At 48.6% G+C, this 144179-nt stretch overlaps 1 protein-coding gene across 2 annotated transcripts; it reads left to right on the top strand.

The window, feature by feature from the left end:
* The first annotated feature begins 51153 nt into the window (after positions 1-51153).
* Positions 51154-142678, top strand: LOC125461549 (myosin-7-like). Of its 2 annotated transcripts, none has more exons than XM_059652666.1 (43): positions 51154-51257; positions 55872-56028; positions 57138-57241; positions 58350-58493; positions 61308-61464; positions 61668-61695; positions 63143-63236; positions 63554-63577; positions 64103-64195; positions 64584-64647; positions 66568-66666; positions 70793-70896; positions 74134-74272; positions 75464-75582; positions 79141-79290; positions 80527-80697; positions 86544-86723; positions 86907-87039; positions 87754-87833; positions 91872-91959; positions 92800-92917; positions 94045-94168; positions 95145-95281; positions 99132-99387; positions 102487-102729; positions 107129-107305; positions 108824-108969; positions 110883-110973; positions 114720-115109; positions 118587-118713; positions 119644-119762; positions 125381-125577; positions 126378-126727; positions 127467-127591; positions 129106-129221; positions 130165-130357; positions 131097-131300; positions 131392-131517; positions 132100-132270; positions 136695-136799; positions 138915-139010; positions 139099-139227; positions 142566-142678. In XM_059652666.1, the coding sequence occupies exons 2-43, from the start codon at positions 55932-55934 to the stop codon at positions 142575-142577; spliced, it is 5820 nt and encodes a 1939-aa protein (XP_059508649.1). In that variant the 5' UTR covers positions 51154-51257; positions 55872-55931; the 3' UTR covers positions 142578-142678. The 2 variants fall into 2 exon arrangements, with proteins under 2 accessions (XP_059508649.1, XP_059508650.1); XM_059652667.1 differs by lacking the exon at positions 51154-51257 and adding an exon at positions 54432-54549.
* The last annotated feature ends 1501 nt before the right edge of the window (positions 142679-144179 follow it).

The raw sequence follows: 144179 nt of genomic DNA, 5'->3' as shown, positions 1-144179 counted from the left end.
CACTTCCACTCATGCCATATGTGTACCAGTCTATGTTTAAAAAAAAAAGTTGCTCCTCAGGTTCCCATTTACTTTCTCCCCCCTCTTCCCTTAAACTGATGTTGTCTTGTCCTCGATTCCCCAACCCTGGGAAAAAGATTGAGCGTATTCACCCTATCCGTGCCCCTCATGATCTTATACAGTTCTATAAGATTCCACCCCTCAGTCTCCTTGTGTCCCTGGCAAAGTCCTTGTAAATTTCTTCTGCACTCTTTCCAGTTTAATGACATCCTTCCTATAGACAAAAACTGAATGCGATACTTCAAGTGCAGCCTCACCAATGTCCTGTACAACTGCAACATAACTTCCCAACTTCTATACTCAGTGCCCTGACTGATGAAGGCCAGTGTGCCAAAAGCTGCCTTCACTTCCCTGTCTCCCTGTGACTCCGCTTTCAGAGAACTGTGCACCTGAACCCCAAGGGCCTTCTGTTCCGTGATACTCCTTAGGGCCCTACCATTCACCATGAGGTGCCTACCTTTCCAAAATGCAACACCTCACACTTATGTATATTAAACTCCATTTGCTTTTTCTCAACCCACTTCCCCAGCTGACCAAGATCCTGCAGAAATTTCTGACAACCTTCCTCACTGTCCACGATATCGCGTATTTTAGTGTCATCCGAAAACTTACTAACCGTGCCTCATCCAAATCATTGCTACAGGTAACAAACATCGTTGGGCTGAGCACTGACCCCTGAGATGCACCACTAATCACAGGCCTCGAGTCCTTCAAGCATCCTTCCACTATTAGCCTCTGCTTCCTACTATCGAGCCAATTGTGTATCCAATTTGCCACATCTCCCTGGATTCCATGCGACCTAACCTCCCAGAGCAGCCTAACGTGTGGAACCTTATCAAAGGCCTTACTGAAACCCATATAGACTATGTCTACCGCCCTGCCCTCATCAACCTTCCTGGTCACTTCATCAAAGACCTGTAAGAAATTTGTGAGGCGTGATCTCCCATGCACGAAGCCATGCTGACTACTCCTAATCAAACCCTGTCTTTCCAAACGCATGTATGTCTTATCCCTCAGAATCTTCTCAAGTAACTTACCTACCACAGATGTTAGGCTTACTGGTCTGCAGTTCCCAGGATTTTCTTTGCATCCCTTATTGAAAATGCACAACATTTGCTGCTCTCCAGCCTTCCGCAGCCTCACCCATGCCTAATGATGATGCAAATATGTCACCCAGGGTCTCTTCAATTTCTCTCCAGGTTCTTAAAGGGTTCATGGATGTATCTGATCAGGACTAGGAGATTTATCCACCTTCATACATTGTAATACTTCCAACACCTTCTCTACTGTGATATGGACTGTCCCCAGGATATTGCCACTGACTTCCCTAAGTTCCCAAGCCTCCAAGCCAATGGGGAGGAAATGGCCTAGTGGTATTATTTCTGGACTATTAATCCAGAGATCCAGATTGTGTTCTGGGAACCCAGGCTCAAATCCCACCACAACAGATGGTGGAATTTGAATTCAGTAAAATATCTGGAATTAAGAATCCAATGATGACCATGAATCCATTGTTGATTGTCAGGAAAAACCCATCTGGATCACTAATGTCCTCTAGGGAAGGAAACTGCCATCCTTATCTGGTCTGGTTTACGTGGAGTTGGCTTTGAACTGCCCTCTGGATAATTAGGGATGGAGAAACCGATGTCCATTTCAAGCCCACTGACCGCCACCCACCTTCCTGCAAAAATTGCATCCCCTGTTCCCAATTCCTTCACCTCTACCACATCTGCTCCCAGGATGAGACACTCCACTCCCGTACACCCCAGATGTCCTCATTCTTCAAGGAACGCAACTTCCCCTCCACGATGGTCGAGAACGCCCTCAACCGTGTCTCCCACATTTCCCGCATCTCATCCCTCACAGCCCTGGGCTAATCAATGGCAAATGGAATTCAATCTGGATAAGTGTGAGGTGATGAACTTTGCAGGACAAACAAGGTAAGAGACTACATGCTGAACAGTAGGACTCTGGGAAGTACTGAAGATCAGAGGGGCCTTGGTGTGTGTGTGTGTGTGTACACCACTCCCTTAAGATAGTGGGACAAGTTGCAAGGGTTGTTATAATGGGGTTGGATAGAATAGATAGTAAAAAGTTATTCATGCTCATAAAAGGAACAGGATTGAAACAGGGTAATAAAATGTGAGGCTGGATGAACACAGCAGGCCCAGCAGCATCTCAGGTGCTCCTGAAATGCTGCTGGGCCTGCTGTGTTCATCCAGCCTCACATTTTGTTATCTTGGATTCTCCAGCATCTGCAGTTCCCATTATCACAGGATTGAAACAGCACAGATTTAACATGATGTGCAAAAAGTGGCAAGAGTGGTGTGAATGAGAACTTTTATTACAAAAGCAAGTAGTTAGGGTCTGGAATATATTACCTGCAAATATAGTAGAGGCAGGTTCAATGAGGCATTCAAGAGGGAATTGGATGGTTATTTGGATAGAAATGGTGAGCAGGAATATGGGAAAAAGGCAGGAGATTGGGTCTAAGGGATAGATTTGGTATAGGCATATTGGGCTGAATGGTATCCTTCTGCACTGTAATGATCTGAAATTCTGTAGTAACGTTAAATTTTAATGAGAAAAGATAAGAGGCAGCTTGAGTGGAGCAGAAATGCCAGCAAGGAGAAAGTGGGCGGAATGACCTCTTTTTGATGCCTGAGAGCTGATGTAATGTTTGGCCTCTTGGCCTCTGCTTAGGCCCAAGGAGTCCTCCAGTCAGGAGACCACTCCCGGATGTCCTGTTGGGATACTAGACCTGACTGACCTGTGGACAGAGTGATCAAAGAAGCAAGAGCTTCCCCTCCTCTTACTGTATCCCTCAGCCTCTCTTCGATGGTGAGGTTTTCTCCCTTTGTCCACAGGCAAGTGTGAGTCGCTCTTCGAATATAACAGCTATGTAGCTAATCAGTAATTAACATAATTTCAGAGGGCCCATCGGTGTGAGCATGTGGTATTGTACAGTACAGTGTCAAGGGGTATTGGTAGGGAATTTTAGCAGGAGTAGGGCTAACTCAGTAGTACAGCAATGGAAAGCTGCTAGTATCTCCAAACAGCCCATGTTGTGTACCACAGATGGTCCAGGCCATTCCTGTTACCTTGGAAAAGTCCTTGTGTGGGAGGCACTGCTGGATGCAGCAATTCCATGTCTGGGTTTTGGGAATTTGAGCAGCAGCTGGTGTCTCAGCGATACATCCATGAGGCTGAGAGGGACCTGGATTACATGGTCACAGGTATGAGCCGAGCATAGGGAGAGAGGGACAGAGTGGCCACCAGGCAGTCACAAAGGGCTAAACAGTGCAAGACTGCTACACAGAGCACCAGCCAGCCAGATACACCAGAGAGAGAGTTAGCAGCTGTAAACGCAGACCAGTCTTTGGCCTACATGCTGCCAGGGTTAAAGCTGTCACTGAGTACTGCCCAGCACCGGGACGAGGGAGAATGAACAGCAAGCTGCTCCGGTCCACATCAGAATCAGCTACAAAAGGTTAGAAAGGGATGATGTCCTCCAGCCAGAATTTAAGAAAATCAGCCAGCAGGAAATGAGGTCCTAACCTCTTGATCAGTCTGAATGCAAAGCCCATGAGAACACAGCAATAGCACAAGACAGATGAATCTGTGATTGGACATTTGGAGGGAGGGTTTACATTCCTGGGGTGTTGGGAATAGCATTAGGAGGAGATGGGACAGGTGGAGGCAGAGAGTTTGGTCAGGGGTGGTGGGGGTTGAGGGCTGGAGAGGAGTTTCAGTGGGAACAAAATCAGAAATCAAAATGGAAAGCAAACAATTATGAAGTGAGTCCGGTAGGCAAAGGCAGCCAAGGCCAGAAAAGATTTTTAGAAGTTTGGCTGTGCTTGAGGATTTCAATGCAACATGTTTAGCAAATGAAGCAGGTGAGCTAAGGCCAAACAGAGAGATAGCAGTTTGGCCTCATGGCTTTACAGAGAGATGTAACGAGGGACAGCAAGGTCGGCTCTGTGTTTCTGATTCCATGTACAGATAGAGTAGGGGATAAACAAACAGGGTTAGGGTTAGTTTGGAGGTTTTCATCAAAGAAACAAGAGTTGTTGTGAGTTGGAAATGTTGAAAGAATCATGAAATGAGGCCATCTGGATTGAATTAAGGAACAAAAATAGCAGTTCATTGTTGAAAGTGAATAAATCATCAGGGCTGGATGAAATTCACCCAGGCTGTTAAAAGCAGGAAAGGTGGAAACCATCATTTTTCAATTCTTAATACATACAAATATTGTGCTAGAGGATTAGAGGACCGCTAATGTAATGCTTTTGCTTAAAAAGGGAAGGAGGGGTCAACCTGATCATTTCAGTCCAATCAGTCTGACCTCAGTATTTAAAAAGCTTCTGAAATCACTTTGAGACAGGACAGATTGTCACATGCTGAAACAGATTAATTAAGGAGTCAACATGAATTTCTTCAGGGAAGACCTTGTTCAGATTTACTTTTTTGAGAAAATAACAAGGAAGGTTGGCTGAGAGTAGTGTAGTTGATGTGGTCTACATGGACATTAGCAAAGCTTTTAACAAGGTCCCAGATGAAAGACTGGTTTAAAAAAAAATAAAAACACAATATTCTGAGGATCATAGCAAGCTGAATACAAAACTGGTTCAGTGGCAGAACATTAAGGGTAATGGTCAACAGGTGATTTTTGGCAACTGGAAGGCTGACTCCAGTTGGTTCCGTTACGAAGTTGTGTAGAATACTCATGAACTGAAAAACAGTGCATGATCCCTTTAAGAGATTGTGCTTTGTCTGTGCTTGGAAGCTTGCAAACAAGTGTACAGAGACTGTCTGAATGGAAAGATTGTGTCAACCAGCCAAACAGCATTTTTACCAAAACAACAAGTCTTTTCAAACTTAGCCAATCAATTTAAGCCAAGCCCTCAGATACTAAAAGTCTATTAAATTTAAATCGGATGGTACTGACATCATCAAACTAATCCTACATAAGAAATTTTGTGGTATCATTACGGGTATAAAGATGAGGGCGTTGGGAAAATTGGAGTGCGCCAACTGCCAAGAGACAACACCTTTTAGCCCTCAGAGAAAGCACCAGCTACTTAAAAAAGTACCACAACATTTCAAGCTAAAAGACTTCACAGAGGCAATTACAGAGAAAAACATCCCTAACAGCAGTAATTAACCAAAGAAAGACATTTGTAGCATGAGATCAGCAGGAAAAAGGCTGAAGAAGGCAGAGTGTTCCAGAAGATAGTTTGAGAGAACTTGGACAGATTTGGTTCTAATTTATCATTGTCTTATTAATTGGTTTATTTGAACAGTATACCAGAAGTTAGACCAGTTAGGGAGTAGTAGTACTTAGGTGGAAATTGTTTGGTTTGTTAATTATTGTTAATTTGTTCATTGTTAGAGTTAAATAAATTAGTTTATTCTTATAAAGCGGATCAGGGATTTTTAAAAACAGATTACAAGGGGAAAGGGGAGTTTTTCTGGGCATTTCGGGGGTAATTAGAAGGGAACCTCTACTCCTGTCATAACAGACCAGGGCTTGTGTTTTGGTTTAATTATCACAAGGGGTAAGGTAATGTGTGCATGTCATATCAGAGCATGATCTCTGTTTGCCATGACAGGTAATGACTCATCGCTGGGAATGGTCCCTGGACCTGACATCATTGTCTGAATTGCCCATTTACAGGGTCTTCGACCCACAGCTCCTCATTGTCCAAGGCAAGCTCTTCCAACACACTTCTAGTTTATAAGTTGACTTTAACATTGTCTAAACCCTACTCTGGCACCTATCTGATCTCAGGAATTCTTCACATTCTCCCCCACAATGTATTTACACTTGTGATGTAGGATGAACGTTGAAGACATGGTCACTCTCCCATTGTCCCCCCACGAACCAGATCTTACCTCGACAACTTCATATGACTTCTTATGATGTCATAGCACTGAACTCAGAACTTCCTGACAGCTTTGTAACCTCCAGAACTAAATATACATTATAAAAATTATGAGTTATAACTCGGTCTCAGTAAGAAAGAAATAAAAATAAAGCAAAGATTTCAAGGAAGACATTCAGATACTTCTCAAGATTCGATGATCCACAGCTAAGCCACTAACAACACTAACATTGCCAATTCAACCTCACCAGTCTTCCTGCTCTCTCCCTCTTCCTTTCTCCTTCAGTGCTAAATGGGACAGGCTTCGCACAGATCTACCAACTCAAGATTGGGCATCCAAGAAGTGCTGTGGACCATCAACAGCAGCAGAATTGTACTCCAGCACAATCTGTAACCTCACGGCCCTGCATATCCCCCACTCAACCATTACCACCAAGCCAGGGGATCAACCCTGGTTCAATGGAGAGTGCAGGGGGGCATGTCAGGAGCAGCACCAGGCTGACCTGATGATGAGGTATCAACCTGGTGAAGCCACCAAACAGGACTACTTACACACCAAACAGTGAAAGCAGCAAATGATAGACAGAGCTAAGCGATCCCATAACCAGATGTAAGCTCTGCGGTCCTGCCACATCCAGTTGTGAATGGTGGTGGACAATTAAACAACTCACTGGAGGAGGAGGAGCCACAAGTATCCCCATCCTCAATGATAGAAAAGCCCAGTACATCAGAGCAAAAGATAAGGCTACAGCATCGCAGCAATCTTCAGCCAGAAGTGCTGACTGGCTAATCCAACTCTGCCTCCTCCAGTGGTCCACAGCATTACAGATACCAGTCTTCAGCCAATTCCATTCACTCCACATGATCGAGAAACGGTTGCAGACACTGGATACTGCAAAGGTGTGGCCCTGACAACATTCCAGCAATAGTACTGAAGACGTGTGCTCTAGAACTTGCCGTTCCCCTAGCCAAGCTATTCCAGTACAGTTATAACACTGGTATCTACCCGACAATGTGGAAAATTGCCCAACTATGTCCTGTACACAAAAAGCATGACAAACCCAACCTGGCCAATTACTGACCCATCAGTCTCCTCTTGATCATTAGTAAAGTGATGGAGGGTGACAGTAACAGTGCTATCAAGCAGCACCTGCTCAGTGATGCCCAATTTGGGTTCCACCAGGGCCACTCAGCTCCTAACCTCATTACACCCTTGGTTTAAACAGGAACTGCTTCAGTATCTGAGGAGTCGAGGACGGCGCTGGATGTTGTGCAACATCCCCACTTCTGACCTTATAATGCAAGGAAGGTCATTGATGAAGCAGCTAAAGATGGTTGGGCCTAGGACACTACCCTGAGAAACTCCTACAGAGATGCCCCGGAGCTGAGATGATTGACCTCCCACAACCACAACCATCTTCCTGTGTGTCAGGTATGTGTCCAACCACCGGAGCATTTGGCCCCTGATACCCATTGATTCCAGTTTTGCTAGGGCTCCTTGATGCCACACTTGGTCGAATGCAGCCTTGATGTCAAGGACTGTCACTGTCACATCACCTCACGTCTGGAATTCAACTCTCTTGTCCATGTTTGAACCAAGGCTGTAATGAGTTTGGAAGCAGGCAGATGGTAATCAGCAGGACATTTTCTTGCATTGTGTTTGATTCCATACGATGAGATTCCCTTGCCTGATGTCAATGTTCAGAACTTTCAGGGCAATTCACAGCACTGTGCTGCCCCTTGTCGTTGATCAGTCTGCCTGGTGGGTCAGAATGATAATAATGTTATCTGTAATGTCTGACCATACCAGGCCTATGCTTGATGAGTCAAGCACACCAAAAGCTGCTACATAAGATAAAGTTGCACAGTATTACAGGTAACGTATTGGCATGGATAGAGGATTGGTTGACCAGTAGAAAGCAAAGAGTAGGGTAAATGGGTGTTTTTCTGGTTGGTTGTCAGTGGCTAGTGGTGTGCCTCAGGGATCAGTGTTGGGACCGCACTTGTTTACAATTTACATAGATGATGTGGAGTTGGGGACTAAGTGTGGTGTGTCAGAATTTGCAGATGATGCCCAGTGGCAGAGCAAAGTGTGCAGACGACACAGTCTGCAGTGGGATATAGATGGTCTAAGTGAGTGGGAGAAGGTCTGGAGATGGAGTACAATGTTGATAAGTGTGAGGTCATCCATTTTGTGAAGGGTAGGTCGTGCCTCACAAACCTTATTGAGTTCTTTGAGAAGGTGACCAAACAGGTGGATGTGGGTAAAGCGGTTGATGTGGTGTATATGGATTTCACTAAAGCGTTTGATAAGGTTCCCCACGGTAGGCTATTGCGGAAAATACAGAGGCATGGGATTGAGGGTGATTTAGTGGTTTGGAACAGAAATTGGCTTGCTGAAAGAAGACAGAGTGTGGTGGTTGATGGGAAATGTTCATCCTGGAGTTCAGTTACTAGTGGTGTACCACAAGGGTCGGTGTTGGGTCCACTGCTGTTTGTCATTTTTATAAATGACCTGGATGAGGCCGTAGAAGGATGGGTTAGTAAATTTGCGGATAACACTAAAGTTGGTGGAGTTGTGGATAGTGCGGAAGGATGTTGCAAGTTACAGAGGGAGATAGATAAACTGCAGAGATGGCCTGAGAGGTGGCAAATGGGGTTTAATGCGGAAAACTGTGAGGTGATTCACTTTGGAAGGAGTAACAGGAATACAGTGTGCTGGACTAATGGTAAGATTCTTGGCACTGTGGACGAGCAGAGAGATCTCAGTGTCCATGTGTATTGATCCCTGAAAGTTGCCACCCAGGTTGAGAGGGTTGTTAAGAAGGTATACAGTGTGTTAGGTTTTATTGGTAGAGGGATTGAGTTTCGAAGCCATGAAGTCATGTTGCAGCTGTACAAAACTCTGGTGTGGCCGCACTTGGAGTATTGCGTACAGTTCTGGTCACCGCTTTGGAAAGGGTGCAGAGGAGATTTACCAGGATGTTGCCTGGTATGGAGGGAAGGTCTTATGAGGAAAGGCTGAGGGACTTGAGGCTGTTTTCGTTAGAAAGAAGAAGGTTGAGAGGTGACTTAATTGAAACATATAAAATAATCAGAGGGTTAGATAGGGTGGATAGGGAGAGCCTTTTTCCTAGGATGGTGACAGCGAGCACAAGGGGACATAGCTTTAAATTGACGGGTGAAAGATATAGGACAGATGTCAGAAGTAGGTTCCTTACTCAGAGAGTAGTAAGGGTGAGGAATGCCCTGCCTGCAACAGTAGTAGACTCGCCAACATTAAGTACATTTAAGTGGTCATTGGATAAACGTATGGATGATAATGGAATAGTGTAGGTTAGATGGGCTTCAGACTGGTTTCACAGGTCGGCACAACATCGAGGGCCAAAGGGTCTGTACTGGGCTGTAATGTTCCATGTTCTATGTTCTATGTAGGAATAACAGCAAAGTGGACTATGTTTTAAATGGTAAGAAATTGTAGCATGCTGCTGTGCAGAGGGACTTGGACATCCTTGTGCATGAATCGTTGAATGTGGGATAAAAAGGCAAATGGAATTTTGTCTGCCATTGCTAGAAAGATGGAGTTTAAAAACAGGGATGCTATGCTGCAGCTGTATAGGGTCCTGGTGAGGCCACACCTGGAGTACTGTGTGCAGTTTTGGTCTCCTTACTTGAGAAGAAATATACCAGCACTGGAGGGGGTGTAGAGGAGATTCACTTGGTTGATTCTAGAGTTGAGAGGGTTGGATTATGAGGAGAGGCTGAGTAGACTGGGATTATACTCATTGGAATTCAGAAGAGTGAGGGGAGATCTTGTAGAAATATAAAAGATTATGAAGGGAATAGATAAGGTGGAGGCAGGGAGGTTGTTTCTGCTAGCAGGTGAAACTAGGATGAGAGTGCATTGCCCCAAAATAAAGGGAAGCAGATGTAGGGCTGAGGTCGGGAGGAACTTCTTCACCCAAAGTAAAAGGGGGGGAGGTGTGGCATTGTTGGTCAAGGACAGTATTACAGTTGCAGAAAGGATGTTTGGGGACTCGTCAACTGAGGTAGTATGGGCTGAGGTTAGAAACAGGAAAGGAGAGGTCACCCTGTTGGGAGTTTTCTCCGAATAGTTCCAGAGATATAGAGGAAAGGATAGCAAAGATGATTCTCGATAGGAGTGAGAGAGACAGGGTAGTTGTCATGGGGGACTTCAACTTTCCAAATATTGACTGGGAACACTATATTTCGAGTACTATAGATGGGTCAGTTTTTGTCCAGAGTGTGCAGGAGGGCTTCCTGACACAGTATGTAGATAGGCCAACAAGGGCAAGGCCACATTAGATTTGATACTGGGTAATGAGCCTGGCCAGGTGTTAGATTTGGAAGTAGATGAGCACTTTGGCGATAGCGATCACAATTCTGTTATGTTTACTTTAGTGATGGAAAGGGATAGGTGTATACCACTGGGCAAGAGTTATAGCTGGGGGAAAGGCAATTACGATGAGATTAGGCAAGATTTAGGGAGCATAGGATGGGGAAGGAAACTGCAGGGGATGGGCACATTAGAAATGTGGAGCTTATTCAAGGAAAAGCTCCTGTGTGTCCTAGATAAATATGTACCTGTCAGGCAGGGAGGAAGCTGTAGAGTGCGGGAGCCGTGGTTTACGAAGGAGGTGGAATCTCTCTTCAAGAGGAAGAAGAAGGCTTATGTAGGATGAGATGTGAAGGCTCAGTTAGGGCGCTCAAGGGCTACGACGTAGCCGGGAAAGACCTAAAGAGAGAGCTCAGAAGAGCCAGGAGGAGACATGAGAAGTTGTTGGCGGATAGGATCAGGGTAAACCCTAAGGCTTTCTATAGGTATTTAAGGAATAAAAGAATGGCGAAAGTAAGATTAGGCCCAATCAAGGATAGTAGTGGTAAGTTGTGTTTGGAGTCAGAGGAGATAGGGGAAGAGCTAAATGAATATTTTTCAACAGTATTCACTCTAGAAAATGACAATGTTGTCGAGGAGAATACTGAGATACAGGCTACTAGACTAGGTGGGATTGAGGATCACAAGGAAGAGGTATTAGAAATCCTACAGAGGGTGAAGATGGATAAGTCACCTGGGCCGGATGGGATTTATCCTCGGATCTTCTGGGAAGCCAGGGAGGAGATTGCCGAGCCTTTGGCATTGATCTTTAACTTGTCATTGTCTACAGGAATAGTGCCAGACGACTGGAGGATAGCAAATGTGGTTCCCCCGTTCAAGAAGGGGAGTAGAGACAACCCTGGTAATTATAGACCAGTGAGCCTTACCTCAGTTGTTGGTAAAGTGTTGGAAAAGGTTATAAGGGATAGGATTTATAATCATCTAGAAAAGAATAAAATGATTAGGGATAGTCAGCACGGTTTTGTGAAGGGAAGGTCGTGCCTCACAAACCTTATTGAGTTCTTTGAGAAGGTGACCAAACAGGTAGATGAGAGTAAACCGGATGATGTGGTGTATATGGATTTCAGAAAGGCGTTCGATAAGGTTCCCCACAGTAGGCTATTGTGCAATATGCGGAGGAATGGAATTGTGGGAGATATAGCAGTTTGGATCGGAAATTGGCTTGCTGAAAGAAGACAGAGGGTGGTAGTTGATGGGAAATGTTCATCCTGGAGAGCAGTTACTAGTGGTGTACCGCAAGGGTCAGTGTTGGGTCCACTGCTGTTTGTCATTTTTATAAATGACCCGGATGAGGGCGTAGAAGGATGGGTTAGTAAATTTGCAGACGACACGAAGGTCGGTGGAGTTGTGGATAGTGACGAAGGATGCTGTAGGTTGCAGAGAGACATTGATAAGCTGCAGAGCTGGACTGAGAGGTGGCAAATGGAGTTTAATGCAGACAAGTGTGAGGTGATGCACTTTGGTAGGAGTAACCAGAAGGCAAAGTACAGGGCTAATGGTAAGATTCTTAGTAGTGTAGATGAGCAGTGAGACATTGGTGTCCATGTGCACAGATCCTTGAAAGTTGCCACCCAGGTTGACAGGGCTGTTAAGAAGGCATACAGTGTTTTAGCTTTTATTAATAGAGGGATCGAGTTCCGGAACCAAGAGGTTATGGTGAAGCTGTACAAAACTCTGGTGCGGCCGCACTTGGAGTATTGTGTACAGTTCTGGTCACCGCATTATAAGAAGGATGTGGAAGCTTTGGAAAGGGTGCAGAGGAGATTTACTAGGATGTTGCCTGGTATGGAGGGAAGGTCTTACGAGGAAAGGCTGAGGGACTTGAGGCTGTTTTCATTAGAGAGAAGAAGGTTGAGAGGTGACTTAATTGAAACATATAAAATAATCAGAGGGTTAGATAGGGTGAATAGGGAGAGCCTTTTTCCTAGGATGGTGACGGCGAGCACGAGGGGGCATCGCTTTAAATTGAGGGGTGAAAGATATCGGACAGATGTCGGAGGTAGTTTCTTTCCTCAGAGAGTAGTAAGGGAATGGAACGCTTTGCCTGCAACGGTAGTAGATTTGCCAACTTTAGGAACATTTAAGTCGTCACTGGATAAGCATATGGACGTACATGGAATAGTGTAGGTTAGATGGGCTTGAGATCGGTATGACAGGTCGGCACAACATCGAGGGCCAAAGGGCCTGTACTGAGCTGCAATGTTCTTGTTCTATGTTCTAAGTGTTGTGAATCTGTGGATTCCCTGCCCAGTGAAGCAGTTGAAGCTACCTCACTGAATGTGTTTAAGGCAAGGCTAGATAAATGTTTGAACAGTGAAGGAATTAAGGGTTATGGTGAGTGGTCGAGTAAGTGGAGATGAGTCTGAAAAAGTTCAGCCATGATTGGGGCCGGCTCAAGGGGTCAGATGGCCTTAACCTGCTCCTCGTTCTTCTGTTCTTATGAGCCAGTGAGACTGTTGTTGACACAAGCCGCTGCAGTTTCTGATGCTAGATTAATGCTGGAGGTCCATTTAGTTTCATTTATTTGGGAATTTTCTGTAGCATTTTGCTACAACTGAGTTGCTTAATTTGTAATTTCAGGGATAGTTATAAGACAACCACACCTACACTCTCCTGTACCAACCCCCACCCTCAACTCCAGCTTATCTCCTCACATTGCTTGTTCCAGTCTCCATTTCCTGCTCTTCTGTCCCCTCTCCCCTGTCCCTTCTCCACTGGCCTCAGCCTGTCTTACCCCTAACCACCCCTATACCCCTGACCATCATATTCCCGATTGCTCCAATCCCTCTCTCCCTCCGTTCATCTCCTCAGATCTGACCTGATTGAGAAAGATTTCTGGAGGAGAATTTCTCTGTAAAATGGGACAGTGAATCCTGTTGTGGGATGCAGTGTTTTGGATATCAGACTCCTTGGACTTCACTGACTCTCCCCCTCCTGTACCCTTCAGCCCTCACTCAGTCTGAGTCTCTTCACAGACACAGCTGCATGGCTTGAAGGATTACAGCATTTGCTGTCTGTTTTTTAGGTTCCATTTGCTGCAGTGTTGCTACTCAACATGTTTCTTGCTTTTCTAACATTAGTTTCATGTTGCAGAGACAGCGTAAGTCCACAACATAGTCATACACCGAGAACTGGCAATTCCTAATTTTCATTGGCGAAGCCCCTGGTTAACATTTGTCTTTTTATTCTAAAAATAGGGAGCAGTTGTTCATTGTTTTATGACCTTTCATTTTCCTTACTGTCGTGGCTTAACAGTGTGAATCAAAGAGAATGGGACAGAGGTTCAGCAGAGGATTTCTGCGAATTTGTAGATTCACAGACAGTTCTCTTACTTGCTTTGCTTGGTGATACCATCTGGGGCTGTTCACTGATCACCGTCATTATTACTGTTCACGTCTGAAGCTCAAGTAGAATGGAATGTCCCCACCTCAGCTACACTCTCGCCCTCAGACATATCTCTGCTTCTCAGCAAACTGTGGAGACTGAGCAGCAGCTGGTGCTGCCTCTGATATCCATCGAGATAAACCTCTTCAGAGACGCCATGGCCCAGACCAGCAAAGCGAATGAGACTGATTGGCAGCGATCAGAGACATTTACGTATTACCTCATTTCTGATGGATTTTAGTTCTCTTGTCAATTTATTGGCCAGAAAAAGACAGCAAGGAGAGGCCAAGAAATACTTGGCAATAAATAGCTTGAAAGAAAGATCATCTTGGCAATATAACCCTTAGGGAATAGTGGATTAATATGTGTCTCCCCATGATGGGTATTGCCACATGGAATGATATCACAGGGATTCTGGTGTCTGTATTGATTCTCTACATGGATTTAAATTCTAACCTGGCTGCTGGGACAATTTGAATTTGGAATTAAAAACCTGGCCTCCATAATAATGATCAGATGATTAAAAACACATCTGGTTTACTAGGGAGGGGATAGGTCAGTCCAGGGAAGACGGACAGGTCAAGGAGGTGGGATGAGGTTAGTAGGTAGCTGGGGGTGCGGCTGGGGGTGGGAGGAAGGGATGGGTGAGAGGAAGAACCGGTTAGGGAGGCAGAGACAGGTTGGACTGGTTTTGGGATGCAGTGGGTGGGGGGGAAGAGCTGGGCTGGTTGTGTGGTGCAGTGGGGGGAGGGGATGAACTGGGCTGGTTTAGGGATGCAGTGGGGGAAGGGGAGATTTTGAAACTGGTGAAGTCCACATTGATACCATATGGCTGCAGGGTTCCCAGGCGGAATATGAGTTGCTGTTCCTGCAACCTTCGGGTGGCATCATTGTGGCAGTGCAGGAGGACCGCAGGACCGCAACATCCCCCCCACGGTGATTGAGAACGCCCTTGACCGCGTCTCCCGCATTTCCCGCGACACATCCCTCACACCCCGCCCCCGCCACAACCGCCCCAAGAGGATCCCCCTCGTTCTCACACACCACCCTACCAACCTCCGGATACAACGCATTATCCTCCGACACTTCCGCCATTTACAATCCGACCCCACCACCCAAGACATTTTTCCATCCCCACCCCTGTCTGCTTTCCGGAGAGACCACTCTCTCCGTGACTCCCTTGTTCGCTCCACACTGCCCTCCAACCCCACCACACCCGGCACCTTCCCCTGCAACCGCAGGAAATGCTACACTTGTCCCCACACCTCCTCCCTCACCCCCATCCCAGGCCCCAAGATGACATTCCACATTAAGCAGAGGTTCACCTGCACATCTGCCAATGTGGTATACTGCATCCACTGTACCCGGTGCGGCTTTCTCTACATTGGGGAAACCAAGCGGAGGCTTGGGGACCGCTTTGCAGAACACCTCCGCTCAGTTCGCAACAAACAACTGCACCTCCCAGTCGCAAACCATTTCCACTCCCCCTCCCATTCTCTTGATGACATGTCCATCATGGGCCTCCTGCACTGCCACAATGATGCCACCCGAAGGTTGCAGGAACAGCAACTCATATTCCGCCTGGGAACCCTGCAGCCATATGGTATCAATGTGGACTTCACCAGTTTCAAAATCTCCCCTTCCCCCACTGCATCCCTAAACCAGCCCAGTTCATCCCCTCCCCCCACTGCACCACACAACCAGCCCAGCTCTTCCCCCCCACCCACTGCATCCCAAAACCAGTCCAACCTGTCTCTGCCTCCCTAACCGGTTCTTCCTCTCACCCATCCCTTCCTCCCACCTCAAGCCGCACCCCCATCTACCTACTAACCTCATCCCACCTCCTTGACCTGTCCGTCTTCCCTGGACTGACCTATCCCCTTCCTACCTCCCCACCTACACTCTCTCCACCTATCTTCTTTGCTCTCCATCTTCGGTCCGCCTCCCCCTCTCTCCCTATTTATTCCAGTTCCCTCCCCCCATCCCCCTCTCTGATGAAGGGTCTAGGCCCGAAACGTCAGCTTTTGTGCTCCTGAGATGCTGCTTGGCCTGCTGTGTTCATCCAGCCTCACATTTTATTATCTGGTTTACTAATGTCCTTTAGGGAAGGAAAGTGCCATTCTTACCTGTTCTGGCCTACATGTGACTCCAGACCCACAGCAATAGACACTAGGTGCTGGAGTAGGCCATTCGGCCCTTTGAGCCAGCACCACCATTCATTATGATCATGGCTGATCATCCACAATCAGTATCCTGTTCCTGCCTTATCCCCATAACCCTTGATTTCACTATCTTTAAGAACGCTATCTATCTCTTTCTTGAAACTATTCAGAGAGTTGGCCTCTACTGCCTTCTGGGGCAGAGCATTCCATGTATCCACCACTCTCTGGGTGAAGAAGTTTTTCCTCAAATCTGTTCTAAATGGCTTACCCCTTATTTTTAAACTGTGTCCTCTGGTTTTGGACTCACCCATCAGCGGAAACATTCTTCCTGCCTCCAGAGTGTCCAATCCCTTAATAATCTTACATGTCTCAATCAGATCCCCTCTCATCCTTCTAAACTCAAGTGTATACAAGCCCAAGATAATAAAATGTGAGGCTGGATGAACACAGCAGGCCAAGCAGCATCTCAGGAGCACAAAAGCTGACGTTTCGGGCCTAGACCCTTCATCAGAGAGCTCTGATGAAGGGTCTAGGCCCGAAACGTCAGCTTTTGTGCTCCTGAGATGCTGCTTGGCCTGCTGTGTTCATCCAGCCTCACATTTTATTATCTTGGAATCTCCAGCATCTGCAGTTCCCATTATCTCTGTATACAAGCCCAGTCGCTCCAATCTTTCAACATATGATAGTCCCGCCATTCTGGGAATTGGCCTTGTGAACCTATGCTGCACTCCCTCAATAGCAAGAATGTCCTTCCTCAAATTGGGAGACTAAAACTGCACACAATACTCCAGGTGCGGTCTCACCAGGGCCCTGTACAGTTGCAGAAGGACCTCTTTGCTCCTATACTCAATTCCTCTTGTTATGAAGGCCAGCATGCCATTAGCTTTCTTCACTGCCTGCTGTACCTGCATGCTTGCTTTCATTGACTGATGTACAAGAACACCTAGATCTCGTTGTACTTCCCCTTTACCTAACTTGACTCCATTCAGATAGTAGTCTGCCTCCTGTTCTTGCCACCAAAGTGGATAACCACACATTTATCCACATTAAACTGCATCTGCCATGCATTCGTCCACTCACCTAGCCTGTCCAAGTCACCCTGTATTCTCATAACACCTTCCTCACATTTTCACCCTGCCACCCAACTTTGTGTCATCAGCAAATTTGCTAATATTACTTCTAATGCCTTCGTCTATATCATTAATATATATCGTAAACAGCTGCGGTCCCAGCACCGAACCTTGTGGTACTCCACTGGTCACTGCCTGCCGTTCCGAAAGGGACCCGTTTATCACTACTGTTTGCTTCCTGTCAGCCAGCTAATTTATAATCCAAGTCAGTATTTTGCTCCCAATACCATGTTCCTTAATTTTGCTCACCAATCTCCTATGTGGGACTTTATCAAAGGCTTTCTGAAAGAACAGGTACACTGCATCCACTGGTTCTCCCTTATCCATCTTCATAGATACATCCTCAAAAAATTCCAGAAGATTAGTCAAGCACGATTTCCCCTTCGTAAATCCATGCTGACTCTGACCTATTCTGTTACTGCTATCCAACGTGGCTGATTCTTCACTGCCCTTGAAATGGCCGAGAGAGAGACACTCAGTTGTATCAAAACACTTCATCAATGACCTTCCCTCCATCATAAGGTTAGAGGTGGGGATGTTCACCAATGATTGCACTGTGTTCAGCACCATTCACAACTCCTCAGGTACTGAAGCAACCCATATTCACACGCAACAAGATCTGGACAATATCTAGGCTTGGCATGATTTATGGTAAGTAATATTCATGCCACACAAAGGCCAGGCAATGGCCATCACCAACGAGAGACAATATAGCCACTCTACCTTGACATTCAATGGTGTTACCCCCCCACTATCAACATCCTGGGGGTTACCATTGACCAGGAACTGAACTGGATTAGTCATATAAACACAGTAGCTACAAGAGCAAGCGAGAAACCAGAGATGTAACAGTGAGTATTTAAACCTCACAACCATCTATGAGGCACAATTCTTGGAAGACTCCCCATCTCCCTGGGTTGGTACAGCTCCAACAATACTCAAAAGCTTGATATCATTCAACACAAAGCAGCCTCTTGATTGTTCCCCTCCAAGACACTCACCATCCTGACTTGGAACTGAGGTGAGGAAGAATGTCATCATTCTGAGCATCCTTTGGGCTAGAGAATTCCAAAGATTTACCACCCTCTATCATTGAGAGTAAATTCTGTACATACACTATATACAGGCACTGACCATTACACGCTCACTGACCTTTACACACTCACTGACCATTATACACACACTGACCATTACACACTCACCGACCATTACATGCTCACTGACCATTACACACACCCTGACCATTACACGCTCACTGACCATTACAGGCTCACTGACCATTACACGCTCATTGACCATTACACACTCACACTGACCATTGCATGCTCACTGACCATTACACACACACTGACCATTACAGGCTCACTGACAATTACGCGCTCACTGACCATTACACGCACACTGACCATTACACGCTCACTGTGACCACATCCACTACTGGCTGGATCATATTAGTGGTTTGGGAATTGTGCAGTTCCATAGTGATGGTAATGATCAGACTGTAATGATCGATAGTTAATATGGTCTTGAGAAACTGCTTTAGCCCACGCAGTTGCCACCTCCCACATCAAATAATGTTCCCATTCAATCAGCCTGTACTGTCTGAGTGAGAGGGAATATTTGCAGATCAATTCAGGGATTTTGCCAGAAAGGAGCATTAATTGCAGTTCTGAGGAAGGGTCAATAGATTCGAAACATTAACCTTCCTTTCTCTCCATTGATGCTGCCTGACTTGCTGAATTTCTCCAGAAATGTATGTTTTAGTTAATTCGGTGAGAATTGGGATTAGCTCATTTTCATTGTTAGTTTTCAAAGAGACTGTCTGGTGATTAGTGGAGCGCCCAATCATTGAGACAATCACAATAAAGGGGAAGATAGCTAGATGGATCTTTGCAGAATCCATTGTGCTTCAAGTGGAAACAATCCGGCTTGAACCTGACTCTGTGCAGAACAAGGAATGATTAATTAGTAGCACAATACGAAGAGCAAGGGGACTGCTGGCAGCTTTCATCTGCATAGTTACTCTGGCAGTTTGACCTCTACAAAGGGCAGTCTGTCACATGGTGGATTCCAGAGCCCTGAACAATGCGATAATAGACAAAGCTTCCAGCCTGTTGTGTGATATCTTCCCAACATAGCCATTGCTCAACTCATCAACAATGTCCATGCATCTCACACTCCTGTGACCTTTCATTCCATCAGCCTGTTATATTTGATGCACAGTCAGATACTTCACCACTTGGCCAATGATATTTAAGATGATAAACTTGTGAGGGAAGTCAAGGGCAGCTCTGAGAGGTGAAATGTATAAAGAGAATGAGAGTGATTAAAGATTAACAACATACACAGGAACCACTGTCCTTTAGACTCAGGACACAGCAGGTTCACTGAATAAATACTCCCTACTTCCCAGTGAGGCTGAGAGTATAATACCTAAACATAAAGAAACCTGAGTATAAATCAGACAGAGACTTGCTAACTTTAATATAAATTGAAAGGTGATAAAAGAGAAGACAGTGGAGAGGATTAAATGGGAGTCAAACTGCCAGGGCTCAGTGATTTCATCCTCAGGATATTAAATGATTTGGTGAAGAAACTGCAGATGCTTCAGTCATCAACCTTGAACCCTTGTTTCATAAAATAGCCCATTGAACTAGAAAGACACAGAGAGATCATTTGACCCACTGCGTTTGTGCTGGCTTTTTCAAAGATATAGTCCCACTTAATCCTGCAAAAATTCCCTTCAAATATTTATCCAATTGCTTTTGAAAGTTACAGTTGTATCTGCTTCCTCTGATTCTTCAGGGAGCACCTTCACTGCATTTAAAAATCACAACTCTCCTGAGCCCACATGACAGGCTTTATCAGTTAACTAAAAAAAACCCACTGCATTATTTCAGAAGAATATGATACAAAGACCAGGAAACTCTGAGATAACAAGGTGTAGAGCTGGATGAACATAGCGGCCAAGCAATATCAGAGGAGCAGGAAAGCTGGCTTTTCAGGTCTGGATCTTTCTAGACTCTTCTGAAGAAGGGCCTACACCCAAAACACCAGCCTTCCTGCTTCTCAGATTCTGCTTGGCCTGCTGTCTTCATCCAGCTCTACACCTTGTTATCTCAGCTTCTCCAGCATCTGCAGTTCCCACTATCCCAGGAAACCCTTAGCCAATTTCAGCCGTAGGGAAGATTCTAGAGTTTGTCATCAGAGCCTGAGTAACTGAAAATTTGCTCAAAGCATGAGCTGAGAGAGTCAGGGTAGGTTTGGAAAGTCTCCCACAAGCCAATCTCTTCAAACAGGGAATCCAGGCTGACGGTAATCTGCCTGGTTGTTAACAAGTCCTTCCCCACTGTTTGACAGAGTGATAGCTGCTTTTCATTTTCTCATGTCTGATGAACTCAGAAACTCTGTTCCCATGAGAACTGGATCACAAGGGCTTATGTCCAGGCAGAATTCATAGCACGCCCCAGCCCCTCTCCAAACTATTGGATCAGAAATTGGCTTTGGATCAGAAATTGGCTTGCTGAAAGAAGACAGAGGGTGGTGGTTGATGGGAAATGTTCATCCTGGAGACCAGTTACTAATGGTGTACCGCAAGGGTCGGTGTTGGGTCCACTGCTGGTTGTCATTTTTATAAATGACCTGGATGAGCACGTAGAAGGATGGGTTAGTAAATTTGCAGATGACACTAAGGTCGGTGGAGTTGTGGATAGTGACGAAGGATGCTGTAGGTTGCAGAGAGACATAGATAAGCCGCAGAGCTGGGCTGAGAGGTGGCAAATGGAGTTTAATGCAGACAAGTGTGAAGTGATGCACTTTGGTAGGAGTAACCAGAAGGCAAAGTACAGGGCTAATGGTAAGATTCTTAGTCGTGTAGATGAGCAGAGAGACCTCGGTGTCCATGTACACAGATCCCTGAAAGTTGCCACCCAGGTTGACAGGGCTGTTAAGAAGGCATACAGTGTTTTAGCTTTTAATGATAGAGGAATCGAGTTCCGGAACCAAGAGGTTATGGTGAAGCTGTACAAAATTCTGGTGCGGCCGCACTTGGAGTATTGTGTACAGTTCTGGTCACCGCATTATAAGAAGGATGTGGAAGCTTTGGAAAGGGTGCAGAGGAGATTTACTAGGATATTGCCTGGTATGGAGGGAAGGTCTTACGAGGAAAGGCTGAGGGACTTGAGGCTGTTTTCATTGGAGAGAAGAAGGTTGCGATGTGACTTAATAGAAACATATAAAATAATCAGAGGGTTAGATAGGGTGAATAGGGAGAGCCTTTTTCCTAGGATGGTGACGGCGAGCACGAGGGGGCATAGCTTTAAATTGAGGGGTGAAAGATATAGGACAGATGTCAGAGGTAGTTTCTTTACTCAGAGAGTAGTAAGGGAATGGAACGCTTTGCCTGCAACGGTAGTAGTTTCGCCAACTTTAGGTACATTTAAGTCGTCATTGGACAAGCATATGGACGCACATGGAATAGTGTAGGTTAGATGGGCTTGAGATCGGTATGACAGGTCGGCACAACAGCGAGGGCCAAAGGGCCTGTACTGTGCTGTAATGTTCTATGTTCTATGTTTTGTATTCCATCCACACTGAGTTAAAATTTAAAATATACAGCCATATAGAGTCTAGCAGCCATAACACCCTCCCTCATAGGTATTAAAAATTAATATTGTAATGATTTTCCTATAGTTCTATTAGAATATAACATCTTATAACAATGTGCACATTTTAACAACTAACTTTCTACTGGCAATTGACAGAAGAGTTTTTTCTTGGATTTGTTATATTGCCTTTGAAATATTTTGCTTTGGAAACATTATGAGGCTTAACCTCTAACAACCAATTGTGAATTGCCGTTTTCTACCGTTCTATTGCTGGTCAGAGAAAACCTGCTCTTTCATTTCACATCATCTTCAAAGCTTTCCCATGTCCTTGGTTAGAACATGGTCTCTATCTTTTATTCTAGTTAACCTTTTCTGGACAATCTATCTGACATTCAAGATCTGCTGATGAAAGTCATAAACAGTGTAGCACTGCCTGCCATATTGCTTCTGAGTCTTTGGATTCAGCAATTACTTTAGTTTGTGTTTAAAAGCAAACACTGCACTGTTATCCAAGGATTGACATAATCTTTGAACCAGCTGTCCAATCTCCAGACATGTCTTCAGGACTTCTTAATTCTAAACATGTGAAGAATGTTTTAACCAATCAAACATCCAGATTGTTTACCACAACAATGGAATTGAGCTCAGAGACAATGGGAACTGCAGATGCTGGAGATTCCAAGATAATAAAATGTGAGGCTGGATGAACACAGCAGGCCTCCGAAACGTCAGCTTTTGTGCTCCTGAGATGCTGCTTGGCCTGCTGTGTTCATCCAGCCTCACATTTTATTATAATGGAATTGAGCTCCTCCTGTTTTACCTCAAGATTGCTTCAAACTTCCAGTTTGTTTCAGGATTTAATTATTTAATTTTTTTTAAAGGAGAAACCTCTTTAACACTAGATAACAAAGTGTGGGGCTGGATGAACACAGCAGGCCCAGCAGCATCTCAGGAGCACAAAAGCTGACATTTCGGGTCTAGACCCTTCCTGGAGTATTGTGTGCAGTTTTAGTCTCCCAATTTGAGGAAGGACATTCTTGCTATTGAGGGAGTGCAGCGTAGGTTCACAAAGTCAATTCCCGGAATGGCGGGACTATCATATGTTGAAAGGTTGGAGCAACTGGGCTTGTATACACTTGAGTTTAGAAGGATGAGAGGGGATCTGATTGAGATGTATAAGATTATTAAGGGTTTGGACACTGTGGAGGCAGGAAGCATGTTTCCGCTGATGGGTGAGTCCAGAACCAGAGGACACAGTTTAAAAATAAGGGGTAAGCCATTTAGAACAGAGTTGAGGAAAAACTTCTTCACCCAGAGAGTCGTGGATACATGGAATGCTCTGCCCCAGAAGGCAGTGGAGGCCAAGTCTCTGAATAGTTTCAAGAAAGAGATGGATAGAGCTCTTAAAGATAGTGAAATCAAGGGTTATGGGGATAAGGCAGGAACAGGATACTGATTGTGGATGATCAGCCATGATCATAATGAATGGTGGTGCTGGCTCGAAGGGCCAAAAGGCCTAATCCTGCACCTATTGTCTATTGTCTATTGTCTGAAACGTCAGCTTTTGTGCTCCTGACATGCTGCTTGGCCTGCTGTGTTCATCCAGCCCCACACTTTGTTATCTAGGACTCTCCAGCATCTGCAGTTGTCATTATCTCTGACCTCTTTAACACTGCCTTTGTTTATGTTTTAATGTTTATATCAAAGTTTTCTTAATTTTTGTTTTAAAATGTTTGATATCCCACTTATTGAATTCATAGATTTCCTGTTTTTCCCTCACATAAGGATGTGAACTTTATCTATTTATCTTATAGTGAGGCCTGCCATTACAAAGTTCAACCACAAAGACACCAAAATGGGATTCAGATCTTCCACCTTTCCTTTATTGTATCATTGTTATCATAAAACCCCTAGAGTGTGGAAACAGCCCCCTCAGCCCAACAAGTCTGCAGCAACCCTCAGAGCATCCCACCCAGACCCATCCCACTATATCCCACACACACCTGAACACTACGGGCAATTTGGCATGGCCAATCCACCCAGACTGCACATCTTTGGGCTGTGGGAGGAAACCGGAGCACCCGGAGGAAACCCACCCAGACACGGGGAGAATGTGCAAACTCCACACAGACAGTCACCCGAGGGTGGGATCGAACCCAGGACCCTGGTGCTGTGAGGCTGCAGAGCTAACCACTGAGCCACCGTGCCGCCCCTAATCCCTATAGAGTGGAAACAAGCCATCTGGTCTAACTGCTATCTGGTTTGTCAGAAGGTTTTTACATCAAGCTGAACCTTATGATATTTTGGCAAAATATCCATGGAGGGCTTCTCTTAATGAGACCTAACAGATTTTCTCTTCTCCCAAATTTACCCCATTAACTACCAAAACTATCTGTCTCACCCAATGCAGGCCCAATGCAGGCCCATTGACATTAGTTAGATAAGGTCACCCTGGTCAGCACATCAGGGGTTTTTTGATTCACTTGTGGGAGGCAGGTGCTGCTGGCTTGGTTTGTATTTATTGCCTGTCCCTAGTCGCTCTTCGGGAAGGTGGGGGTTGAGCTACTTTCTTGAACTGCATCTGTCCACCATAAGTAGACCCACAATGCCCCTGCCCACAGAGCACAACACCCAATTTCTCCTGGCTGCCTTGTCCAACGCCAGCGGTATCTTTTCCTCATGATTATTGCTCTTAGATTGCTGTGATCCAATCAATCTTACCCAAAATTTCCAATCTGAGTAACTAAATGATGTTACTTTAAAAAGCAAGCATTCTATTTGACAGTGCTGTTGCATAAACATTTCCTTCCTGTTAACTTACTAATGAAATCTAACTCTATCATCTTGACTAAATCTAGCATGGCCAACTCTCTCTGTTCTACAACAGATTGTTCTGGAAAACTAGATTGTTTGGAATCTGGAAATTTACTATATTTTTGAGTGAGAAATTCTGTGTTTCCCAAGTTAGAGTAAAATTAAAACTTCTCAATTTGAGCAATGTTATTGAATGAGTTGCTGTTTGAAGGCAGTTAATGTTGAATCTTGTCCTCCTTTTACAGAAGGGTTTGAATCAGATTGCCTTTAACTGGGATAACAAAGTGTGAAGCTGGATGAACACAGCAGGCCAAGCAGCATCTCAGGACCACAAAAGCTGACGTTTCGGGCCTAGACCCTTCATCAGGACTGGGGGATGGGGTAGGGAGTTCTGAAATAAATAGGGAGAGTTCACGTCTGCTTCACACTCCCCTCCAGCGCCCCCACACCTGGCACCTTCCCCTGCAACTGCAGGAAGTGCTACACTTGCCCCCACACCTCCTCCCTCACCCCCATCCCAGGCCCCAAGATGACATTCCACATTAAGCAAACATTCACCTGCACATCCGCCAATGTGGTATACTGCATCCACTGTACCCGGTGTGGCATCCTCTACATTGGGGAAACCAAGCGGAGGCTTGGGGACCGCTTTGCAGAACACCTACACTCGGTTCGCAATAAACAACTGCACCTCCCAGTCGTGAACCATTTTAACTCCCCTTCCCATTCCTCAGACGACATGTCCACCATGGGCCTCCTGCAGTGCCACAACGATGCCACCCGAAGGTTGCAGGAACAGCAACTCATATTCCGCTTGGGAACCCTGCAGCCCAATGGTATCAATGTGGACTTCACCAGCTTCAAAATCTCCCCTCCCCCCACTGCATCCCAAAACCAGCCCAGTTCATCCCCTCCCCCCACTGCATCCCAAAACCAGCCCAGCTCATCCCTGCCTCCCTAACCTGTTCTTCCTCTCACCTATCCCCTCCTCCCACCTCAAGCTGCGCCTCTATTTCCTACTTACTAACCTCTTCCCACCTCCTTGACATGTCAGTCCTCCCTGGACTGACCTATCCCCTCCCTACGTCCCCACCCATACTCTCCTCTCCACCTGTCTTCTCCTCTATCCATCTTAGGTCTGCCTCCCCCTCTCTACCTATTTATTTCAGAACAATCTCTACTTCCCCCTTTTCTGATGAAGGGTCTAGGCCCGAAACGTCAGCTTTCCTGCTCCTCTGATGCTACTTGGCCTGCCAGGTCTACACCTTGTTATCTTGGATTCTCCAGCATCTGCAGTTCCCATTATCTCTGCCTTTAATTGGTTTGGCTTTAATCAGTTCTTATGACAATGTCATAAATGACTCCACATTTACAGCATTGTTTCGACATCAACCGCAATAAACTGCCCCTCAGATTTCCCAGCATCACCATAGAGTACTCAGAATCAGAATATTGATACCCACACAACGAAACAAGGTTTTGAGGTTTTGATCCTGCAAGTTAATGTGTATTCATTCACAGATGTGGGCGCTGATTGCGAGGCCAGCCATTAACTGCCCACTTCTACTTGCCCAGAGTCACATATAGGCCAGACCAGGTAAGGATAACAGATTTCCTTCCCTAAAGGACAGTCAACAGCAGACAAGAACTTTTTTAATCCCCAGATTTTTATTTTTGCTGAGGTGGGATTTGAACCCATTTCCCCAGAGCATTGACTTAAGTTTCTGGATCACTGGACCACTGGCACTGCCAGGGCTCCACTGCCTCCTCACATTTGTCGAGCCTTAGATGAATAATATCTCTGGAAATTAGAAGATTAATATCAAGGAGGTAACAGATTATTAATACCATGGAGTATTAATGCCACAGCGTATGCATGGAGACTGTACTGGATGACATTGTTGATTAGTTAGACATACGGGAGATATTTTTTGTTTGTTATTTTTATGGCTCTGATGTGAGTTAATCTGAGCTCTGGCAGAACTAACACTGACCTTCGATAGAACAAAAGCAACAAGTGACCTTGTAGCCAGATAATAATGTTATAAATAGCTGAGCGAAACAGCCATACAATCCTTGGCTAATGAGTTCATTGTGGGTTGTGTCTTTCATCTGGCTCAATGGCCATGCATAAACACTGTTGTCTCAGAGCCAGTTACAATGTTTGATTTCAAAAAGTGCAGCTGGGCACATACAAGCCCCCTGCTGATAAGGATATTCAAACCTGCTTTCTCCTGTAAAATGGTGAAACAATAAATGTTGTGTACAGAAACTTACCTGGTGTCAGAACTAGAGGTTTGCTGATTCCTAGCCAACTTCATAAAGTGACAAACTACAAACATTGTGTTCTGAAGAAGAGTCATATCAGACCCAAAACATCACCAATGTTTTTCTCTTCCAGGGACTGGGTTTCTCCAGCATTCTCTGTTTTTATTTTAGATTTTCAGCATAGAACATAACAGCACAGGCCCTTCGGCCCTCGATGTTGTGCTGACCTGTCATACCGATCTCAAGCCCATCTAACCTACACTATTCCATGTACGTCCATATGCTTATCCAATGACGACTTAAATGTACCTAAAGTTGGCGAATCTACTAGCGTTGCAGGCAAGGCGTTCCATTCCCTTACTACTCTCTGAGTAAAGAAACTACCTCTGACATCTGTCCTATATCTTTCACCCCTCAATTTAAAGCTATGCCCCCTTGTGTTCGCCATCACCATCCTAAGAAAAAAGCTCTCCCTATCCACCCTATCTCACCCTCTGATTATCTAACCCCCATCTGCGGGGTTTTATATTCATTTGAAGTTGTGGTTTGTAAAAATGTAAAGAGCACATCTGCTCAAAGAGAAAGACAAAGTCGTAGAAGAGATCATAGAATGCCTGCAGTATGGAAACAGGCCATTCAGCCTGACCCTGCAAAGAGCATCCCACCCAGACCCATCCCCTTACCCTGCCCCTGTATTTCCCAAGGCTGACCTACCTAACCGCCATATCCCTAAACACTATAGCCAATCCACCCAATCTGCTCATCTTTGGACTGTGGGAGGAAACCGGAGCACCCAGAGGAAACCCACGCAGTCACGGGGAGAATCTGCAAACTCTGCACAGACAGATGCTGGATCAGACCCAGGTCCCTGGCGCTGTGAGGCAGCATTACTAACCACTGAGCCATCATGCTGCCCAGCCATTGGTAAGTGACGGAAAGCAGCAGGTAGAGAAGTTCTCTGGATCTTTACTTTTTTTTTACAAAAACGAAATACAATAGGAAGTTGGTTTCTCCTGCCCCTGGGGTAGGGCTCAGCCTGTGTCCCAGAACTAAAGTCACCTTGGACCCCTCGTCAGGGCCATTCGCACGAATGAGGTCATTGTGCATGGGACACTGAGACATTATTGGTGAGGACTCTTCCCATGGCCTGTCCACTTGTGATCAGTAATGTCCCAGACCATATCAGCACATGGGTAATGGCTGTGCTGTCGTCATGGAGAATCACTGCAGAAATTCACCAAGTCTCCTTAGACACCACCTTCCGAACCACAACCCCTTCCATCCAGAAGGACAAGGACAGCACACCATCCCCTGCAAGTTCTCTCCAAACATTACATCACCGTCCTACCACTCCTTAGGTGTCACTGGAGCAAAATCCCAAAATTCCCTCCCTCAGGTCATGGTAAGGAAACCTGCAGCAAGTGGATTATTTATTTATTTATTGTCCTGTGGACTGAAATACCATGAAAAGCTTTCCTTACAAGCTGTAAATAAAAGATATTCAGATCAAAAAACAACTTACACAGTCATACAGAGATAATGGGAACTGCAGATGCTGGAGAATTCCAAGATAATAAAATGTGAGGCTGGATGAACACAGCAGGCCCAGCAGCATCTCAGGGGCACAAAAGCTGACGTTTGGGGCCTAGACCCTTCATCAGAGAGATACACAGTCATACAGGTTGCATTGCATGGAGTGTGTGCTACGTGAGATCGACGTTAGCACGATCAACGTTATTTGAGGCTAGAAAGTCCACTCACCAGTCTAATAACGGCCAGGAAGAAGCTGTTACTGAACCTGCTTGGGCATGTGTTCAGAGGTCTGTATCTTCTGCCTCACTGAAGAGGTTGTAGAATGTCAGTACCAGGGTGCGAAGGATCTTTGAAGTTGGCAGCTTTTCTGCAGCAGTAAGCCCCGTAAATAGAGTCCTTGGATGGAAGGTTGGCCACTGTCTGGGTTGTGCATGCCACCTTCTGCACTTTCTTACAGTCCTGGGCAGAGCTGTTGCCATACCACACCATTATGCACCCAGACAACAAGCTTTCAATAGTGCATCTCTAGGAGTTGAAGGACCTGATGGACATGCCAAATTTCCTGAGCCACCTGAAGAGGTGGCTTGTTGTGTCTTCCTGACTGTTGCATCTACATGGGCCCAGGCAGTATGCTTTCAACTGTGCATCTGTAGAAGTTTGGGGAAGGACCTTTTGGACATGCTATATTTCTTGAGCTGCCTGAGGAAGAGGTTTGTTGTGCCTTCTTGACTGTCATATTTGCGTGGGAAATCCAGGACAGGTTGTTGGTTATCGTCAGTCCAAAGAACTTGATGCTCTTCACTCTCTCAACTTCAGTTCCGTTGATGTAGATACGGTAGGGGGGCAGCGTGGACATATTCTCCCCCTTTCTTTGTGAAGTCAACGATCTCTTCCTCAGTTTTGCTGACACTGAGAGACAGATTGTTTTCCTCGTACCACGTCACCAAGCCCTCTACCTTCTGACTGTATTTTGACTCATTGTTGTTTGATATCTGTCCCTATACAGCAGGCTGCAGCTGTTCAAAATGGCAGCTGACCACCACCTTCTCAAAGGCAACTAGGGATGGGCAATAAATGTTGGCCCAAATCAGCGATTACCACGTCCCTCAAGTGAATAAAAAAGATTAAATTCTCAAAGTGACACAAGTTGGATCAATACAAAAAGATGAACAGGTTGAGGAGATCAGGCTGAAAGAGTGAAGGTGGGAGGGTGAAGGGGGTAGGGTGAAGAGGGTAGGGTGAAGGGGATAGGGTGAGGATGGAACGCTGAGGGTGGAAGGGTTGGGGGGAGGGTGAGAGGGCAAGGATGAGGGTGAGAGGGTGAGGAGGAAATGGGGAGGGTGAGGAGGAAAGGGGGAAGAGTGGAAGAGTGAGGGTGGAAGGGTGAAGGTAAAGAGGGTGAGATGAAAACGTGAGAGTGAAGGGGTGAGGGGCTCAGAAAGTGGATATGAGAGATGTGGGTAGTTGTGGTTGAAAAGGGCTGAGGAAAATGAAGGGGGTGAGGGGGGAAGCTGTGAAGACAGAGAGGAGAGAGCACGGTGAAAGTGCTGAACACTGGTAATGAAGGTGATGCGTGGGAGTGGGGTGAATCTCTTGAGTTGGACAAGGGAGAGTGTGGTTGGGCAGGTCGAAACTGATTGAAGGTGAGGACAGTAACTAGATGCAGGCAGCAAACACACCAAAACTGAGCAAATTCCTGCAGTGATCTTGATTCCTTTGGGATCCAAAGACGAAAGGAAATATTGAGAGGATTTGAAATGATGTCCTGTGATACTAAAGGGATTTATCTGTCAAAAAGCAACAGCAATAAGTTTGTTAGAGTTTCACCTGAAAGTAAAGGCAGATTCCAATCATTGTCTTAATTCACAGACTGATCTGTGGGGCATTTCTATTTTACCTGATGTGCTGAAGTAGGACAGTACAGGAGTTAACAATCAGGATCATTTCTGGTGCTGCATGAAGTGCTGGAAGATTTTCTCAAGCACTGAGCTCATAGATAAGATAAACGCTCCAGCCTGTTTCTAATTCTGGAATGTTTCCATTCAGTGAGCTGGGAATGTGGACAATCAGAGCATGAGGGACCTTGTCCTCGATTCTCCATCTGCTCCCATTTTAGGCACAAGCTCCTTGCTCCCTGATCCGCTGATCATTCAGGGTTCATCAGGTTTATTGCTGAGATCAGGGTGAAGGTGACCAGAGGCTGGGTGGAGCCAGATTGATGAAGTGTTTTGTCCTGCATTCATCAAAATTCAAAATTCAAATAATCACAACTATGGTAGAACAGGCTGCTGATTGGTTGGCAAGTCAACTTTGATTGGCCAAGGCATTACTAGGAGAAAACAACAGCTGCACATACTCCTGGGTAACTTACAAAAACACGCAGAAGTTGAACATATTCCTTCCGTTTGCAGAGTCCAGGCTTAAATGGATGTCACCCTGATAAACATAAACAAACAAGCCACTTAATGAGCTCAATTGATCATCTTAAATTAGTTGTTAGATTTGAGACTACCACTCTCAGGATAGTCCAGCAAGTGCTGTCTATTTACAGAATTACATCCAAAAGTGTGTTGTTTCGTTCTTCATAAATCAATCAACCTGTGCTTGCAAAATTCCAAACAAATCATCTTCAGTGAGATGTGATTCCATGAACTATTGGACGTTGAAAGGTAAACCTATAGCCTTTGTAGGATTGCATAGTGTTTGGTCGGAAAATCTCAGTCCAAAAGCTTTCAATGCATTTACTGTTGGAGTGAGTCAGAGCTTTGAAAACAATGAAAGGGTGAGACATCCCCACGTCTGCCTTATGAGGAATGATAACAATTTAAAGTTGTTAGAGATCTCAGTTTAAGGTGCTGCAAGTTTCCTTCCAGAAAATGTATAAATTTAAAATGTGCTGATTTGTAGCTTTGACGGAACTTGTTTATCTGCACCTTAGTTTAACATTATTTTCATGTATGATTTGGTGACAGCTCTGTCGTTGGGATATCTCCTACCTACTAACCTCATCCCACCTCCTTGACCTGTCCATCTTCCCTGGACTGACCTATCCACTCCCTACCTCCCCACCTATACTCTCTCCACCTATCTTCTTTTCTCTCCATCTTCGGTCCGCCTCCCCCTCTCTCCCTATTTATTCCAGAACCCTCTCCCCATCCCCCTCTCTGATGAAGGGTCTAGGCCCGAAACGTCAGCTTTTGTGCTCCTGAGATGCTGCTTGGCCTGCTGTGTTCATCCAGCCTCACATTTTATTATCTTGGAATTCTCCAGCATCTGCAGTTCCCATTATCTATGATTTTCTATAACCTGCTCTAGAAATTATTGTTTCAAACAAACTTAAGAAGCAGCTAATATCATAATCCTCAAAACAAAGGATCAGTGAGAAGGTGAGTAGAATGACCTGGGCTATGGCAGGAAATTTAGGCAAATCATTGTGGAAAGTTGAGGAAGATGGAGGGGACATTCTTGCTGGGTGGTTGTGTGATTCCTACTATCATGGGAATTCTTGCTACTTATCACCTGCATTACAACCAAACCTCATCCAACTAAAATGCAGGTCAGCATTCCAAAAAACAATCACAGCCCTTTATTGGCAGGTTCTAATAACAAGGATTAGTGTTGTGGGGTAACCATTATTGACTGAGATAATAAACAACCATATAGATTGTAACGGGGAGATTACAACAGGTAAGATTGTAACAGGGAGCCACGTCAGAAATCTGTTGATTGGTTGCAGATTAATTAGCATTGATTAAAACAATGAGACATTGGATGGGATCTCTTTTGAGTATTGGAAGTTCTCCAGTCAGTTGAGGATCCAGTGAGATTCTGATGCTTGAGTCCAGCTGAATCATTCCAATGAGGCAGACACTGGTGCAGATCCAGCAGTCTCCCTCTGAAATCAAGACCCCAGCTTGTAAATACCACCAAGCATGAGATGCTGACCAATCAGCAGTGCTGTAGAGGAGACCATGTGATAGGGTTATGCAGTGCAGAGACACAGGGTCGGGTTGGGGTGAGGATGGTCCCTGGTGTGGGATTGGGGGTAGAAATGATTCCCAGGGTGGGTATGGAGAGGATTCCTGGTGTGGCCTGGGGTTTAGGAGGGCAGGAGAACAGGGTTAGAGTCAGGAACAAGGGTGGTGACTAGGAGGGGGAATTTGTGCAGGAGGTCCCTGCCCAATGCCAGTCACATGACCAAGGATTGCTGGAGGGTCCAATCCTGAGGGCATAAGATATTTGCAAGGTAGGAGTCAGCATGTTGACCACATGGTGATTGGCATCAGTTGGTACCCTCTCATTGATCTTGAGGTGGCCTCTAATGGCTTCACTTGGTGTTGGGTTTCGATGGGTGTGGGGTTTATGTACAACTCCAGTCACCTGACTGGGTACCTGTCCCAGCCACTGATAGACTGTGGGTAATTGTGAAGGACCTAGGACAGGAGAGACTGAATACATTTTAAGTGGTCAGACATGAGCAACAGGTGAGACGTGAAAGGGATTTAGGAATCTGTATGCACCGATTTTTGTAATAAGGTACTACAATTCAAATGGGCTTGGAGAACGTTTGCCTTTATCTTGGGCTTGAATCTAAAGGGAAGAAAGTCCTGCATGAAACAAACGAAACCCTAGTAAGACACAGCATGTCCTGCTTCGAGCATTGCTCCATCAAAACTTTTATTGTTGGAGGAGAATGTTGCAAAACCACCAGGGAGTTCAGAGTCACACGGCACAGAAACAGGCCCTTTGGCCTGACTACTCCATGCTGGCTATAATCCCAAACTAACTAGCCCCACCTGCCTGCTCCTGGCCCAAATCCCTCCAACTTTTCTTATTCAAATATCTTTTAAACATTGCAACTATACCAGCATCCATCACTTCCTCTGGAGTTCAATCCACAAGTGAATGCCTGTGTTTAAAAAAAAATGCCCCTTGCGTTTTTTCTTTAAATCTGTCTCCTCTCACCTTAAAAGTATGCCCCCAGCCTTAAAATACCCCCACCCCCCAGGGAAAAGACACTGCCTTATCTATACCCCTCATGATTTTATGAACCTCTATGGTCATTCCTCAACCTCCTATGCTCCAGTGAAAAAGCTCCAGCTTCTCAGTATAACTGAAACCCTCCATTCCCAGCAACAACCTGATGAAACTTTTCTGAACTGGCTCCAGTTTAAAAATATCCTTCCTATAACAGAACGGGACACTACTCACCAACATCCTGTACAACCTCAACATGTTGTCCCAACTCCTCTACTTAAAAACCTGAACAATGAAGGCAATCATGATTAAACCCTTTCTTAAGCCCCTGTAGAGCTATCATGCACCTGAGCCCATAGGCCTCTCTGTTCCACCCAAGGCCCTACTTTTAATAGGTTAAGTCCTGCCCTTGTTTGCTTTACCAAAATGTAATGCCCAAATTGTATTTAGCCAAATTAAACTCCAACTGCGATTTGTTAGCCCAGTTGGGCTGAATGGCCTGCTTCAGTGCTGTCAGTTATATGTAGTCTTATGCATTGAGATGTGAGGAGAGATGCTAGGATCTGGGTTTACACAGCTTGGAATGTAAAGCTTAAGGGATTGCTCGATTGATTTGAGGGCTAGGAAAGGAATTGGAAGGATGTATTGAGAGAAATATTTCTGCTCTTGGTGAACAAGAGGCATCATTTTGAAATCAAAGCCAGACCATTCAGTGAGGAAAACCGGGAATATTGCTTTCCATAACAGTGTTCCAGAGTTATGCAACTCACTCTGACCAGAATCAATCATTTACTCGCTTTAAAAATGAGATTGGTAGTTTTACGGAAGATAAGGGTATGAATGGAATCAAGGCAGGTGGATAAAATTAGGGCACAGATTAGCCATGTACTGACTGAATAGAGAACAGTTAGAGACTTAAGGTCCTAAACTCCAATAACCTGTGCAGAGAGGCCCAGTATGCATTTCACTAGGGCCACTCGGTTCCTGACCTCATTACAGCTTTGGTTCAAATGTGGGTGAAAGAGCTGAATTACAGAGGGTGAAGTGAGAGTGACAGCCCTTGACATCCATATCGAACTGAGTGTAGCATCAGGGAACACTGACACAGTGGAAGCCAATGGGAATCAGATCTGGAGTCATACCCAACACAAAGGAAGATGGAATATTTAGCAAAGACTGGGATGTGGTGTGCAGAGGAATACAAACCAGGGCCAAAATACTGTTCTCTCTCCAACAGACCATGGGTGGGGGAGGTGGAGCGGGTGGGGGAGGTGGAGCGGGTGGGGGAGGTGGAGCGGGTGGGGGAGGTGGAGCGGGTGGGGGAGGTGGAGCTGGTGGGGGAGGGGAGGGGAGGTGGAGCTGGTGGGGGAGGGGAGGGGAGGGGAGGTGGAGCTGGGGGGGAGGGGAGGGGAGGGGAGGTGGAGCTGGGGGGGAGGGGAGGGGAGGTGGAGCTGGGGGGGAGGGGAGGGGAGGTGGAGCTGGTGGGGGAGGGGAGGGGAGGGGAGGGGAGGTGGAGCTGGTGGGGGAGGGGAGGGGAGGTGGAGCTGGTGGGGGAGGGGAGGGGGAGCTGGTGGGGGAGGGGAGGGGAGGGGAGGTGGAGCGGGTGGGGGAGGGGATGTGGAGCGGGTGGGGGAGGGGCGGGGGAGCGGGTGGGGGAGGGGAGTTGGAGCGGGTGGGGGAGGGGCGGGGGAGCGGGTGGGGGAGGGGCGGGGGAGCGGGTGGGGGAGGGGCGGGGGAGCGGGTGGGGGAGGGGAGGGGAGGGGAGGTGGAGCGGGTGGGGAAGGGGCGGAGGAGCGGGTGGGGGAGGGGAGGTGGAGCGGGTGGGGGAGGGGAGGGGAGGGGAGGTGGAGCGGGGGAGGGGAGGGGAGGTGGAGCAGGTGGGGGAGGGGAGGTGGAGCAGATGGGGGAGGGGAGGGGAGGGGAGGGGTGGTGGAGCGGGTGGGGGAGCGGTGGTGGAGCGGGTGGGGGAGGGGTGGTGGAGCGGGTGGGGGAGGGGAGGTGGAGCGGGTGGGGGAGGGGAGGTGGAGCGGGTGGGGGAGGGGAGGTGGTAGGGGAGGGGAGGTGGAGGGGGAGGGGAGGTGGAGGGGGAGGGGAGGTGGAGGGGAGGGGAGGGGGAGGGGAGGTGGAGGGGGAGGGGAGGTGGAGGGGGAGGGGAGGTGGAGGGGGAGGTGGAGGGGAGGGGAGGTGGAGGGGAGGGGAGAAGAGGGGAGGTGGAGGGGGAGGGGAGGTGGAGGGGAGGGGAGAAGAGGGGAGGTGGAGCGGATGGGGGAGGGGAGGGGGAGGGGAGGTGGAGGGGGAGGGGAGGTGGAGCGGGTGGGGAGGTGGAGCGGGTGGGGGTGGGGAGGTGGAGCGGGTGGGGGAGGGGAGGGGGAGGGGAGGTGGAGGGGGAGGGGAGGTGGAGCGGGTGGGGGGGGGAGGGGAGGTGGAGGGGGAGGGGAGGTGGAGCGGGTGGGGGAGGGGAGGGGGAGGGGAGGTGGAGGGGGAGGGGAGGTGGAGCGGGTGGGGGAGGGGAGGTGGAGTGGGAGGGGAGGTGGTGGGGGAGGGGAGGGGAGGGGGAGGGGAGGTGGAGCGGGTGGGGGAGGGGAGGGGAGGTGGAGGGGGAGGTGGAGGGGAGGGGAGGTGGAGGGGGAGGGGAGGTGGAGGGGAGGTGGAGGGGAGGTGGAGGGGGAGGGGAGGTGGAGGGGGAGGTGGAGGGGAGGGGGAGGTGGAGGGGAGGTGGAGGGGAGGTGGAGGGGAGGGGAGGGGGAGGTGGAGGTGGAGGGGGAGGTGGAGGGGAGGGGAGGTGGAGGGGGAGGTGGAGGGGAGGTGGAGGGGAGGGGAGGTGGAGGGGAGGGGAGGGGAGGTGGAGCGGGTGGGGGAGGGGAGGGGAGGGCGAGGGGAGGGGGAGGGGAGGTGGAGGGGGAGGGGAGGTGGAGCGGGTGGGGGAGGGGAGGTGGAGGGGGAGGGGATGTGGAGCGGGTGGGGGAGGGGAGGTGGAGGGGGAGGGGAGGGGGAGGGGAGGTGGAGCGGGTGGGGGAGGGGAGGTGGAGCGGGTGGGGGAGGGGAGGGGGAGGGGAGGTGGAGCGGGTGGGGGTGGTGGAGCGGGTGGGGGTGGTGGAGCGGGTGGGGGAGGGGAGGTGGAACGGGTTGGGGTGGTGGAGCGGGTGGGGGAGGGGAGGTGGAGCGGGTGGGGTGGTGGAGCGGGTGGGGGAGGGGAGGTGGAGCGGGTGGGGGAGGGGAGGTGGAGCGGGTGGGGTGGTGGAGCGGGTGGGGGTAGGGAGGTGGAGCGGGTGGGGGAGGGGAGGTGGAGCGGGTGGGGGTGGTGGAGCGGGTGGGGGAGGGGAGGTGGAACGGGTTGGGGTGGTGGAGCGGGTGGGGGAGGGGAGGTGGAGCGGGTGGGGGAGGTGGAGCGGGTGGGGGAGGGGAGGTGGAGCGGGTGGGGGTGGTGGAGCGGGTGGGGGAGGGGAGGTGGAGCGGGTGGGGGAGGGGAGGTGGAGCGTGTGGGGGAGGGGAGGTGGAGTGGGTGGGGGTGGTGGAGCGGGTGGGGGTGGTGAGGAGGAGCGGGCGGGTTGGTGGAGCGGACGGGGGTGGTGAGGAGGAGCGGGCGGGGGAGGGGATGAGGGGCGGGGGAGGGGAGGTGGAGCAGGCAGGTGGGGGAGGTGGAGCGGGGAGGTGGAGCGGGTGGGGGAGGTGGAGCGGGTGGGGGAGGGGAGACGGAGCGGGTGGGGGAGGGGAGGTGGAGTGGGTGGGGGAGGGTAGGTTGAGCGGGTGGGGGAGGGGAGGTGGAGCGGGTGGGGGAAGTTAGGTGGAGCGGGTGGGGGAGGGGAGGTGGAGTGGGTGGGGGTGGTGGAGCGGGTGGGGGAGGGGAGGTGGAGCGGGTGGGGGAGGGGAGGTGGAGCGTGTGGGGGAGGGGAGGTGGAGTGGGTGCGGGTGGTGGAGCGGGTGGGAGAGGGGAGGTGGAGCGGGTGGGGGAGGGGAGGTGGAGCGGGTGGGGGAGGGGAGGTCAAGCGGGTGGGGTGGGGGAGGTGGAGTGGGTGGGGGTTGTGGAGCGGGTGGGGGAGGGGAGGTCGAGCGGGTGGGGTGGGGGAGGTGGAGCGGGTGGGGGTTGTGGAGCGGGTGGGGGAGGGGAGGTGGAGCGGGTGGGGGTTGTGGAGCGGGTGGGGGAGGGGAGGTGGAGCGGGTGGGGGTTGTGGAGCGGGTGGGGGAGGGGAGGTGGAGCGGGTGGGGGTTGTGGAGCGGGTGGGGGAGGGGAGGTGGAGCGGGTGGGGGTTGTGGAGCGGGTGGGGGAGGGGGAGGTGGAGCGGGTGGGGGAGGGGAGGTGGAGTGGGTGGGGGTGGTGGAGCGGGTGAGGGAGGGGAGGTGGAGCGTGTGGGAGAGGGGAGGTGAAGCGGGTGGGGGTGGGGGAGGGGAGGTGGAGCGGGTGGGGGAGGTGGAGCAGGTGGGGGAGCGGAGGTGGAGCTGGTGGGGGAGGGGAGGTGGAGCGGATGGGAGTGGTGGAGCGGGTGGGGGAGGGGAGGTGGAGCGGGTGGGGGTGGTGGAGCGGGTGGGGGACGGTAGGTGGAGCGGGTGGGGGAGGGGAGGTGGAGCGGGTGGGGGAGGGGAGGTGGAGCGGGTGGGGGACGGTAGGTGGAGCGTGTGGGGGTGGTGGAGCGGGTGGGGGAGGGTAGGTGGAGCGGGTGGGGGAGGGGAGGTGGAGCGGGTGGGGGACGGTAGGTGGAGCGTGTGGGGGAGGGGAGGAGGAGCGGGTTGGGGTGGTGGAGCGGGTGGGGGAGGGGAGGTGGAGCGGGTGGGGGAGGGGAGGTGGAGCGGGTGGGGGTGGTGGAGGGGGTGGGGGAGGTGGAGCGGGTGGGGGTGGTGAAGCGGGTGGGGGTGGGGGTGGGGGTGGTGGAGCGGGTCGGGGAGGGGAGGTGGAGCGGGTGGGGGAGGGGAGGTGGAGTGGGTGGGGGTTGTGGAGCGGGTGGGGGAGGGGAGGTGGAGCGGGTTGGGGAGGGGAGGTGGAGCGGGTGGGGGTGGTGGAGCGGGTGGGGGTGGGGGTGGTGGAGGTTGTGGGGGAGGGGAGGTGGAGCGTGTGGGGGAGGGGAGGTGGAGCGGGTGGGGGAGGGGAGGTGGAGCGGGTGGGGTTTGTGGAGCGGGTGGGGGAGGTGAGGTGGAGCGGGTGGGGGAGGTGAGGTGGAGCGGGTGGGGGTGCGGAGGTGGAGCGGGTGGGGTGGGGGAGGTGGAGCGGGTGGGGTGGGTGAGGTGGAGCGGGTGGGGGATGTGGAGCGGGTGGGGTGGGGGAGGGCGAGCGGGTGGGGGTTGTGGAGCTGGTGGGGGAGGGGAGGTGGAGCGGGTGGGGGAGGGGAGGTGGAGCGCGTGGGGGTGGTGGACCGGGTGGGGGAGGGGAGGTGGAGCGGGTGGGATGGGGGAGGTGGAGCGGGTGGGGGAGGGGAGGTGCAGCGGGTGGGGGAGGGGAGGTGTAGTGGGTGGGGGAGGGGAGGTGTAGCGGGTGGGGGTTGTGGAGCGGGTGGGGGAGGGGAGGTGGAGCGGGTGGGGGTTGTGGAGCGGGTGGGGGAGGGGAGGTGGAGCGGGTGGGGGAGGGGAGGGGAGGGGAGGGGAGGGGAGGGGTGGTGGAGCGGGTGGGGGAGGGGTGGTGGAGCGGGTGGGGAGGGGTGGTGGAGCGGGTGGGGGAGGGGAGGTGGAGCGGGTGGGGGAGGGGAGGTGGAGCGGGTGGGGGAGGGGAGGTGGTAGGGGAGGGGAGGTGGAGGGGGAGGGGAGGGGAGGTGGAGGGGAGGGGAGGTGGAGGGGGAGGGGAGGTGGAGGGGGAGGTGGAGGGGAGGGGAGGTGGAGGGGAGGGGAGAAGAGGGGAGGTGGAGCGGGTGGGGGAGGGGAGGGGGAGGGGAGGGGGAGGGGAGGTGGAGGGGGAGGGGAGGTGGAGCGGGTGGGGAGGTGGAGCGGGTGGGGGTGGGGAGGTGGAGCGGGTGGGGGAGGGGAGGGGGAGGGGAGGTGGAGGGGGAGGGGAGGTGGAGCGGGTGGGGGAGGGGAGGGGGAGGGGAGGTGGAGGGGGAGGGGAGGTGGAGCGGGTGGGGGAGGGGAGGGGGAGGGGAGGTGGAGGGGGAGGGGAGGTGGAGCGGGTGGGGGAGGGGAGGTGGTGGGGGAGGGGAGGGGGAGGGGAGGTGGAGCGGGTGGGGGAGGGGAGGGGGAGGGGAGGTGGAGCGGGTGGGGGAGGGGAGGGGAGGTGGAGGGGGAGGTGGAGGGGAGGGGAGGTGGAGGGGGAGGGGAGGTGGAGCGGGTGGGGGAGGGGAGGGGGAGGGGAGGTGGAGCGGGTGGGGGAGGGGAGGGGGAGGGGAGGTGGAGCGGGTGGGGGTGGTGGAGCGTGTGGGGGAGGGGAGGTGGAGCGGGTGGGGGAGGGGAGGTGGAGCGGGTGGGGTGGTGGAGCGGGTGGGGGAGGGGAGGTGGAGCGGGTGGGGTGGTGGAGCGGGTGGGGGTAGGGAGGTGGAGCGGGTGGGGGAGGGGAGGTGGAGGGGGAGGGGATGTGGAGCGGGTGGGGGAGGGGAGGTGGAGGGGGAGGGGAGGTGGAGGGGGAGGGGAGGTGGAGCGGGTGGGGGAGGGGAGGGGGAGGGGAGGTGGAGCGGGTGGGGGAGGGGAGGGGGAGGGGAGGTGGAGCGGGTGGGGGTGGTGGAGCGTGTGGGGGAGGGGAGGTGGAGCGGGTGGGGGAGGGGAGGTGGAGCGGGTGGGGTGGTGGAGCGGGTGGGGGAGGGGAGGTGGAGCGGGTGGGGTGGTGGAGCGGGTGGGGGTAGGGAGGTGGAGCGGGTGGGGGAGGGGAGGTGGAGCGGGTGGGGGTGGTGGAGCGGGTGGGGGAGGGGAGGTGGAACGGGTTGGGGTGGTGGAGCGGGTCGGGGAGGGGAGGTGGAGCGGGTGGGGGAGGGGAGGTGGAGTGGGTGGGGGAGGGGAGGTGGAGCGGGTGGGGGAGGGGAGGTGGAGCGGGTGGGGGAAGTTAGGTGGAGCGGGTGGGGGAGGGGAGGTGGAGCGGGTGGGGGAGGGGAGGTGGAGCGGGTGGGGGAGGGGAGGTGGAGCGGGTGGGGTGGGGGAGGTGGAGCGGGTGGGGGAGGGGAGGTGGAGCGGGTGGGGGAGGGGAGGTGGAGCGTGTGGGGGAGGGGAGGTGGAGCGGGTGGGGGAGGGGAGGTCAAGCGGGTGGGGTGGGGGAGGTGGAGCGGGTGGGGGTTGTGGAGCGGGTGGGGGAGGGGAGGTCGAGCGGGTGGGGTGGGGGAGGTGGAGCGGGTGGGGGTTGTGGAGCGGGTGGGGGAGGGGAGGTGGAGCGGGTGGGGGAGGGGAGGTGGAGTGGGTGGGGGTGGTGGAGCGGGTGGGGGAGGGGAGGTGGAGCGGGTGGGAGAGGGGAGGTGAAGCGGGTGGGGGTGGGGGAGGGGATGTGGAGCGGGTGGGGGTTGTGGAGCGGGTGGGGGAGGGGAGGTGGAGCGGGTGGGGGTTGTGGAGCGAGTGGGGGAGGGGAGGTGGAGCGGGTGGGGGTTGTGGAGCGGGTGGGGGAGGGGAGGTGGAGCGGGTGGGGGACGGTAGGTGGAGCGGGTGGGGTGGGGGAGGTGGAGCGGGTTGGGGTGGTGGAGCGGGTGGGGGAGGGGAGGTGGAGCGGGTGGGGGTGGTGGAGGGGGTGGGGGTGGTGGAGCGGGTGGGGGTGGTGAAGCGGGTGGTGGTGGGGGTGCGGAGGTGGAGCGGGTGGGGTGGGGGAGGTGGAGCGGGTGGGGGATGTGGAGCGGGTGGGGTGGGGGAGGGCGAGCGGGTGGGGGTTGTGGAGCTGGTGGGGTGGGGGAGGGGGAGCGGGTGGGGGTTGTGGAGCGGGTGGGGGAGGGGAGGTGGAGCGGGTGGGGAGGGGATGTGGAACGGGTGGGGGTTGTGGAGCGGGTGGGGGAGGGGAGGTGGAGCGGGTGGGGGAGGGGAGGTGTAGCGGGTGGGGGAGGGGAGGTGGAGCGGGTGGGGGTGGTGGAGCGGGTGGGGGAGGGGAGGTGGAGCGGGTGGGGGATGTGGAGCGGGTGGGGTGGGGGAGGGCGAGCGGGTGGGGGTTGTGGAGCTGGTGGGGTGGGGGAGGTGTAGCGGGTGGGGGTTGTGGAGCGGGTGGGGGAGGGGAGGTGGAGCGGGTGGGGGGTGGTGGAGCGGGTGGGGCGGGGAGGGGGAGCGGGTGGGGGTGGTGGAGCGGGTGGGGGTGGTGGAGCGGGTGGGGGAGGGGAGGTGGAGCGGGTGGGGGTGGTGGAGCGGGTGGGGGAGGGTAGGTGGAGCGGGTGGGGGTTGTGGACCGGGTGGGGGAGGGGAGGTGGAGCGGGTGGGGTGGGGGAGGTGGAGCGGGTGGGGGTTGTGGAGCGGGTGGGGGAGGGGAGGTGGAGCGGGTGGGGTGGGGGATGTGGAGCGGGTGGGGCAGGTGAGGTGGAGCGGGTGGGGGAGGGGAGGTGGAGCGGGTGGGGGTTGTGGAGCGGGTGGGGGAGGGGAGGTGGAGCGGGTGGGGTGGGGGAGGTGGAGCGGGTGGGGGAGGGGAGGTGGAGCGGGTGGGGGAGGGGAGGTGGAGCGGGTGGGGGAGGGGAGCTGGAGCGGGTGGGATGGGGGAGGTGGAGCGGGTGGGGGAGGGGAGGTGGAGCGGGTGGGGTGGGGGAGGTGGAGCGGGTGGGGGTTGTGGAGCGGGTGGGGGAGGGGAGGTGGAGCGGGTGGGGTGGGGGATGTGGAGCGGGTGGGGCAGGTGAGGTGGAGCGGGTGGGGGAGGGGAGGTGGAGCGGGTGGGGGTTGTGGAGCGGGTGGGGGAGGGGAGGTGGAGCGGGTGGGGTGGGGGAGGTGGAGCGGGTGGGGGAGGGGAGGTGGAGCGGGTGGGGGAGGTGAGGTGGAGCGTGTGGGGGTTGTGGAGCGGGTGGGGGAGGGGCGGTGGAGCGGGTGGGGGAGGGGAGGTGGAGCGGGTGGGGGAGGGGAGGTGGAGCGGGCGGGGTAGGTGCAGCGAGTGGGGTGGGGGAGGTGGAGCGGGTGGGGGTTGTGGAGCGGGTGGGGGAGGGGCGGTGGAGCGGGTGGGGGAGGGGAGGTGGAGCGGGTGGGGGAGGGGAGGAGGAGCGGGTGGGGGTTGTGGAGCGGGTGGGGGAGGGGCGGTGGAGCGGGTGGGGGAGGGGAGGTGGAGCGGGTGGGGGAGGTGAGGTGGAGCGGGTGGGGGTGGGGGTTGTGGAGCGGGTGGGGGAGGGGAGGTGGAGCGCGTGGGGGTGGTGGAGCGGGTGGGGGAGGGGAGGTGGAGCGGGTGGGGGAGGTGAGGTGGAGCGGGTGGGGGAGCGGGTGGGGGAGAGGAGGTCGAGCGGGTGGGAGTGGTGGAGCGGGTGGGGGAGGGGAGGTGGTGCGGGTGGGGGAGGGTAGGTGGAGCGGGTGGGGAAGGGGAGGTGGAGCGGGTGGGGGAGGGTAGGTGGAGCGGGTGGGGGAGGGGAGGTGGAGCGGGTGGGGGACGGGAGGTGGAGTGTGTGGGGGAGGGGAGGAGGAGCGGGTTGGGGTGGTGGAGTGGGTGGGGGAGGGTAGGTGGAGCGGGAGGGGGTGGGGGAGGTGGAGCGGGTGGGGGTGGTGGAGCGGGTGGGGGAGGGGAGGTGGAGCGGGTGGGGGTGGTGGAGCGGGTGGGGGTGGGGGTGGGGTGGGGGAGGGGAGGTGGAGCGGGTGGGGGTGGTGGAGCGGGTGGGGGAGGGGAGGTGGAGCGGGTGGGGGTTGTGGAGCGGGTGGGGGAGGGGAGGTGGAGCGGGTGGGGTGGGGGAGGTGGAGCGGGTGGGGGTTGTGGAGCGGGTGGGGTGGGGGAGGTGGGGCGGGTGGGGGTTGTGGAGCGGGTGGGGTGGGGGTGGGGGAGCGGGTGCGGGTTGTGGAGCTGGTGGGGTGGGGGAGGGGGAGCGGGTGGGGGTTGTGGAGCGGGTGGGGTGGGGGAGGCGGTGCGGGTGGGGGAGGGGAGGTGGAGCGGGTGGGGGAGGGGATGTGGAACGGGTGGGGGTTGTGGAGCGGGTGGGGGAGGGGAGGTGGAGCGGGTGGGGGTTGTGGAGCGGGTGGGGGAGGGGCGGTGGAGTGGGTGGGGGAGGGGAGGTGGAGCGGGCGGGGTAGGTGCAGCGAGTGGGGTGGGGGAGGTGGAGCGGGTGGGGGTTGTGGAGCGGGTGGGGGAGGGGCGGTGGAGCGGGTGGGGGAGGGGAGGTGGAGCGGGTGGGGGAGGGGAGGTGGAGCGGGTGGGGGAGGGGAGGAGGAGCGGGTGGTGGGGGGAGGTGAAGCGTGTGGGGGAGGGGAGGTGGAGCGTGTGGGGGAGGGGAGGTGGAGCGGGTGGGGGTGGTGGAGCGGGTGGGGGAGGGTAGGTGGAGCGGGTGGGGGACGGTAGGTGGAGCGGGTGGGGGAGGGGAGGTGGAGCGGGTGGGGGAGGGGAGGTGGAGCGTGTGGGGGAGGGGAGGAGGAGCGGGTTGGGGTGGTGGAGCGGGTGGGGGAGGGGAGGTGGAGCGGGTGGGGGTGGTGAGGAGGAGTGGGTGGGGGAGGTGGAGCGGGTGGGGGTGGTGGAGCGGGAGGGGGTGGGGGAGGTGGAGCGGGTGGGGGTGGTGGAGCGGGTGGGGGAGGGGAGGTGGAGCGGGTGGGGGTGGTGGAGCGGGTGGGGGTGGTGGAGCGGGTGGGGGTTGGGGTGGGGTGGGGGAGGGGAGGTGGAGCGGGTGGGGGTGATGGAGCGGGTGGGGGAGGGGAGGTGGAGCGGGTGGGGGTGGTGAGGAGGAGCGGGCGGGGGAGGAGGAGCGGGCGGGGGAGGGGAGGTGGGGTGGGGGAGGGCAGGTGGGGCGGGGGAGGGGAGGGGGAGGAGAGGTGGGGCGGGGGAGGGGAGGTGGAGCGGGTGGGGGAGGGGAGGTGGAGCGGGTAGGGGAGGTGGAGCGCGTGGGGGAGGGGAGGTGGAGCGGGTGGGGGTTGTGGAGCGGGTGGGGGAGGGGAGGTGGAGCGGGTGGGGGAGGTGGAGCGGGTGGGGGAGGGGAGGTGGAGCGGGTGGGGGTTGTGGAGCGGGTGGGGGAGGGGAGGTGGAGCGGGTGGGGGAGGTGGAGCGCGTGGGGGTGGTGCAGCGGGTGGGGGAGGGGAGGTGGAGCGGGTGGGGGTTGTGGAGCGGGTGGGGGAGGGGAGGTGGAGCGGGTGGGGTGGGGGAGGTGGAGCGGGTGGAGGTTGTGGAGCGGGTGGGGGAGGGGAGCTGGAGCGGGTGGGGGTTGTGGAGCGGGTGGGGGAGGGGAGGTGGAGTGGGTTGGGGAGGGGAGGTGGAGCGGGTGGGGGTGGTGAAGCGGGTGGGGGTGGGGGTGGGGGAGGGGAGGTGGAGTGGGTGGGGGAGGGGAGGTGGAGCGGGTGGGGGAGGGGAGGTGGAGTGGGTGGGGGTGGTGGAGCGGGTGGGGGTGGGGGTGAGGGTGGTGGAGCGGGTGGGGGAGGGGAGGTGGAGTGGGTGGGGGAGGGGAGGTGGAGCGGGTGGGGGAGGGGAGGTGGAGCGGGTGGGGGAGGGGAGGTGGAGCGGGTTGGGGAGGGGAGGTGGAGCGGGTGGGGTTGGTGGAGCGGGTGGGGGTGGGGGTGAGGGTGGTGGAGCGGGTGGGGGAGGGGAGGTGGAGTGGGTGGGGGTGGTGGAGCGGGTGGGGGAGGGGAGGTGGAGCGGGTGGGGTTTGTGGGGCGGGTGGGGGTTGTGGAGCGGGTGGGGGTGCGGAGGTGGAGCGGGTGGGGTGGGGGAGGTGGAGCGGGTGGGGGTTGTGGAGCGGGTGGGGTGGGTGAGGTGGAGCGGGTGGGGGTTGTGGAGCGGGTGGGGTGGGGGAGGGGGAGCGGGTGGGGGTTGTGGAGCTGGTGGGGTGGGGGAGGGGGAGCGGGTGGGGGAGGGGAGGTGGAGCGCGTGGGGGTGGTGGAGCGGGTGGGGGAGGGGAGGTGGAGCGGGTGGGGGTTGTGGACCGGGTGGGGGAGGGGAGGTGGAGCGTGTGGGGGTTGTGGAGCGGGTGGGGGAGGGGAGCTGGAGCGCGTGGGGGTTCTGGAGCGGGTGGGGGAGGGGAGGTGGAGCGGGTGGGATGGGGGAGGTGGAGCGGGTGGGGGAGGGGAGGTGGAGCGGGTCGGGGAGGGGAGGTGTAGCGGGTGGGGGTTGTGGAGCGGGTGGGGGAGGGGAGGTGGAGCGGGTGGGGGAGGTGAGGTGGAGCGGGTGGGGGAGGGGAGGTGGAGCGGGTGGGGGAGGTGAGGTGGAGCGGGTGGGGTGTGGGAGGTGGAGCGGGTGGGGGTTGTGGAGCGGGTGGGGGAGGGGAGGTGGAACGGGTGGGGTGGGGGAGGTGGAGCGGGTGGGGGTTGTGGAGCGGGTGGGGTGGGGGAGGTGGAGCGGGTGGGGGTTGTGGAGCGGGTGGGGTGGGGGAGGGGGAGCGGGTGCGGGTTGTGGAGCTGGTGGGGTGGGGGAGGGGGAGCGGGTGGGGGTTGTGGAGCGGGTGGGGTGGGGGAGGCGGAGCGGGTGGGGGTTGTGGAGCGGGTGGGGTGGGGGTTGTGGAGCGGGTGGCGGGGGGGAGGTGGAGCGGGTTGGGGAGGGGATGTGGAACGGGTGGGGTGGGGGATGTGGAGCGGGTGGGGGTTGTGGAGCGGGTGGGGGTTGTGGAGCGGGTGGGGGAGGGGAGGTGGAGCGGGTGGGGGAGGGGAGGTGGGGCGGGGGAGGTGGAGCGGGTGGGGGTTGTGGAGCGGGTGGGGGAGGGGAGGTGGAGCGGGTGGGGGAGGGGAGGTGGAGCGGGTGGGGGTTGTGGAGGTGGAGCGGGTGGGGCGGGGGAGGTGGAGCGGGTGGGGGTTGTGGAGCGGGTTGGGGAGGGGAGGTGGAGCGGGTGGGGGTTGTGGAGCGGGTGGGGGAGGGGAGCGGGTGGGGGAGGGGAGGTAGAGCGGGTGGGGGTTGTGGAGCGGGTGGGGGAGGGGAGGTGGAGCGCGTGGGGGTGGTGGAGCGGGTGGGGGGGGAGGTGGAGCGGGTGAGGGTTGTGGACCGGGTGGGGGAGGGGAGGTGGAGCGGGTCGGGTGGGGGAGGTGGAGCGGGTGGGGGTTGTGGAGCGGGTGGGGGAGGGGAGCTGGAGCGGGTGGGGGTTCTGGAGCTGGTGGGGGAGGGGAGCTGGAGCGGGTGGGGTTTCTGGAGCGGGTGGGGGAGGGGAGGTGGAGCGGGTGGGATGGGGGAGGTGGAGTGGGTGGGGGAGGGGAGGTGTAGCGGGTGGGGGAGCGTAGGTGGAGCGGGTGGGGGAGGAGAGGTGGAGCGGGTGGGGGAAGGTAGGTGGAGCGGGTCGGGGAGGGGAGGTGGAGCGGGTGGGGGAGGGGAGGTGGAGCGTGTGGGGGAGGGGAGGTGGAGCGTGTGGGGGAGGGGAGGTGGAGCGGGTGGGGGTGGGAGAGGGGAGGTGGAGCGGTTGCGGGGGGGAGGTGAAGTGGGTGGGGGAGGGGAGGTGGAGTGGGTGCGGGGGGGAGGTGAAGTGGGTGGTGGAGGTGAGGTGGAGCGGGTGGGGGAGGTGAGGTGGAGCGGGTGGGGGAGGTGAGGTGGAGCGGGTGGGGGAGGTGAGGTGGAGCGGGTGGGGGAGGTGAGGTGGAGCTGATGGGGGAGAGGAGGTGGAGCGTGTGGGGGAGGGGAGGTGGAGCGTGTGGGGGAGGGGAGGTGGAGCGGGTGGGGGTGGTGGAGGGGGTGGGGGTGATGGAGCGGGTGGGGGAGGGGAGGTGGAGCGGGTTGGGGTGGTGGAGCGGGTGGGGGAGGGGTGGTGGAGCGGGTGGGGGTTGTGGAGCGGGTGGGGGAGGGGAGGTGGAGCGGGTGGGGGTTGTGGAGCGGGTGGGGGAGGGGAGGTGGAGCGGGTGGGGGAGGTGGAGCGGGTGGGGGAGGGGAGGTGGAGCGGGTGGGGGAGGTGGAGCGGGTGGGGGTTGTGGAGCGGGTGGGGGAGGGGAGGTGGAGCGGGTGGGGGAGGTGGAGCGGGTGGGGGAGGTGGAGCGGGTGGGGGAGGGGAGGTGGAGCGGGTGGGGGAGGTGGAGCGGGTGGGGGAGGTGGAGCGGGTGGGGGAGGTGGAGCGGGTGGGGGAGGGGAGGTGGAGCGGGTGGGGGAGGTGGAGCGGGTGGGGGAGGTGGAGCGGGTGGGGGAGGGGAGGTGGAGCGGGTGGGGGTTGTGGAGCGGGTGGGGGAGGGGAGGTGGAGCGGGTGGGGGAGGTGGAGCGGGTGGGTGCCTGTTTAGTCAGATTTGAGGTGAGGGTTGGAGACCCTCTCTCTGAAGGATTGACCATGGCTTTCCTGCCCAGAATTGAGGGTCCAAGTGAGCACTGTATGTCCCTCCGACTGAGGCTGAGGTCCCACATGGGGGCATCTGTTGGGTAATGAACATGGCCTGCCATCAGGTATCAGCTGGACACATGGGCCACTGTAGACTCCTGTTTACCCAAAATCACGGCCCCTACCGGAGCCTTCCTTACAGCTGCAATGCCCTTCCTCCTAAGATTCCAGTAATGATTGTTTAACATGGGCACATGGCTATGCCATTGTCTATGCCATTGTCTATGCCAGTGATAATGCCAGTCATGGAGAGCTGCTGGTTTGGGATTCACTGGAAGCTCCAAGGAGCAGGAAGGTCCTTCAGAACTCAGCAAGGATCCAAACAGTTAGAGCTTGAGCACTGACTGGCTGCGGCCTCCACCACCAACATTCAATCTGTTATTTCAGAGCCATGTCACTTCAACTGAAGTGGAAGTGAGAAGGTGGCTGTGGTTGTGGGAGGTCAGTCATCTCAGCTCCAGGACATCTCTGCAGGAGCCCCTCAGGGTAGTGCCCTAGACCCAACCATCTATAACTGCTTTATCAATGACCTTCCCTCCATCATAAGGTCATTGACAATAGGGATGATCAGTGATGATCGCACAACATTCAGCACCATTCTCAATTCCTCGGATACTGATGCAGCCCATGTCCTTGTGCAGCACAGGGGCTCAGTGGTTAGCACTGCTGCCTCACAACAGCAGGGGCCCAGGATCAATTCCACCCTCAGGTGGTTGTCAGTGTTGAATTTGCTCATTTTCCCTGTGCTGTGTGGATTTCCTCTGAGTGTTCTGGTTTTCTCCCACAGCCTAGAGGCATGCAGGTTAGGTGGATTGGCCATGGGAAATGCAGGCTTACAGGGATAGGGAGAGTATGGGTCTGGGTGGGGAGCTCTTTAGAGTTTGTGCACTGAATGGGAGGAATGGCCTGATTCTACGTGTAAATGAAAGAAGATCTGTACAATATCCAGGCTTGGGCTGACAAGTTGCATGTCATATTTGTACCAAGCAATGACCAACTCCACAAGAAATAATTTAAATATCATCTTTTGGTATTTAATGGCATTACCATCACTGAATCCACCACTATCAACATCCTGGAGGTTACCTTTGACAGAAATTCAACTCGACTTGCCAGATACACATTGACTACAAGAGCCATTCAGAAGCTGGGAATACTGCAGCAAGTAACTCAACTCCTGACTCCCCAAAGCCTGTCCACCCTCTACAAGGTACAAGTCAGCAGTGTGATGGAATACTCCCCAATTGCCTGGATGGGGGCAGCTCCAACAACACTCAAGAAGCTCAGCACCATCCAGGACAAAGCAGCCGCTTGAATGGCACCACATCCACAAACATTCACTCCCTCCACCACCGACACTCAGTAGCAGCAGTGTGTACTGTCTACAAGATGCACTGCAGAAATTCACCAAAGGTCCTCAGACAGCACCTTCCAAACCCACGAGCACTAGCATCTAGAAGGGCAAAGGGCAGCAGATACATGGGAACACCATCCACAGCAAGTTCCCCTCCAAACCACTCACCGTCCTGACTTATAAGTATATCACCATTCCTTCAGCGTTGCTGGGTCAAAATCCCAGAGTTTTCTCCCTTACAGTTGTGGGTCAACCCACAGCAGGTGGACTGTTGTGGTACAACAAGGCAGCTCACCACCACCTTCTCAAGGGGAAACTAGGGACAGGGCAAAAAATGCTGTGCCCATCCACCGAAGTGCACAGCCTGATAATTAATGAAAAACATTATCCCCCTCATCCTCACAAACCACCCCTAAAACCTCTGGATCCATCACATCATCCTCCGATACTTCTGCCATCTACAATCCCCACCCCCACCACCCAAGACATTTTTCCATCCCCACCCCTGTCTGTTTTCCGGAGGGACCACTCTCTCCGTGACTCCCTTGTTCACTCCACACTGCCCTCCAACCCCACCACACCTGGCACCTTCCCCTGCAACCGCAGGAAGTGCTACACTTGCCCCCACACCTCCTCCCTCACCCCTATCCCAGGCCCCAAGATGACTTTCCACATCAAGCCGAAGTTCACCTGCACATCTGCCAATGTGGTATACTGTATCCGCTGTACCTGGTGTGGCTACCTCTACATCGGGGAAACCAAGCGGAGGCTTGGGGACCGCTTTGCAGAACACCTCTGCCCGGTTCGCAATAAACAACTGCACCTCCCAGTCGCGAGCCATTTCAACTCCCCCTCCCATTCTTTAGACGACATGTCCATCCTGGGCCTCCTACAGTGCCACAATGATGCCACCCGAAGGTTGCAGGAACAGCAACTCATATTCCGCTTGGGAACCCTGCAGCCCAATGGTATCAATGTGGGCTTCACCAGCTTCAAAATGTCCCCTCAACCCCACTGCATCCCAAAACCAGCCCAGCTCATCCCCGCCTCCCTAACCTGTTCTTCCTCTCACTTATCCCCTCCTCCCAACTCAAGCCACATCCCCATTTCCTACCTACTAAACTCATCCCGCCCCCTTGACCTGTCCATCCTCCCTGGACTAACCTATCTCCTCCCTACTTCCCCACCCATACTCTACTCTCCACCTGACGCCCGAAATGTCAGCTTTTGTGCTCCTAAGATGCTGCTTGGCCTGTTGTGTTCATCCAGCCCACACTTTGTTATTGAAATGTTTGCTGTGTTTTCACCTCCTTCAGCACCTAGAATCCTTGTAGTCATCTAATTCTAGCCCGTTGGACATGTCCAAGGTTAATTCCACCATCATCGTTGCTTTGTCAGCTGCTTAGGCCCTGAGCTCTGGAATTCCCCCTCTAAACTCCATTAAATTTGCACATCTTTTCCTTCACTTAGGATCTTCTTTAAGACATGTTCTGAGCAGTAGGCCCAGGCTTTTGGACCATGAATTTTGAGAACCCTTCCTGGAAGATCTTTGTGGCAATTTACCAGTCTCATGGTGCTATATAAATGCACATAAAAGCAAAATGTTGCAGATGCTGGAAATGTGAAACAGACAATGAAAATATTTGAGAAACTCAGCAGGTCTGGCAACATTCGTGGAGAGAGAAAAACAGAGTTGACATTCCAATTCCGATGTGTCTGTAGTTCAGGGTATAAATCCATAAATGCATATTGTTCTTTATTAAGTTCTTATTCAGAATGAAGAAGGTGGAAGTAAAATGGGAGGAATAATCTTGACAATCTCCAGGCAACCATCCATAGAGTGTCTCTCCCTGTCTTTAGTCATTCAACCAGCCATGGCCATCTCCGCAATGGAAGGACAGTGTTATCTCTGGGGAAGCAGATTCTGAGCCAATGGATTTCATTGTGGATTGTGTGAGACTCTGCTTTGGGTTGTGAATCTTTGTGCCAGTTCTAACTCTGTGTTAACATCAGAAACAAGGTATCCTGCCGAGCGTGAATTTCAGACATGGAGCTATATAAATGTACTAAAAATATAAAGCATGAAATTGATGGAGGAAGCTGTCAATTTCACATTAGTTCCAGTAAACAATTGATGGAGATTTGAAGGTGTTGGTTTGAAGGGAAGAAGCAGGGCACTGAAAGGGAGGATCTCGCGCTCTGCTGCTGGCTGAGGTACGATGGTAAAAATAAAGGCTGTATGTGCAGACAGTTCAGGCAGATTGCCTTTTCTGTAAAACTGAGGCAGGGTGTCAGATCCAATGGGCTCGAGGAGCAGGGACACAAGGGATTTCTCACATAGCTCTTGTCAAACTGACCTTGAGGGGAGAATAAAAGGGGCTGATAGTCCCTTCACCTCAATCAGAGCTGCTTAGTGAAGGTTAGTACAGCATGCTTGCTTACACAACTCAGCAACTAACTAACCACATACAAACAGGGAGATTGCATGAGGAAGGAAATTTTATGCTGAGGAAATGATGCACATTTAGCTCAGTTATTCTGTAAGAGTGCTAATTGCAATGGCAGTTTGAATGAATCTGAAGGAGTGGTTTTTTGATGTTTGTGGACCAGCAATGAATCAGTGGTTTGTTCCTGCTCAGGGTGTTTGAGAGTTGCATTTGCAGCCCTGCGGTTGGGTTTTGGTGTGGTTGTGGAGCTAAGAGCCGGATAGATTCATTTGGTTTGGATACTTGCAGTGTCTGTTTTGTGAATTTACACCAATCCCCATGCAATCAAAGGGTTCGATAACAGTTCAATGTGATTTTTCTTCTTGCTTCAGGGTTTTACATTTCTCTTGTGGATGAGCTGTGCCCTGCAGAATTCATTAAAGTTTCTGATCTGATTCGTTCACTATTTTCTCTCAGATATAGGAGCTAGTGAACGGATGAAACTGGTACTTTTAAAGCCCCTTACACAGTTATAAACACTGTCATGTGGTTAGAAACTAGAAACTGTTACTCAACTTTTAGTTTAGTGTTTTAGAAATTCTTTCCTTTGGAACTAACCCTGCAACGACTCATCTACAAAGTAATTTTGTGTGGTATGATTTTTTTCAAGGAATTATAAACTCCCAGAAGGGTTTTTAACATTGTTCATGAGCAACATGGGACAGAGAAATACAGGAGTCAAAAATTGGTGCTAAATAGAATGCAATAATTGAGTTTATTTTGGCTGTGGATAATGATGAGAGGGAAGCTGGCAGAGCAGGATTTGCCTTGGTTTTAGGTCCTATCCAAAGAATAAGAGCCAGTGTGACCAGCTTGGATTCCAACACAGGCAGAAGGAATGGCAGAATATTGCAAGCTGAGGATGAATATCAGTCGAGCACTCAGAGGAGTGAGGGCTTTGGTAATAAAATAGGGTGAAAGAGGCAGATAATTTGGAAGCTTTTAATAACAATACGTATGCTTCCACAATTCAATCAAGGATTTTGCTAAGCAGGCTTTGAAAGATTGGACATGCATTGTACCTCCTCTTATTCATGTTCATTGCTAGATGTTTGATTCTTTAATTCCTTCCTAATTTGTTTTTACATTGAATGAATTCAATGCTTTGGGATTTTGTTCTATAAGTCAAGTGTAACTTATTTGAAAATCTGTTGTAGATGTGTGTTTGATTTGTTGCATTAACACTGTGATAGTCTGACACTGAGGTGTCTGAGCGATCCACGAACCAGGCCCTTAATCTGATTCCAGTTGCCCGACAGTGAATCACAGAATGCTGCAGCGCAGAAAGAGGCCTTTTGGCCCATGATGTCCATGCTGGCTCTCTATGTGAGGAGGTTTTCTGAAGAAGGCTGAATTTGCCTCACAATAAACGGAAAATCCTTGGAGTCTGTCACAGGCCTATTCTTGAGTTTGGATTTCAGCAGCTTTTTGCTCAGGTGTTAAGAAACATGGACTGGGACCAGATCCTGGGAGGCAGAGTCTATTCCTTGATCACCAAATCCACTCTGGGATTGGGCAGGGACTCTCTGTTTTGGGCCACAGTGTCGATCAGAAGCCTGTCCTTTTAATTCCAGAGTCAGTTTATGGTGACCTTCATTGTGCTGACCCTGTGAATATTAGCCTAGACCTTCTGGTTGGAACATAGATGCAGTGGTAATGTGTCCCAAAGAAATACACCGTGGGACCCCATAGAGATCCCCGTGCACCACAAGATCCCTCAGAAATCCCAATGCACCCGGAAATCCGTCAGAGATGCGGATGCACCGGGAAATTCCTCAGAGGCCACAATGCTCCAGGCAGCCCCAGAATGACACAGGAAGTTTAAATTTGGGATAGCCAATTACTCAGCATCTGGAAACTTCAGGAAAAGTTTCGAACTCTGAATTAGAATCCAAGATTTCAGAAGGTTCCAGCCCAATCACTGGAACATTTACCCGGGAAGTGCTTGAATTTTGAAACCTGCTCCAACATCAGGGAGCTAGAAACCTAAGCGCACAGCTCCCCCACCCCCAACCCCCCCCAAACAGCCTTCCCAAATCGACCTGACCATGTTGTCCCTGGCACGACACATTCTGCCCCACCACCCAATCCTCATACCCCCTATTCTCACTCAGACACCCGACCCACATTCACTCACCCTCCCCTCACCCTTCCTCAGTTCCCCACTCACCTTTACTCCCCAACTCACCCTTACTCACCATCCCTTCACTCTCGCTCACACCCACCCTCACCGTCACCTCCCACTCACCCTCCCAAACCACACTCTCATCCACCTCCCACCCTCCCTCGCACCCACACCCAGTCTCACTCCTACTCCCACTCACACTCACCCCCCAACTCACCCTTACTCACCATCCCCCCACTCTCACTCACACCCACCCTCACCATCACCTCCCACTCACCCTCCCAAACCTCCCTCCCATCCACCTCCCACCCTCCTCGCACCCACACCCACCCTCACTCCTACCTCCTCACCCTCACCCCCCCAACTCACCCTTCCTCACTATCCCCCCAACTCTCACTCTCACCTCCCACTCATCCTCCCAAACCTCCCCCCCAACTCTCCACCCCTCCGTTGCACCCATACCCACTCTCACCTACCCCCACTCTCTCTCACTCCCAACTCACCCTTACTCACCATCCCCCAACTCTCACTCTCACCCACCCTCACCGTCACCTCCCACACACCCTCCCAAACTTCCCCCTCATCCACCTCCCACCCTCCCTCATGCCCACCCCAACTCACCTTCACCCACCCCACCCACCCATCCTCACTCACCCTCACGTCACTCCCACTCACCTTCAATCCATCCTCCCCTGAGCCCAATGCACCAGAACACTCTTCCCCCTCACCATCACCTTACCTATGTGTCATTCCACTCCCACACATTTTCACCTACCTGTCAGCCCACCCCCCCAGCTTCCCCACCTGCCCTAACCCCTGACCCAATTACACCCCCCCCTCAGAGGCTGCCTGGGTTGTTAAAGTTCAGAATGCTGCAGGTACTGTTGGAAAAAGCCATGGATGCTGCTGTCTGTGCTGGGGAGCTCCAGGCTGGCTGCTCTCCACATTTCTCAGGAGACCCAAATGATAGTCTTGGAATGAATTGTGGAGTTCCAGGGCAAAGAAAAGGAATCAGAGCAGAGGTGCAACCCCACACTGATAGATCGCCTCATTCAAAAGACCAGACACCATGTATTGTCTGAGCTGTTACCTCAAACAGGGTAAGAACCAGGCACTATGCCATTCCTTGGTGGGTCAGCTGCCCTTGAGCATAAATGGGGGCCTGTAATCACATGTGAGACTACAGAAAGGAAGAAGTTGATAGAGATAACACAGTGTGGAGCTGGAGGAACACAGCAGCAAAGAGAGCATCTCCTCTAATGCTGCCTGGCCTGCTGTGTTCCTCCAGCTCCACACTGTGTTATCTCTGACTCCAGCACCTGCAGTTCTTCTCTCAGAAGAAGTTGATAGTTTCTCATGAATACCTAGCGTCCTGGCTTCTCGGTAAAAACAGGAAAGAGAACAGGAAAGTGAGGCCCAAGAATGACTGTCCCTATTTTCAGAGAGCAACAAGGAAACTATGCTCATCAACAACTGACAAGCAGGAGATGGTGAACAGAAACTGGGAGCTTGCTCAGTGGGAAGTGGGCATTAATACCAGCGTGCATTTGATGGGCTGAATGGCTTCCTTGTTTGGTCTAATTACCCTATACCGGTTGTGAGAAATAAAGATAAATAGAAAGACAATTAAATGGTTATTCAATGGGTTAATCATAGGGGCAATTGATGGGATAGTAAATGAGATGGTTGATGGCATAACTGATGGGTAATTTATCAGATAATCACTGGGGTAATTTATAAAATCATCAATGGGGTAATGGGTGGGGTAAATTCTGGGGGACAGTGGGGGAGGCATGTAATTCTCAAGGCACAGTAATTGAAAGTACCAATCCTGCTGATAACAAACTGTAGGTAAGTGAGGGTTCTCGGTGCCAGCCAACTCCAACACACACTCTATTCAGAAGAATTTACAAGGATGTTGCCAGGATTGGAGGGATTGAGCTACAGGAGGAGGCTAAATAGTCTGGGGCTAATTTCCCTGGAGTATTAGAGGCTGAGGGGTGACCTTATAGAGGTTTATAAAATCATGACGGGCATAGACAAAGGTGAATAACAAAGGCCCCTTCCCCAGGGTGGGGGAGTCCAAAACCAGAGGGCCATAGGTTTAAGGTGCGAGGGGAGAGATTTAAAAGGGACCTGAGGGACAACATTTTCGCGCAGAGGGTGGTGTGTTTATGGCATGAGCTGCCAGAGAATATAATGGACTCTGGTACAATTACAGCATTTAAAAGGCATTTGGATGGGGACATGGATAGGAAGGGTTTAGAGGGAAATGGGCCAAATGCTGGCAAATGGGACTAGATCAGGTTGGGATGTCTGGTTGGCATGAAGGAGTTGGACCTAAGGGTCTGTTTCCATGCTTTATGATTTGAAAACTCTATGAAAGCTGTGTGAATTCTCACTGACTGTTCCTACTCCACAGCCCTGAACACTCCGTGCATCAGTTAAATCTGGTTTTTGTTGCTGCTGAAAATTAGCCAAGATGTCAATGACCGACATGTCAGAGTTTGGGGAAGCTGCCTCTTTCCTGAGGAAAAGTGAAAAGGAATTAATGATGTTACAAACCATTGCGTTTGATGGTAAGGAACAGCTTTGTCTCTAGTGATTGTGATGTGGTATGTACACTCTCCACTCTCAATCAGGCAGCAAACTGAACTGTAAAAGCTTGAGAAAGGTTCATCGAATTCTCTACAGTGTATTCCTCACTAATTAGTTCTCAACAAACGCAACGAGAAAGTGCAGGGCCCTGTGGGGCTATTTTTTGATTGAGCAGAAACTGAATGCTTTATTCCCGGGGCCTTATTAACATGAGAACATGAATTGGGAAAAATTAATATCTGACCCTTGACTTTCAGGAATGCCCTGCCCTGTCCCCTGCCCCTGCCCCTGCTCCAGTTCCCTGTGCATTTACAGGCTGCTTGCTAAAGCCCCCCCAGGGCTGCAGGCTCTGTTTGATGACAGTTCCCGCACAGTTTGATGACAATAGTTTAAAATCTGAAACACTAAAGTGCAGCAGTGAACGGTCAGTTTTCAAACTGATACTCTGCTCTATTCCTCAAATTCTTTTTATAACATTAGCATTGTCCAACGGAGGCTGTTCAGCCCAGGTTTCTTGCGCTGGTTCTTCAGTGTTATCGAAGCACAAAGCCCCAGCTCTTTCCCCTTAGACACAGAAAGCTTTCCCATTTGCCTTTTGAAAGTTATTCTTGGAACTGCATCCACCACCTGTTCAGGCAGTGAGTCCCAATCACAAGAACTCGCTACACATCATCCAAGTCCATCTCCAGTGTATAGGCTGTCAGGGGCACTTTCTTCACAAAGCATGGGACCAGAATTGGCTGCAGATCTGAAGAATTTTCTGAAGAAGGTTCTAGGCCCAGAACATCAGTTTTCCTGCTATTCTGATGCTGCTTGGCCTGCTGTGTTCATCCAGCTCCACACCTTGTTATCTTATAAATGTGTCACATTGCTTTCCTGCTTTTGCCTTCTCTGTTGCAAATGACAAAAGAAAGCTTCCCTCCTGCTGGTTTCGTAGCCTTTCAATTTTCTCCAGTCACCTTCAATCAGTTCACACACTCCCAGCTCCTTTAAAGCAAAAACTCTCACTGTTTTCTCCTGCAGTGAGAGGTGATGGATTAATATGTAATCGATCATGTATTGATTTGTTCTCGGTTACTCTCATCTTCAGGTAAGAAACGCTGCTGGGTCCCTGATGAGAAGGAGGCTTATGTGGAAGCAGAGATTAAAGAAGCTGGTGGTGGGAAGGTCACTGTGGAAACCAAAAATGGCAAAGTAAGTTAGCCCATTGCACACAACGGTTTCTGAACATCAACTGGCCCGGGTCCACCTGGAGTTAGATTTTACTTCAGTGTGGGGTTCTTTAGAAAAGAGCAGGGAACGGAGGAGGCGTGGTGCAGGGCTGTCTGGATGACAGGGGTGAAAGGGTAATACCTGAAACGTTGGCTGCTCCTTCCCTCCAGATGCTGCCTGTCTTGGCTGTGTTCTTCCAGCCTCCTGTTTGTCTACTTTAGGTCCTTCTGTGCTTGCTCCACCTGCTGGTCTGGGTCTGCCCATTGCTCAGGCACCAACCTCCTGCCTGGGATCAATTTCCTGTCATCTCCTGCACTAAGTGACTCCGAACGTGTGTAAGATTCTCATCTCAGTCAAGTGTTCATCTTTTTATGGGATAAAGATCCTTTTGACATCAATTCAGAAATCTTTCCTTGTATCTTGTTAATAATTTATATTTTAGCTTGGACCATGTTGTGGATTAAGCTGTAGTAAAGTTCCACCCTCTTACATTGCTCCGAGAGGTGAAAGGATCTTGTTTCCGGTCCTTCCTTTTAAATTAAAACATTGTGTCTCTTACACAACCTTCTTTTTGGATCCAAAAACAAAATGCTGCCGATGTTGAAAATCTGAAGTGAGAAACAAGTCAGTGATGCTGCGCAGCTCAGGCAGTGTCTGGGAATTGAGAAATTAAATTATGATTCAGGCTGATGACCTTTCATCTGTTTCAATCTTTTTGTCCTCACGCACACTGCCTGGCCGGCTGAGTATTGTTAGTATTGTCCATGTTTACTCTGGTATTGGAAGTTCCTCCCACCTTGCTGACAGCTCTTTGCTGTTCTTTGAGGAGACCCTTTCAATTGTTCACTCTCAGCTCCTGCTCAAGTGGCCATCGTGGACCTGTTTTGAGAATCATTGCTCCAGTTGGTGGCGCTACATCTGCCAACAGCTCCACCTTAATCCCCAGGGTCTCCCTTTCACTGGCGGTCAAGTCTGTTGCATTTTATCTACTCCAATGTTTCACAGCCCATCATTATAATCAATATCACTCCCATGCAGCCAGCCTGCTATTGAGCCTGTTTTGGTTTTCTTTTCCCTGTCTTCCTTTCAGACTATAACAATTAAAGAAGATGACATTCAGCAGATGAACCCTCCCAAGTTCGATATGATTGAGGACATGGCCATGTTAACCAACTTGAACGAAGCTTCTGTGTTATACAATCTGCGCCGGCGATACAGTAACTGGATGATCTACGTAAGAAAAAACAATTATTAAAACTAAACTTTTAATAAGATGTGAGCTGTGTGGTCAGGTTCATTTGAGGCTTTCCAGGTGGAATTTGATGATTATTTAAGTCATAAACAATGTCCAGATCACAAGGAGGAGGCAGGAGATTGGCGTGAAATCATAATGCTGACTCAGAGAGGCATGCACAAGTGATGGGCTGAATGGTCTCCTTCCATACCTGAACAGTTTTCTCATTTTATGTGACTGTGTTTGAGCCAATCTGTGAGAATTCCCTGCTGTGAACCTAAGCCTCAAACTGAATTTGGCAGAAAGGCTGAAGAATCCCATTTTAGACTGGCAGAACATTTCTATGCTCTGTCATCTCCAATTGCAGCCCCAGACAATGCTGCCCATGTAGAATAAACCCTGGTCCCAATGACAAAGGCAAAGTGCAATATGCACAAAGATATTGAGCACCAATAATCTCCAAACATTCCTGATTTAACTGGGAACAGAGCCTGACTTGGTCACAGCATGGTATGACACAGTTATCCTCCTTTCAGACTGGGGTTAGGGGTGGAGGCTGAAGATCAGGGGCAGAGGTTGGGATGAAGGGTCAGCACATGTGATGTTCCCAGTCTGGAAATTTCCATTTCCCTGTATTTATCATTCTCCCAAACCGTACCTGCCCAGATATTCAATCCAGGTGGTCTTTCCGATAGAGTTTGAAGAAAATACTGCATTGGCCCCATTTATTCTGAGGGAAAAGGAAGGATTCACTATTTCAGGGTTATGGTGCGCAGTGAGGCAGCTCTGGTCTAAATTACATAGAACCAAGAACAGGACAGTACCAGAACCAGGCCACCATCTCTGCCGACCACGATACTGTTCTGAAGTAATCCCATCTGGTCCTTAGGGAGAGTAAGCCCCTCTCTCCTCACTGATCAATCCTCATCCCCACTTCCTACCTACACTCACCTTTACAGGCTCCATCCCTGCCTCTTTAACTTGTCTGTCTCCTCTCCACCTATCTTCTCCTCCATCCATCTTCTATCCGCCTCCCCCTCTCTGTCTATTTATTTCAGAGTCCCCTTCCCCTCCGCCATTTCTGAAGAAGGGTCCCAACCCGAAACGTGAGCTTTCCTGCTCTTCTGATGCTGCCTAGCCTGCTGTGTTCCTCCAGCTTCACACCATCTGGCCCTTATTCATTCTATTCCCTGCCTGTTCATGCATTTGTTTAAATGCCTCTTAAATGTTTTCTTTGTATCTACTTGTTCCATCTGCCCTGGCAGCACATTCCAGGCACCCACCACTCTCTGAGTAAAAGAATTACCTCACACAACTCCTTTAAACTTTACCCATCTCACCTTAAATCTGTACCCACTAGTGTTTGATGTTTCCACCCTGGGAAAAAAGACTCTGACTCTCAACCCTATCCAAGCCTCTCATAACTTTATATACTTCAATCAGGTTGCCCTCTCAACTTCCAATGCTCTAGCGAAAACAATCTAACTTTGGCCAACCTCTCCTTATAGCTAATATTGACTTGATAGAGGTGTACAAAATGATCAGAGGTATAGATAGAGTGGACAGCCAGAGACTTTTTCCTAGGGTGGAGGTAGCTATTACAAGGAGACATAGTTTTAAAGTGAGTGGAGGTAGATATAGGGGAGACGTCAGAGGTAGGTTCTTTACTCAGAGAGTGGCCAGGGTGTGGAATGCGTTGCTGGAGAGGGTAGTGGAGTTGACCTCATTAGGGGCATTTAAGCTGCAATTAGATAGGCATATGGATGATAGTACAAGGTAGGGGTGGAGGTTAGATAGACCTGAGGTTTAGGGTAAAAGTTCGGCACAACATCACGGGCCGAAGGGCCTGTCCTGTGCTGTACTGTTCTATGTAATACACTCCAATCCAGGTAATATCCTGGTAAAACTCTTCGGCACCCTCTCCAAAGCCTCCATATCTTTCCTATTGTGTGGCAACTAGAACTGCACACAATACTCCAAATGTGGCTAAACTAAAGCCTTATATTGTTGCCAACTTTTATACTGGAGTGCCCTGAATGAAGAAGGAAAACACACTCTACCTTCTTTGCCATTTTATCGACTTGTGTAGTCACTTTCAGGGAACTACAAACTTGCAACCCAAAATCCTTCTGTATTTCAATGCTCCTAAGGGGCCTGCCATTTACTGTATACTTTCCTCTTGCAATTGACCTCCCAAACTACATCCCCTCACACACGTCTGGATTAAACTCCATCTCCCGTCTCTCTGCCCGACTTTCCAATTGAACTATATGCTGCTGTATCCTTTGATGAACTTCCTCACGATCCACTTCTGAGAACCTTGGCTGTCACCTTTCAGAACAAACGTCCTCACAAACCACAAGCTTTAAAATATTCCATTTGAAGCTTTCTGATTTTCTGATTTGAAACAAAAACAGAAATTGCTGAACAAACTCAGTATGTCTGGCAGCATTCCTTCCCCACTCAGGTCACACTCAGTCTGGACCACCCATGGGAGATAGCTGACACTACAGAACCCAATCTGAGCCTCAGACAGAGACAGAAAATTAAGTCCATGGGAACAGTTTCCTGTTCCTATGAGACTCGTTAGGAGCTGCGTTGTAACACTGTGGGTGCTTGTAGACAATGGACAGGCATCTTTGGAACATCTGGGCAGAATCTGATTCCATCTACTGGAGGTGTAATGTCAATCCAAAGGCACCCACATCCCAGGGAAGAACTTTTAATAATTTTTTCAGCTGATTATCTGACTCTTAATTAAAGTGACATAAAATAGCAACTCTTTGTCTGATTCTGTGTCTTCCTTCCCTACAGACCTACTCAGGGTTGTTCTGTGTGACTGTCAACCCGTACAAGTGGCTCCCGGTGTATAGTGCTCCCGTGGTCGCTGCCTACAAGGGCAAGAGACGCTCAGAGGCACCGCCCCATATCTACTCCATTGCTGACAATGCATACAACGACATGGTCCGCAGTAAGTAGCATCATCTTTGGAGCCTCTGCTCAGCCTGAGAAACAAAAGCACAAGAAGAATAGTGTATGAGTGCGTTAGCTGATTGCAGAGAGGCTGTGAGTATCAGCAAATGACCTACTGTATTGGTCAGCCGAGTGTAATACAGCAGGCTAGGAGAAAGGGAGATCCTGGGAAAATCATTAATCATAATTCAATTTTTCCAGATCGGGAGAACCAGTCAATGTTGATTACGTGAGTGCCTAAATTTCAAACTTTAATAAGATGTATAAACTAATTTTCTATTTAAAGCTGGAATTTAAGTGAGTTCATTGAAAAGGACTGAATTTTAGCTTTGAGTTAACAGCCCTGTGAATGGTTTCAAATATTGTTTATAATAAGTTGTGTGATTTATCAGCATTATCCCATAATCACCTCAGTATCATGTCAAATATTAATCTTCATCAACACTTTCCCAACTTTTATACTCATAACTTGCTTTTGGACTTTGCTGTTGGTGCCGTTATCTCACAGGATTTAACAAAGCTACCTGACTGCGTAACACTGTGTACTGATGTTGTGTAATTCTGTGTTTCTATAACAGACTGTGTGTTACAACTTCTTTATAAGTTCACAAATTTTATGCATTTCTGACCATATTTATAATGGAAAATTTCCATGTAAACTTATCGTGCTGCAATTGCACTGTGCTGCCAGAGATGGCACTTTAGCACCTTGATAGCACCTTGATCTGACCCACCATCTCACTTGGTGTCAACAGCTGTTGGTGCAGGGCTGCTCTGGGACATTGGTAGAAAATGAGAAGCCTTGCTTTTGGCTCTAATGAAAATTATCCATGGATTTTGACATGTGGAATTTGTTATTATTAGTTATTGATGAATCAAGCTCCACTCTGTAAAATAAGCTCATTGATTCCCCAGAACTGTGTGTGTGTCTATTTTGGTTCCCAAGCAATCAAACATATTGCCTGAGAATACATTTATATTGTAATAAGTTCAATAAAAATAGTGAGATAGTTTTGGAACCGGGCTCAGATGATTTGCAGAAGAGCCAGGGACCTGTTTGAGGATTTTACGGCCCATTGTCAGTGTAGCCTGCATTGTCTCCATTCCTATAGCCAGCTACATGACCATAAGACCATAAGACATAGGAGTGGAAGTAAGGCCATTCGGCCCATCAAGTCCACTCCGCCATTTAGATCATGGCTGAAGGTCATTAGAAAGGGGCTTTCTGAAATTGGAGCAGGCTTTGCTGCAGAGATTCGTCAAACCCATTGCCCCAAGATCAAACTCGATCACAACCTGCCTGCCAGCTATCCCTCTCATTGGCGTTTGGAGAGAGCTAGAGACAGAGACAATCAGACAGACAGAGAGAGGGAGACAAACAGAGTGACATTGAGGGACACAGATAGACAAAGGGGGACTAGATAAGATGATTGCTCCAAATAATTTTGTCAAGAATCACTTTGTAATGGATTAATCTTGTTTATCAACAGGCCAGAACTCATTCTGCACAAAAAAGACGCAGGTCCTTTTTAACTCTGAGAATAACAAACCGAACGCTATTCTCTGTTTTTATATTTGATATTTTGAATGATTATGAATATTTTGTTGCTTACTTTTTATTTTTTGGGGTTTAACTTTTTCGCTTTTTTCCTTCCCTGGATTTTGATCTTTCCCAGTGGTGAGTCTGGAGCTGGGAAAACTGTCAACACGAAACGTGTTATTCAGTACTTTGCAATTATAGCTGCCATGGGCGATGGAGGTGGAAAGAAGGCAAGATCAACTCTTTAAAACTTCTTCACTTTTTATTTTGCATTTTTGCTTTTTTCTTTAAAAGATATTTTGGTATCTGCTTTAATGTTGAGTAATTTATGCACAGTTTGTTCTTTATTGAGTAAATACTTTTTGCCCTAGAATTTTTTTCTCTTCTTTTTGTGTATTTTTAAAACAAAACTTTTTAAAGATAATTTTTATACCTGCGCTGGTCTTAATTTTCAAAATAAAATTGCAGATTTTTTTTTATCTCAGTGAAGGACAAAGCTTCCTGTTTTAATCCAAGAAGATTTATTCTTTTCTGTTTTTCCTTGCAGTCTCAGCCAGCAACAAAGACCGGGGTAAGATTGTTATCTTTGCCATGACTGGGTGCAATTTCTTTTGTGTAGTTCTGACCTTGTGCGCAGGTCCTTTGTAAAATCCACACAATAAATGAATGATTAACACCTGAAACTTCAACATCATAAGCTCAACCCTGGCTCGACCACCATCCACCCCCCACCCCCCAACTCCAATCATAACCTCAATCCATTTGTTAGCCAATAGTTCATTGTGTCCTTGCTGCCCCCCACAACAGCCCAGCCCCTCGAGCAAGGTTTGGAGTTGATTATATCGTATTGCATGAGTTAGAGGTGAAGGATTTCTAAAAATTAGGATGGTTTGTCAGATAGCCATCCGTAGCCAAAACTGTGGAACAAGTTAAGCCCAGCTGGAGGTAATTGTTTGAGAAGATGGGTCGAGTAAGTAGGGTTGTTAAAAGGGGATGAGATTTTTGAGCTACTTCCAGAAGAATTTCATGATTAATTTATGCAAGTATCAGGGATACTTTACATGGTTCATCACAAATGCGTTTCTCCAATTCCTAGGGTACTCTAGAGGACCAGATCATTGAGGCAAACCCAGCGATGGAAGCTTTTGGCAACGCCAAGACCTTAAGAAATGACAACTCTTCCCGTTTTGTATGTATTTAATAAAATGTACATCTCTTTTCTCACAATTGGCAACATGTTAAACAAAAATCAACACTCTTCACATGCAATAGAAATAGTTTCTTCCTTTGAGATTTGGTATTCTTGCAATTCTGTCCTGATGAGTACACAATGAAAAGCTTCAACAGAATGGTTTTGCTTCAGCAAGATTGAAATGATTAGACAGTTAATGCCAGACAATATATCGCACAATCTAAAAATTTTAATTTGAAACTAGGAAGTTCATACCGTTTCACTGATGATTTAGTATTTAATTTAAAGATCTCCACATATTCTACATTTAATGAATGAGTCCCACTCTCTGATTTAAGTATTGCCAAGCTGTAATCTACAAATCCTTCGTCTTACCTTTGTGCAGGGGAAGTTTATTCGGATTCACTTTGGTCCGACAGGGAAACTGGCATCAGCTGATATTGACATCTGTAAGTGAGTGGGACCTTGGCTGGAGGGATTGATGTGAGTGGACAGGGTGGCGGGGGAGCGAGAGATGGGGGCACTCAGGGACAAGTGGTGTGGGGAGTGGGAGTTGGTGGGGTTGGGGGTGGGGGTGGGGGTACGAGGGGGCATGAAGCTGTAGGTGCCACAGCATTTCACATAGTCTGAGGTCTGATGAGCATTGTGGACCAAACTAATGAGATAAAAGCCTTTTTCTACTGAGTTTAATGTACCTGCGTGAAAGGCACCTGGAAAAATTCTCAAGACTTCAGACTTAACACGGAATCATTTCAATGTTCTGACTATTTTGGTTTACAAAATAATTACCACTAAGTCACCCATATTATTAATTAAAAATCACTCAATCTCTATTTTTAATCACCACAAATAATCACTGTGTTTCCAATTAATTAAATTATTTGCAATGCCCAGTCAGGGCAAGCTCAGTTTAATGTGAAACGGAGATGCAAGTTCAAAACACTGAGGTGTGAAACCGTGGTTTGATAGTAAGGGATAGATTGGACCAACTTACACTTGTAAAATATAACAATTGTATCATTGTAATCAATTACAATTCTGCTCTTCTCTTTGGAATGGGACTGGGGTTTAAGCGGAAATAAATCTTTTTATTGGATTTACCTGGAATGTACAGATTTAAGGCCCTAGTTCTGGTCTCTCCAACGACCGTATCAAGTCCCTTCATTGTCTGAAAGACATAAAAGTTATAAATTTACCACATTGGAAAAACAGGAGGGAGACAAGATTTGTTCGAATCTTATCAGTGATAATGGGAACTGCAGATGCTGGAGAATCCAAGATAATAAAGTGTGAAACTGGATGAGCACAGCAGGCCAAGCAGCATCTCAGGAGAACAAAAGCTGATGTTTTGGGCCTAGACCCTTCATCAGAGGGTCTAGGCCCGAAACATCAGCTTTTGTGCTCCTGAGATGCTGCTTGGCCTGCTGTGTTCATCCAACTTCACACTTTATTATCTTGTTCAAATCTTAGTTGGATCAGGCAGAATGGCAGGAGTTTAACTATGTCATTGGCCAACTTACCTGGATATGAACAAAGATAAGTCCTGAACCCATTTTATTACAAAGTCACTTTACATTTCATTGATTAAAGGACTCAAAGTTTTGAAAAGTTGTGGGTAAATGAATTTATTTCTAATTTTGTGGATACATCTGGAGTAGTTTCTTTAAAAGGCATCATTGAAAGTTCACTGTGGACACTGGAAGTTATTTTAACAAGGATTTTTAGAAATTAAATGGCTGATGATAACTACTTGAGTTTCTCTAGACCCCCTTCTTGGGCTGTTTACAACAGTGATTAGCTTAATTCTTGTTTTATCTGGTTCATTTTGGAGGGAAGCCTGCTAAGATCAAGCTGTCCATCTGATCTCTCCCTTTTGTTGAGCCCAGGATAAAACTTATCTTTTCTTTTGAGATAGCAATTGAAGGAACATCTCAGATTGTGTTTCCTGAACCAGTTGAGTTGATCAGATTTCATACAAAAACCTTGCAAGTTTAGTGACATGTGACTCTGAAACATTCTACTGTAAATCACTGTCTCTTTGAAATATGAGTAAAGAGATGAGTGAGAAATTCTTCAGTAAAATTTGAACTGCATTTCTTTTGAAAAGAGGACGCTGAGTAGTGTTGTGAATGTACTGAGCTAAACTGTGACTAATTAATATAGCTGGGCCATTGTGAATTGGTTTGATCTGTTCCACTCAGTCAAATGGCTGCTATCACAACTCTGTTTTAGAAGTAATGTCACGTTACACTACCCTTTCTCCAGTTTCATTATGTTCAAGTCATTTCTAACTGCGGTTCATCTCCTCAGTGAAGTGCGGTGATATCTGAATGTACTGCTCTGTAATAACTCAAACCTCTAACTTTCAGATCTTCTAGAAAAATCTCGGGTAATCTTCCAGCAACCTGGAGAAAGGAGTTACCACATTTATTACCAGATCTTTTCTGGCAAAAAGCCTGAGCTCTTTGGTAAGTATGATTAAACACAAATTTATAATTTTCAAAAAAAAATTGATTTAATTTATTTTTATTGTCACATGTCCTGAGACACAGTGAAAGATATTATGCCATCCAGACAAACCATACCATAGGGTACATTAGGGTAGTAGAACAGAATGCAGAATATGGTGTTATAGCTACAGAGAGGTTGCAGAGAAAGACCTACTCTAAGATATGAGAGATCCATTCACAAGTCTGATTAAAACAAGGAAGAAGCTGTTCCTAAATCTGTTGGTACATGTTTTCAAACTTTTATGCCTTCTGCCTGATGTAAGAGGGTGGAAGAGAGTGTAACCAGGGTGGAGGGGCCTGTTTATGATGGTTGCTTTCCTAAGGCAGCAGGAAGCATAGATGGAATCAATGGATGAGAGGCTAGTTTGTGTGATGGACTGAGCTATGTTCACAACTCTGTAATTTCTTGCTGTCTTGGGAAGACCAGCTGCCATACCAGGTTGTGATGCACCTGGATGGGATGCTTTCTACGTCAATGTGGTGACACTTCTGCCTCACAGTGTCTGCTTGGGTGTTCTCCCACAGCCCAAAGATGTGCAGGTTAGGTGGATTGGCCATGGGAAATTGCCCAGAGTGTCCAGGGATGTGTAGTTGGGGTGGGTAGCCATGTAAGAATGGAGGGTTACAGGGATAGTGTAGGGGTGGGTCTGGATGGGAAGCTTTTTAGAGGGTCAGATGGGCCAAATGGCCTGCTTCCACATTGTAGGGATTCTATTAATAGTTTTCCTGTTTAAGGTAGGCTGTTAATTACTGGAATTAACTTTGTGATAAAGTTGCTGGGCAGTGAATGTAAAGTTTCTATTGTGCCAGAGGATCATGTTTTTATTAGAAGGAGACAACTCAGGGTGGTTTAACCTGAGGGTCACCACACCTGAGGTGAGGGGAGAGTTTGAGAAGGAGAGCCCTCCATAGTAATCTCAGCCTGTGCGGGATTTGAACCCACACTGCTAGGATTACTTTGCATCACAAACCAGCTGTCCAGCCAACTGCAGTGAATGTACAAATCCATGAACTGTGTAAAAATCATCGGAGGTTAAAGCCGAAGCTCATGATAGAACATTACAAATTATTCTAATTCCAGGCATATCACATCCTTGCTATAAATGAATTAATCTCCTCATTGAGTATGAGTTCCCTTAGTAACAGGCAGTGGCCTACCCAGCTGACCCCTTTACCAAGCAGAACCAGGAATTGGTCATTATCTCCTGAAGAAGGGTAACATCCACAATGTTGAGTGCTCCTTCCCTCCAGATGCTGCCTGGCCTGCTGTGTTCTTCCAGCCTCCTGTTTGTCCACCTTGGATTCCAGCATCTGCAGTGGTTTTGCCTCTAACCAGAAAGTTGGTGTGTCTATTCTGGGTTGGGACTAACAAGGGGAGTGGTTCCATTTTGGTGTTGCAGAAAACACAACATTCTTTTTCAGTGATTTTCAAATAAAATTTAGGCCTGACATTGGCAGAAAACAAAAATGATAAAATTAGAGAGAAATTAGTTTTCAGGAAAAGGATAACAAAGTGAATGAGGGTGAATTTTAACCTGCTTCAATCAGGTCAGTGTCTCAGTGAATGTTGTGGAATTTAAAGATGGAAAAAGTCCGACAAATGAAACAATTTTTTAAATTGATGATTTCGTCCTATGACTTTGTGATCTTTACTCCTTTTCGGCCTCTCTGTCGCTCAGTGGTGAAATTGATGGACTTTATTTTCTGGGTTACACCTTAATTTTGCTCCATTCTGGGGGAGTGAGGTGGTGGGATGGGGGAATCTCATCTCTCTCTCTTTACAGCTGATCTGCGAATCAGCTGTTAGAACATAGAACGGTACAGTATAGGATCAGGCACTTCGGCCCACCATGCTGTGCTGAACATGACACCCAGTTAAACAAATCCCTTCTGTCTGCCCTTAGTCTGTATCCCTGAATTCTTTGCATATTCATGTGTTTGCCTAAAAGTCCCTTAAACACCCCTATTGTACCCACCTCCACCACCCAGGCAGCACGTTTCAGATTCCTACCGCTCTGCGTAAAAAAACCTTCCCCTCACATCTCCTTTGAACTTTCTCTCTCACCTTTAATGCATGCCCCCTTGTATTACACATTTCAACTCTGGGAGAAAGATTCTGATCATCAACCAAATGCATTTTGGAAGGTCGAATTTGAAAGCTGAGTACAGGATTAAGGATACGATTCTTGGCATTGTGGAGGAACAGAGGGATCTTGGTGTGCAGATACGTAGATCCCTTAAAATGGCCACCCAAGTGGGCAGGGTTGTTAAGAAAGAATATGGTGTATTGGCTTTCATTAGCAGGGGGATTGAGTTTAAGAGTCGTAAGATCTTGTTGCAGCTCTATAAAACTTTGGTTAGACCACACTTCCAGTTCTGGTCGCCCTATTATAGGAAAGATGTGGATGCTTTGGAGAGGGTTCAAAGGAGGTTTACCAGGATGCTGCCTGGACTGGAGGGCTTATCTTATGAAGAGAGGTTGACTGAGCTCGGACTTTTTTCATTGGAGAAAAGGAGGAGGAGAGGGGACCTAATTGAGGTATACAAGATAATGAGAGGCATAGATAGAGTTGATAGCCAGAGACTATTTCCCAGGGCAGAAAAGGCTAACACGAGGGGTCATAGTTTTAAGCTGGTTGGAGGAAAGTATAGAGGGGATGTCAGAGGCGGGCTCTTTACACAGAGAGTTGTGAGAGCATGGAATACGTTGCCAGCAGCAGTTGTGGAAGCAAGGTCATTGGGGACATTTAAGAGACTGCTGGACATGCATATGGTCACAGAAATTTGAGGGTGCATACATGAGGATCAATGGTCAGCACAACATTGTGGGCTGAAGGGCCTGTTCTGTGCTGTACTGTTCTATGTTCTATGTTCTATGTTCTAACCGTATCTATGCATGTCATAATGTTATAGACTTCTGTCAAGTCTCCCCTTAGCTTCTGCCACGCCAGAGAAAACAACCTGAGTGTTTCCAGCCTCTCCTTACAGCTTATTCCCTCTACTCCAGGCAGCATCCTGGTAAACCTCTTCTGCACCCTCTCCAAAGCCTCCATATCCTTCCTGTAATGTGGCGACCAGAATTGAACACAATACTCTAACTGTGGCCGAACCAAAGTCTTACAGAGCTGCAACATGCCATCCTGACTCTTGTACTCAATTTCTGGACCAATAAAGGCAAACATGCCTTATATCTTCTTCGCCAACCTGTCTACCTGCATGTCTACTTTCAGGGAGCTATGGACTTGGACCCCAAGATCCTCCTGTACATCAAATGTGTTCGGGCCCTGCCGTTAACTGTATACTTTTCCTTAACATTTGATCTTCCAAAGTGCAGCACCTCATATTACCAAGGCTAAACTCCATCTGCCATTACTCTGTCCATATCTGCAACTGATCTATATCCTGCTGCATCCTTTGACAACCTTCTACATGATGCACAACTCCACTGATCTTTGTATCAGCTACAAACTTACTAACCCATCCATCCACATTTTCATTAAAGTCATTTATATGTATCACAAACAGCACAGGTCCCAGTACAGATCCCTGTGGAACACCCACTAGTCATGGACCTCCAGCCTGAAAAACACCCTTCTACCACTCTCCTCTGTCCCCTATGGGAAAGCCAATTCTGAACCCACACAGCCCAGCCACTGTAGATCTCACTGTAGATGCCTTACTAAAATCCATATAAACAACACCCTCTACTATGTTCTCATCGAATACCCTTGTCACCTCCTCAAAAAATTCAATTAGTAAGACATGACCTGCCCTGCATGATGTCATGCTCACTGAGCCTATTTAGGTCATACTTTTCCAAATGCATAAAAATCCTCTGTCTAAGAATTCTCTCCAATAGTTCCCAACTACAGATGTTCTGCAGCAAGTCTGACTCAGAGTTAGACTAGTCTTGGAGCTCTGATCATTAAATTGCATTAAAGCTTTTCACACACCTTTATCAATACTTGAAAATGAATCTTTAAGCACAAACTAATAGGGTCTGAAATCAATTAGCTGTTAAGGAAATTCCCCACAGATTATAAGAAGTTGCTTTTCTCACTTACTTCAATGTTCTCTTTTCCAGATATGCTGCTAGTGAGTAACAATCCCTTTGACTATCATTTCTGCTCACAAGGAGTTGTTACAGTCGACAATGTAGATGATGGGGAGGAATTGGCAGCAACTGATGTAAGTATTTCCTATTGGATTCCTCAGTTACTGAGTAATATGCAAGGGTCAGACCCCAAAGCTCAGCCATAGTTATATCCTGATTCTTTTCAAAACCCTTGACCCTCCTGGCTTCCCAAATCCCCAACCAATCTCCAGCCCTCCCTTTCCTTTCTTAAGTCCCTGAATGTGTTACTGCCTCCCAAATCCATTCCCATCTTTTCTGAACTCCATGCTTTATGGGGAGGCAATGGCCTAGTGGTATTATGGCTAGACTGTTAATCTGGAGACCCAGATAATGTTCTGGGGACCCAGGTTCGAATCCTCCCATAGCAGATAGTGGAATTTGAATTCAGTAACAAAAAAATCTGGAATCAAGAGTCTAATGATGACCATGACTCCATTGTCAACGGTCAGGAAAAACCCATTTAGTTCACTAATGTCCTTCAGGGAAGGAAACTGCCATCCTTACCTGGTCTGGTCTACATGTGACTCCAGACCCACAGCGATGGGGTTGACTCTTAACTGCCCTCTGGGCAATTAGGGATGGGCAATAAATGCTGCCTGGCCAGCGATGCCCTCACCCAATAAATAAATTAAATTGAAATTAAAAATTAATCTTTCCAATCAGGTTTCTGCTCCTGCCACAGGACCAAAACAGCTCTAATCAAACTCACAAATAACATTCCGTGTGACTGTGACTGTGGCCTCCCTCCTTGTCCTACCTGCAGACTTGTGACCACAGCACTGTCTCCACTGTCAGTCGTGAGAGTGTGTGTGTGTGTGTGTGTGTGTGTGTGTGTGTGTGTGTGTGTGTGTGTGTGTGTGTGTGTGTGTGTGAGTGAGTGAGAGAGAGGGGTGCGAGGAAGTGGTGGATATCGTCACCCATTCTTATTTGTCCAGTTACAGCCAGAAATATCATTTGAAATAATTTTCTTCTTCTTCCCACACGATTACTCTGATGTTCCTCAAAGAAAGTGAAATTGCTACGGGTGGTTGTCTACATTACAGGCTGTCTACATTATAGGAGCTACATAAATACACACTGTTGTTGTTGAGATGAAATTACGTTTCTTTGTCAGAATTACAAGAGAAATTTTCAAAAAAATCTCTGCGATCTGTTTTAAACTGAGATTTGGCCTTTGGGCCTCAATCATCAACTCCACACCCAAGTACACATCATGTGCTGCTGGATACTAGGGTGCCCTTTGACCTCTTAATCCTATTCTGCTATTCTGGTGTATCATTTCTACTCATAACCCAACCTAATCGAGGCACTGTGGTTCCTATCCTCTCATACAACCAATAGTTGACAACAAGTATGTCACTTGATATTGTCACGTTTTTCTGAAGAAGGGTCTAGGCCCGAAACGTCAGCTTTTCTGCGCCTCTGATGCTGCTTGGCCTGCTGTGTTCATCCAGCTCCACACCTTGTTATCTCACTTGATAGATGTGCCAGTCAAGCAAACTGCTTTGTCCTGGATGGTGTCGAGCTTCTTGAGTGTTGTTGGAGCTGCCCCCATCCAGGCAAGTGGGGAGTATTCCATCACACTCCGGACTTGTGCCTTGTAGATGGTGGACAGGCTTTGGGGAGCCAGGAGGTGAGTTACTCGCCACAGTATTCCTGGCCTCTGGCCTGGTCTCTATGACAGAGGAAAAGAATGCTGGAGAAACTCAGCAGGTCTGGCAGCATCCATGGAGAGAAAACAAAGTCAATGTTTTGAGTCCAGTGATCCTTGTTCAAAACTGATAGCGGCTCAGAAAAAGGTTTTGTTTATCTTTATTCCGTGGTGGGGAAGAAATGGAGTGAGTGGAGGAGTAGAGATGGCAATCAGACAGATAGAGGGAAAAGTTAGACAGACAGAGTGATTATTAACAGTAAGTGAGGGAAGAAGAAAAGCTAGCTTAGTGACAATGGGGGCTATGAGTAGGTGAGAATGGGCTGGCTGTGCTGAAAGGACATGACAGGTCCTGGGGTATGGGGGTGGGTAAGAGACATGGAAGGAGGTGTAGCAGGCTCTCAAATGACTGAACTCGGTATTGACTCCTGAAGGGTGCACTGTCCCCAAATGGAAAATGAGATACTATTCCTGCAGTTTGTGCTGAGCCTCACTGGAACAGTCTTGTTTTGTTTCAATGGTTTGCCTAGTTCCCTTTCTGATCGATGAAGACTCCCAGGAGGTTGACAGTGGGTGATTCAGTGACATTATTGGATATCAAGGGGCAGCAGCTAGCTTCTCTCTTGTTACAGATGGTCAGTGCCTCACATTGTGTAGCATGAATATTGCATGTGCCACGCACCAGCCCAAACCTGGATATCGTCTAGGTCTTACTGTAGTTGAACATCAGTACCTGAGGAGTCCCGAATGGTGCTGAACATTGTGCAATCATCAGCGAACATGCCCACGTCTTATTATGGAGGGAAGGTCCTCTACATTGGGGAAACCAAGCAGAGGCTTGGGGACCACTTTGCAGAACACCTCCGCTCGGTTCACAATGAACAACTGCACCTCCCAGTTGTGAACCATTCTAACTCCCCCTCCCATTCCTTAGACGACATGTCCATCATGGGCCTCCTACAGTGCCATAATGATGCCACCCAAAGGTTGCAGGAACAGCAACTCATATTCCGCTTGGGAACCCTGCAGCCCAATGGTATCAATGTGGACTTCACAAGCTTCAAAATCTCCCCTTCCCCCACTGCATCCCAAAACCAGCCCAGCTCATCCCCGCCTCCCTAACCTATTCTTCCTCTCACCTATCCCCTCCTCACACCTCAAGCTGCACCTCCATTTCCCACCTACCAACCTCATCCCGCCCCCTTGACCTGTCCGTCCTCCCAAAACTGACCACCTCCTCACCTATACACTCCTTTCCACCTATCTTCTCCTCTATCCATCTTCAGTCCGCCTCCCCCTCTCTTCCTATTTATTTTGGAACCCTCTCCCCATCCCCCTCTCTGATGAAGGGTCTAGGCCCAAAACGTCAGCCTTTGTGCTCCTGAGATGCTGCTTGGCCTGCTGTGTTCATCCAGTTCCACACTTTGTTATCAAGGTCAATGAGGAATTGGCTGTAGATAGTTGGGCCGAGGATAAAGCAATGATCAATCTGTGTGCTGCCAATCTTGAGTGAGTGATGACACCAAAACAAGTCAACAGAAGGTCATAGAGTGAGTTGGCAATGGAACACGATCTGAGAGTGACACCATGATAAATACAGCAAGGGAGGAGCATTAACACTTGTTTCTACTTTAACTAGCATGCCATGGACATCCTCGGCTTTGAAATTGAGGAGAAGTACGGCTGTTACAAAATCGTTGGATCCATCATGCACTTTGGAAACATGAAATTCAAACAGAAACAACGGGAGGAGCAAGCAGAGCCTGATGGCACTGAAAGTAAGTCCCTGTGGCCCAGCAAGCACTGCCAGGGCAGGGACAGAGCAGAGTTAGAGTAAGAGACAGTAGGAACTGCCCGATGCTGGAGAATCTGAGATAACAGGAGTTCTGAGGAAGGGTCACCAGACCCTCAACACTGTTCCCATCAAACACCCTCACAGAGGGGACACCATGGGATAGATACAGAATAAAGGTCCCTCTACACTGTCCCCCACTAAACACTCACAGGACAGGGACAGTATGGGGTTAGATATGGAGGAAAGCTCCTTCCAACTGTCCCCATCAAAAACTCTCAGGGCATAGATAAGATGGAGTTAGATACAGGGTAAAGTCGAAGTGATGAGGAGGGTGGGGCTATTGGAAGGTGTTGGGTTTTGGGAGGATGTTTCTGTCTCAGGAAGGGCTGTTTTGGGAAGGGGTTGTGTGTTTTGCTTGGGGAAGTAGTGGGTGTTTGGAGAAAGGGTGTCGACCCTGAGGAGGTGGTGTCTCTCCCTCTCTCTCTCTCTCAGGGATGGTGTGGGTGTGGGTGCGGGAGAGGGGTAGATGTTGGGAGAGAGGGTATCAATCCTAAAGAGGTGGTGTCTCTCTCTCTCTCTCAGGGAGGGTGTGGGTGCGGGAGAGGGGATGGGTGTTGGGAGAGAAGGTGTTGACGTGGGAGAGGGGATGGGTGTTGGGAGAAACAGCGTTGATGCTGGAGAGAGGATGGATGTCGGGAGAGAGGGTGTTGATGCGAGAGGTGGGTGTGTGTTGGGAGAGAGCGTGTTGACACGGGAGGGGGTGTGTGTTGGGAGAGAGCGTGTTGACACGGGAGGGGGTGGGTGTTGGGAGAGAGGGTGTTGATGCGGTCGGGTGGTGTGTGTTGGGAGAGAGGGTGTTGATGTGGGGGGCGTGGGTGTTGGGAGAGAGGGTGTTGATGCGGAAGAGGGCGTGGGTGTTGGGAGAGAGGGTGTTGATGCGGGAGAGGGGGTGTGTGTTAGGAGAGAGGGTGTTGATGTGGGGGGCGTGGGTGTTGGGAGAGAGGGTGTTGATGTGGTCGGGGGTGTGTGTTGGAAGAGAGGGTGTTGATGTGGTCGGGGGGTGTATGTTGGGAGAGAGGGTGTTGACCTGGAGGTGAGGCTGTGCACCATGTTGGGAGGACCAGGTTGGGAGGGGACTTCTAGTTCCCGTGGTAACAGTGAGCATGTCTTCCAGATGCTGATAAAGCTGCTTATCTGATGGGATTGAGTTCTGGTGACCTCCTGAAGGCCCTTGTTCACCCTCGAGTCAAAGTCGGCAATGAGTATGTGACCAAGGGACAAACGGTGGCTCAGGTAACACTCTGGGATTTCACATTGTCCAACCTTAGAGACAAAAATAAACAGTTTGTATTTCTCTCCACTTCTGACTCTCTTTTTTGGGACATTAAAAAGATGAAAAACAAGCTGACACTCCACCATCCCCTGCCACTACACCCCACTGACCCCTACATCCCCCACTGACCCCCCCAACTAACCCCTCACTGACCCTCAGCCCTCCTTCACTCCCCCATCACTGTCCCCTCTCTCCCCCTTCAGTCACCTTCACTGACTCCTCACTCCCCCCTCATTCCCCTTCACTGACCCCTCACTGAGCAACCCCCCACCCCCAGTGCTGGTCTTCTTTGGCCTTACCGAGATGTGAAACGGGCTCACACCCAAACATTGCTGACTCCTTTATCCAGAGCATTGGGTGCAAATATTCAGCAATGGGCCAATAGGAAGTAGACTCCATCAATCAGTGAGTCTGACTGGGTGAGTGTGAAAATGAGGTTATCTAAGGTTATCCTAAAGTGATCCTAAATAATTGGGCTAATGGTCTGAGAAATGGCTGATGGATTTTAAGTTGGATAATAGCGAGGTACTGCATTTTGGTAAAACAATAACAGGGCTTATAAAATTAATGGTAGGGCCATGGATGGTGTCCTAGAACAGAGAAACCTGTGGGTTCATGTACATAATTTCTTAAGGTTTGTGTCACAGGTGGGCAGGGTGGTTCAGAAGGCATTTAACACACTTGCTTTTATTGCTAAGACATTTGAGTGCAGGAGCTGGGATGTTACGTTCAGGTTGTATAGGATGTTGATGGGGCTTGTGCTGGAGTAATGTATCCAGTTCTGGTCACCCTGTTATAGGAAGGATATTATTAAATAGGAGAGGGTTCAGAAGGGTTTACCAGGATGTTGCTGAGACTGAGCACTTGAGTTATAGGGAGAGGTTGAACAGGCTGGGACATTTTCCACTGGAGCATAGGATGTTGAGTGGTGACATTCCAGAAGTTTACGAAATGATGAGGGGTATCAGTAAGGTGAATAACAGACATCTTTGCTCTAGGATGGGGGATTTCAAGACTGGGGCATATTTTCAAGGTGAGAGGGGGAAGATTTAAAAAAAGACATGAGGAGCAACCATTTGACACAGAGGGTGGTCCGTGTGTGGAATGAACTTCTTGAGGAAGTGGTGGATGTGGGTTCAGTTACAGAGTTTAAAAGACATCTGGATAAGTACATGAATGGGAAAGGTTTGGAGGGATATGGGCCAAGCGCAGACAGGTGGGACTAGTTTAGTTCGTGATTATGGCCAGTATAACCTGGTTGGACTGAAGGGTCTGTTTCCATGTTGTATGCTTCCAGAACAGAAAGAGGCCCTATGGTCCATCATAGAACATAGAACACTACAGCCCAGTACAGGCCTCGATGTTGCGCCGACCTGTGAAACCGATATAAAGCCCATCTAACCTACACTATTCCATTATCATCCATATGTTTATCCAGTTTAAATGCCCTTAAAGTTGGTGAGTCTACTACTGTTGCAGGCAGGGCATTCCACGCCCTTACTACTCTCTGAGTGAAGAACCTACCTCTGACAGCTGTCCTATATCTATTACCCCTCAATTTAAACCTATGTCCCCTCATGCCAGCCATCACCATCCCAAGGAAAAAGGCTCTCACTGTCCACCCTATCTGATCCTCATCATCTTGTATGTCTCTATGAAGTCACCTCTTCACCTCCCCTCTGATGAAAACAGCCTCAAGACCCTCAGCCTTTCCTCGTAAGACCTTCTCTCCAGACTAGGCAACATCCTGGTAAATCTCCTCTGCACCCTTTCCAATGCTTCCACATCCTTCCTATACTGCAGCGACCAGAACTGTACGCAATACTCCAAGTGTGGCCGCACCAGAGTTTTGTACAGCTGCAATATGTCCTCATGGCTCCAAAACTCAATCCCTCTACCTATAAAACCTAACACACTGTACGCCTTCCTAATAACCCTATCAACCTGGGTGGCAACTTTTAGGGATCAATACACATGGACACTGAGATCTTTCTGCTCATCCACACTATCAAGAATCTTACCATTAGTCCAGCGCTCTGTATTCCTGTTACTCCTTCCAAAGTGAATCACCTCACAGTTTTCCGCATTAAACTACATTTGCCACCTCTCAGCCCAGCTCTGCAGCTTATCTATGTCCCTCTGTAACCTACAGCATCCTTCGTCACTATCCACAACTCCACCGACTTTAGTGTCATCTGCAAATTTACTAACCCATCCTTCTACGCCCTCATCAACAGCAGTGGCCCCAAAACAGATCCTCGCAGTATACCACTAGTAACTGAACTCCAGGATGAACATTTCCCATCAACCACCACCTTCTGTCTTCTTTCAGCTAGCCAATTTCTGATCCAAACCGCTAAATCACCCTCAATCCCATGCCTCCATATTTTTTGCATTAGCCTAACGTGGGGAACCTTATCAAACGCTTTAGTGAAATCCATATACACCACATCAACTGCTTTACCCTCATCCACCTGTTTGGTCACCTTCTCAAAGAACTCAATAAGGTTTGTGAGGCACGACCTACCCCTCACAAAACCGTGTTGACTATCCCCAATCAAATTATTCCTCTCCAGATTGTTATAAATCCTATGTCTTCTTATCCTCTCCAGCACTTTACCCACAACCAAAGTAAGGCTCATCGGTCTATAATTACCAGGATTGTCTCTACTCCCCTTCTTGAACAAGGGGACAATGTTTGCTATCTCCAGTCTTCTGGCATCATATCTCCTGCTAGCTCTCTGCAAGATAAATGTTCCGAGGCCCACGCTCTCTCTGCTCCCCTGCTGCCTTGTAAAACTTTATCTCTGCAAGTGTCTTTTGGAGCCTTGATTGCGTCTGCCATTACCATGAACTCTGACCTTACTCGCCAGCCTGTCATGTGGCACTTTATTCAACACCTTCTGGAAATCCATGAACACCACATCAACAGCATTCCCCTCATTAACAATCTCTGTTACCTCGCCCAAACTCTTCAGCAAATGAATTAAATATTGTTTTTACCTAAATCCATGTTAGTTTTCCTTAATTAATGCACATTGGTCCAACAGCCTGATAATTTCACTGGGAATGATCATCTTGATCTTAAGCCTTTCCCCCCGCAGAGATTCAGTAACAGAGCTGCAGTTGTCGAGTTTTACCTTTTACTCCAACACACTTTTAATCAAAGATGGAATATTTGCAATTCTCCAGTCCTCGAGCAACAGCCCTGTTTCTGTGTGGGATTGGAAGGTAGAAAGTGCAGGAGAAACTCAGTAGTTCCAGCAGCATCCTTGGAGAGAGGTGAATGTTTTGAGGCCAATGCTGGAAATATATGTACTGTTTCTCCAGGACTTTCTGGTTTTGTTTCCATTCTCCAGAATCTGCAGTGTTTTGTTTTTGATGAGGGTTGGATGATTACTGGCAGGGACTCACCAGTTCCTGAACAGAGTCAGTAATCTTTGTGTATGATCTGATTGGAGTGATGTATCAATGTAGGGAAGGATTACTATTCCGGAAATCTCACTTTTTCCCTCCAGGTAATCTATGCTGTGGGTGCCCTTGCAAAGGCTACTTATGATCGAATGTTTAAGTGGCTGGTTTTCCGAATTAACAAGACCTTGGACACTAAGTTTGCCAGGCAGTACTTCATTGGAGTGTTGGACATTGCAGGCTTCGAAATATTTGATGTGAGTCTCTAGCTACATGAACAATCCATTTCTGTGCTCTCTGGTAAAATAGAAATCCCAGAAGCAACAAACAGAGTATCTATGGTGTAGAAAATGCAATGAACTGTTCAACACTTCTCTCTCTCTCTGTCTCTGTTTCTCTCTCTCTCTCTCTGTCATCCTCTCACTTACACACTCTCTCTCACTCACTCTCTCTCTTCCTCTCACTCACTCTGTCTCCCTCACTCTCCCTCTCTCGCACACTCTTTCACTCACTCTCTGTCTCCCTCACTCTCCCTCTCTCACACACTCTTTCTCTCACTCACTCTGTCTCCCTCACTCTCCCTCTCTCACACACTCTTTCTCTCACTCACTCTGTCTCCCTCACTCTCCATCTCTCACACACTCTTCCTCTCACTCACTCTCTGTCTCCCTCACTCTCCCTCTCTCACACACTCTTCCTCTCACTCTCTCTGTCTATCTCGCTGAAACAACTGTTGCACTGTCAGCCTCACCATGTCAGAAGCTGCCAATAATAAACTGAGTTATCTCCCTCTGTCACAGGCACAGAGATCACATGATGTACAATTATTAAATTTCTCTCTCTCTGTCTCTCCCACTCCCCATCCATCCATTCCCTCTCTCCTCTTCATCTCTTTCTCTCCCTTTTTTCTTTGCTGAATCCTTTCTCTCCATCCTTCATTCTTTCACTCTCATTCTCTGTCTCCCTCTTTACCTCCTTCATTTTTCTCTCTTCCTGTTTCATCCTTTTTTCTCTCTCCATTTCTCTCTCTTCCCCGTCTCTTTCTCTCCCTCTGTCCCCTCTCTATCCCTGCTCCTTCCTCTCTTTCTACATTTCTCTCCCCTTCCTACCCCCTCCTTCTCTCCACCTTCTCTTTCCCTCCCTCTCTCCCTTTCTCTCCACTACTACTCCTCCATCTTCCCTCTATTTCTGTCTATCTGCCTTTCATTTATCCCCTCTCCCTCGCCTTCTATCTCTCTCTCCTTCTATCTCCCTCTCTCTCTCTCTCTCTCTCTCCCTCTATCCCCCCTCTCCCCTCTCTCCCTCTCCTTCTATCTCCGTCTCTCTCTCCCTCTCCTTCTATCTCTGTCTCTCCCTTCTCTCCCTCTCCTTCTATCTCCCTCTCTCTCTCCCTCTATCCCCTCTCTCCCCTCTCTCCCTCTCCTTCTATCTCTGTCTCTTTCTTCATCTCTCTCTCCTTCTATCCCCCCCTCTCTCTCTCTTTGATCCTGCAGTACAACAGTTTCGAGCAGCTCTGCATCAATTTTACGAATGAGAAACTGCAACAGTTTTTCAACCATCACATGTTTGTGTTGGAGCAGGAGGAGTACAAGAGAGAGGGGATCGACTGGGTCTTCATTGACTTTGGCCTTGATCTTCAAGCTTGTATTGATCTGATTGAAAAGGTATATACTTTCATAAACTCTTCACCTGTTTCAGCGAAAAGATAACAGCTCGTTGTTGGACAATCAATCTCATTCACAGACACCTCACTCTGTCTCAGAGCATTTTGTGGAAAATTATTCTTTTAGTTGACGAGTGACAACATGGGCCTGTTCGTCTCACCTTCTCTATTTCTGTATCACAGAAATCTCAGCAAGTCCCCGATCTTAAAGCCTGTGCTCGCTCATGGACACTGGTTCCCACTCACTACATATCCCCATTCACTTACAATCCATCTCTACTAATGTCACAGTGGCCACCCCTCCCTATCTCTGTAACCCCCTCCAGCCCCTACACTCCCTCCCTATCTCTGTAACCCCCTCCAGCCCCTACACTCCCTCCCTATCTCTGTCACCTCCTCCAGCCCCTACACCCCTCCCTATCTCTGTAACCCCCTCCAGCCCCTACACCCTCTCCCTATCTCTGTAACCCCCTCCAGCCCCTACACCCTCTACCTATCTCTGTAACCCCCTCCAGTCCCTACACCCTCTACCTATCTCTGTAACTCCCTCCAACCCCTACACTCCCTCCCTATCTCTGTCACCCCCTCCAGCCCCTAACCCTCTCTCTATCTCTGTAACCCCCTCCAGCCCCTACACTCCCTCCCTATCTCTGTCACCTCCTCCAGCCCCTACACCCCTCCCTATCTCTGTCACCTCCTCCAGCCCCTACACTCCCCTCCCTATCTCTGTAACTCCCTCCAGCCCCTACACCACTCCATATCTCTGTAACCCCCTCCAGCCCCTACACTCCCTCCCTATCTCTGTCACCTCCTCCAGCCCCTACACCCTCTCTCTATCTCTGTCACCCCCTCCAGCCCCTACACCCTCTCTCTATCTCTGTAACTCCCTCCAGCCCCTACACCATCTCCCTATCTCTGTCACCTCCTCCAGCCCCTACACCCCTCCCTATCTCTGTCACCTCCTCCAGCCCCTACACCCCCTCCCTATCTCTGTCACCCCCACCAGCCCCTACACCCCCTCCCTATCTCTGTCACCTCCTCCAGCCCCAACACCCCCCCCTATCTCTGTCACCTCCTCCAGCCCTGACACCCTCTCCCTATCTCTGTCACCCCCTCCTGCCCCTACACTCCCTCCCTGTCTCTGTCACCCCCTCCAGCCCCTACACCCCCTCCCTATCTCTGTCAACCCCTCAACCCCTACGCTCTCTCCCTCTCTCTGACACCTCCTCCAGCACCTACACCCCCTCCCTATCTAGAACATAGAACAGTACAGCACAGAACAGGCCCTTCAGCCCACGATGATGTGCCGACCATTGATCCTCATGTATGCACCCTCAAATTTCTGTGACCATATGCATGTCCAGCAGTCTCTTAAATGACCCCAATGACCTTGCTTCCACAACTACTGCTGGCAACGCATTCCATACTCTCACAACTCTCTGTGTAAAGAACCTGCCTCTGACATCCCCTCTATACTTTCCTCCAACCAGCTTAAAACTATGACCCCCTCGTGCTAGCCATTTCTGCCCTGGGAAATAGTCTCTGGCTATCAACTCTATCTATGCCTCTCATTATCTTGTGTACCTCAATTAGGTCCCCTCTCCTCCTCCTTTTCTCCAATGAAAAAAGTCCGAGCTCAGTCAACCTCTCTTCATAAGATAAGCCCTCCAGTCCAGGCAGCATCCTGGTAAACCTCCTTTGAACCCTCTCCAAAGCTGCCACATCTTTCCTATAATAGGGCGACTAGAACTGGACGCAGTATTCCAAGTGCGGTCTAACCAAAGTTTTATAGAGCTGCAACAAGATCTCATGACTCTTAAACTCAGTCCCCCTGTTGATGAAAGCAAAAACACCATATGCTTTCTTAACAACCCTGTCCACTTGGGTGGCCATTTTAAGGGATCTATGTATTTGCACACCAAGACCTCTCTGTTCCTCCACACTGCCAAGAATCCTATCCTTAGTCCTGTACTCCGCTTTCAAGTTCGACCTTCCAAAATGCATCACCTCGCATTTATCCAGGTTGGTCTCCATCTGCCACCTCTCAGCCCATCTCTGTATCCTGTCAATGTCCCGCTGCAGCCTACAACAGCCCTCTATACTGTCAACGACACCTTCAACCTTTGTGTCGTCTGCAAACTTGCTGACCCATCCTTCAATCCCCTCATCCAAGTCATTAATAAAAATTACAAACAGTAGAGGCCCAAGGACAGAGCCCTGTGGAACACCACTCACCACTGACTTCCAGGCAGAATATTTTCCTTCTACTACCACTCGCTGTCTTCTGTTGGCCAGCCAATTCTGTATCCAGACAGCTAAGTTCCCCTGTATCCCATTCCTCCTGACCTTCTGAATGAGCCTACCATGGGGAACCTTATCAAATGCCTTACTGAAGTCCATATACCCCACATCCACAGCTTGACCCTCATCAACTTTTATAGTCACATCCTCAAAGAACTCGATAAGGTTTGTGAGGCATGACCTGCCCCACACAAAGCCATGTTGACTGCATTTAATCAAACCATGCTCTTCCAGATGGTCATAAATCCTATCCCTCAGAATGCTTTCTGACAACTTGCAGACGACAGACGTGAGACTTACTGGTCTGTAATTGCCGGGGATTTCCCTATTTCCTTTCTTGAAGAGAGGAATTACATTTGCCTCTCGCCAGTCCTCAGGTACGACTCCAGTGGAGAACAAGGATGCAAAGATCCTCACAAGTGGCGAAGCAATTGCATTTCTCACTTCCCAAAGCAGCCGAGGACAAATCTGGTCCGGGCTTGGCGACTTGTCAATCTTAATGTTTGACAAAATTTTCAGCACATCAGCTTCCTCTATCTCTATCCATTCCAGCATGCACACCTGCTCTTCAAAGGTTTCATCCACTACAAAGTTCGTTTCTTTCGTAAAGACAGAAGCAAAAAACTCATTTTGGGCTTCCCCTCCCTCCTCAGGCTCCACACACAAGTTTCCTATGCTATCCCTGATTGGCCCTACTCTTTTTTTGACCATTCTCTTATTCCTCACGTAAGTGTAAAATGCCTTTGTGTTTTCGCTGATTCCTTCTGCCAAGCCTTTCTCGTGCCCCCTCCTCAGACCATTTTTGAGCTCCTTCCTTGCCTGCGTGTAATCCTCTCTAGCTGAACTTGACCCTAGCTTCCTCCACCTTATGTAAGCTACCTTCTTCCTTTTCACAAGAAGCTCCACTGCTCTCGTCATCCAAGGTTCCTTTACCTTACCCCTTCTTGCCTGTCTCAGAGGGACATATTTACTCATCACTCGCAACAACTGTTCCTTAAACAGTCTCCACATGTCTATAGGGCCTTGACCATGGAACAAATGCTCCCAGTCCATGCTTCCTAATTCATGTCTAATCGCATCATAGAGTCCTCTTCCCCAATTAAATATCCTCCCATTTTGCCTAATCCTCTCCTTCTCCATAGCTATGTAGAATGTGAGGCAGTTATGGCCACTATCACCAAAATGTTCTCCCACCACAAGATCTGATACCTGCCCCGGCTCGTTTCCGAGCACCAAGTCTAGAATGGCCTCTCCCCTCGTCGGCCTGTCAACGTACTGAGTTAGGAAACCCTCCTGAACACACTTTACAAAAACAGCTCCATTCAAATCTCCTGCTCGAAGGAGGTTCCAATCAATATTGGGAAAGTTAAAGTCACCCATTACAACAACCCTACTACGTCCACACTTTTCCAAAATCTTCCGACCTATGCTTTCTTCAATCTCCCTGCTGCTATTGGGGGGCCTGTAGTAAACCCCTAACGAGGTGACTACTCCCTTGCTGTTCCTAATTTCCACCCATACTGACTCGGTAGGCAGCTCTTCCTCGACAATGGAAGCTTCTGTAGCTGTGATACCCTCTCTGATTAGCAGTGCTACACTCCCTCCTCTTTTTCCCCCTCCCTATTCTTTTTAAATGTTCTAAACCCTGGAACATCCAGCAACCATTCCTGCCCCTGAGAAACCCATGTCTCTGAAATGGCCACAACATCATTGCACCAGGTACTGATCCATCTCTGTCACCCCCACCAGCCCCTACACTCTTCCCCCTATCTCTGTCACCCCCTCCGGCCCCCTACACCCCCTCCCTATTACTGTAATCTCCTCCAGACCCTACAGCCTCTCCCTTTCTCTGTCACCAGGTCCAGCCCCTACACTCCCTCCCTATCTCTGTCACCTCCTCCAGCCCCTACACCCCGTCCCTATCTCTGTCACCCCCCCACTCCCTACACCCCCTCCCTATCTCTGTAACCCCCTCCAGCTCCTACACCCCCTCCCTATCTCTGTAACTCCCTCCATCTCCTACAGCCTCTCCCTATCTCTGTCTCCCCCTCCAGCTCCTACTCCCTCTCCCTATCTCTGTCACCCCCTCTGGCCCCCTACACCCCCTGCCTATCTCTGTCACCTCCTCCAGCCCCTACACTCCTTCCCTATCTCTGTAACCCCCTCCGGCCGCTACAGCCTCTCCATATCTCTGTAACTACCTCCAGCCCCTACAGCCTCTCCCTATCTCTGTCACCAGGTCCAGCCCCTACACCTCCTCCCTATCTCTGTCACCTCCTCCAGCCCCTACACCCCCTCCCTATCTCTGTCACCCCCTCTGGCCCCCTACACCCCCTGCCTATCTCTGTCACCTCCTCCAGCTCCTACACTCCTTCCCTATCTCTGTAACCCCCTCCGGCCGCTACAGCCTCTCCCTATCTCTGTAACTCCCTCCAGCCCCTACAGCCTCTCCCTATCTCTGTCTCCCCCTCCAGCCCCTGCTCCCTCTCCCTATCTCTGTAACTCCCTCCAGCCCCTACAGCCTCTCCCTATCTCTGTCACCAGGTCCAGCCCCTACACCCGTTCCCTATCTCTGTAACCCCCTCCCTATCTCCATCGCCTCCTCCAGCCCCTACACCCCCTCCAAATCTCTGTGAATTCCTCCAGCCCCTACACCCCCTCCCTGTCTCCATCACCTCCTCCAGCCCCTACTCCCTCTCCCTATCTCTGTCTCCTCCTCCAGCCCCTACACTCCCTCCCTATCTCTGTAACCCCCTCCCTAGATCCATCGCCTACTCCAGCCCCTACACCACTCCCTAACTCTGTAACCCCCTCCAGCCCCTACACCCCCTCCCTATCTCTGTAACCCCCTCCAGCCCCTACACCCCCTCCCTATCTCTGTCACCCCCTCCAGTCCCTACGCCCTCTCCCAATCTCTGTCACCCCCTCCAGTCCTTACACCCTCTCCCTATCTCTGTAACCCCCTCCCTATCTCCATCACCTCCTCCAGCCCCTACACCCCCCTCCCTATTTCTGTCACCTCCTCCTCCAACCCCTACAGTGCTCCCTACTTGTCATCTCCTCTAATTCTGCACAAGGCTAATTGTTCAATAATGGCTGCTAATGCCACCAACTGCTTCAGGCCCCAAACCTCTAGATCTCCCTGACTATCTTCACCTCTGTCTGAATATTGTCCCTGAGACCCTGCACCACTCATCTCTCTCTCTGTCTCTCTCTCTCTTGTGCTTTTGCGCTCCCTCGCTCTCGCTATTCTCTCTCACGCTCTCTCACTTGCTCTCTCTCTCTCGCTCTTGCTCTCTCAATCTCTCACTCCCTGCCCCCATTTTCTCTTTCTCTGCCTTAAAACATTTCTTCTGCCAGTGAGAATGCGGTTCAATCTCAGCCTGGTGAAATGTGCTGGAGCATTAGCAGGAGGGATGGTCTCGGCTCTGTCTCCCAGAACAGTGACGGGAATCAGCAATTTGGGAAATACTTGAAGGGTAGAGGGTTGGTGAGGAGGAATGGCTGCCCAGTGCTGATTGTCGTCTGATTTTGTGTTTGATGCAGCCATTGGGCATTCTGTCGATCCTTGAGGAGGAGTGTATGTTCCCGAAAGCCACTGATATGTCATTCAAAGCGAAACTGTATGACAATCACTTGGGAAAATCACCCAATCTGCAGAAACCTCGGCCTGACAAAAAACGGAAATATGAGGCTCATTTTGAGCTGGTTCATTATGCTGGAGTGGTAAGTGTGAGGAATATGTGTTTGGGAGTATGTCTGAGTGAAGAGACAGTACACACTTGATAATCCAAGACTCACCACGCATGAGTAGGATATCTTTAGTTGATTAACATCATCTCCATGAGGAGAGACACAGAATTTTAGTGGCTGGTTTTGAGATTCAGATTTATTTGGATTTTCCCACAGGTCCCTTACAATATAATTGGATGGCTTGACAAGAACAAGGACCCATTAAATGAGACTGTAGTGGCAATTTTCCAGAAATCTTCGAACAAACTGTTGGCAGCGTTGTATGAATCATACGTCAGTGCTGAAGCAGGTGCATTTTTTTTTGATTTGTAAGATTGGGGTCTGTTCTTTAACAGGGTCCTTCAGATTAAAACTTTCCTTTAGTTAGTGCAATGGTCTTTATCAGCCCTGACCCTGCTTCTGATACTAAACCCAAACCTGATCTTAAACACTAGCCCGTTCCCCACACTCTGTTATCTCAGAGTCCAGCATCGGCAGTTCTTACTATCCCCCGTTCTCGTCCTGGTCATGACTCCAAATCCTGACCTTGAGCTTGACATTATTTCTGATCCTGAGCTCAAACCACTGACCCAATCCTGATCCCAAAATAGAACTTGAACGCTTGACCCCAAACCCAGTGTTGATCTCTAAGCCTGACCTTCATGCTCCCCGTTATCAGCACGTCCTAGGGGTTACATTTAGAGTCAGTTCCAGACGCCACGTCTCTCTTCTCTGAATACTCCTTGCTCATCAAGAAATGGCAGGGTGAACTGATTCCCAAGATTTTAACCCAGAATCGGTATAAGTAAGCTTTAAGACAAACCATGTATCTGTGCTGGCAGTCTGGCCAGGAGATTGTTTTGGTCTTTCTGTTTTTTAATCCAGTGACTCAATATCTCATTCACTTCGGTCAAACTGACCCGGGATTATCTTGGGCTGAGTTTCCCGTTTTAAGCGGCTGTACCCACAAGTTGATAAGCCTTAAATGGATAATTTATTATTTAATTTTCTCTCTTCATTCCAGCCATGGAGCAGAGTAAGAGCGGCACAAAGGAAAAACGGAAGAAAGCTGCCTCTTTCCAGACTGTTTCTCAGCTGCATAAAGTAAGTTTAACTTTTTTTTTAAGCCCAGCATCAAATTGACCTTTTTGTAAATATCCCAGTCAGTAAATTGCCAGCCGTCCTCTCTGTGTAAGGTCTGGATGCCCATGTACCTTGTGTGGCAGCAGAATTCTGAGATTTCTTTAACAGAACATTGTAACTTGAGAAGACATGACCCCACTGATACCAATAGGATAATTTGAGTTGTAATTTCCACTCTAATATTCTCGGATTGAAATGTGAAGCTTTGTTCGTCCTTTGGTATTAAAAGCCTAAAACTGAGCATCTTCAATGATGCTTTAATGAATCTGTGCTACAGATTGGGGAATGGACAGAATTGTGAGCAATGTTGGTTTAAAGACCTCCCTCTTGATGACTAGGAAATACCGGACAAGATTTTAAAAACCAACATTCCATATGATCCCAAACTTCAGGAAATCCATCCCTTTCAGTTTAATCAGCCTCTTAATTCAAATCCCCTTCATTGAAATGATTGAATATTTCCAATATTCTACTTCCAGATTTGCAGATTGCTCTGTTGTTCACATTTTTTCATTCAAGTGATGAGGTTTTGAAATGTTTTTGTATAAAGATTGCTCAGTTTTGGTGAAATGGCTGAATGGCAGAGTGTGAGAGTCTGTGTCTTGATCAGAAACAGTCAGGTGATATTTTGTTTCTTGGAATATTCACTGTTTTAATTTATTCTTTCTAACCTTTAAAAGCACAGACACGAGGCAAAGAAAGCAGAAGTTCCAATAAATATCTCCCATTGTACATGACACAAGGAAAGATTTTCTCACAATGATTGAATTTTAACTCCAATAGGAGAATGAAGCTCCCGCTGAATAGACAGAGCACAGATATACAGAACTCTCGCAGGTCCTGTTATCTGCTATCAGTGATACCCACAATTTGAATTCCCACAACTGTCTAACTCTGGCTGTTCAGATTGTCATCTCCCAGCTGGGTCTGAGCTCTGTGTCTGAAATCAACCGTAACATTAGTTTCTAATCTCATTCACCAATGAGCAAAGGTATCGGGCATTCAGCCAATCACCAATGCCCTAACTTCAGGAACCAGATCCCTGAGCAGCATTGACAGCACTGTGCTCTCCCCCACTGGATCAAACAGCACTGTGCTCTCCCCCACTGGATCTAACAGCACTGTGCTCTCTTCCACTGGATCTAACAGCACTGTGCTCTCCCCCACTGAATCTAACAGCACTGTGCTCTCCCCCACTGGATCTAACAGCACTGTGCTCTCTTCCACTGGATCTAACAGCACTGTGCTCTCCCCCACTGAATCTAACAGCACTGTGCGCTCCCCCACCGGATCTAACAGCACTGTGCTCTCCCCCACTGAATCTAACAGCACTGTGCTCTCCCCCACCGGATCTAACAGCACTGTGCTCTCTTCCACTGAATCTAACAGCACTGAGCACTCTCCCACTGGATCTAACAGCACTGTGCTCTCTTCCACTGGATCTAACAGCACTGTGTTCTCCCCCACTGAATCTAACAGCACTGTGCTCTCTCCCACTGAATCTAACAGCACTGTCCTCTCTCCCACTGAATCTAACAGCACTGTGCTCTGTTCCACTGAATCTAACAGCACTGTGCTCTCTTCCACTGGATCTAACAGCACTGTGCAGTGAACTCTTCCACTGAATCTAACGGTACTGTGCCCTCTCCCACTGGATCTGACTGTGCAGTGCCCTCTCCCACTGGATCTGACTGTGTAGTGCCCTCTCTCAGAGATAGCAAGAACTGCCGATGCTGTAGTCTGAGATAACAAAGTGGGGAGCTGGCGGAACACAGCAGGCCAGGCAGCATCAGAAGAGCAGGAAAGTTGATGTTTTGGGTTAGGACCCTTCTTCAGGCCCTCTCCCACTGGATCTGACTGTGCAGTGCCTTCTCTGAACCATCCGCAACCACCCCCCAACACCCCCCACTGGATCTGAAAGTGCAGGGCCCTCTGGCATGAGAGAGACAGATAGACAGACAGATAGATAGATAGACAGACAGACAGTTAGACAGACAGACAGATAGGCAGACAGATAGACAGGCAGATAAATAGACAGACAGATAAAAGACAAAGCAAGTGAGAGAGAGGGAGAGACAGACAGAGAGGGAGGGAGAGAGAGAGAGACAGTGTGGTGCCCTCTACCATTGGTTTCGAAAGCAGTGATTACCGTGAGTGATAACAAAGTGTGGAGCTGGATGAACACAACAGGCCAAGCAGCATCTCAGGAGCACAAAAGCTGACGTTTCGGGCCTAGACCCTTCATCAGAGAGGGGGATGGGAAGAGGGAACTGGAATAAATAGGGAGAGAGGGGGAGGCAGACCGAAGATGGAGAGAAAAGAAGATAGGTGGAGAGGAGAGTATAGGTGAGGAGGTAGGTATTTCCTACCTACCACCTCATCCTGCCTCCTTGACCTGTCCGTCTTCCCTGGGCTGACCTATCCCCTCCCTACCTCCCCACCTATACTCTCCTCTCTATCTATCTTCTTTTCTCTCCATCTTTAGTCTGCCTCTCCCTCTCTCCCTATTTATTACAGTTCCCTCTCCCCATCCCCCTCTCTGATGAAGAGTCTAGGCCCGAAATGTCAGCTTTTGTGCTCCTGAGATGCTGCTTGGCCTGCTGTGTTTATCCAGCTCCACACTCTTGGATTATCTTGGATTCTACAGCATCTGCAGTTCCCATTATCACATTACCGTGAGTGAGTTTCTCCCAAATGAACTAAAACACTTTCCTCAGATACTTGGTTCACAGAAGACCATTCACACCAGCCACAAGCTGTGCCAATGTGAAAGCCCTGCCCCTCTCTCTGTATCTGTCCCCCTCAATGCCTGCCTGCCTCTATCTCTCTCTCTCTCTCTCTCTCTCTCTCTCTCCCCCCCCATCCCCCCACCCCCTCTCTCTGTCTCCCTGATGGTATTGTGTGAATGCTGATTAGTATTTTGCTGAATAAATGAGCACATCATCACTGGAAACGATGGATCTCATCATGTGAGAGTTGTGTGAATTGGCTTGGTTAGGCAGTGAAACCACAGCTTCCTGGATTGCTGCCATTTTTCCCAATTAAAGACCCCATTTACTGGTCAGTGCCACAATATTAGTCCCTTTGTGTTGAGGATCAGTAACTGCCCACGTATCTCATGCTTTGATCAGTAGATACCAGTCAGCTTCCAAACTGTCTCCCCAGCGGTTTCACAGATGATCCCACTCTTACCCATTTGCTAAGACCTCTCAGAGGCAGCTTGGCTCAGTGGGAATACTGGGATTCAGGATGGATGATATTGAATGGGCCTAAAAGCCTTCCTCATCCAAACTAACCTTGTGATTGCTTTCTGAACTGGCAATGAGATGAAGGTAGTTAAGACTTGCAGTGATGTTTAGCTAATTTATGAATGAACATCACTTTAAGTCTGTGCTATCTTTCTGCTCACTATCTGCTGAAAAAGGGTAGAATGTGGTAAGTACAGAAAGATGTGATGGTTGGACAAATCCTGATGGGCAAAACCATAATTTCATCTCAATAATCACAACCTGATCCCAAATCTGATTTGTATCCCTTTGCCATTAACAGAGCTCTGGACAACCAGGAAAATATCATAATATCGCCCACTTAACTCAAAAAACCCATATTAACCAGAGAACCTTAGCAGAAGACTTTTTATTAACCAGAAAGAATTCCCCATTAACTGCAGCATTTCCTGTAAATCAGACAAAATCCTCTTTTAACCAGAGAATTTCCTATTAACCAGAGATATTCCTGTATTAACCAGTGGATTTCCTATTAACCAGATGGTGTCTATGTTAAGGTAAGTTGGTGATCTCACAGTCTCAGCATGAGTTAGGGATCAGGGTGGGAAGGTCAAGATAGCAGAAAGTTTGGGGAAAAGGGGTGCTGGTTTGTTTCTTTGTGAAAGATGGCTTGTTCGGAATAATACAGCAGGTTCTGCTGCTAAAATTGTCAAGTGTGGCTGGTTAAAGAAGCTTCCTGGGTGTCACAACATTCTCTCTCTTGTCGCTATAGGAGAACCTCAACAAACTGATGACCAACTTGAGATCCACTCAGCCCCACTTTGTGCGATGCATCATTCCCAATGAAACCAAGACTCCAGGTACTTGCTCTGTTCACCCTGTTTCTAGATTGTTCTTTAAATGCTTTTCGGAGGGAACTGTGAGGGTTTCTTGGCCAGGGACTGGCCACTGGGACATTTTCCACCCCTTTACCTCTCTCTGACCACTCTTGTGAATACAATGAATTGTCCTCACTCCCCTCCTGGGCAGTCTGTTGCACCCGTGCGAGATTAGGGGAGATTTCCCCAATGTCCTGAACAATACACAGCCGTCAACAAACGAAAAGAGAAAATCCTTGCTGTTTGTGTGAACTTGCTGTGCGTGTTACAATAACAACTGCACGATAACAGTTTTAAATGAAGTGTCAAGTGTTTTGTGAAATAGAACTGAGGAGGCGGTGGTAGACCATTTGCCTGTCTGAGCCATACATTATAATCATGACTCCTCACCCACCTCAGATGTCTGCTCCTGTTCTCGCCCTTTGATCCCTTTAGCTCTAGGCTATGTCCAACTCCTTCCTGAAAACATTAAATCGTTTGGCGTAGGCTTTTTTCTGTGGTATTAAATCCCACAGGCTCCCGCTCTTTTGATGAAGATGTTTCTCCTCACCTAAGGGGAACCCTCAGACTGTGACCCCTGGTTAAATTGTGAATTTATGATGAAGTTATATAAACACAGCCTTGGTCCGTGATGAGATCACTAATTGCTGAGAAGACCATGGGTGTTGTGTGACCTTCCACCCCCAGTTAGAGATTGAACCATTTGCTAGTCACTCCTCTGGGTGTGTCAAAGGGCAGCAGTCGAGGGGGTCCTGATAATGAAGACTGTGTTAATGGTGGGTGTATTGGATCTTCCTGGCCCTAATGTTATATACTTTCCAGGTGCAATGGACCCATTCTTGGTCCTTCACCAGCTGCGGTGTAACGGTGTCCTGGAAGGAATCCGAATTTGCCGGAAAGGCTTCCCGAACAGAGTGCTTTATGCTGACTTCAAGCAGCGGTAAGTACCACCTGCTATTCCTGCGTGTGCCTTACTTTGATGTTTCAAACCGTGACAGTGAAATCCCATAGTCATTGGGTTTCATAGTTGAAATGGCCAATGCAGAGCTAAGGAACAATCCAAAAGAGAAATTGCTGAAAAAACTCAGCGTTGGAGAGAGAGTCAATGTTAATGTTTCAAGTCCAGTAACACTTCTGCAGAACTGAGCAGTGACAAGAAATTGTAACCAGGCGATTCTGGTAGCTAAATGTCATTGGCTTAATCAATGTAAGAGCTCTGGGAGATTCATTTACTGTATAACAGTCCCTTTGAGAAAGCCCCAGGAAAAGCTCATGCTCCTGTAACTGAAATAGTTTCACTGTCCTTATTTTTCAGGATTTTGGTAACTGAACTTTAATTAATCAGTTCAGGAGGTCATAACATCATTTTGGTGTGTCACACTTCATGTCGGGAGAGGTCTACAAAAAACGTGACTCGTGCACACGCACACTCTCTCACACACAGGCACACACCCACATCCCACCCAGGCCCACAGCTAATCCACCCAACCTACATGTCCCTGGATACTAATTTAGCACGGCCCATCCACATAATCTGCACATCTATGGACTGTGGGAGGAAACCCACCCAGACCCGGGGAGAATGTGCAAACTCCACACAGACAGTCGCCCGAGTGTGGAATCGAACCTGGGTCCCTGGCGCTGTGAGGCTGTAGTGCTAAGCACTGAGCCACCGTGCCGCCCGGTTATGATAGCCTTTTTGAGACAGTGGTTCAGTCTCAGCTGGAACTGTATCAAATGTTGGGCACGTGCCTTTGGGAAGGATGTGATGGTGCTGCAGATAATGCATTTCAATGATGTGGAGAGTTTGAAGAAATGGAACTTCCTTTTACTTCTGGATGTTCAACGTCCTAATGAGGAATATTCTGTTGCCAAACCCGCCCCAGCCAATCATCGCCATGGAATTCCAACATAATGAGAGTCACTATACTCCAAATGGAATTCAAAATGTGATGTTCTGGGAGATATTTGGATTAATGGATATTATTTATAATCCAATATCTTTGGTGTGTCTTTAGTGACATACCTGTCCTGGTCCCTCATCCTCTCCCTTTTCTCCATTGACAGATACCGTATCCTCAATCCATCTGCTGTTCCTGAAGACAAGTTCGTCGACAGCAGAAAGGCGACAGAGAAATTGCTGGGCTCTCTCGATATCGATCACTCTCAGTATAGGTTTGGTCACACAAAGGTAAAGAAATGGGTGATCACACCAGGACCAACTGCCGTTCACTAACTTTACACAGAGTTAAAATATTCCTTGCCCCTTGCACAAGTTGTACATCCATAGATGTCTTCAAATTTAAAATATTATTTGTGAAATATTTATCCTTAACCATGATCTAAATATAACAGGCAATAAAGTTAAATATTAATCTGGGCCCCTCCTCATTGCATTTTTCTTCCCTTTGTGACAGACACTCTATTTATTTTCATTTTTACAACATTCTGTTTATCAAATTGAAATCTTCCTGTTCTTGTTCACTGTGTCCCCAGTCCTGGGGTGTTGGTTAGTTCAGTTAACTGGACAGCTGGTTTGCAATGTAGCATAATGCTGTCTCCCTGGGGGAGGGAGATGCAGAGTGAGAGAGCTAGGGTAAGAGAGACAGCTACAGTACAGAGAGAGAGAGAGATGTGGTGGTGGGGAGAGGGGCTTGGGGAGAGAGGAAGATAAAGGGAGACAGCAATTGGAGATGTTAAAGGACTGGACACTCTGGAGGCAGGAAGCATGTTTCCACTGATGGGTGAGTCCAGAACCAGAGGACACAGTTTAAAAATAAGGGGTAGGCCATTTAGAACAGAGTTGAGGAAAAACTTCTTCACCCAGAGAGTCGTGGATACATGGAATGCTCTGCCCCAGAAGGCAGTGGAGGCCAAGTCTCTGGATGCTTTCAAGAAAGAGATAGACAGAGCTCTTAAAGATAGTAGAATCAAGGGTTATGGGGATAAGGCAGGAACAGGATACTGATTGTGGATGATCAGCCATGATCATAATGAATGGTGGTGCTGGCTTGAAGGGCCGAATGGCCTACTGCTGCACCTATTGTCTATTGTCTATTATTCTAGCCTCTGAGTGATCAACTTTGCTGAGTAAATGGGATTTTGAGCTGGGCGGGGTAAGTGTTGATGCAGTCAGATCCTGAGCTGTGATGTTTCTTGTGAACCAGGTGTTCTTCAAGGCAGGTTTGTTGGGTCTGCTGGAGGAAATGCGAGATGAACGATTGGCAAAGATCCTGACAATGATCCAAGCTCGCAGCCGAGGGTTCCTGATGAGAATCGAGTATCAGAAAATGATTGCTAGACGGTAAACATCAACTTTTTTTTTATTAGATTAGATGAGATTCCCTACAGTGTGGAAACAGACCCTTCAGACCAACAAGTCCACACCTCCCCTTGAAGCATCCCACCCAGACCCATCCCCCTATAACCCACACACCCCTGAACACTGGACAATTTAGCATGGCCGATCCACCTAATCTGCACATCTTTGGACTGTGGGAGGAAACCCACGCAGACACGGGGAGAATGTGCAAACTCCACACAGACAGTCGCCTGAGGTTGGAATCGAACCCAGGTCCATGGAGCTGTGAGGCTGCACTGAGCCACCGTGCCATTCATTCACTCAGCTTCATCACACAAAGGTCAATCTGAGATAGTTACACAACACAGCCAGTTGCACAATATGTTATTGAAAGAAGCACTGAAGGAACCATTCTCCAAATTCCTCTTTGAATGTCACTATTGCCAGCGTGATTGTCCCAGATTATATGAAGATTGAAGTATCCCAAAATTATCACAGTACCTTCGTTACAAATTTCAATGAATTCCTATTTAATGCAGTGATATGCAATAAAATGCTGATTGTACTCCATAATTTGAGGCCGGATGCTTTTTCTGTAATGCTTTTGTGATCCAATACTGTTAGGGTTACTCATCCTGCTTTCCCATTCTGGCTGACTTTGTGCAAGGTTTTGTATTGTTGAATATTTATGTTCCACCTTATGTTCACCCTGCAACCACATCTTCCTGGTAACTAAATCTCATTTCTCTCTGTGACACAAGTCCATCTATCTCGTTACAGATATTTGTCCTTTCAAAAATTAGGAGTACTACAATTTACTTTTTACCACAATTTCCTGTCGCACACCTATTCACACATGTGCAGCTTTCGTGAAACTCTTTCCCTTCCTGCTCCTTTGTGCTTCAGCCACATCACCATGCCGTCCCAAAGCTTTGCCTTTTCTGTTTCGATTTGGAAATCTCCTTTAACCTGTACCCTGTCTTGCAACCTCTCTGTCAGTTTGAAGACTTGTCCATAAACCTACTGTGATAATGGGAACTGCAGATGCTGGAGAATCCAAGATAATAAAATGTGAGTCTGGATGGACACAGCAGGCCCAGCAGCATCCCAGGAGCACAAAAGCAAGATGAAGGGTCTAGGCACGAAATGTCAGCTTTTGTGCTCCTGAGATGCTGCTGGGCCTGCTGCGTTCATCCAGCCTCACATTTTATTATCCATAAACCTACTGATGTGATTGGCCAGGACACTGGTCCCAACACGGTTCACGTGACTATTTATTCACTTGTGGGATACAATGTCTCTGGATGGCCAATGTTTATTGCCCACCCAAGCTGCCTTTGAACCGTGGGCCTTCCTGGGCCATTTCAGAGGGAGGTATATTGTACATTGTACAGAGGGAGATACACGTCAGGCACAGTGCTGTGGTTCTGGAGTCGCATGTTGGTCACGTGAGAATAGCAGATTCCTTTAAAGGATACGAGGTGATCAGATGAGTATTTATAATATTGTCATTGTTTTCTGGATTAATAGTCCAGTGAGAGTTGGCCATTGCCTGTCCCCCTGTACAATAGAACTGTCGAGAATGACAAATGTAAATCCCTGAAAAGGTGTTGAATGCCCATCACAAATCAGCACCGCTCATTTGTCCCAACCTGCCCCCAAACTCAGGGAAATTGACAGTTCTGTTCAATAACATGGAAAAATGGGTCATCGTGCCAACCTCCTGAAAATTTAAACCTTTCATCTATCGCCACCAAAGTGTTCACAGAGCCTATCAATATGGAAGAGGCCCTTCAGTCCATCGATTCTGCACTGACAAAAAACATACTAAATTGACACTGGCCCCACTTTCCTGCACTAAGCGCTTCACCTTGAACATTATGACATTCCAAGTCTGTTTTAAAGGTTGTGAGCTTTCCTGCCGCAACTACTCTCTCAGGCTGTGCATTCCTGATTCCCAACATCCACTGGGTGAAAACTGGTTTCCTCAAATCCCCTCTAAACCTTCTCCCTTTCACCTTAAAATTATGCCCCCTTGTGATTGACATCTTCGACTAAGGGAACATTTGCTCTCTATCCACTTTGTCTGCGCCCCTCACAATTTTATACACCTCTATCAAGTCCTCCTCAAGCTTCCGTGTTGTAAAGAAATCAACCTGAGCTTATCCAGTCTCTCCTCATCACTGAAATGCTCCATCCCAGGCAACATCCTGGACAATCTCTTCTGTACCCCCTCCAGTACAAACATTTCCTTCTGATAGTGACGTGCCCAGAACTGCCCACAGTACTCCAGCTGTGGCCGAACCAAAGTTTTATACAACACCAACATTCTCTCACTGCTCTTATAATCAATGCCTCAAATTATACAAAAACCTAATGAACTGCAGATGCTGTAAATCAGGAACAAAACCAGAAGCTACTGGAGAAGCTCAGCAGGCCTGGCAGCATCTTTAAAGAGAAAATCAGAGTTAGTGTTTCGGGTCCGGTGACCCTTCCTCGGAACGGTAACTCTGATTTTCTCTTGACAGATGCTGCCAGACCTGCTGAGCTTCTCCAGCAACTTCTGTTTTTGTGCCTCAAATGATTTGCCTGCTTGTCTGCACAATTAACCTGCTCTGCTGCCTCAGTGATGAGAGCTCTGAGAACTCTGTTCCTCTCAGCTTCCTCATGTCCTGCCATTCACTGAGTACTCCCTTTTTCCTTTTTCTAAAATGCATCACCTCATGGTGATCAGGGTTAAATTCCATCTGCCACTTGTCTGCCCATCTAAGCAATCTATATATCCTCCTGTAACCTAACAGTTTCCTTTGAACTGTCAATCAACCAGCCAGCCTGTATCATCTGTCAATCACATCTGTCAATCACCCAGCCAGCCTGTATTATCTGTCAATCACCCAGCCAGCCTGTATCATCTGTCAATCACATCTGTCAATCACCCAGCCAGCCTGTATCATGTCAATCACATCTGTCAATCACCCAGCCAGCCTGTATCATCTGGAACCTATCATTCCCCCATACATTTCTTTCTCTATCTTTCATACATATCATGAACAATAATGGACATTATTTGTCACTCACCAATACTTTTGTCCCTAAACCTGCACCTTCTGGTTCCTGATCCTACACCAAAGGAAACACTTTCTTCCTTTCTATTGTCCCCTATCCAGACCCTTCAAGATATTGAGCATGTCGTTCATCCCTCCTTCAAACTTTATTTCTCCAAAAAGATGTTGCTGTTTCTCCCATCAATCCCTCAGCCTGAAACTATTCCTGCGAATCTTTTCTATCAGGATTCTATCAGGTTTCAGAATGAACTTTAGAAAATGTTTCACATCAGCCCTTTACAAACCCCACCTTGACCTCAAACACATTGCAATCATAGAGCCCCCACAGTATGAAAGCAGGCAATTTGGCCCATTGAATCCTTACTGATCCTCTAAAAAAAAATCCCACACAGACCCATTTTTCCTACCCATTTTCCCATGGCTAATCCACCTAGCCTGCATACCCCTGGACACTAAGGACAATTTAGCATGGCTGATTCACCTAACCTGCACATCGTTGGACTGTAGAAGGAAACCAGGGCACCAGGAGGAAACCCACGCAGACACAGGGAGAATGTGCAAACGCCACACAGACAGTCACCTGAGGCTGGAATTGAACCTGGGCCCCTGGCGCTGTGAGGCTGCAGTGCTAACCACTGAGACAGTGTTATCATCCATGTGTCATCTTAGATAACCGATCACAAACTGTTACACAGTTAACAAAATCTAATATGTCATTCTATTAATAGTCTGAGGGTAAAATTCTGTTAACAAAACTGAATAGTATTTCTGTTTCATTTTGGAACCAGAGATGCGCTACTTGTTATTCAGTGGAACATTCGTGCTTTCAACGCTGTGAAGAATTGGTCCTGGATGAAGCTCTTCTTCAAGATTAAACCTTTACTGAAGAGCGCGGAGACTGAGAAAGAGATGGCAAATCTGAAAGATGAGTTCTTGAAGTTGAAAGAGGCTCTGGTCAAGTCTGAGGCCAAACGCAAGGAGCTGGAGGAGAAGCAAGTCACTCTGATCCAAGAGAAGAATGATCTGTCCCTTCAGTTACAGGCGGTAAGGGGCTGGTCCCTCACCTGGACCTCCACTCAGTGGGTGGGGCTGTTTCAACTCCAAGAATCTCCTGGCAATTAGACTCAAGATTGTTCAGTGATCACCTTGTCTCCCTAACCTCCCCCCGCAACCCCCCAGGGGATAAAGAGTTACAATTGAGTGACAGTGTTCAGTCCCAATGGACAAAGCTTTTTTAGAACCTGCTTTGCTACCAGCTGGAAATTACAATTCCTGTGGAGTTTGGAGCAGACTGAAGAAATGGTGTTTGTCGCCAATTTCACATTCTTAGTTTAAACCTCTTCCATTTGTGGCACTGGGTTGTGTCAAATGGGTTGGGGTGATTCAGTTGAGCCAATTGTCTCTGACTTCACTGCTGCTGGATTACAGAGAGAGAGGCCACAGGGAGGCCACTGTGAGAGCACATATAACCAGATACATTCACAGCAGGGGTGGCAACTTGGCCCTTCGAGCATGTTCCTTGATTCAATAAGATCAAGGCTCATCTGATTACTCCATATTCCTAACATCACCTAATAGCCTTTCACTCTCCTTGCTGATCAAGATTCTCTCCATTTCTGTCCTAAAAATATTCAAACATTCTGTTTTCCCCATCTTTTGAGGAAGAGAGTTCCAAACACACTCAGCCTGCTGAGGGGATAAAGTTCTCCTTATCCCTGTCCTAAAGGGTGATTTTGAAACAGTGATGTCGAGTTCTAGATTCTTCCACAAAAGGAAGCATCATGACTTATATTCCTTGTATTATATATTCCAATCAATTCATCTCTTGGTTATCCACACTCCACCACATATAAGCCCAACCTATCCAACTTTTCCACATAATCCACTGGTTCCAGTTATTAGTCTAATAAACATTCTCTGATCTGCCTCCAGCGCATCTACATCCTTACAAAACACCCCCCAAAGACACGGGATTCTGGAAATCAGAAACAAAAATACAGATTGTAAGAAAACCTTTGCAGATCTGGCAGCATTTGCAGAGACAAAGCAGAGTTAATGTTTTGGGCCCAGAAGATGGGTCAGTGAACCTGAAACTTTAACTCAGTTTTTTCTCTACAGATGCTGCTACATTTACATTCTTCCTCAATTAAAGTGACCAAAGCCACACACAGTATTCCAGATGAGGAGTCTCATCAATGCCCTGTAAAATTGAAGTGTAGCCTCTCTAATTTTGTATTCAATCCCCTCACAGTAAAGAATGATGTCTTTTTAGGAACAGGGAGCAGGAGGAGGCCATTCAGCCTGAGTCTGCTGTGCCATTCTAGATCATGGTTGATCATGTACCCATGTGCCCATTGCAGTGCTCTCCCCTTACCCCTTGATATCATCAGCAATGAGGGATCTATAAACCTCTGCGCGGAAGGGGCAAGAAAGTGGACATGAGGAATGTTGGATCAGCCATGGTTCCTATTGAAAGGGGAAGCAGATTCAAGGGGCCCAAGGGCCTGTTCCTATTTTTAGTGGCTTTATGGCTGTAAGTGAAGATATTTCTCCTTATCCTCATCATTCTCACATACTGTTTCCCTTGGGTCTAGACCACATAGCCAGGGGAGACATCCTTCCTGCATTGACTCCATCTAGTCCTTGAAGAATTCTGTGAGTTTCTATTAGATTCCTTTCATTTTTCTAAACTCCAGAGATACCAGGCCTCATCTCCTCAGTCTCTCCTCACAGGACAGTCCCATCTTCCCAGGAATCATTCAGGTGAACCTCTGCTACACTTCCTCTGTGGCAAGTTCATCCTTCATTAGCCAAGAAGCCAGAACTGAACACAATACTGTGGGTGCGGTCCAACCAGTGTTTCATATCATTGAAGCAATACTTTATTTTACTCCTGTCCTCAGATCCTCTCGTGACAAAGACCAACTTTCCAATGACCTTTCGAATTACTCACTGGGCCTGTGTACTAACCTTCTGTGATCATGCACTTATACCTAGCTCTCTCTGCATCTCAGGGCTCAAAATCTCTCATCATTTCAATGTTTCTTTTTAATTCTTCTTGCCAAAGTGGACAATTTCACACTTGCCCACATAATGCTTAATTTACCAGATCTTTGCTTGCTCACTGAATCTATCTGTATGCCTCTGTAGCCCCATGTCCTCTTCACGACTTAGTTTCTGATATTCGTGTCATTGGTATATTTAGCCTCCATGACCCCTTTGCCCCATCTTAAGCAGAACAATAAGAGCAGTTACTACTTCATTTAACACTCAGAACAGAATACTCCCAAGTGACATTCAGTCCTACCCACTCCAGACCCATTGAGTCTGTTCTGCCATTCAGTCATGAGATAACGCGGTGTGGAGCTGGATGGACACAGCAGGCCAAGCAGCATCAGAGGAGCAGGAAGGCTGGTGTTTCAGGCCTAGACCCTTCTTCAGAAAATTGGCTGGTAAGTTTCTCAACCCCATCTCTTAACTTCTTCCTGTCGCCCTTACTCCCTTACTAATCAAGAACCTATCTATTTCAGTCTTAAACGAACTCAATGACTTGCAGTGAGTTCACAGATTAACCACCTTCTGGCTGAAGAATTTCCTCCTCATCTCAGTTCTAAAGAGTTATCCTTTCAACCTGAGGCTGTGCTGTCAGGTTCAAGTCTCTCCTACTGAAGGACATGCTCTCGATGCCCACTCTATCCAGGTCTCTCAGTATTCTATAAGTTTCACTGAGATCCCTCCTTACGCTTGTAAGCACAATCAAGTACAGCCCCAGAGTCCTCAACTGTTCCTCACATGACAAGCCCTTCATCCTCAGGATCGTTCCCGTAAACCTCCTCTGCCAACACATCCTTCCTTAGATGTGAGGCCCAAAACTGCTCACAACATTCCAAATTTGGTCAAACCAGAGCCTGAAAGACCCTCAGCAGCACAGTGCTCTTGTACTCTAGCCCTTTTGAAATAAAGCTAATGTTGTATTTGGTCTCCAAAGTGCCCCCCAAATGAATCTCATTGGTTAAGGAGATAGCCTCTTGTTTCTGTCTCTCATAGTCTCCTCAGTGATCTCCTTTCGAACTCTGGGGTATAGTGCTCTAGGTCTGGTCCTGGGGAAACTGATCTTGTCCTCTGTGTGCTTTCTGCTTCTAGGAGCAAGACAATCTTGCTGATGCATCAGAGAGATGTGACCTTCTGATCAAAGCGAAGATCCAGTTGGAAGCGAAAGTGAAGGAGCTAACGGAGCGACTGGATGATGAGGAAGAGATGAATGCAGAACTGACTGCCAAGAAACGCAAACTCGAGGATGAGTGTGCAGAATTGAAGAAAGACATCGATGATTTGGAAATCACACTAGCCAAAGTAGAAAAAGAGAAACACGCAACAGAAAATAAGGTGAAATTCATATCGAGCAACAAATATACACCTGTTTCTCTCTTTCCTATTCTGGTTTCCAGCTCCTGAATGCTCAAGGAAGCTAATGCAGTGAGATACCATGGCAGCACCTCCCCAGTGGCAGCAAAGTGCCACAATCCAGGGAAACACCTCCCCATTCATCCCGGCCTTAACCATCTACCTGAACTCCCATTCCTGTACCGCTCCCTCCCTGCGACACACCATTCATTTTCCATCTCATTCCCCAATGCTGTACAGTGACAGAACTGTCCCTGCAACTACTGTACCTGACTGTTACACAGTGACAGACCCGTCCCCACTGGTACTGTACCCCAGTGTTATACACTGACAGGCCTGTCCCCACTGGTACTGTACCCCAGTGTTATACAGTGACAGACCCGTCCCCACCAGTACTGTACCCCAGTGTTATACAGTGACAGACCCGTCCCCACCGGTACTGTACCCCAGTGTTATACACTGACAGGCCTGTCCCCACTGGTACTGCACCCCACTGTTATACAGTGACAAACCTGTCCCCACCAGTACTGTACCCCAGTGTTATACAGTGACAGACCCGTCCCCACCGGTACTGTACCCCAGTGTTATACACTGACAGGCCTGTCCCCACTGGTACTGTACCCCAGTGTTATACAGTGACAAACCTGTCTCCCACCGGTACTGTACCCCAGTGTTATACAGTAACAGACTCGTCCCCACCAGTACTGTACCCCAGTGTTATACAGTGACAGACCTGTCCCCACTGGTACTGTACCCCAGTGTTATACAGCGACAGACCTGTCCCCCACCGGTACTGTACCCCAGTGTTATACAGTGACAAACCTGTCCCCACTGGTACTGTACCCCAGTGTTATACAGTGACAGACCTGTCCCCACCGGTACTGTACCCCAGTGTTATACAGTGACAAACCTGTCCCCACTGGTACTGTACCCCAGTGTTATACAGTAACAGACCTGTCCCCACCGGTACTGTACCCCAGTGTTATACAGTGACAAACCTGTCCCCACTGGTACTGTACCCCAGTGTTATACAGTAACAGACCCGTCCCCACCAGTACTGTATCCCAGTGTTATACAGCGACAGACCCGTCCCCACCGGTACTGTACCCCAGTGTTATACAGTGACAGACCCGTCCCCACTGGTACTGTACCCCAGTGTTATACAGTGACAAACCTGTCCCCACCGGTACTGTACCCCAGTGTTATACAGTGACAAACCTGTCTCCCACCGGTACTGTACCCCAGTATTATACAGTAACAGACCCGTCCCCACCAGTACTGTACCCCAGTGTTAAACAGAGACAGACCTGTCCCCCACCGGTACTGTACCCCAGTGTTATATAGTAACAGACCCGTCCCCACCAGTACTGTACCCCAGTGTTATACAGTGACAGACCCGTCCCCACTGGTACTGTACCCCAGTGTTATACACTGACAGGCCTGTCCCCACTGGTACTGTACCCCAGTGTTATACAGTGACAAACCTGTCTCCCACCGGTACTGTACCCCAGTGTTATACAGTAACTGACCCGTCCCCACCAGTACTGTACCCCAGTGTTATACAGTGACAGACCCGTCCCCACCAGTACTGTACCCCAGTGTTATACAGTGACAGACCCGTCCCCACCGGTACTGTACCCCAGTGTTATACACTGACAGGCCTGTCCCCACTGGTACTGTACCCCACTGTTATACAGTGACAAACCTGTCCCCACCAGTACTGTACCCCAGTGTTATACAGTGACAGACCCGTCCCCACCGGTACTGTACCCCAGTGTTATACTCTGACAGGCCTGTCCCCACTGGTACTGTACCCCAGTGTTATACAGTGACAAACCTGTCTCCCACCGGTACTGTACCCCAGTGTTATACAGTAACAGACCCGTCCCCACCAGTACTGTACCCCAGTGTTATACAGTGACAGACCTGTCCCCACTGGTACTGTACCCCAGTGTTATACAGCGACAGACCTGTCCCCCACTGGTACTGTACCCCAGTGTTATACAGTGACAAACCTGTCCCCACTGGTACTGTACCCCAGTGTTATACAGTGACAGACCTGTCCCCACCGGTACTGTACCCCAGTGTTATACAGTGACAAACCTGTCCCCACTGGTACTGTACCCCAGTGTTATACAGTAACAGACCTGTCCCCACCGGTACTGTACCCCAGTGTTATACAGTGACAAACCTGTCCCCACTGGTACTGTACCCCAGTGTTATACAGTAACAGACCCGTCCCCACCAGTACTGTATCCCAGTGTTATACAGCGACAGACCCGTCCCCACCGGTACTGTACCCCAGTGTTATACAGTGACAGACCCGTCCCCACCGGTACTGTACCCCAGTGTTATACAGTGACAAACCTGTCCCCACCGGTACTGTACCCCAGTGTTATACAGTGACAAACCTGTCTCCCACCGGTACTGTACCCCAGTATTATACAGTAACAGACCCGTCCCCACCAGTACTGTACCCCAGTGTTATACAGAGACAGACCTGTCCCCCACCGGTACTGTACCCCAGTGTTATACAGTAACAGACCCGTCCCCACCAGTACTGTATCCCAGTGTTATACAGCGACAGACCCGTCCCCACCAGTACTGTACCCCAGTGTTATACAGTGACAGACCCGTCCCCACCAGTACTGTACCCCAGTGTTATACAGTGACAGACCCGTCCCCACTGGTACTGTACCCCAGTGTTATACAGTGACAAACCTGTCCCCACCGGCACTGTACCCCAGTGTTATACAGTGACAAACCTGTCTCCCGCCGGTACTGTACCCCAGTATTATACAGTAACAGACCCGTCCCCACCAGTACTGTATCCCAGTGTTATACAGCGACAGACCCATCCCCACCAGTACTGTACCCCAGTGTTATAAGTGACAGACCCGTCCCCACCGGTACTGTACCCCAGTGTTATACAGTGACAGACCCGTCTCCCACCGGTACTGTACCCCAGTGTTTTAAAGTGACAGACCCGTCCCCACCAGTACTGTACCACAGTCTTATACAGTGACAGACCTGTCCCCACCGGTACTGTACCCCAGTGCTATAGAGTGACAGACCCTTCCACAACAGTACTGTACCCCAGTGTTATACAGTGACAGACCTGTCCCCACCAGTACTGTACCCCAGTGCTATAGAGTGACAGACCTGTCCACAACAGTACTGTACCCCAGTGTTATACAGTGACAACCCGTCCCCACCGGTACTATACCCCAGTGTTATACAGTGACCACCCGTCCCCACCGGTACTGTACCCCAGTGTTATACAGTGACAGACCTGTCCCCACCAGTACTGTACCCCAGTGTTATACAGTGACAGACCCGTCTCCCACCGGTACTGTACCCCAGTGTTACACAGCGACAGACCCGTCTCCCACCGGTACTGTACCCCAGTGTTTTACAGTGACAGACCTGTCCCCACCGGTACTGTACCCCAGTGTTATACAGTGACAGACCCGTCCCCACCGGTACTGTACCCCAGTGTTATACAGCGACAGACCCGTCTCCCACCGGTACTGTACCCCAGTGTTACACAGCGACAGACCAGTCTCCCACCGGTACTGTACCCCAGTGTTTTACAGTGACAGACCTGTCCCCACCGGTACTGTACCCCAGTGCTATAGAGTGACAGACCTGTCCACAATGGTACTGTACCCCAGTGTTACACAGTGACAGACTTGTCCCCACCGGTACTGTACCCCAGTGTTATACAGTGACAGACCCGTCTCCCACCGGCACTGTACCCCAGTGTTTTAAAATGACAGACCCGTCACCACCAGTACTGTACCACAGTCTTATACAGTGACAGACCTGTCCCCCACCAGTACTGTACCCCAGTGCTATAGAGTGACAGACCCATCCCCACCGGTACTGTACCCCAGTGTTATACAGTGACAGACCTGTCCCCACCAGTACTGTACCCCAGTGTTACACAGTGACAGACTTGTCCCCACCGGTACTGTACCCCAGTGTTACACAGCGACAGACCCGTCTCCCACTGGTACTGTACCCCAGTGGTACACAGTGGCAGACCTGTCCCCACCGGTACTGTACCCCAGTGGTACACAGTGACAGACCTGTCCCCAGCAGTACTGTACCCCAGTGTTATACAGTGACAGACCTGTCCCCACCGGTACTGTACCCCAGTGGTACACAGTGGCAGACCTGTCCCCACCGGTACTGTACCCATGCCGCGTTATCTGTTGGTCAGTGTAATAAGTTGAAATTCTTTCCAGAAAACTGGGGGTTGGTGAAAGTGAAATTACTATTGAAGACATTTAGGTGATGGTTAAGGGTTCCCTCTGACACTGTGAGATGTTGTTTGTCCCTCTGAGTTTGTAATTCTTTGTCTCGCTGCTGTTTATAGGTTAAAAATCTTACAGAAGAAATGGCTTCTCTTGACGAAACGATTGTGAAACTGACCAAAGAGAAGAAGGCGCTTCAGGAGGCCCATCAACAGACCCTGGAGGACCTGCAGGCTGAAGAAGACAAAGTTAACACCCTGACCAAAGCCAAGGCCAAACTAGAGCAACAAGTCGATGATGTAAGTTCCAGTTAAAACTTTCTGATGTTGAAATCAATTTAATAACAGGGTGTGTACCTGAGTGTTCACTTTGGATTGCGATGGTTCAAGCGGGCAGCTCAACACCACATTCTCAAGGGCCAACTCAGGACAGGCAACAAGTGCTGCCCAGTCAGCAATGCCTACATCCTACAAGTAAATTTAAAAACATCTTTGAGAGTTGTTGGAGCTGCACTCATCCAGAGGGAGTAGGAAGTATTCCATTACAGCCGATACAGTGTGGAGCTGGAGGAACGCTGTAGGTCAGGCAGCATTTCAGGACCAAGAGAGTCAACATCATCAGGACTGCTCCACACTGTATCGACTCTGACGCACAGCATCTGCAGTTCTGGCTGTCTCCTAGCATTCTATTACATTCCTGACTTGTGTCTCATAGACGATGGGCAGGCTTTGGGGAGTTAGGAGGTGAGCTACTGTCCACAGTATTTCTAACCTCTGCCCTGCATCTGTAGCCACTGTGTTTATGTAGTGAGCCCAGTTCAGTTTCTGATAGTGGGGGATTCAGTGATGGTAACACTATTGAATGTCAAAGGGTGATCGTTACAGTCTTGTATATGATCGTTGCCTGGCATTTGTGTGGTGCAGATATTAATGACTGATTGTCAGCCCAAGTCTGGGTATTGTCCAGATCTTGTTGCATGTGAACATGGACTGCTTCAGTATCTGATGAGTCGCGACTGGTGCTGAACACTGTGCAATCATCGGCAAACATGCGAATTTCTGTCCTCTTGATGGAGGGAAGGCCATCGATAAAACAGCTGAAGATGGTTGGGCAGAGGACAAATTCCACCAAAAACTATGCCTTCATCTTGTTAGGGTGTTTGGAAGTTTGGAGAATTGAAAAGCCAGAGATCTCGGGGGTGGGGGTGGTGTCCAGCAGCTCCTGAAAACCCATTCATGCCCAATCAGATTGTCGAATGAAAACCAGCCAAGACCCTGATAAAGATACTGTAGACCACAAGTATGGTCCTGACTGTGTTAGATGTGCACCAGGCACTACCTGATGAACTTTGGCCGGTGCCTTGCTTTGCCTGTTCTGGATTGGTGCTGGCTAAGACGCTGCTTTTTCTCAGAGAGAGTGCTCACCATTCTCCAGCACCTGCTCAAATTGGTTTCCCCAAGCCTTCCTCCTGTGAAATTAATGCATCATTAATGCATAATTTACCTTTGGCAGTTTGAGGGCAGTGTCTGAAAAATGTCTAGATTCCTGAGAAAGTGAATAAATTTAACCTGGGAAGAACCAGAAATTCATTAATCAGAATGAAAGCATATAAAACTTTGATTTAAATTGGGAACTACAGTTGTTCTGTTAACATTGTGGTATAATTCTATTATTTTAACCTTCTGCTATATTCAGCATCTTGAGGGCCTGTGAAACTATCCTGTGCTGACAGTCTACCTGTATTATGTTCAGTGGCTGCTCGAAGCTGGTGTTCACTGTTGTCCAATACTAACCAACATCCTTTAATTTCCCCACAGCTTGAAGGGTCTTTGGAACAAGAGAAGAAAGTCCGCATGGATTTGGAACGTGCGAAGCGAAAGCTGGAGGGAGATTTGAAACTAACACATGAATCTGTCATGGATTTAGAGAATGATAAACAACAGCTGGAGGAGAAGCTGAAAAAGTGAGAATACAATTCCTAATCTTTTCCCCAGCTACAGTCAGTTCTGAGGAAGGGTCACTGGGCCTCAAACGGCAACTCTGATTTCTCTTCACAGATACTGGCAGACGTGCTGAGCTTTTCCAGCAAATTCTGTTTTTGTTCCTGACTTGTAGCATCTGCAGTTCTTTGGGTCTTTTAAAAATTCCGACATAGTGTCTGAAACACTTGATTCTGCCTTTCAAAATTGAGCTTGATCATCACCTTTGCAGTAAAATTGCGAAGGATCATGGGGAAAGGGCAGGGAGGGTGGGATTAAATGCATCGCACTTTAGCAGAAAATAGACATGGACATTATGGGCCGAATGGCCTCTGTGGTTGCCAGTCTATGGTCCAGTCAGTAAAACAGCACCAGTGCTTCCTACTAGCTCTCTCCCTTCAAATTGACATCATGCATTGTGACTGGGTCTTCCTTGCTTTCTAACTAGTGACACAGTATCTTGCTCATTAGATTCACAACACAAACACCAGGGTCCCCTCATTCGATTGTTGAACAGTTTGATTGAAATCACTGAACTCAATCAACAGTACCAATGAAAGCAATTGTCCAATCCAGTGCATATTAGCAAACATTGAACAAAACGAAGAAATTCCTCAGTCCCACACAGAGACTGGGAATATTCTGCTTTAAACAGCCTGTGCTAAGAGGCTGAAATAAAACCAAACTGTTCTGGAAATCTGACCTGATCAGATAACATTTGGGCTGAGAAACAGAGCTAGTGTTTCAGGTTGATGGCTTTTTATCTTCTGAGTAGTCATTATCCCGAATCAATTTCCCTGTTCCTCTCTCCATGGGCACGGCCTGAGCTGCTTATTTTCTCCCGCATCTTCTGTTCTCACTTTAAATTTCCGGCATTTGCAATATTTTCTTTTACTTTGTGAGTGGTTGTGAAGATTTGATAGAGTTGTTCAGAATGGTGACGAAACGTCTGAAAACTAACCTTCCAGCTCAGCGAGCAAACTCACATCCAGTTGTTCAGAATTGAGATGGATTTTGACAGGGGGAAATATTTTCAGAGAAGCGTTGATAATGAGAGGGACACAAATTGATGGAATCAGTAACAGATCCAGAGGGGAAAATGAGAGGAATTTATTTGCCACAATGAGTTGTTGTGATATGGAATGTGCTCCCTGAATGGGCAATGGAAGCAGATTCAACAATAATGTACAAAAAGACTGTTTCTAATTCCTAAAAAGGAGACATTGATAGAAATATGGGGATTGAGCCAGGGATGATGGCAATGGGAATGATTGGAGAGCATTTTAAACAACTGCTACTTGAACCATGATACAAGTGTCTTTCTGTGGTGTATCGCTGGGTGATTCTGAGTTACATAGAATGGTTCAGCACCAGCTTCAATGTAGGTGAGTTCCCTCAGGCCAGTCAATTTGTTGTTATAATTCCTTGTGTGGTGCCTGGCAAATTGAGCAAGGGTCACTCGACCCAAAATGTTGTGTCTGATTTTCTTTCTTCACAGATGCTGCCAGGCCTGCTATAAATTTCTCCTTTTCCAGCAACTTCTGTTTTTGTTCCTGACCAGTTGATGCTTGTTGAGCCTGCTGCACCTTACACATACACACAGACCCTCATGCGAGGAAAGACTGGGCACATTTGATGCCCCCCCCATTGAAAAACAGCTTAAACACTTCCTGACCAAACTCCTCTGATCATTAATGTTTAGGGACGTTAACACAAAGGAGGAGCTCAGTAAACACATTATGATTTCAGCAAATCCTCCCGGTCAGTTTTATTAATGTGGACCATGTGTGGCACATCTACCAAGTAAATATCATGAACATCAATTATGTTCCATGAATCAGAGTGTAACCTCTGAGCTGTCATCTAATGGGACATTTCATTCCTTTTCTACTCACAGGAAGGACTTTGAAATAAGTCAGTTAAACTCCAAGATTGAGGATGAAGGGGCTCTTGTTGCTCAGCTCCAGAAGAAAATTAAAGAGCTGCAGGTGAGCTCCAGCAACTTCTGAAAGTTTTTAATCACAGCAAAGTATTCCGTTTACACTCGGTGGGTGATGGCTGATACAGGACCGACAACAATTAGCTTCATCAGTGTGAGTGCAGGCCGAGCTGCTGATTACAGTCTGTGGCTCTGTATATTAATGTAGCAATCACTATCCCATGTACATTGGTGTACCCGCTCCCGTTCCCATATACATCGGTGTACCCGTTCCCATGTACATCTGTGTACCCGTTCCCGTTCCCATGTACATTGGTGTACCCGCTCCCGTTCCCATGTACATCGGTGTACCCGTTCCCGTTCCCATGTACATCTGTGTACCCGTTCCCGTTCCCATGTACATTGGTGTACCTGCTCCCGTTCCCATGTACACCGGTGTACCCGTTCCCATTCCCATGTACATCGGTGTACCCGTTCCCGTTCCCGTTCCCATATACATCGGTGTACCCGCTCCCGTTCCCATGCACATCGGTGTACTCGTTCCCATGTACATCGGTGTACCCACTCCCGTTCCCATGTACATCGGTGTACCTGCTCCCGTTCCCATGTACATCGGTGTACCTGCTCCCGTTCCCATGTACATCTGTGTACCCGTTCCCATTCCCATGTACATCTGTGTACCCATTCCCGTTCCCATGTACATCGGTGTACCCGTTCCCGTTCCCATGTACATAGGTGTACCCGTTCCCATGTACATTGGTGTACCTGCTCCCGTTCCCATGTACATCGGTGTACCCGTTCCCATTCCCATGTACATTGGTGTACCCGTTCCCGTTCCCATGTACATCGGTGTACCCGTTCCCATGTACATTGGTGTACCTGCTCCCGATCCCATGTACATCGGTGTACCCGTTCCCATTCCCATGTACATCGGTGTACCCGTTCCCGTTCCCATGTACATCGGTGTACCCGTTCCCATGAACATTGGTGTACCCGCTCCCGTTCCCATGTACATCGGTGTACCCGTTCCCGTTCCCATGTACATCGGTGTACCCGCTCCCGTTCCCACGTACATCGGTGTACCCATTCCCATTCCCATGTACATCGGTGTACCCGTTCCCGTTCCCATGTACATCGGTGTACCCGTTCCCATGTACATTGGTGTACCTGCTCCCGTTCCCATGTACATCGGTGTACCCGTTCCCATTCCCATGTACATCGGTGTACCCGTTCCCATTCCCATATACATCGGTGTACCTGTTCCCGTTCCCATGTACATCGGTGTACCCGTTCCCATGTACATTGGTGTACCCGTTCCCATTCCCATGTACATTGGTGTACCCACTCCCGTTCCCATATACATCGGAGTACCCGCTCCCGTTCCCATGTACATCGGTGTACCCGCTCCCGTTCCCATGTACATCGGTGTACCCGCTCCCGTTCCCATGTACATCGGTGTACCCGCTCCCGTTCCCATGTACATCGGTGTACCCGTTCCCGTTCCCATGTACATTGGTGTACCCGCTCCCGTTCCCATGTACATTGGTGTACCCGCTCCCGTTCCCATATACATCGGTGTACCCGTTCCCGTTCCCATATACATCGGTGTACCCGTTCCCATTCCCATGTACGTCGGTGTACCCGTTCCCGTTCCCATATACATCGGTGTACCCGCTCCCGTTCCCATGTACATCTGTGTACCCTCTCCCGTTCCCATGTACATCGGTGTACCCGCTCCCGTTCCCATGTACATCGGTGTACCCGCTCCCGTTCCCATGTACATCTGTGTACCCGTTCCCGTTCCCATGTACATCGGTGTACCCGCTCCCGTTCCCATGTACATCGGTGTACTCGCTCCCTGTACATTGGTGTACCCGTTCCCGTTCCCATGTACATCGGTGTACCCGTTCCCGTTCCCATGTACATCGGTGTACCCGTTCCCATGTACATTGGTGTACCCGCTCCCGTTCCCATATACATTGGTGTACCCGTTCCCGTTCCCATGTACATCGGTGTACCCGTTCCCGTTCCCATGTACATCGGTGTACCTGCTCCCGTTCCCATGTACATCGGTGTACCCGTTCCCATGTACATCGGTGTACCCGTTCCCATGTACATCGGTGTACCCGCTCCCGTTCCCATGTACATCGGTGTACCCGCTCCCGTTCCCAAATACATTGGTGTACCCGCTCCCATTCCCATGTACATCGGTGTACCCGTTCCCATGTACATCGGTGTACCCGTTCCCATGTACATCGGTGTACCCGCTCCCGTTCCCATGTACATCGGTGTACCCGTTCCCGTTCCCATGTACATCTGTGTACCCGCTCCCATTCCCATATACATCGGTGTACCCGTTCCCGTTCCTATGTACATCGGTGTACCCGTTCCCGTTCCCATATACATCGGTGTACCCGTTCCCATGTACATCGGTGTACCCGTTCCCATGTACATCGGTGTACCCGTTCCCGTTCCCATGTACATTGGTGTACCCACTCCCGTTCCCATGTACATCGGTGTACCCGTTCCCATGTACATCGGTGTACCCGTTCCCATGTACATCGGTGTACCCGTTCCCATGTACATCGGTGTACCCACTCCCGTTCCCATGTACATCGGTGTACCCGTTCCCGTTCCCATGTACATCGGTGTACCCACTCCCGTTCCCTGTACATTGGTGTACCCGTTCCCGTTCCGATTCCCCGGACATCGGTGTACCCATTCCCGTTCCCCAGACATCGGTGTACTTGTCACTAACCGTGTAGTTGTGTGCAGTGGGGAAACATGCCATGACTTCTCCTGGCTGCTATGAATATTTTAATCCTTCTGCCCAGTTTCTTATAAGCATTGGGCTATGGGACCAAATCAACAACAACCTGTATTTGTAAAGCACACTCAGTAGAGCAAAGACACCGAAGATACCTCTCCACAGCGATCTAGAAACAAAGTGTAACAGCAAGTCCATAAGGATAGTTTAGAACAAGCGATTAAGTTTGGTGAAAGAGCTAAGTTTTAAAAGAGGAAGGTGTGATGGAGGGACGTAGTAATGAAATTGCAGAGATTAAGACCCAGGGAGCTGAGGTGAGCATGCCTGTGTTCGGTCAGTTGCAGGTACTCAGTTGTAGCTCAGTAGTAGTTTTCTCACTGAGATCCCCAGAAGTTCTGATTTAAAATCTCATTCCATAAGACATAGGAGTGGAAGTAAGGCCATTCAGCCCATCGACTCCATTCCGCCATTTAAATCATGGCTGATGGGCATTTCAATTCTACTTCCCTGCACTCTCCCCGTAGCCCTTGATTCCTTGTGAGATCAAGAATTTATCGATCTCTGCCTTTAACGTCCCGGCCTCCACTGCACTCTGAGGCAATGAATTCCACAAGCCCACCACTCTCTGGCTGAAGAAATGTCGTCTCATTTCAGTTTTAAATTTACCCCCTCTAATTTTAAGGCTATGCCCACGGGTCCTAGTCTCCCCGCCCAATGGAAACAACTTCCCAGCGTCCACCCTTTCTAAACCATACATTATCTTGTAAGTTTCTATTAGATCTCCCCTCAACCTTCTAAACTCTAATGAGTACAATCCCAGGATCCTTAGCCGTTCATCGTATGTTCCAGAAGGATCCCAGAAAGATCAAGACTGATACTCCATAAACATATTAAGACAGTCACTGGGTCCTAATGTGGAGGAGTTCTATGTTAATCATGAGGAACATTCCAGTTTCTAAAAATAGTCCATTTTGCAGAGATGCATCTCAATACGTGACAAACGAAGTTATTTTTGTCCCTGTGTTTAGGCTCGAATTGAGGAGCTTGAGGAGGAGTTGGAAGCAGAACGGGCGGCAAGAGCTAAGGTGGAGAAACAAAGGGCAGATGTATCCCGGGAGCTGGAGGAGTTGAGTGAGAGGTTGGAGGAAGCAGGAGGAGCAACGTCAGCACAGGTGGAGATGAACAAGAAACGGGAAGCAGCCTTCCTGAAACTTCGGAGGGACCTGGAAGAGGCAACACTGCAACACGAGGCAACGGCATCAGCTCTGAGGAAGAAGCAGTCAGATACAGTGGCAGAACTGAGTGAGCAGATTGACAACCTGCAAAGGGTTAAACAGAAACTGGAGAAAGAGAAGAGTGAACTTAAAATGGAGACAGATGATTTAAATTCCAGCATTGAACAAATTACAAAAGCAAAGGTACAGAGAATGTTACTTTATAAGTGGCTGGATTGAGTTCAGATATTGTTCCTCATGCTCATTATAATCGAACATCAAATAGGACCAAATCAAAATCAGATTTACGTCATTAACAGCTTAAACATAGAACATAGAACATTACAGCACAGTACAGGCCCTTCGGCCTTCCATGTTGTGCCGAACTGTCATGCCGATCTCAAGCCCATCTAACCTACACTATTCCATGTACGTCCATATGCTTGTCCAATGACGACTTAAATGTACCTAAAGTTGGCGAATCTACTACCGTTGCAGGCAAAGCGTTCCATTCCCTTACTACTCTCTAATAAAGAAACTACCTCTGACATCTGTCCTATATCTATCACACCTCAATTTAAAGCTATGCCCCCTTGTGCTCGCCGTCACCATCCTAGGAAAAAGGCTCCCCCTATCCACCGTATCAAACCCTCTGATTATTTTATATGTTTCAATTGTCACCTCTCAACCTTCTTCTTTCTAACGAAAACAGCCTCAAGTCCCTCAGCCTTTCCTCGTAAGACCTTCCCTCCATACCAGGCAACATCCTAGTAAATCTCCTCTGCACCCTTTCCAAAGCTTCCACATCCTGCTTATAATGCGGTGACCAGAACTGTACACAATACTCCAAGTGCGGCCGCACCAGAGTTTTGTACAGCTTCATCATAGCCTCTTGGTTCCAGAACTCGACCCCTCTATTAAGAAAAGCTAAAACACTGTATGCCTTCTTAACAGCCCTGTCAACCTGGGTGGCAACTTTCAAGGATCTGTGTACATGGACACCGAGATCTCTCTGCTCATCTACACTACCAAGAATCTTACCATTAGCCCTGTACTTTGCCTTCCTGTTACTCCTACCAAAGTGCATCACCTCACACTTGTCTGCATTAAACTCCATTTGCCACCTCTCAGCCCAGCTCTGCAGCTTATCTATGTCTCTCTGCAACCTACAGCATCCTTCGTCACTATCCACAACTCCAAAGGCCATAGTGTCGTCTGCAAATTTACTAGCCCATCCTTCTACGCCCTCATTCAGGTCATTTATAAAAATGACAAACAGCAGTGGACCCAACACCGACCCTTGCGGTACACCACTAGTAACTGGTCTCCAGGATGAACATTTCCCATCAACTACCACCCTCTGTCTTCTTTCAGCAAGCCAATTTCCGATCCAAACTGCTATATCCCCCACAATCCCATTCCTCTGCATTTTGTACAATAGCCTACTGTGGGGAACCTTATCGAACACCTTTCTGAAATCCATCTACACCACATCAACCAGTTTACTCTCATCTACCTGTTTGGTCACCTTGTCAAAGAACTCAATAAGGTTTGTGAGGCACGACGTTCCCTTCACAAAACCGTGCTGACTGTCCCTAATCAATTTATTCTTTTCCAGATGATTATAAATCCTATCCCTTAGAACCTTTTCCAAATTTGTTCAAGAAAAACTTCAACATCCCATTGAGCTCACACTGATCCCTATGACCATAAGATGGAGAGAAAAGAAGATAGGTGGAATACAAGAGAGTTGCAGTGGGAGGGAGATTCCCTGAGGTTGGTACAGAGGGAAGAGGGTAACTTCTTCAGGTTAGGCATCCCTGGAAGAGGCTTCGCAGTGAGGTTAAAATAGAATCAGTGATGCTGCTTGGCCTGCTGTGTTCATCCAGCTCCACACCGCGTTATCTTGGATTCCCAGCGTCTGCACTTCCCATTATCCCTCCCCCTGATCCCTATTACCATAAGGTTCCTTCACAAGGTGTCGATGTTCCCGATGACGTGTATTGCTGAGTGGAAGGGCTCAATCTAAATACCTTCTCCTCAACTGGACCACAACAGAGCGGGAGGAGGGGGAGGGTCAGGAAGGTGATGTAGGGAGGAGAGAGGGTACTGCAGGCTACAACAACAACTCAGCGACTCCCTCCCCCAGCAACAACAACTCAGCGACTCCCTCCCCCAACAACAACTCAGCGACTCCCTCCCCCAACAACAACAACTCAGCGACTCCCTCCCCCAACAACAACAACTCAGCGACTCCCTCCCCCAACAACTCAGCGACTCCCTCCCCCAACAACAACAACTCAGCGACTCCCTCCCCCAACAACAACAACTCAGTGACTCCCTCCCCCAACAACAACTCAGCGACTCCCTCCCCCAACAACAACTCAGCGACTCCCTCCCCCAACAACAACAACTCAGCGACTCCCTCCCCCAACAACAACAACTCAGCGACTCCCTCCCCCTACAACAACAACTCAGCGACTCCCTCCCCCTACAACAACAACTCAGCGACTCCCTCCCCCTACAACAACTCAGCGACTCCCTCCCCCAGCAACAACAACTCAGCGACTCCCTCCCCCAACAACAACAACTCAGCGACTCCCTCCCCCTACAACAACAACTCAGCGACTCCCTCCCCCTACAACAACAACTCAGCGACTCCCTCCCCCAACAACAACAACTCAGCGACTCCCTCCCCCTACAACAACAACTCAGCGACTCCCTCCCCCAACAACAACAACTCAGTGACTCCCTCCCCCAGCAACAACAACTCAGCGACTCCCTCCCCCAGCAACAACAACTCAGCGACTCCCTCCCCCAACAACAACAACTCAGCGACTCCCTCCCCCTACAACAACAACTCAGCGACTCCCTCCCCCAACAACAACTCAGCGACTCCCTCCCCCTACAACAACAACTCAGCGACTCCCTCCCCCAACAACAACAACTCAGTGACTCCCTCCCCCAGCAACAACTCAGCGACTCCCTCCCCCAACAACTCAGCGACTCCCTCCCCCTACAACAACAACTCAGTGACTCCCTCCCCCAACAGCAGCAACAATTTAATTCTAGGAAAGCTCCTCCTGGGGTCACACAAAGTCTGAGGCACAAAATGGAGCCACACTGAGCCAGACTGGGGGTGGTCTGCTCCATTATAACCCTCACATGTACAATTATACTGAAAGTGTTGTCAAGAATCACCCTAACTCCGACCAAATTTACAATGATTTTTGGAACCTCTCACAAACAAGAATGTCTGTTATGTCGTACGCCTCTCTAGTTTTGACTTCTTTTTGTTTTTGTCTGCTCTCTGAGTTGAAATGAAAACCAGGAACTGCTGAACATTTGCGCAGTGTCTGTGGAGGGAATAGTTCAAGAGGGTGACCTTTCATCAGTGATATGGTCCTCTTTTTGTGGTAAAACTGCCACTGGGGGTTAATGTTAATCAACAATGAAAGCAGGCGTGACGGAAGGTCAAAGGCTTTGCCAGTTTTTAAGCCCAAAGCAGGGACTGAAGGCCAGACTTCAAACATCTTGTAAAACAGGCTATGCTTCTCCACCTGACTGATCCAGTCAAGGGAACAAAATCCAGCTGGAAAACCTGTTCCTTGGTGCCTCGCTGAGGAGTTTGATAGCAATGTGAAGAATAAATGATTGAGCTCAGCGTTCTTGCTGTTACAGGCCAACTCAGAGAAGTTATGCAGAACATATGAAGATCAACTAAATGAAGCAAATACCAAAGTTGGTGAACTTCAGCGTCAAGTGGCAGATCTGGCTTCGCACAAAGCCAAACTGCAGAGTCAGAACGGTATGGAACAGAGATCAGGAGGTTGGGGGGTGGGGAGTGTTGGAAAAGGGAGGGGGAGGGCAGAACAGAGAGAGGCAGAGTGAACTGCTGAGTGAAGAGGTAAGTGGGATTTTAGCCCTCATTTTATCTCAGTTCATTTCCCTCAGTTCAGGTGGATGTGGGGAGCATAGGAAGTTGGGGTCAGAGAAGAAAAGTATTTGGGGAAAGAGAACAAGGAGGAGGGGCCTGCAAGAAGTTACAGTGATGAGGGAGTTGATGCCACACATACAGGAAGAAATGGGCAGTGGTGGAGAGTGCCTCTGATGTCAGTGCAGGGCATTGGAGACCGATTCCAAGGACAGTAAGAATGGCTTCTGGGATGATTTGTCCATTTAGCCCAGATTCCTCTTTCTGCTTCATTGCCCTGGTGAGAAATCCCTGGTTAGAATCTGGTTAAAAATCTCAATTATGCCCTAGTGTTATTGGCACTCTTACATCCCTGAATTAGTTCCTCTCCTTGTTCAGTAAACAGTTAAAATTGTTTAGTGTGGGGAGCTACCAGGGCAGGAGGGAGATGGCAATGCTGGGATGGTCCCTTGACCTTGACAGGAATGGACTGAATAGGGCCTAGGGACTGAACTCCCTCCCTCCCCCTGGATTCTAACAGCTGACTATCTCCCCTTCTTCCATCCTGACCTCCCACTTCCCAGGAGATCTCATCGGGCCAGGAGAATGAATTTTCTCATGGCCATTTCTACTTCATCTCAATAACATCAAGTCAATAGTGACCATGACCTCACCTCCAGAGAAGTTGGGGGTGGTGTCACAATCTCTGTACTACAACAGTCATTGTAACATGTCTGGACTAGAGATGGGGTCAGTAGAGAGAGAAAGGGGGATACTTAAGCACAGGTGTAAGTGTTTCTAAGATTGTTCTATGATCACCATCAGGGGAGTACAGCAGGCAAATGGAAGAAAAGGAAGCTCTCATTAACCAGTTAAGCCGTGGCAAGGTGTCCTTCACACAAAGTATTGAAGAGTTGAGAAGACAACTGGAAGAAGAGACCAAAGTACGTAACATCTTCACCTCTTTATTTCAGAAAGATACTCCACAAGAACACAATCCGTAAAAATGACATTGCGACTGAAATTAGGACAGGTTTCCGAAAACCTGGTCAAACAAACCGGTTTTATGAAAATTCTTAAAGGAAGAAAGCAAGGTAGAGATGTGGAAAAGTCTAGGGATGATATCCCAGAGCCTGGCGTCCAGGCAGTTAAAAGCACAGCATTCAGTGATGAAGCAAATGGAGTAGCCAATGGACAGGGGACCAGAGAAACAAGTTACAGAGGGCTGTGGGCTGCAGAAGGTCATAGAGATGGTGAGGATGCAGCAATGGAGAGAGGCTCAATATTGAGAATTTAAATACTGCTCAGTCAGCTGCTAAAGTAGATCAAAATCCATTGGGTGGTGGGGTGAAAGGGGAATGGGACTTGGGATGATTTGGGCATGGGGAGAAGAGAGAATATTACAGACCTGGAGAAAGGTGGCCTTAGCGATAGAGAGGAAATACGGTCAGCTGCTCAGTTTGGGGCCAAACGTTGAGGGAAGTCTGTTTTGGCATTTAACTGTGACCAGGGAAAAGGATGGAGTGGTAGCTTGAGAATAGAGTTTATGGTGACAGTGAAGACAATGGCTTCAGCTGTATTTATTTGCAGAAAAGTTCTGCTTATCCAGAGCAAAATAATGTAGAGACAGTGGAGGAATGAGGGAGGTGGTGATGTGGGAATTGTCAGTGTGGATGTGAAAACTATCACTGGATTTAAATGATGGCACTGCAGAGCAGAATGTGGACGAGAAACAGGAAGAGAAATCGTTGGTTCTCTGGTTACAATTGGACAGAGAAGAATGGAGGAGGTCTGTAGCTCGGGTTGTGGGCGTTGAGGTTGGTTGGCTCGCTGAGCTGGTTTGTAATTCCACAGACGTTTCATTCCCCCGCTGGGTAACATCAGCGCAGCCTCTGATGAAGCGCTGTTGTGTTTTCCCGCCTGTTTATTTAAACTCTGGTGTCCATTGAGCTGGATAACCTAACTTCTGGCTCTCCTTCGTAGTGGAGTGTATACGGGGTCAAGCTCTATGTTTGTTGATGGCTTTCTTCGTGGAATACCAGGCTTTTAGAAATTCCCGTGCATGTCTCTGCTTTGCTTGTCCCAGGATCCTGGTGTTGTCCCAGTCGAATTGGTGGCTCTCCTTATCCATGTGGATGGAGATAGTGAGTATTGGCTGTGACTTTTTGTGGCCAATTGATGTTTGTGTATCCTTGTGTTAATTTCCTTCGTGTTTGCCTGATGTAGTGTTTGTCACAGTCTCCACAGGGAATCTTGAATAGGAAGTTGGTCTTGTCCATAGTGGGTAGTGGGTCTTTGGTTCGGGAGAGCAGTTGGTGTAGGGTTGATGTGGGTTTGTGTGCTACTCTGATGCCCAGTAGTCGTAGGAGTCTTGTGGTTAGTTCAGACCTGTTCCTGATGCAGGGTAGCGTGATGAGTGTGCAGGGGTATGTGGTATCTTCCTGGTTTAGATCAACAGGCATCTTCTGACACAGGCATTCAAAGATAATGGATACTCGAAAAATTGGGTCAGAATATGCCTATTACACTACATCAGACAAACAGGAAGGAAATTAACACAAGGGTACAAGAACATCAACTGGCCACAAAAAGTCACAGCCAATACTCACTATCTCCAACCACATGGATAAGGAGAGCCACCAATTCGACTGGGACAACACCAGAATCCTGGCACAAGCGAAGCAGAGACTGTCACGGGAGCTCCTGGAAACCTGGTACTACATGAAGAAAGTTTTCAATAAACACATAGAGATCGACCCTGTATACACTCCACCACAAACGAAAGCTGGAAGTGAGGTAATCCAGCTCAACGGACTCCAGAGTTTAATTAACAGGTGGGAAAACACAGCAGCGCTTCATCAGAGGCTGCACTGATGATGTTACCCAGGATAGTAACGAAACATCTACATAACAACAAACCAGATCAGTGAGGAATGGAACTGTGTGAGAGCACTTCCCCCACAGCTGTGCGACAGAGGAGAGGAGCTGCAGGATAATGGTGTGGTCAACCATCAAAGGCTGAAGGTGGGTGATATTCTAGCAGTATTTTAAACACATTTTTAAGAGTTATGACATGGGCTTTGTTTGCTAACATGCAGATGAGGAACAAGCTGCAGTGTAGACAGTGTGATGGTCTGGGAGAAAGAGCTGGGTTCCCTGGAGAAGGCAAGCATAAAGAAAACATGAGCAAGCTGAAGGTTCTTGGCTAATGCATAGGGGGTACTTTCTGGATATTCTTGGCTTAGAGCAAGCTACGATGTTCAAGGGCAGTTAGGAACAGACAGTAAATACAGGACATGTCCTCAATACTCTCAAAAGAAGAATTTGAGAAAAAGCTGGATACAGGGAGGAAAGTGGCAGACCCAGTATATTGGATTATTGTAACTGTAGCAGCTAAGAAGGCCAGAAGTTTGTTAAAAGAGCAGGGGAAGAATACTCAACAACATGGAGTAATTCTGGCATCATCTCTGGAGACAAGAGCAGTTAGTGCTTCAGGATCTAAACCTGAAGTTTCGTACCAGAAATAAAACATTAACTCTGTTTCTCTCTGTATGGATGCGCTGGATCTGCTGAGTCTCTCCAGCATTCTGTGTTTGTTTCAGAATTCTAGCACCTGCAGGATTTTGCTTTCATAGCAGGCATCTTTGCTCTTTAGTATGTTCCTGATGTACTGTCAGATTTTGCAGAGGACGGCTTGGCCTAATGGCACTCGTTGTATTCTAGCCAGATCTACTGAGGAAAAGCTAAATAAGTTCTCCATCTGATATGTGGCTCTTCCAAATAAGAGAGTTTTTGTTTAATTTATTCATGGGGTATGCATGTCACTAGCTGAGTCAGAATTTATTACCAATCCCTAATTGCCCATACAATAGTTGAGGATTGACTTCATTGCTGTGGGTTTACAGTAACATGTCGGCCAGACCAGGTATGGAGAACAATTTCCTTCCTTACAGGACATTAACAAACCAGATGGATTTTTCCAACAATCAACAACAACTTCATAATCATCAATAGACCCTTCATTCCAGATTTGCTTGGAATTTGAACCTGGGTCTGTGGATTAGTAGTCACATGAAAATTCCAGTATGCCATTGTCTCCCCCGAAAGTGGTGAGAGAGCACTGGGCAGGGGAAAGAGGGGAATGGAGAAAAGTGGACCCTTTACTCAGCAGAGATAATGGGAACTGCAGATGCTGGAGAATTCCAAGATAATAAAATGTGAGGCTGGATGAACACAGCAGGCCAAGCAGCATCTCAGGAGCACAAAAGCTGACATTTCGGGTCGAGACCCTTCATCAGAGAGGGGGATGGGGTGAGGGAACTGGAATAAATAGGGAGAGAGGGGGAGGCGGACCGAAGATGGAGAGTAAAGAAGATAGGTGGAGAGCGTATAGGTGGGGAGGTAGGGAGGGGATAGGTCAGTCCAGGGAAGACCGACAGGTCAGGGAGGTGGGATGAGGTTAGTAGGTAGATGGGGGTGCGGCTTGGGGTGGGAGGAAGGGATGGGTGAGAGGAAGAACCGGTTAGGGAGGCAGAGACAGGTTGGACTGGTTTTGGGATGCAGTGGGTGGGGGGGAAGAGCTGGGCTGGTTGTGTGGTGCAGTGGGGGGAGGGGACGAACTGGGCTGGTTTAGGGATGCAGTAGGGGAAGGGGAGATTTTGAAACTGGTGAAGTCCACATTGATACCATATGGCTGCAGGGTTCCCAGGCGGAATATGAGTTGCTGTTCCTGCAACCTTCGGGTGGCATCATTGTGGCACTGCAGGAGGCCCATGATGGACATGTCATCTAGAGAATGGGAGGGGGAGTGGAAATGGTTTGCGACTGGGAGGTGCAGTTGTTTGTTGCGAACTGAGCGGAGGTGTTCTGCAAAGTGGTCTCCAAGCCTCCGCTTGGTTTCCCCAATGTAGAGGAAGCCGCACCGGGTACAGTGGATGCAGTATACCACATTGGCAGATGTGCAGGTGAACCTCTGCTTAATGTGGAATGTCATCTTGGGGCCTGGGATAGGGGTGAGGGAGGAGGTGTGGGGGCAAGTGTAGCATTTCCTGCGGTTGCAGGGGAAGGTGCCGGGTGTGGTGGGGTTGGTGGGCAGTGTGGAGCGAACAAGGGAGTCACGGAGAGAGTGGTCTCTCCGGAAAGCAGACAGGGGTGGGGATGGAAAAATGTCTTGGGTGGTGGGGTCGGATTGTAAATGGTGGAAGTGTCGGAGGATGATGCGTTGTATCCGGAGGTTGGTGGGGTGGTGTGTGAGAACGAGGGGGATCCTCTTAGGGCGGTTGTGGCGGGTTGGGGTGTGAAGGATGTGTTGCGGGAAATACGGGAGACGCGGTCAAGGGCGTTCTCGATCACTGTGGGGGGAAAGTTGCGGTCCTTGAAGAACTTGGACATCTGGGATGTGCGGGAGTGGAATGTCTTATCGTGGGAGCAGATGCGGCAGAGGCGGAGGAATTGGGAAAAGGGGATGGAATTTTTGCAGGAGGGTGGGTGGGAGGAGGTGTATTCTACGTAGCTGTGGGAGTCGGTGGGCTTGAAATGGACATCAGTTACAAGCTAGTTGCCTGAGATGGAGACTGAGAGGTCCAGGAAGGTGAGGGATGTGCTGGAGATGGCCCAGGTGAACTGAAGGTTGGGGTGGAAGGTGTTGGTGAAGTGGATGAACTGTTCGAGCTCCTCTGGGGAGCAAGAGGCGGCGCCGATACAGTAATCAATGTACCGGAGGAAGAGATCGGGTTTGGGGCCTGTGTAGGTGCGGAAGAGGGACTGTTCCACGAAACCTACAAAGAGGCAGGCATAGCTTGGGCCCATGCGGGTGCCCATGGCCACCCCCTTAGTCTGTAGGAAGTGGGAGGAGTCAAAAGAGAAGTTGTTGAGGGTGACGACGAGTTCAGCTAGGCGGATGAGAGTGTCGGTGGAGGGGGACTGGTCGGGCCTGCGGGATAGGAAGAAGTGGAGGGCCTTGAGGCCTTTACTCAGCAGACAGGTACGTTGACTGATATAGTATCCTGGCAGATGGTTAAAGATGGACCATCTCCAGATCATTTCCAATTCTCCACTTATTTCCTGAAGACAGACAATTAATTGGGTAATGTTCCCCAGGCTGGCAGGCAAGTTTTGTAAACTTGGCTTCATTGTCAGGGGCACCTTGGAATTAACTTTGAGTGGTGACCCAAAGTGTCAGGTGGCTGGGACACACTCCATCCTCATTCACAAACTCTACAGTCTCACTTCAACTGGGAGTTGTTGAGTAATGCACAGGACTAGCATCACTGGCCAGTTGGTCCTCTTTGCAATCCAGTGGCTAAGCTGAGGGAGCAGTGGATCATCTCCAGATCTTTAAGATAGTACCAGTCCACTGACATAAGCACTAAGCTTCCCGGAAGGGTGGTTTGGTTTAGATTCTCTTTGGTTTCGAGGCCACATCAGCCTCAATAAGTCATGGTGTAATGAACGAACAAACCAGAGTTACAGGACAGACCATAGTAATTCATTGTTTGTGCTTCTGTCAAGCCAGAGTTACAGGACAGACCATAGTAATTCATTGTTTGTGCTTCCATCAAAGTCCAAGAATGCTCTCGCTCATGCTCTGCATGCTTCACGACACGACTGTGACCTTCTGAGAGAACAGTACGAGGAGGAACAAGAGGCGAAGGCTGAACTACAGAGGGCGCTATCCAAGGCCAATGCTGAGGTGGCCCAATGGCGTAACAAATATGAAACCGACGCAATCCAGAGGACAGAGGAACTGGAAGAAGCTAAGTATGTATAGTAACAATTTTTAACATGGATTGGGAACGCAAGGGAATAAGGCTGTTTGGCCCATCGTACATATGCAGGCCCTTTGAGAGAGCAAACCTCATTCCCCCCCGCCTAAATAATGCCCACAGTCTGCCAGTACTTTTCCTTCAACTATTTATCCAATTCTAACTGGAGAGCAATCTGCTGCCATTTCTCTTTCAGGCAGCGTGCTCTGAAATAAAGTCTCTCAAACACTGCCATGCTCCTTTACCAGTCACTTTGAGAAACTTTTGTATTTCTCTGGCTCCAGGTTCTCCTCTAATAGAAAGCCTTTCTCCCTAATCACCCAGTCAATAACTTGCATGATTTTCAACAGCTCAGATAAACTCTTCCTAAATGGCTGTGCTTTCAAGCAAAGCAATTCAGTTTTTAACAGTCTCCCTGCCATGGAAATCCTTTCATTGCTGGTATCCTTCCAATAAACTCCCTCCAAACTTTCTCTGTTCATGATGACATGCTTCACAGTGATTAAGGTATTTTTCTAGCACCATGGTCACACTGTGAACTGAGAACAGAAAATCAAAAGCTTACTTTGAATTCCATGCAGCTCAAGTTAAAATGATTGAATGATTAAACACTGTACCTGTATCTCCTAACGCTGACTGAACTCCTCAAGGTATAGACAGTGTAGAGGGAGCTTTACTCTGTATCTAACCCTGTGTCGTCCCTGTCCTTGGGAGTGTTTGATGGGTCACTGTCTGCCTGAATTGAGTTTTGTTCCTGAGGAACTGATCAGATTTTGCTGGATTTTTTGATAAAAGGAAGAAGTTGGCGATTCGTCTACAAGAAGCAGAGGAGTCAGTGGAAGCAGTAAATGCCAAATGCTCCTCACTGGACAAGACAAAACATCGGTTGCAGACAGAAATTGAGGACTTGACGATCGACCTGGAGAGAGCAAATTCAGCTGCTCTGGCTTTTGACAAGAAGCAACGAAATTTTGATAAGATGATCGCTGACTGGAAGCAGAAATTTGAGGAGGCTCAGGCTGAACTGGAAGCATCACAGAAGGAAGCTCGTAGCCTGAGCACTGAGCTCTTTAAACTGAAGAATGCCTATGAGGAATCACTAGACCACTTGGAGACTCTCAAACGAGAGAACAAGAACCTTCAAGGTATGTTAATGCTTAATTGTCCACACCTGAGACACAGCCCCTATAGCTCAGTCTCTACAGACCTCATCCCACAAGGCAATGGGCATCTGGAAGCCAAGAACAGGAGAAGTTTTTGGGTGAAATTTGGGCATTAGGCACCAGTTTCAACATTTCCTTTAGATTAGGAAGATGTAATTACAGGTTGGCAATTACATTAGGCTTGCCATTCTAACTTGGATGCAAGAATAGATAACAGAAAAACAGACAAAATTAGACAGCAACAAGGAGCAGGATTCCATTACAGGGCATGTAAACAGATGTATGTTTAAATTAATTTAAATTGTCAAATGTAAACCAACTGTTCTTAAATAATTGGCAGAAAACAAGTCTTATTCAGTTCTTTGTTCCATTTGTGAAGCGCAGAACATCAGTCCTTGTGTTAATGAAATAATACATACAGATTCATTTTAAAATCACTCAACAGTCCTGGGGGAGCGCCACACTGTCGGAGGCTCAGCACTGGGGAGTGCTGCGTCTTCAGGAACAATGCTCTCTCAGTGTGATGCTTGCTTAATACTTCTCCTTCCTTCACAGCGTGGCACTCTCTTGGTACTGCGGCTTGCTAAAACAGTGTTCTTTCACTGGCAAACCACTGAACGGGTTGTCTTGGTTTTGGGCTGTATTCTCTCAAGTGGACCTCAAGCTAATATCATTGCTGAGGGAATCAAGGCAAATTAAATTCTGTTTCTTCTTGTGACAGATGAGATCACAGACTTGACTGACCAGATCAGTGAAGGAACTAAAACCATCCATGAGCTGGAGAAAGTGAAGAAGAACCTGGAACAGGAGAAAAGCGAGGTGCAGGGTGCATTGGCAGAGGCAGAGGTAGGTGCAAGCCTGAGCTGCTGGTAAAAAAGGAGAAAGTGCTCAAGAGCACCTTATGAATGGGACTGAATCTCAAATGTGGGACTTGAGGACAATCACAGGTCAGAGAGCTGTGAATTGAGATTGTGACGTATTAGAGACAAATGAGCAAAGAAGTCAAGATGGCAGTGGGGAAAGATAGTCGGTGAATATCATCAAGATAGGCAAATACCGGATTGTCCACTTCCTAAGGAATGGGAGGTCGCTGAAGGGAGGGTCTGCAGGAAGATCAGAGACATGGAGACCAATAGGGAGAAAACAACGCTCAGGTCAGGCACATTTAAAGATGCCTTTTATAGCAAACATTCCCTTCCCTCACAGAAAACAGGACGGCAAAAACAAACAAATTGGGACAAATTAACCTCTTATTGTTAGACAGAGCTTTTACAGAATTCTAAGCAAGAGAGAATTGGCTCCAGTTTCTCATAACTGACCAATGTATTTACTCTTTATGTATTGCTACCAAAGTCTAAATTTAGGTGTAGGGTGGTATACAAAGTGATCTACTGATACACAGATCCCTCTGCTCATTTTTCCATGATGCACTGTCATGCATTTGCCATTGAAGTAAAGCTTTCTCTACATTGACCCCATCAAACATTCCTGGGGCAGAGCTAGCAAGTGGTTAGATACAGAATAAAGCTCCCTCTACACTGTCCCCATTAAACGTTCTGAGAACAGGGACGAGCAAAGTTGGGTGGGTGGGGGTCACTGTGAGGTTGAAGGGCTACTCCAGCTCCTCCACTGTGTCAAGTTCTGGCCAATAATCTAGGAGTTGCTCTCAGTGATAACTGGCCTTCATTGAGTCACTGGCTATCAGTAACAAACCTGCATTGGGAATCTATCGAATGCTGTCTCTGGGAGGCCTCACCACGAAGCACTGTGCTATTTTGAACGTTTCAATTTTCTGAAACTTGTTCCATTCTTCAAACCTGTTCAAAAGTGTAAAGATCCTTTTCAAAACTCTCGGAGCAAGAACCTTAAAATATTCGCTAGTTACTTGTGAAAACTCTATCTAATTTAAATAAACTTAACAGACTTGCATTCAAATACTGATAGCTCCCACATGTGTAAACCATATAATTTGTACTTAAAACAGTACGAGAGCCTAGTGAGAGTCAATGTGCAGTGGTAATGGCACGAGATGTAATTGACAGGATAGCGAAGGCAGTGTTTGGCATGCTTGCCTTTTTTGGCCAGTGCAATGAGTATAGGAGGCCATGTTGTGGCTGTATAGGACATTGGTTTGGCTTACATGTGACTCCAGATCCACAGCAATGTGGTTAACTCTTAACTGCCCTCTGGGCAATTGGGGATGGGCAATAAATGTTGGAGAGGCCACGGATACTTGTCTCCCATGAACAAATTAAAAAGGGGTCTCTGCCTCAGGACCACTGTGCAATGAGCCATCAACCAGCTGTGGTTGCTAGGGTTTCCAGGAAATATTATTTGACAGGCTTTCTATTTTTGCCCAGGGTGCTCTTGAACACGAGGAGAGTAAAACCCTGAGGATCCAACTTGAGCTCTCGCAGATCAAAGCTGAGGTTGAACGCAAACTGGCAGAAAAGGATGAAGAAATTGATGGTCTACGGTGAGTGAACAGTTCTGTTGTAATTATTCTGAATTACACATCTTATGGAATTTGAGAGGTTGGAGCAAATTGTTCAATAGTTAAGAAATTTAATTCGGAAGGATCTACCTTCTCCTAACTCTGTAGTGAACACAATTCATGCAGTTTAACCTTTCCTGTTACTCTGCCAATACAATATTCACTCCCAGCCATTGAGATCCCACAATGCTTAATTTAGAGTACATGATCGAGTACTCACGCCTAGGGTCAGAATTCTTTGCTGCAATCAACAGTTTGCCTCCAATTATTAGGATTGTGGATAGTATATCAATTGGTTTCAAAGAATGAACGATGAGAACAATTGGGCACATTACAGGAACAGATTCCATCTATCTTCATGCTCACAATGAGAGATTGGTAGAAAAGCAGGCTAGTCTTTGCAAATATCTTTCACCCAAAATCCCATGGGGATGATCCAACATGCCTTCATTTAGATTGTGGTGTCCGGCCATTCCTGGTCCCTCCACGTGATATTGAGAAACAACTGAGAGTAATGAACTCTGCAAAGGTTGCCACACCTGACAACATCCTGACTATTGCCCAGAGCGTCCATCCAACAGAATTGGTCACCTCTCAATTAAGCTGCCCCAGTTTAGCAAGAATATTACTATCGACTAGACAGCAGATACGCACTGCCCATCAGCTGAAGAACCGGCCTTTCCACTTGGAAGGTGTGCAGTGGGAAGTAAGATTGTGGAACGTATACCGAGCAGGAGATTTCAAAGTCCTAGAGCAAGAGACTTGATAGCAGCATTCCTGGTTGAGCCAGAGAAATCTTGACTGAGATTGCAGTGGGTGGTGAGAATCAGAGGGGAAAAAGAAACCTACATCTTCTCAGCAATTACCTCGTTGTGTTTGTACCACAACACAATCACTGTATTGAACATCACCATGCCTCTTCCAGGCGGAACCATCAGCGAACTGTCGAACTCATGCAGGCAGCTCTTGATTCTGAGGCAAAAGCCAGAAATGAAGCTCTTCGGTTAAAGAAGAAAATGGAGGGTGATCTGAATGAAATGGAACTGCAGCTCAATCATGCCAACAGGCAAGCTGCTGAATCCCAGAAACTATACAGAAACCTTCAGGCCCAGTTTAAGGTCAGTCAAGGCCAGATCTGAATCTAAGTAAGGAAGAGATTGAAAAATGTGTCAATTGATCAAATTTAATTCAATGTAAAGTTACCATCGTCTACTAGACCATAGGCAGCTCTCCTGTTAGACAGAGACAACTAGTAGTGGTTTAACCTGAGGGTCTCTATGCCTCAGGTAAGAGGAAATGATGAGGGGTTGTGTCCTTCATGGTAACCGTAGTTGGATGTGGAAATTGAACTCAGTCTGTTGGCATCACTCTTCATTGAGGGCCAACTGAGCAAACTGACCCCTGACAGTTTGGATGGCACGGTGGCTCAGTGGTTAGCACTGCTGCCTCACAGCGCCAGGGACCCGGGTTCAAATCCATTCTTGGGCGACTGTCTGTGTGGAGTCTGCACATTCTCCCTGTGTCTGCGTGGGTTTCCTCCCACAGTCCAAAGATGTACAGGTTGGGGTGGATTGGCCATGGAAAATTGCCCCCATAGTGTTTAGGGATGTGTAGATTAGGTGGGTTATAGGGGGATGGGTCTGGATGGGGATGCTCTGATGGTTGGTGTGGGCTTGTTGGGCCGAAGGGCCTGTTTCCACACTGTAGGGATTCTATGATAAGGAAAATGGATTAAAGAAAACTTCAAATAGAAGTCGCACTTCACCATTTGCAGAGTAATTTCGTTCTGCTATTTAAGGAGCTCAATCAGAAAATCTCGAACATCATTGGCTCTAAAATAAAGTATGATTTATGTAGGACATCCAGTTGGAACTTGATGAAACCATTCGGCAGAAAGATGATTTCAAGGAACAAATTGCAGCAGCTGAACGACACAGCAACCTGTTGGTGGCGGAACTTGAAGAACTGCGTGCAGTTCTTGAGCAGTCAGAGAGGGGCAGGAAACTGGCCGAGCAGGAATTATTGGAGGCAACCGAGCGTGTGAACCTATTACACTCCCAGGTAAGCTCAGAGAGAGTGAGTGTGATAAAGAATGAGATTTCCTGCTGTCCGAGCAGAGAGAAAAATAACCTTTTCTTTTGCATTTATTCAGAACACTGGTCTCATAAATCAGAAAAAGAAACTGGAGAATGACATTAATTCTCTAAGCTCCGAGGTAGAAGAAGCAGTACAAGAATGTCGGAATGCTGAGGACAAAGCTAAGAAGGCGATAACAGATGTAAGTAGTAGTAAATCAGAAATTTCCAGAAAACTATTGACACAGTTCAGAAGCAGTTAGACCAATTCAATAGGAGTTGCATAACTTGCAGATTGCCTCACTTCAGTTATCTCGAGAAAAGCGCATGTGTGAAATGAAGCCATAACCAAAGGACAGCAGAGCTGCTGGCCACTGTTTCAGAGTGCAGCATCTCTGCACTTTTCTCTAAGCAGCACTCCATAAATGACCAAATTTACTGGATCCAAATTCACACTTTGACGTAAAGGGATTTGAATTTAACCTCTGGGCTGATTTTACTACGTCTGCACCTGTAAGAATATTTCTAAAGTTGCTGGCCATCCCAAATTTCCGGTTTTCATGCCATTGGCCCCTGTCCCTCTGGGGTGTGTGTAGTCTTCAATAGTCTAGCTGGTGATTGGGAGTGGGACACTGAGGCTATAATCATAACCTTTTCCCTAGCGCTGAACAGCAGGAACTTTAACTCAAGCATCAGAGAATTCCAACTTGTAAAACACGTACACATTTCCAACATTCATATTCTGTTTGTGATCATCAGAGTTGACTGTAATGATTGGTTTTCAGGCTGCGATGATGGCTGAGGAATTGAAGAAGGAACAGGATACCAGTGCGCATCTTGAGAGGATGAAAAAGAACATGGAGCAGACAACAAAAGACTTGCAGCTGCGTCTAAATGAAGCTGAGCAGATCGCACTGAAAGGAGGCAAGAAACAGATCCAGAAACTGGAGTCAAGGGTGAGGGACTTTAAAGGAGAAAAGTGATAGCATTTGTTTGGTTTAATCTATGGTTCGGCTTAATCTGATGCTTCAGGGTGTGGGACTGGAAGCTAAAGGTGCACCACCTCTGGAACGAGAGCCTGAAGCCAGATGGACTCTCAGCTAATTGTCCCACTGCATCACAGCCTCATGAGTTAGTAACTGGCAAATGGGAGAGGGGCCAGGAGGCATGAGGACACAGGTATGTCTGCCTTGTGCAGAGAGTTCAGAGGATGGAGAGAAGGCTGGGTCAAAGTGACCAGCATGGGGAGTTACAGCACCCCTTAAAGCCTTGAAAGGAAGTGAAGAATTTCCTAAAACAAAAGTTGAAAATTAGGCCAAAGCTCATTGAGTGAGGAACAAGGCTAATGTTTCAGGTACCATCAACCTGAAACACTCTTTTACTCTCTATTGATGCTATCTGACCTGACCAGTATTCTCAATGTTTACTGTTTTGTATTGGGTTTCCAGCGTCTGCAGTATACTACCTTTTATTTTAACCCACTCTCTTTAGCTCAGTCAGGGAACTGAAAGTTATTGGCGAAAAGGCAGGAAAACAGAGCTCAGTCTGATTAGATCAGCCATTGTTTTATTAAATGATGGCTCAGGTTTAAGGGGCTGAATTGTCAAATTCTACCCCTACATCTGTGCTCTTGAAATGCAAATTATTTGCTCACGTAAACAATTAGTAATAGATAGCGAAACCCAGATACATTTTTGCAGGGGTTGGTGCTTGAGCAGGACGAGCTGATATTGAGAAACAGCGAATCTCTCAGCCCAGAACACGTGGGAGCAGAAGTAGGTCATTCAGCCCATCGAGTCTGCTGTGCCATTCAATGATATCATGGCTGATCTGATAACCCGCAACTCCACTTTCCTGCTTTCTCCCTATAACCCTTGATTCCAATACTGATTCAACATTTTAAAAAGTCCCAAGCAGAACCCAGCCTTGACAGGCCTCTGCAGTAAAGAATTCCATAGATTCACCTTCCAAAAAAAGGATTCCCTCCCTAATCTATGTACCCAATTGGGAGACCCCCTTCTCTGAGATTATGGCCTCAGGACCTAGATTCTCCCGCGGGGGAAAACAACCTTTCCACAGCTATCCTTGGAGTCTACCCTATCTTCAGTAAGGTCACCTCTCATTCTTCTAAACTCCAGTGAGTTCTCCTCCTGAGAGAATTGCTCCATACCTGGGATCAGCTGAGTGAACCCCAATCTGGGTGACTTCTCCAATGTCACCACATTTTTCATTAGTGTATTTCAGCCCCTGGTCTAACAAACGCCTTTCATAAACTTAGCGAGATTTCCCTATTTTTATCCCTTATTCCCTTTACAATAAAGGCTGACATTCCATTTGCCATCCCTATTATTTGTTGAACTTGGAGCTAGTTTTTTTTTTGATTTATGCACAAAAACTCCCAAGTTCCTCTGTGCTGCAGTTTTACAGTGTTCCTCCACTTAAAATAAGATTCAACCCCTCTATTCTTCCTGCCAAAGTGCATAACTTCACATTTCCCTGTATTACATTCCATCTGCCAAACATTTGTCCATTCACTTAACTGGTCTGCATCTCTCTGCAGACTCTGTCATCCCCGCTACTTGCTTTCTCACTTATTTTTGTATCATCTGCAAACTCGGTAACAGCACATTGACTTTCCTCATCCATGTCATTAATAAACTGTAAACAGTTTTGACCCCAGCCCTGATTCCTGTGGCAAGGTTCAGAGCCGTTTACCAGATTCCTCACCGTCGTAGTTGACCTGTCACTAAATGGAAAGTAAATCTTTTGAAGAGGAAAACATTTAGCTCATTGAGGTGATTATAATCACAGCAACTTGTCATTGTGGGATAACAAGATGTGGAGCTGGATGAACACAGCAGGTCAAACAGCATCAGAGGAGCAGGAAAGCTGACATTTCGGGCCTAGATCCTTCTTCAGAAATAGGGGAAGGGAAGGGGGTTCTGAAATAAATAGGGAGAGGGGAGGTGGATAGAAGATGGATAGAGGAGAAGATAGGTGGAGAGGAGACAGACAGGTTAAGGGGGTGGGGTTAGAGCCAGTGAAGGTGAATGTAGGTAGGGAGTTAGGGAGGGGATAAGTCAGTCCCAGGACTGGCCTATCCCCACTCTAACTCACCCTTTACTGGTTCTCTGCCCGCCTCTTTGACCTGTCTGTCTCCTCTCCACCTATCTTCTCCTCTATCCATCTTCTATCCGCCTCCCCCTCTCTCCCTATTTATTTCAGAGCCCCCTTCCCTTCCCCTATTTCTGAAGAAGGGTCTAGGCCCTAAACGCCAACTTTCCTGTCCTCTGATGCTGTTTGACCTGCTGTGCCCATCCAGCTCTACACCTTGTTATCTCAGATTCTCCAGCGTCTGCAGTCCCTACTATCATTGTGGAAGTCTGTTTATTGATTCCGCATTCAGACTTCAATGTTAAAAGACTTGAATCAGATCTTGAATGTTGAAGGGTATCCAGGTTAGTTTTGATCTTAGAGTCGGACAATAGGTTGGCACAATATTGTGGGCCGATGGGCCTGTACTGTTCTATGTTCTATTTCAATTATAACTCCGCTAGGTTTCCTTCTTTGGATCAGTCACCCATATGAGCTAACAGGACTTGATTCATCTTGTGTTGTATCTATATCTACAGTAATGTCTTTGAGGATACAGCCTCTGTTCCTACACACCTACCTCTTTAAAATTGAGGCTAGGCTGAGGAAGCAGTGACAGAATTAGAAATGGGCAGTAAATGTTGTCTTACCCAGTGACACCCACATCCCATGAACAATTTTTAAAAAAAAATCAAATACAATTAACTACGACGACTTGGGACAAAACAGACAAAATACCCATCACAATTCAACTCTCTTCACTCCACACAACTACTTTCCCTGTCCTACTTTCACTGTCTGACGGATAAGATTTATGACCATCTGGAAGAGCATGGCTTGATCAAATACAGTCAACACGGCTTTGTGAGGGGTAGGTCATGCCTTACAAACCTTATCGAGTTTTTTGAGGATGTGACTAGTAAGGTTGATGAGGGTCAAGCTGTGGATGTGGTGTATATGGACTTCAGTAAGGCATTTGATAAGGTTCCCCATGGAAGGCTCATTCAGAAGGTCAGGAGGAATGGGATACAGGGGAACTTAGCTGCTTGGATACAGAATTGGCTGGCCAACAGAAGACAGCGAGTGGTAGTAGAAGGAAAATATTCTGCCTGGAAGTCAGTGGTGAGTGGGGTTCCACAGGGCTCTGTCCTTGGGCCTCTACTGTTTGTAATTTTTATTAATGACTTGGATGAGGGAATTGAAGGATGGGTCAGCAAGTTTGCAGACGACACAAAGGTCGGAGGTGTCGTTGACAGTGTAGAGGGCTGTTGTAGGCTGCAGCGGGACATTGACAGGATGCAGAGATGGGCTGAGAGGTGGCAGATGGAGTTCAACCTGGATAAATGCGAGGTGATGCATTTTGGAAGGTCGAATTTGAAAGCTGAGTACAGGATTAAGGATAGGATTCTTGGCAGCGTGGAGGAACAGAGGGATCTTGGTGTGCAGATACATAGATCCCTTAAAATGGCCACCCAAGTGGACAGGGTTGTTAAGAAAGCATATGGTGTTTTGGCTTTCATTAACAGGGGGATTGAGTTTAAGAGTCGTGAGATCTTGTTGCAGCTCTATAAAACTTTGGTTAGACCGCACTTGGAATACTGCGTCCAGTTCTGGGCGCCCTATTATAGGAAAGATGTGGATGCTTTGGAGAGGGTTCAGAGGAGGTTTACCAGGATGCTGCCTGGACTGGAGGGCTTATCTTATGAAGAGAGGTTGACTGAGCTCGGTCTCTTTTCATTGGAGAAAAGGAGGAGGAGAGGGGACCTAATTGAGGTATACAAGATAATGAGAGGCATAGATAGAGTCGATAGCCAGAGACTATTTCCCAGGGCAGAAATGGCTAGCACGAGGGGTCATAGTTTTAAGCTGGTTGGTGGAAAGTATAGAGGGGATGTCAGAGGCAGGTTCTTTACGCAGAGAGTTGTGAGAGCATGGAATGCGTTGCCAGCAGCAGTTGTGGAAGCAAGGTCATTGGGGTCATTTAAGAGACTGCTGGACATGCATATGGTCACAGAAATTTGAGGGTGCATCCATGAGGATCAATGGTCGGCACAACATTGTGGGCTGAAGGGCCTGTTCTGTGCTGTACTGTTCTATGTTCTATGTTCTATGTTCTATTACCCAATTGTAGGCTCATTTACTTTTGTTAATATATAGAAGCATTTTTAGATGGACTGAAATTCATTTTGATATCCATTTCCTGAACAAAAGTCAAAAGCCTGGATTGCAGTTTTTTTTAGTAGAACCTTACTTGACTAGCTCACATTCTTTGTTTTCTGTTTACCAGGTGAGGGAACTGGAGTCTGAGCTTGAGACTGAACTGAGAAAAAATGCAGAGTCCCTGAAAGGCCTTCGAAAGTATGAGCGCAGAATTAAGGAGCTGACCTACCAGGTACGGTGCACAGAGCTTGTAAAACGCTGCCAAGTTATGCAGAATGTTTCATCCCCCGCGTCCCAATCCTCACAGCATTTCCTGGAGCTGGAAGCTGAATTGCTCGCGTTACCATTGTGAAGCAGCAGCATTCTGGGAACACTTGTCCTCCTCAACTCCTTGGGATTCTATTCTTTGACCATGTCCTCCATGTTTCAGGAACTGTTCCCATCCTGTCACAGCTTCATACTAACCAATTACCAGCAGCTTCCCTACTTCAAATGTTTCACTCAGATTCCATTGACATCCCAACTCCAACAGAACTATAGCTTCCCACAATATGTATTGCAGAGGTCACTTGGTTGCAGGGGGGTTCCTATTGATTTTGATTCCTCTTGACCGTATGTTTGGCTAGATTCCCCTTAAATACATCTATACTATTCACCTCAACCACTCCCTGTGGTAGGGAGCTCCACTATTGTCTCGGCAAGGAAATTTCTCTTGAATTCTTTGGATTTAATGGCCTCATTTTTACGACCTCTGCTTTTGGTTTCTTCCCGCAGATGGAGACATCACCTCTACCTCTATCCTATCAAACCTTTCCATGCATGTCCAGATCTCCATCAGGAAAACTGTCTTCCTGTTATTTGCCACTTTACTGCAAAGAGCTGCAACTTCATTCGTTTGAGGCTGACCTCAAACTGATTGAACAGTTGCTTACCCTTCCCATGACAACTTTAACAATATGAAACATCCCAGGGCCCTGCACAAAAACATTAGTGAACTCCGTGTGACACTGAGCCACGTACAGCGATATTGGATCAGGTGACCAAAAGCTTGGTTAATAGGCTCATTAGAATGAATGTCTTAAAGGAGGAAAGAAAGGGAGCGAAGTTAACAGGTGAGGGGAATGAAATTTCCACAATTGTGGAATTATTACAGTGCAAGAGGCCACCATATGGCCCATCATATCTGCATCAGCTCTCCAAACAAACAGTAACTCAGCAAACTGTTCTCTTTCTAAATTTCTTTTGACTGTGCTGATAGGACCCGTCTCCTTCACACTGTCAGACAATGCTTTCCAGATCCTAGCTACTTGCTGCATGATTTTCTCATGATTTTTGCTTCTTTTACCAATTATTTTAAATCTGTGCCCACTGATCTATCAATCTCCTCTCAACTTCTTTTCACTAATGGAAACAGCCCTAACATCCACACTGTCTCATATCTGTAGCTCCTCCATGTCGAATGCCATTCTCATGAGTTACGTCTGCTGCATTCGCTCCGATGCCTTCCCCAGAATTAGATGCAGTACTGTAGTTGAGGCCAAGCCAGTGCCTTATCCAAATTCATCATCACTTCCTTGCTCTTGTATTCCATGTTCCTATTTATAAATCCAGGATAATTGATGTTTTATTAACCAAACTCTCAACCAATCCTGCCACCTTGAATGAATTCTGCACATTGACGCCCCATCTGCACCTGCACACCCTGCACTTAATTCTGCATTGCTTCCCAATGTTCTTCACATGAAAATTAATCTAGCTTCATGTTCTCTAACCATCTGACCTAGCTTTTATTAAACCCTTCAGAACAGTAACCAATCCTTTTAAAGTTCAAACTCTAGTAACGATTCTATATATAATTGGATACCTTTGATCACACCTCCATTTGGAGATGAATGAAAATGTGCCGTTGACACAGTTTATTTCCTTCACTGTGCTCTTGTGAAGGTGTCAGCTACAATATTTCTGTTTTCTGAAGAAGGGTCTAGGCCCTAAACTCCAGCTTTCCTGCTCCTCTGATGCTGCTTGGCCTGTTGTGTCCATCCAACTCTACGCCTTGTTATCTCAGATTCTCCAGCATCGGCAGTTCCTGCTATCTCTGCTACAACATTGTCTCTTCCAGGCACCTGAATGATTTTGAAATTGTATAAGGGAACAATTAAATGCCACTGGTCAACTATAAATTATTCTCCTGAAATTTCTCCAGAATAATCAAAGGATTGTGATCCACTTAAATAAAGTTTCTCCCAGCAGGATAGATTATGGCCCCACTGATTACTCTATTGGATTTAACGTTTGGAAAGTTTATGAAATTGCAGGCCGGGTATTAACCTTTCAATTCCCTGCCCAGGGTGAAGAGGACAGGAAGAGCATCATTTGTATGCAAGACCTCATTGATAAACTGCAACTGAAAGTGAAGAGCTACAAGCGGCAGGCTGAAGAGGCTGTAAGTAGAGCTGTGCTTCTGTAAGTTCTGCACAGTGATATCCATTTCATTTAATGCAGAAATATAACATTGTGCTTTTCTATCACAGGAGGGGAATGCCAGCACAAACCTCAGCAAATACAGGACATTGCAGCATGAGCTGAATGATGCTGAGGAACGTGCTGAGATAGCCGAATCTCAAGTCAACAAGCTGCGAGCCAAAACCCGGGACATCAAGGTATGAAAGAAACTGGCCAGCTTCATTCTGGACAACTCAAACAGACCCTTCGGTCCAACCACGTTATACAAGCAGGGTTTGCTCGTAGAGTCAGAGTCATACAACGCAAACACACCCTTCGGTCCAACCATGTTCCCAAACTAAACTGGTACCACCTGCCTGCATTTTGCCCATATCCCTCCCAACCTTTCCTATTCACGTACTTATCCAAACATCCTTTCAACATTGTAATCACAACTACTATTTCCTCTGGAAGTTCATTCCACACATGAACTACAGTATATTTAGAAACAAAAATTGCCCTTCATGTCGTTATTAAGTCTTTCTCCTGTCACCTTATGAATATGGCCCCCAGTTTTGAACTCTCCCACCTTAGGGAAAAGGCATTTGTTATTGACCTTTATCTATGGTCCTCATTTATAAATCTCTATAAAGTCACCCTTCAAACTCGTGCACTCCAGCGGGGAAAAATCCAGCCTGTCCAACCTATTTTTATAAGACAGACCCTACATTCCTGGTAAAACAAAACAACACCCTGATAGGGGATAGTGGGAACTGTAGGCGCTAGAGAATCTGAGATAACAAGGTGTAGAGCTGGATGAACACAGCAGGCCAAGCAGCATCAGAGGAGCAGGAAGACTGACATTTCGGATCTGGACCCTTCTTCAGAACTCCTTTTCCGAAGCTGGGGTCCAGACCTGAAATGCCAGCTTTCCTGCTCCTGTGATGCTGCTTGGCCTGCTGTGTTCATCCAGCTCTACACCCTGTTATCTAGCATCCTGATAAACCTTTCTGAATCCTCTCCAGTTTAATAATGTCCTTAGTATAACAGGGTGACCAGAACTGCACACAGTACTCCAGAAGAGGCCTCACCAATGTCCTGTACAACTTCAACATGACATCTCAACTCCTATACTCAATGGTTTGAGCAACAAAACCAAGCGTGCTAAAGGTTGCCTTAGCCACCCTGTCTACCTGTGATGCAAATTTCAAATAATTATGTATCTGAACACCTAGGTCCTCCTGAATAAAAACTGAAAGATCTGTAGATGCTGTAAATCAGCATCAAAAACAGAAATTGCTGGAAAAGCTTAGACCAAGCTCAGTAGGTCTGGCAGCATCTGTGGAAAAAAAATCAGTTAATGTTTCGGGTTGAGTGACCCTTCCTCTACACTGATTTCTCTCCACAGATACTTCCAGGCCTGCTGAGCTTTTCCAGCAATTTCTGTCTTTTTTGTGCTTGGGTCTTCCTGTTCTAAAATGCTACTCAGGACCCTATCATTAATTAGATAAGTCCTACCTTTTGTTTGTTTTATCAAAATGCAATACCTCGCATTTATCCAAATGAAATTCCATCTTCCACTCCTCAGCCTATTGACCCAATTGACCATGATCTCTTTTCGTAATCTTAGATAACTTGCCTCAATGTCCACTATACCACCGATTTTGGTGTCATCCACAAATTTACTAACCATGTCTCTTTACAAACAAATCATTGATATAAAATGACAAACAAAAATGGAATTAATATTGATACCTGCGGAACACTGCTGTTCACAGGCCCCCAGCCTGAAAAACAACTCTTCATGATAGTAAAATGTAGGGTATGCAGGGTGTTTGATCTTAGAGTAGGATATTAGGTCAGCGCAACATCGTGGGCCGAAGGGCCTGTTCTGTGCTGTACTGTTCTATGTTCACCACTCTGTCTCCTGTTATTAAGCCAATTTTGTATTCAATTGGCAAGCTCTCCCTGAATCCTGTGTGATATAACTTTACTAATTAGCCTATCGTGCAGACCCTTGTCAAAGGCTTTACTGAAGTCCAAATAAATAACATTGACCGTTCTGCCCTCAATCTTTTTGAATTTTTTTGAGTAAGTTACCAATCAAGTTTGTGAGACTCAATTTCCCATGAACAAAACCATGCTGACTATCTCCAATCAGTCCTTGCCTCTCCAAATATATGTTGTCCCTGTCTTTCAGGATGACCTCCAATAACTTACTCACCACCGATGAGTAGGTTGGGTGTACTCACTGGATTTTGTAAGAACAAGAGCCGACCTAATTGAAACCCAAGAATCTTATGGGGTTTGACAGGATAAATGTAGTAAAGGGATGGTCTCTGACCAAAAGGCATAGTCTCAGAATAAGGGGCCACCCATCTAGAACAGAGATGAGGAGGAATTTCTTCTGAGGGGAGTGAATCTGGAATTCTTTACCACAAAGGGCTGTAAAGGCTGGGCTATTAAACATATTCAAGGAGGAAATAGACAGATTTCTAATCAATACAGGCATCAAGGGTCAGGTGCAAAAGGCAAAAAAGTAGAATTGAGGATTATCAGATCAGTCACAATCTCATTGGTCAAGCAGGTGTGATGGGTTGAATGGCCTCCTTCTGCACCTGCACCTTTTTATGGTCTTTTAAAATCCAGTAGAACATTGTGTTTTCCTTACCTCCTGTTTTTTTTTTTCAGTAAAAGATTCACTTTATGTGTTTTAAACCAATTAGACAGATTCATCATCAACTTGCCAAATTTCTCCATCTGAATTCCTAGATTTCTCTCTCGTTCATTAAGAAATTATTTTCTGTTTTTAGCTGCGTTAAGGCAAGGCCCCTGTATCACACTGCCTTTCTGAAGGTTGTTACTTTCGTCGAACATTACAGCACAGTACAGGCCCTTCGGCCCTCGATGTTGTGCCGACCTGTCATACCGATCTCAAGCCCATCTAACCTACACTATTCCATGTACGTCCATATGCTTGTCCAATGATGACTTAAATGTACCTAAAGTTGGCGAATCTACTACCATTGCAGGCAAAGCGTTCTATTCCCTTACTACTCCGAGGAAGGAAACTACCTCCGACATCCGTCCTATATCTTCCACCCCTCAATTTAAAGCTATGCCCCCTCGTGCTCGCCGTCACCATCCTAGGAAAAAGGCTCTCCCTATCCACCCTATCTAATCCTCTGATTATTTTATATGTTTCAATTAAGTCACCTCTCAACCTTCTTCTCTCTAATGAAAACAGCCTCAAGTCCCTCAGCCTTTCCTTGTAACACCTTCCCTCCATAACAGGCAACATCCTAGTAAATCTCCTCTGCACCCTTCCCAAAGCTTCCACATCCTTCTTATAATGCAGTGACCAGAACTGTACACAATACTCCAAGTGCGGCCGCACCAGAGTTTTGTACAGCTTCACCATAACCTCTTGGTTCCGGAACTTGATCCCTCTATTAATAAAAGCTAAAACACTGTATGCCTTCTATGCCTGTCAACCTGGGTGGCAACTTTCAACGATCATATTTGACATTAATTAATGAACTGTTTCTTATTGCAGCATGAAGAATAAAGGACTGGGCATATGGCTCTGAACCAGCTCCCCTCTGCTTTCTGTTTCGATGTAGCTTTAGTGCAACAAGGCCTGTATGAATAAAGAAATTGATTATGCAACTTGTCCTGTGTTTAACCTTTCCAGCACTTTGATCATTATTTCGTGGCAGCTTTCCATCTGCTGAGCATGATCAGTCACTATAAAGAATAATTCTCAAATATTGGACTAGAGGAGCTTACACATGAATGAACCGTACTGTAGGTGGTGAATTTGTCCACACAAGGAGTTTCTAAATATAAGGTGCATCGCTTTTTGAGGTGAATGAGCATCTCTATGGATGTCTGCTGCAGTCACAGCAGAATTTGAGATAAGGAGTCAGAAAGCAACTGGAAATCCAGCTGTGACCCCCTTACACTAACCCTATCGCACCCCGGCAAAAGGTAAAATTCACCACAGTACGATGGGACCAGAGGACTGCTCTCCCGGTAGAGAGACATGGCTGGGTCACCACACCTCAGGCAAGGGGAGAGGTTGCGAAGGAGAGTCCTTCATGGTAAGCTCAACCATGCTGAGGAATTGAACCCACGCTGTTAGCATCACACTGCCTTGGAAACCAGCTGTCCAGCCAACTGAGCTGACTGCAGTGAATGTACAAATTCATTAACTGTGTAAAAAAATCACAGGAGGTTAAAGCCGAAGCTAATGATAGAACATCATAAATTATTCTGATTCCACAAGTATCTCCTATTTGCTGTAAATTCTTGGTTAGTTTCTACGTTACTAATAGTCAATCACATTCAAATGTTTTCAGCAAACGTCTGAACCTGATGATGACCAAACGAGAAAGTAAAATTTACAGAGAATGTAGATTTCAGAAAAGGAATGGTAAAGTGGTTATGTGTGAATTTTAACCTGCTCCTAGCTGTAACTGCAGACAAACCTTTGTCATTTATACTCCAGGGGGAGGTGGGGAAGCTGCAGAAAGATTTAGACAGTTTAGGAGCATGGTCCAGGAAATGGCTGATGAAATTCAATGTGAATAAATGTGAGGTTTTGCACTTTGGAAAAAAGAATACAGGCATGGACTATTTTCTAAATGGTGAGAAAGGTCGTAAAGCAGAAGTACAAAGTGATCTGGGAGTGTTGGTCCAGGATTCTCTAAAGGTTAACTTGCAGGTAGAGTCCATAATTAAGAAAGCGAATGTAATGTTGTCGTTTATCTCAAGAGGGTTGGAATATAAAAGCAGCGATGTGCTTCTGAGGCTTTATAAAGCTCTAGTTAGGCCCCATTTAGAATACTGTGTCCAATTTTGGGCCCCACACCTCAGGAAGGACATACTAGCCCTGGAGCGTGTCCAGCGGAGATTCACACGGATGATCCCTGGAATGGTAGGTTTAACGTATGATGAATGGCTAAGGATCCTGGGATTGTACTCGTTAGAGTTTAGAAGGTTGAGGGGAGATCTAATAGAAACTTACAAGATAATGCATGGTTTAGAAGGGGTGGACACTAGGAAGTTGTTTCCGTTAGGCAGGGAGACTAGGACCCGTGGGCATAGCCTTAAAATTAGAGGGGGTAAATTTAAAACTGAAATGAGACAACATTTCTTCAGCCAGAGA

This window comes from Stegostoma tigrinum, chromosome 19, assembly GCF_030684315.1.
Source record: "Stegostoma tigrinum isolate sSteTig4 chromosome 19, sSteTig4.hap1, whole genome shotgun sequence".
Lineage (NCBI taxonomy): Eukaryota > Metazoa > Chordata > Chondrichthyes > Orectolobiformes > Stegostomatidae > Stegostoma > Stegostoma tigrinum.
This window is presented reverse-complemented; position numbering and strand designations above follow the sequence as displayed.

Bases quoted from the DNA above. Each gene is read 5' to 3' on its own strand.
- LOC125461549 (XM_059652666.1), top strand. From the start codon at position 55,932: ATGTCAATGACCGACATGTCAGAGTTTGGGGAAGCTGCCTCTTTCCTG. The intron at 119,763-125,380 runs GTACGTAACATC...CTTCCATCAAAG, and splicing joins AACTGGAAGAAGAGACCAAA to TCCAAGAATGCTCTCGCTCA. The intron at 131,301-131,391 runs GTAAGCTCAGAG...GCATTTATTCAG, and splicing joins TGAACCTATTACACTCCCAG to AACACTGGTCTCATAAATCA.